We start from the raw sequence: 144,179 nt of genomic DNA on the forward strand, positions 1-144,179 counted from the left end.
TTGGCTAACATGCTATAATTGTCATAGCTGTACCCAATAAATAAATAGATAGTAATAAAATTACAAAGTAGAAGGAATAGTCACTGCTGACATGAACAGTCCTGTGAGAGATCATCATAAAATGCTGTACTACATAATAAAGCATTGCTTCAGTATAGACATACCAGTGGACTGTCCAATTTTCTGTCTCGTTGTTTGGATGCAAGATGGCCATATTCATTCCTTACCCTGAACAAAGGACTTCCTTGGTCTTATGTAAAACAAGAAATTCTCTACTTACTCCATGCGCAATTAATATTGCTCCTTAAAAATAAAAGATTCCATTACAAGGTGCAGAGAGACATCATGTAATGTTGGACAATGAACTGACGGGGCCCATTTGAAGTAATTTATTAAGAAGCCAATGGACAATATAAAGTTTCTGACTGTGTGGGGCATCTGACTGCTTTCCAAGAAGGGGCACAACTGATTTACAAATATTGTGATAGTGTCAAATGAGACTGTACAGGGATTGAGGCAATGACTAACATTCAGCAGTAGAGTAAACGCTGCAGGACTGTCTATAAGTACAATTGTACAATATCATACAAGTGTTCCTTAATGCACACTAAATCCACACTATCAAGGTGGCTTAGTGTATCCTAACATGCATCATGTTTTGGAATAAATTGTGAGACTTTTTTTCCATTACAGAAATCTTTCTAATGTAGGTTAAAAATTAATAATAATTATAATCAATAGATATTACGAATAATTTGGTAGTAAAACAAAGTGTTGGTGCAAAGAGAAGTATATTTATTTTGTACATCATTTGCAACTGCTTTTTATCACTTAATTAGAAGCACCACAAATTAAATTGCCATCTGTTATAGGGACTACTGAACAGACATTAGAAGTTTATTTTAAAATGCAAAGTTGATATTAAAAATACATTTCTGTAAACACTTGCATATTTACCACACCATAAGTGTGTCCCATCAGGTAATGGAAAGTTCTAAACACACTTGTGGTTTTCATGTTCACTTCAACACTTCAAATATAGGAAACACGTCATATAAGTAGTCAAGGGCTCAAGTGCAAAAACCGCAAGTGTGGGTTTTCGGACAGGGCAAAAATTTAAGACACAACAAATGCTTACAAATTATAACAGCAGGAATGTTTGATAAAAGGGTAAAACTAACACAGATCTACCACTGCAAATGTGTCCCTCCCTGTTTCTAAATGAATACCTCTTCACAAACAAGACTGTGCTCACTGCTTCCTTTAGGTCTTTTCAGCTAAAAAAAAAGGGGAAAGAAAATAGAATTAAATAGAGAATGTTAATAATGATCTGTGAGCAAAATATTTAAGTTATAAACTGATATGAAAGAACTGCAAGAGATTAAAAAATACCTTTTTTAATTTTTACTTTTTTGTTGTTGTTTTTTACATTAAAAGGTATTACAAGCATGGAATAGTAAGTGTAGTGATTACTGTGGTATCTGTCATAAAAGCACTTAAAAACTAGCATTACAGTGGTAAAACCACAGTAAGTTTGGTGATCACTGTGCTATTACTATACATATCACAGTCAAACTAAAGATACTGCAGTAAAAGCATAATAAGTGTTGTGGTTATTTTTTACCAAAACTGCCACAGCAAAACTACCGTTACTGTGGCAAAAACATAGTAAGTGTCCTGTTTACTTTGTTTTAACTTTGAATATCACAGTACAGCTACAGTTACCTTGGTAAAAACATGGCAAGTGTCATGTTTACTGTTTTCACTTAAAATTTCACAGTGAAACTGCAGTTACTGTGGTAAAACATGGTAAGTGTCATGTTTACTGTGTATATCACAGTACAACCACAGGTACTGGGGTAATAACATGGTGAGTGTCATCTTTACTGTGTTTTAACTTCAAATATCACAGTAAAACTACAGGTACTGTGGTAAAAACATGGTAAGTGTCATGTTTACTGTGTTTTAACCTAAAATATCACAGTACAACTGCAGTTGCTGTTGTAAGTGATGTGGTTACCATTGCTGCGTCCGAAATCGGATACTTCCCTACTCACTAAAAAATGTTGGGTTAAAAATAACCCAACTAGTAACCCAACTATGGGTTGGTATAGCACCTTCCCATCTATGGGTTATTTTAACCCAATGAATTGGGTTAAAATCCAGTTGGGTTAAAAGTAACCCAACAGTTGAGTTAATTATTTAGATTCATTTATATCAGTTTTTATTTATTTATTTATTTTTTTTATAAAAATACACTATAACACTACTTTGTTTTCAAATAAATATTTTATTTAAATATGCAAATATTTTTTTTTACAAATATATTTTTAAATGTAAAACAGTCATACTGCAAATGTTTACAAAATAAGTGTACAAGAATGTGAAAATATAATACATTCAAAACACAAATATGCACACACAACTGACATATTTTCAAGATGTACACTGAATTCAAAACCAACTATTCAAAACTAATGTTTATTTATCTGATTCTGGTCCACAAAACCTGTCATAAGGGTCAAGTTTTTTTGTATTTAAATATAAACATCATCTGAAAGCTCAATAAATAAGCTTTCTATTAATATGTGGTTTGATAGGATAGAACAACTATTTGAAAATCTGGAATCTGAGGGTGCAAAAAAATCTAAATATTGAGAAAATTGCCTTTAAAGTTGTCCAAGTGAAGTTATTAGCAACACATATTACTAATAATAAATTCAGTTTCAATATACTTATGGTAGGAGATTTACAAAATATCTCCATGGAACATGATCTTTACTTAATATTCTAATGATTTTTGGCATGAAAGAAAATTTGATAATTTTGACCCATACAATGCAATTTTGGCTATTTCTACAAATGTACCCATGATACTTATGACCGGTTTTGTTGTCCAGGGTCATAAATGTGTATCAATTCATATTTATTTATATCAACACATACACAAATGTGCACAAATAAAACAAACATAACATACAAACTTTTATCAATAAAACAAAAATAAAAAATCATAAACACAAGTAATAATAATAATAATAATAATAATAATAATAATAAAACAAAGTAAATCTGCTGGCTGCTGGACTTGCTGATAATCAGCAACATAAAAAGTTTTTACGGATCAATAAATACAAAGTTTCTAAGGAAGAGGTAATGTGTTGAAAGAACTCCTGGAATATTAAAGACTGTGTGCTGCAAATGGGTGCAGAGGAGCTTTGGGTAGTAGATGTCATAAATGTAGAAATGTCTGAAACACAGATCCACTGCTTGTAGTAAGGTCTTCTGTTCCACTGTTTCACCGTTGAAAATGCTAAAAACTTCTTCTCTTGGAGTTAGTGCAGCAATGCTGGTGTCATCCGGTCGCATAAAACTTCCTTCATTGACTCCTTCCTCTGTGATAAGATGAAGCAGAAGAAGAAACATTTTACAGATAAACTAGAAACATTTTTTCATAATTGTTGGAAAACCTACACTACTAATCAGAAGTTTTTGAACAGTAAGATTTTTAAAGTTATTTAAAGAATTCTTTTCTACTCACTAAGCCTGTATTTATTTGATCCAAAATACAGTAAAAGCAGTAATATTGTGAAATATTTTTACTATTTTAAATAACTGCTTTCTATTTTAAAAGCTTTGAAAAGACTGGACAATTACATTTTAAATATATTCAAATAGAAAGCGGTTATTTTAAATGCTGTATTTTGGATGAAATAAATGCAGGCTTAGACAGAAGGGAATTCTTTAAAAACATTAAAAATCTTGCTGTCCAAAAACTTTTGACTGGTAATGTATATGGATCACTAATATAAATAGTTTACTTACCTTGAAATATTTCAGTTAATTGGCATGTGGATGTTTAATGTATGAGATTCCACTGTTGTAATTTTTCCTTCACTGAAGAACCCAATGTCTAAAAATAAGTATAAACACATTTAGTACACATTTAAAAAAACATGCAAATCTGTCATAGCTTTATAATAGAAATGGCTGTAATTAGAGGCGAATCTAATATATGCATAACAATATTCAATATAAATAAACCATAAAAACACATTTAGTGTTATTCCAATTAGTGCTCGCTTTCCAAACAACTGACGCTTGCCTTGTTTTGACCAGCAGGCGTCGCCGTTGTGTCACGAACGATTGGAAGCAGTGAATCATTTTGCGAATTAGCGATTCGTTTAATTGATTCGAAACTTTGAAAAGCTTCGTTTCTCCCATCACGTCTTGCTTTTGGGAAATGTGATTATTTGTAGACTTTTCTAAACAGAGAATTAACTGAATTTGAGCGCATCTCTCTGAGCTGCCGCTGAGCTAAGGTTACATACTGGACCGAAGTTGAAAGGTTCGTGCGGCGCGGTTTAAATCAACAATGTCTCATTTAACATTAGCCATTTCCCATATAAAGTTAAATGTGATAACCATTAATGCGACCAAACAAACTGTAGTCAGAAACCGTATGTCTAGAACCCTTCATCAGCTGTAAAATAATACTAAACCTGTAGTAATGGTAGACGGTGATTTCAGTAATGTAAGTAGTCCTGTATACATTCCACCATACATTATTAACTTTAGGTTACTGTAATACATCTCTAAACAGTTTTACAACTTTCTGCTAATGTTTATTTAATTTATTACTGCTAGCAACCTAACTGGGACAGCTAAGTTAACGTGACGTTATTCGTTTACAATGGAGCTCATTCTCTGCAGTAACGTTACAATACACTGACTAAAGGAAACTACATCTTCGTTAAAAAAAAAACAAACATACAACAACAAAAGTTCAATTTTGAAGTGCATTTCACGTTCTTCGTATAAGTATAATGTTATAAGAGTTATTTAAACCCTATTACTTACCTCACACTGATGCAGCAGCAGCTTCTTCTGTGGTCAGACACTGTCGACCGTTAAAATTTGAACTGTCGCCGCGGGAACCAATTAAACCCAACGCTGGGTTATTATTAAAAACAACCCAACGATGTTTAAAAAAAATAACCCAACGTTTTAGAAAATAACCCAACACAGTGACCCAATATGTGTAACCCATCTATTGGGTTAAAAAAATAACCCATCTATTTTTACTGTGTACGTACCCGGATGACCTACTGCTTCCGCCCGAATTCTGTAGTACGCATACCATGGACACTTTCTTATCCCATGAGGCTCCGGGAGAGGATGCGTTGTATTCGAAAAATGGCGGAAGGTGGAGACGCGGCTCATTTCAAGTGTAAGTACCTCAGGAAAAAACGTTGTTTATTGTGATTAAATTACACTTGTTTAACACAATCTAAATAAACGGATGACGTATTGAAAGTTTAAACATTGTAAATCGAAACGTTATTTGACAAATAATCTAGAAGCTGTCTACGAAGCCGTGATCTGCGAGCAGCTGACCAACGCCTTCTCTGAGCTGTCTGTCCAATCAACGTTAAAACGCCGATCATTGCCGGTGCTGGTGTTCGTGCAGTGGAGCAGTCTCTTTAAATTTTCGCGCTGTTGTGACGACGCATGACACGTGACAACATCAATATGGCGGATGTAGTACGTCCGAATTCCATTCATACTACCCACATTCATACTATATAGAACGTACTTTTTAACGGTCGGGTAGTACGTTCATATTCAAATGTAGTACCTACTTAACCAGTATGCGATTTCGGACGCAGCACATGATTTTACTACAAATACAATTTACATTTTTGAACCTGATATGAATATAAAACTGATCGAAGGTCTATGGCATGTCACGTGACAGATAGCGTTTAATCGCCCCGTTATTTAAACGCAATGAAAAGCAAAGACAGCCTGGGATGACAGATATAATTAAGCCAATAAACATAGGCGCTAATCTGATTAATAAAGAAGACAGGATACATTTTAAAACAAACATTAAAACAGCGTATTTACGACTACTCACCCAACCTGTGGCACACGTAAACTGATGGCAAATATCGCGATGTGTGCTAAATGAGACTTCTTGAACGTGATTTCATCATCTCATGTCCTTCCCGTCTGAGTTCTGACGCCACAAGTTTCCCGTTGAAATCAATGTAGGTCCCAGTTTATGGCGGCAAATCAATAGGCTTGTTTGAGAGGAGCAAATTCTTTGCAGAATCGATCACCGGTGATCACCGCAAGATGCATGCCGGTTAGAAATGTGTCCGAGTTATGTCCACCTTGCTCTGATGTCACGCTGACACAGGCCCGGTTCTACGGGGGTGCTTGAGGGTGCTAAGCACCCCCAAACAAAAGCAAAAGCACCCTCAGATAAAATTATTAATAGCGTATTAATTTTTAAATTAATGAACACGCAGACAGATGCACACACATACATAAATTCGCCAAATTAATATGTACACACAAGCTTATAAATACACAAGCTGAATTGCACCTCGGGTCATGTGACACGAACCAACCAATCAGCTTCATCCTTTATAGAAACAACATTGAAAACTCAGCCAAGACGGTGAAACAGCTGATCATAGCTGTACAGGGATAGACATTTTTAAAATACATTTTGTAGCAGGGCAGTGCTAGAAAGCCATTTATCATTTGCTGAAACTAACTTGTCTTCATGGAGAGCGTAGGCCATGGTTGCCTAGTAACGACAGACGCCATGGGAGCGTAACTTAGCGCTTTGGAAAGAACGCGTTTTTAGGCGCGACATGTGAACTGCTCCTCGATGAGCATGCAGTAATAACCTTCACAGTGTATTCTTGATGTTAGATGGCATTTGTTGAAACTACAATTACGATACTAGTGTAGACGATTTATATTACTCAGTCCTATTTGGTGGTACCGTTTTCATACAGTTCCATGCATATTTTTTGTGAGCACCCTCACAATTTTCAGAAGCACCCTCAGTGATTTGGTTCTGGAACCGGGCCTGCGCTGACAGGTGCCAAAAAACTCTCGCGACGGCGAGGCGGCTGTGGATTGCGCAGTCTTTTTTTTTTTTTTTTTTTTTTTTTTTCCAGCTTTTTTTTATTATTATTATTATTAAAGAAAAAGATTGAACATTACAAAAACATTAACAAGTAAATCCAGATATACAAAATATTAAGCAATCTTACACAGTAAAACAGAGTTTTAAAGGGAGAGAAACAAAATGGATAAAAAATAATAAATAAATAAATAAAAGATAAAATAAAATAAACAAAAAAAATATTTATATATAAACATAAAATAAAACAAAAACCATTGAAACAACTAAACAATAGTTAACATTTTCTTCCTTTTTCCTTAGGACATATTCAACAGTTGCAGCGGGGGAGCTATATCAGAAAAGAATTTCTCTATGAAATCTAACAATATGACATTCTTTTTATTATTAATTTGCATTAGAGACTTTTTCAAAATCTCCATTTCTGATAAAAATAAATTACACTTTGGTATGCATTTCGCAAATTTCTGTTTATGAATATAATATTTACCTTGTAAAATGTAAAAGTTAACAACATACTCAATCATTTTACTTTTGTGTGAATAAGTACAAATCACATCTTTTAAAGAAAGCATATAGTTGACATTTCTTCGCAGAAATAGAAAGGCACTAACATCAGACCTAAATTTAAGAGACAAATCACAATCATAAAACAAATGACACAAATCTTCCTCATGTGCATTACAGAAACTACAAGTATTGTTAATGTCCATGAATTTAGAAAGAGCTAATTTACATGGGTAAATTTTGTGAAGTATTTTGAAATGCACCTCTTTAACTTTATTCAAAATACAAAATTTATAAGGATTTGACCAGGTCGTTTTCCAATTAATATCAGAAATTTTTGCATTCCAAAAGAATTTTCCTCTAGGTGAGATTTTATGTTTTGATTGCAAAATTTGTCTGATATTTTTATTATTACAAGAGGAAGAATGTATTGCAATACCATCAACTTTTAATTCTGGAAATATTCTTTCATTGCTTCCATAAGAGAGATGATTATTTATTACTTGTATCAACCCATTTGGAATAGCTTTAACCACTTGTTTAAATTCTTTAAAGGGGATGGGAAAATTGTAAACTTGCATAAAGTCTTCATAAGACAAAATGTTTCCACTCTCATAGAACATATCCATAACAAAATAAATATTCCTTTCAAACCACCTACGCAAAAATAACGATTTATTCCTAGAAGTGATGAGACAATTGTTCCATAAAAGCATTTTATGTGGAGAAAAGTTGTGATGAAAACAAAGTTTCCAAGCCAATAATACTTGCTGGTGAAATTTAGATAATTTAACAGGTAACTTCCCTGGAAGAAAGTTACATCTCAAAAGAAAGGACAACCCTCCAAGTTTTTGAAAGATACATTGTGGGATATAAAACCACATAGAATTGTAATTTTTTAGACAATTTCTTAACCAATTAAGTTTAAAAGTGTTGTTAATGTCAAAAAAATCAATCATCTCTAATCCACCTTCTACTATTTTGCCTGACATAATGTACTTTTTTAATTGGTAAGGTTTATTTTTCCATATAAAATCTAAGAAGGATTTATTGATATCTTTGGAAATTTCATCACTAACATATATGGAAAGAGCAGGGTAAACAAATCTAGAGAGGCCCTCAGCTTTGGATAGAAATACTCTCCCAAAAATGGTAAGATGCCTTAGTAGCCAGTTATTCAAAATATGTTTAGTTTTCTTGATTTTTGACCTAAAATTCAGTTGTTCACAGGCAGATGTATTTTTAGAAACGTAGATTCCCAGATATTTAACGGAGTCTTTTACAGGTATATTTTCAATTGATAAGTCTATAGAGTTTTGTATAAATAAAATTTCACATTTATGAAGATTAAGCTTTAAACCAGAAGATTTAGTAAAATTGGAAATACAATCGAGGGCTATTTTCACTTGATTTTTATCTTTCAAAAATAATGCAGTGTCATCTGCCAATTGAGAAAGTTTGAATTCTTTATCAAATATTTTTAATCCCAAAATGCTTTGATTGTTTAAAATTTGAATGGAAAGAAGTTCAGCTACTAATAAAGGGGGAGGGAGAAATCGGACAACCTTGGCGTACACCACGATGGATTCCAAATCTTTTAGACGTTCCCGTACTCAGAATGATAGAACTATTAATATCCTTGTAAAACATTTCTATAATATCAATGAAATTATTCCCAAACCCAAAAACTTTCAGAGAGTGAAGTAAGAAGCCATGTTCGATTGTATCGAAGGCTTTACAAAAATCTAAAAACAAAATAAGAGCTCCTGATTCTATCTGGTCAGAATAGTCTAAAAGGTCAAAAAGAAGACGAATATTGTTACTAATATGCCTATTTTTCATAAAGCCTGTTTGAGATTCATTAATAATTTGATCTAATCCTAATTTTAATCTTTTAGCATATACTAGTGCAAACAATTTGTAGTCTGTGTTCAAAAGAGTGATGGGTCTCCAATTGTCAATTTCCAAAGAATCCTTATCTGGCTTAGAGATCAGAGAGATTAAGCCTTGTTTCACAGTTGTCGCCAATTCCTTTTTTTTAATACAGTCACTGAACATTAAGAAAAGTGGCTCTTCTAAAATATACCAAAAATGTTGGTAAAATTCGATCGATAGTCTGTCAGGACCAGGACTCTTACCTTTTTTCATATGTCGAAGAGCTAACTACAATTCTTCCCTTTTAAGATTAGAATCACAAACACTTTTAAAGTCCTTATTTATCAATGGAATAAAATTTTGAATATTATCATTAATTTAGGGTCTTCACATAGGGAGTTATTAATAGATAATGCTAATAATGATTTTCTCTTAAAATTCCTTTTTTTCAAGGGCAAAAAAGTATGCTGTGTTCCTCTCACCCTTTTCTATCCACTTAGCTCTTGACCGCACAAAAGCTCCATTAACCTTGTTAGTATACAGGTCATTAAGTTTTGCTTGTAAAGAATGGAGCTCACTATCCTGTACTGGGGAGAGAAACTGAACTTTCCAAAGACTATCAATTTTATCCAACAATTCTGCTTCTGTGTGGTCTCTATCCTTTTTTATTTCCTTACTTCTTTTAATAGCCAAATGTCTGGATTTAAATAAAAAAAAACTCCCATTTGGAGACAAAATCTGTTGTCTCTGAATTAAATATATTGGTGGCTAAATCTTCAATATTTCTTATGAAAGTTCTGTCTTCCAAAAGAGAGTTATTAAATTTCCAGTAACCTCGAAGGCTATTAGAATTCTGAACAGTCTGCAAAGTCATTTCAATTAAGAGATGATCAGTAAAAGGCGCATAATGATGGGAAATATTTTGAACATGATGTAACAGATTAGATGAAATGAGGAATAAATCAATTCTCGATTTTAAAGATTTTGATACATTACTCCATGTATATTCATATACATTACTATTAAAGTAACGCCATGAATCAACTAAAAACAAGTCTTTACATAAGGAATCAATGATATTACAACTTTGAGAATGGGGACGCATTTTCTGTGGAAATCTATCCATAAAAACATCAGGAACTTCGTTAAAGTCACCAGCAATTATTAATTTGGCATTCGGGGTTGTTTTCAGCATGTTACACAGTAAAACAGAAATATTAGCGAAAAAATAACTATTCGCAGTATGAGAGTTAAATCCATAAATATTGCAAATTATAAATATTGCATTTTCTGACTTAACAGTTAGTATAACCCATCTACCATCAGGGGAAGACTTGGAATGAACAATATCTCCTTTAAACTTATGAATTAGAACAAGAACACCAGCTGAATTATTTGAGCCATGACTAAAATAAATCCTATCGCCCCATTGAGCTTTCCAGAATTTAATGTCAGCATCAGAAGAATGCCTCTCTTGTAAAAAAATAAAATCTGCATTATAACGTCTACAAAACAGGAAAATAGCCTTTCTTTTAGTGTTGTCTCTTAAGCACCGCACATTTAAAGAAATAATTTTCAGATGATTAAACTCAAATTTGTCCATAAAATATACGTAAATAAAAAATGACAGGAAAAAAGGAAAGAAAAAGAAAACTGTGATCTCAAAGTACACTAAACACTTGGAACTGCTGTAACGCTGTTTAGTACAAGAAGAATTGAATAATCATTGGAAAATGGTCAAAAGCCTTTAAAGTAACGACAACAGGCATACATATGCAGAAAAAATTTGAACCTAAAGAGCAGCTGAAAACTGTAAAAGTCATGTCAACTAAGCAGACATGTGCAGAGAAAGTAGAACCTGGAGTGCAGTTGAAAACTCAGTCATTTCAAGGATACTGTGCTGAATTGGCAGCGATTCTCTTATTGTTAATAACAGCAAAGGGGCCGCTGAAACCGGCCTTCTTCCCTTCCTTTCGAGCCGCCTGGACAAGTGGCCAGAGTTTATTCCGACTTTCAATGTCCGCTTCCCACTGAGCAAGTGACGTCTGTGGACATACAAAACATGTTGATATCACGTCCGCCCGTCCAGGCCATGATCTGAACGTCCATTGACAGCCAGAATAAGTCAATTAATGACACTGAGAAACGATGTCTCATCAGGCCACAATCTAAACGTCCACTGACAGCCAGTACTAGTTGAGAAAAGACGTTCATATTGACTATAATCTAAACGTCCATTGACATCTAGATTTAGTCGATTTATGACGTGAATAAAGATGTCCAATCTGGCCACAATCTAAACATCCACTGATTACCAGATTTAGTTGAGAAAAGACGTTCATCCTGGCTATAATCTGTACGTCCTTTGACATCCAGAATTATTCGACAAATTACGTGAATAAAGATGTCCAATTTGGCCACAATCTAAACGTCCGTAAACATCCATATTTAGTTTGGTTTACAGGAAAATGGTAAGCAGTTTATTACAATTATATTGATAAGATTCAAAAATGCAAGACTAGTATACACTACACAGTTATTCAATTGAATATTCAGTATTATCAGTATTCTTTCAAATCTAATTTAGGTCTACACTGTAAAAAATGTCTGTGAAAACTACAGTAAAAAACTGTAAAGCAGCAACAGTAAAAGATTATTTAAACAAAAATGGCATGTCACTGTATTACATACATTAAATTACCGTAACTTAAGAAACAGTACATAACTTAAATTTTTACTTTCTTAAAATGTAAAAAACACAAATTGTTACAGTGAAAATATTAATTTTGGCTAAAATAAATTAAAAACTACCGTAACTTCTCAAGCAAGTAATCCCCCTAAAATCAAAGGTATAATTCTGTGTAAAAACACATTTTGTTGATGTGTACTATAGAATTTACAACATAAAACCTTCAAAAATTCGACAAACACATACCTTAAATTCTACTGTAGCAAGATGTTAAACATATGGTATATGGTTGTTAAATAAGTCAATTTTAAAGGGATAGTTCACCCAAAAATGAAAATTCCAAACCCGTAAGATTTCATTCATCTTTGGAACACAAATTAAGATAGACAGCAATGGTCGTTACACCATAATTACACAATTAAATCCAAAAAATCTTAATTTCTGTTCCGAAGATGACATAATTTAAATTTTCTTTTGGTGAACTATACCTTTAATTAAAAAAAATTAAATATTCTGTAATTGACTGTACTTTTGTGTATTTTTCTTTTAAATATGGATCAAATTTGATAGTTAAAATGCAACGAAAAACAAAATGGATGTCTTGAAAAAAGTCAAGAGATAATTTTAAGAATACAAATATATTGACCTTTATGTAATCATATTGTAAAAATATTTGATTTTCCATATTATTTTTTAATTGTCACTATAGGCTATGAAATAAAATCAGATAGAATAAGCTAAATAAAAGAGCACAAGACATAACAAAAACTTGCCCATTCTAAAAGAAAATTATGAAAATGTGTTTTATTATTTATCCTTTATTATTCATGATAGCATGTTTTAAAAATCCTATTAAAAATACCCTTTAAAAGTAAATTATTGAAAACTGTGTAGTAGCCTATTATTCATGATCTAAGCCTATTTTTTAAAAATTAATAAATAAATAAAGTAACCTATCATAAAACTGTGAAACACTGAGAAACATTTATCAAAATCATGAACAAACATGAAGACAGAAAAAACAACAAGAAGACGGCTTCCAGTCCCGACTTCTGACATCATGAGAACTGCACAGCGCGATCTGCATGCAATACAAGTGGTGAGTACTAAAATGCCTTTATTTATTTATATTATTTAGGGTAACTTGCAAATTGTGAAGGTGAGGGGAAAGGCATTATCGTGCACTGCTGACGCATGCTACATGTGTATCTGTTTATTATAACGTCTTTTCAAAGTGCATCTTCTTTTAACCCATTCCCCATTTCTGGGTTTATTTTAAAAAAAAACAATAGTGCACGGGAACGCGCACTAATTTAAAATGGGGGAAGGGCACCGCTCATTGAACGAACGTTAACGTCGACGTCATTTTTTTTAGTCAGCGACATTTTAGCTCGCCCACCGCCTAGCAACTGTTGGAATAACGATACGTGATAACTAGTGATGGGAAGTTCGGATCATTTTACCGACTCGGTCCTTTGAGTCTCGTTCAGCAAAATGAACGAATCTTTTTCCGAGTCATTTCGTTAATTTCGTTCATTTTAGCAAAATATAATTAAAATGTTACGTTTTACCTCCCTAACACATCTACTGCTTACACAAACGTTGATCACACTACAAACAAAACAAAACTATAATGCTATAAGAAACAGAAAAGATTCATTCATTGTTTACCTGGGTCTTTAGTCTATGATTCGCTCACCTCGCCTCTTATCTTACAAGTTTTCGGGTTTGAGTTGTTCGTTCATCACGTGACAGCCCAATTAGCTAACCAACGCAGCCTGAGCCGGAAAGAGAATTGATTAGTTCATCTCTCGAGTCCTCGGGTTTGAGTTGTTCGTTCATCACGTGACATCCCCGTAATGTTAACCTATGCAGCCTGAGCCGGAAAGAGAATTGATTAGTTCATCTTTTGAGTCTTCGGGTTTGAGTCGTTCGTTCATCACGTGACATCCCCGTAATGTTAACCTATGCAGCCTGAGCCGGAAAGAGAATTGATTAGTTCATCTTTTGAGTCTTCGGGTTTGAGTCGTTCGTTCATCACGTGACAGCCCTGTAACGTTAACCTATGCAGCCTGAGCCGGAAAGAGAATTGATTAGTTCATCTTTTGAGTCTTCGGGTTTGAGTCGTTCGTTCATCACGTGACAGCCCCAAAAGGTGAACGAACGACTCTAAAACAGGTGAACTAATTCCAGTACAGAACCTAATAGGATGTTGCGCATGCGCGACTGAACGAATCACTCCCCGAGGCGACTCGTTCGTCCCGAGTCACATTAAAGATTCGTTCAAAATGAACGAATCGTTCAAGAACGACCCATCACTAGTGATAACACAACTGTTTGACTTCTGGGGACTTCACATCTCTTTTCGAGTCAAGCCCGACAACACTTTTCTAAACTAAAAAGGTAAAACTCTCGAACAACTGTCGTTGTAGTTATTGATCCTGTCTTGTAGACGCGATGTTATGTTGCAATTTCTGTGGCAAGTCGGTCAAATCATTGAGGGGGTAAGTTATGTACTACACTGCAAACTTCACCGAAATGAACCACGTTGTTTATTTAAGTGCTTTGCAGCCGATTGCAAACAGACTTTCTGTACATATGCATCATTTAAGGCTCATTTTTACAGAAAACATAATGTTAATGCGCCTGTTAACATGTCGGGACAGCTGTTAACATTAACGTTACCGCTATTAAATGTGCAGTCACATCCATTTGAAGTGTTAAGACAAAACACTTAAACAGCACTACCTGTATGGAACAGCATCCACTTTACTGTACCTTATCTGTTAACCACTAACAGAAAAAGTATGCTTTTAGGTTTTGGGTTAATGTTAATGTTTTAATAAGCATTGTTTTTGGTTCAGTTCAGTTGGTAAACTGGCTTATTTCACATTTTGGTAAAAGTTATTAATGTCTAATGATTACCTAAGAACAATGTAACATTTTGGACATTTTTGTTAAAGGCTGTATTTGTTCAGTTTAGTAAAAAAAAAAAGAGCAATTTTTTTTTTTTTTACAACAATCACTGAAAAAAAGGTGTCTGGAAAGTTTTCCAAAAGGTTTATTAACATCAGTATGTAAACAGCCAAACACTCTAAACTCCCTGTTGTATCAGACTATTTTGAACACAAAACAAATTGATTATACTCCCTGCATATAGCGTGATATGCTTTTAGTTTTGGATTTTAGAAGTTTTGTTTTTTCAAAATAGTCTGATACAACAAGTCAAGTCAAGTCACCTTTATTTATATACCGCCTTTAACAATACAGAATTGTGACAAGGCGGCTGTACAGTATTAAATAGGAAACAGTACATCAACAATGCCAAAGGCAACAGTAAACACTCACATTATAGGTAAAGGTAGTTAATCAAAAACAATAAAATAAAATGCAATATTGTGTTAAGAGAAAGTGTCCCCAACTAAGCAAGCCAGAGGCGACAGCGGCAAGGAACCAAAACTCCATCAGTGACAAATGGAGAAAAAAACCTTGGGAGAAACCAGGCTCAGTCGGGGGGCCAGTTCTCCTCTGGCCAAAGTTCCCGTGGTCTTGTGCCGACAGCCGTCTAGGTGATGTGGTCTTTAATGTGGATCCGTCTCTGGGGCTCATCTAGTTGATGTGGACTCCGCTGACATTCAGGGCTGTAGAGGTCGTCTCTAGGTGCTGATCCACCATCTGGGCTGGGTTCGGACTGGATCCGGGGGACTGCAGTGACCATCTGATCTGGATACGGACTGGATCTGGTGGTTAATGTGACCTCGGAATAAGAGAGAAACAGACTAATATTAGCGTAGATGCCATTCTTCTGACGATGCACCGAGTACATCGGGTGTTATGGGAAGTGTTCCCGGTTCCGGTTGACCTAATTAGTGCAGCCTAACAATCCTTTAACGGATTTGAATTATAAGAATGTGGATTTGTTATGTGTAAGCAAGGTTAAAGAGATGGGTCTTTAATCTAGATTTAAACTGACAGAGTGTGTCTGCGTCCCGAACATTGTAGGGTAGATTGTTCCAGAGTTTGGGTGCTAAATAAGAAAAAGATCTGCCGCCCGAGGTTGATTTTGATATTCTCGGTATTATCAAATTGCCAGAGTTTTGAGAACGCAGCGGACGTGAGGGACTATAATGCGATAAGAGCTCACTCAGGTACTGGGGAGCTAAACCATTCAGGGCTTTATAAGTAATTAGCAAGATTTTAAAATCTATACGATGTTTAATAGGGAGCCAGTGCAGTGTAGACAGAACCGGGCTAATATGATCATACTTTTTGGTTCTAGTAAGAACTCTAGCTGCTGCATTTTGGACCAGCTGGAGTTTGTTTATTAAGCGAGCAGAACAACCACCCAATAAAGCATTACAATAATCTAACCGTGAGGTCATAAACGCATGAATTAATGTTTCAGCATTTGACATTGATAGCATAGGTCGTAGTTTAGATATATTTTTGAGATGGAAAAATGCAGTTTTGCAAATACTAGAGATGTGGTTTTCAAAGGAAAGATTACCATCAAATAGCACACCTAGGTTCCTAACTGATGACGAAGAATTGACAGAACAGCCATCAAGTATTAGACAGTGTTTTAGGTTATTACACGCTGGAGTTTTAGGCCCAATAACTAACACCTCTGTTTTTTCAGAATTTAGCAGTAAGAAATTACTTGTCATCCAATTTTTTAACTCAACTACACAATCCATTAGTTTTTCAAATTGGTACGTTTCGCCAGGCCGCGAAGAAATATAGAGCTGGGTATCATCAGCATAGCAGTGAAAGCTAACACCATATTTCCTGATGATATCACCCAAGGGTAACATGTAAAGCGTAAAGAGTAACGGCCCTAGTACTGAGCCTTGTGGTACTCCATACTGCACTTGAGATCGATATGATACCTCATCATTTACTGCCACGAATTGATGGCGGTCAGATAGATACGATTTGAACCATGCCAATGCACTACCACTAATGCCAACATAATTCTCAAGTCTATTCAAGAGAATGTTGTGGTCAACAGTATCAAACGCAGCACTAAGATCCAGTAGCACTAACAGAGAGATACAACCACGATCGGATGACAAGAGTAGATCATTTGTAACTCTAATAAGAGCAGTCTCAGTACTATGGTACGGTCTAAAACCTGACTGAAAATCCTCACAGATATCATATTTCTGTAGGAAGGAAGATAACTGTGAGGATACAACCTTTTCTAATATCTTTGACAGAAATGGGAGATTCGAGATAGGTCTGTAATTAGTTAATTCGTTGGGGTCAAGTTGTGGTTTTTTAATTAGAGGCTTAATAGCAGCCAGTTTGAAGGTTTTGGGGACATATCCTAATGACAGTGATGAATTAATAATATTTAGCAGAGGATCTGTGAGATCTGGAAGCATCTCTTTTAGTAGCCTAGATGGAATAGGGTCTAGCATACAAGTTGTTGGTTTAGATGATTTAACAAGTTTTCCTGACCTATAGTAGAGAATGAGTTGAATTGTTCCCCAGGAGATCTATAGCGCACTATCTGATGCGACACTGTAATTGACGGCTGCATAGTGACAATTTTGTCTCTAATTGTATCGATCTTAGAAGTAAAGTAGTTCAACAGGGAGTTTAGAGTGTTTGGCTGTTTACATACTGATGTTAATAAACCTTTTGGAAAACTTTCCAGACACCTTTTTTCAGTGATTGTTGTAACCTTTCAAATTAAGTTAATGGCTGATGGCATTGCTAAGATCTAGGAATCTACTTAAAAGTAAGTAAATACTTTCAAATTTTTCTGCTAAAAGTAAAATAGCTTTTACAGACACACACACATTGTATAAGCTATTTTCATAACTAGTGTAAAATTGAAGTCTTTCAATTCTGACACATTTCAAGCACTGCATTCAAACTTCAGTAGATGATGACTTTGAGGAAACAACTTTCTGGACCTTTGTGACAAAAGAAAGTGGTGAAATTGTACTCTTTTATCAACAGTATTTATTTAATTTACTGGTTTTAACTTTTAATGACATGTTTTTGCTGTATCCACTTTATTTAACAAGAGACACAATGGAGAGAGATCAGGACTGCAGCACCAGGACCTAGGTGGAAGTGAACTTTGGTTGCTACAATAATGGTATGTGTTGTGTTGAACCTGATTAGCCACTTGTGAGGCACAACTGTTGGTTTTTCACTAAATGTGGCCATTTATTTATTACATGTAATTTGCAAACTGCATTTAAAAGAGTGAAAGATATGCTTGAAAATATGTTGTCTTATTTAGGACAATATTTTTCCCTTTACCTGTTTTTGTTATGTTATGCCAGGTGTTGTACGCAACAAGGACCTCTTCAATCTCTTTTTCCTGACAGTATCCATTTGGATTTCGATACTTTTCAAGAATAAATAGCAGTAAGTTTTGCTGTTCATTATACATTAATTTCTTTTACTTTCTTACCAAAAACTTTTGAAGTACTATTTAATTATTTAACCCTTTCTTTAACTTGCACAGCTGGAAATTTCAGTGCTTCCAACTTTGCAGAAATGTGGGATGGCCAAGTCTCAGAGTGCTAAGCTTCAGTGAGTACATTTCATTCACAAGCTTTTAAAGTAACTGCCCTGCATCAATATTTGTCAGATCATACATGTTACCTTTTGGTCAGCTGCTCAAATAACTTTACTCTGTTGTCATTGATATGATAAAATTGTGGAACTAAAATCTTTTTTTTCTAAAGAGTATTTTATTACAACATAAATGTGTTCACAATCTTTCATTCTATAGCAGTGCATATGTTAGTTTTTAATTTCAAAACAGAGGTCCTAATGCTTGATCTCAACTGATGTGTAAAATATTGTTTATGCTAATTTTTCTAAACTTTTAACATCATATTACTAAAATTGCTTGCACATTTACAGATTAATATTACCACACGTTCACCACATTCTGTCATCTTCATGAAGCTTGTATGCATGCATGTAAAAGATCTTGAGTAAAATGTATTATATATTCATGTACATTGTTTACATAATGTTGACGATGATTACTTTTTTAGTTGGAAATAACACAACCTGCTTAATATTTCTAAGCGAAGCACTTACTGTAGCTAATGTGTAAATGCTATAAAATTTGTTATATCACTTAACTATTTATGTTATCATTTTTTTCTTTTTTTGTTTCTTATCTCCTTTTTGCAAAGAGGATCATGTCAGCACCAGCTCAAAGTTCCAGTTTTCTGAACATTGTATCCTGTGAGCAAGAGACTCTGTCCAACCTCTCTTCAGTCAAGTCTGGACCCAATAAGACAGCAGTCTCAAGGACAATTAATGGTAAGTAGTGGTATAGTTCAGTGTAACAAATGCTAGGTAGATTCAAGCACAACACTCAGTTCAAACTATTAGTGAATAATAAAAAAAAAATATTTATTTCATCATTTTATTTTTACTGTTAAAAAGATCAAAGATACACTTTGAGGCGCCACGTAGGATTTAAATCAAACCTCGCTTATCAATACATACATAAACATGTGCATATACACCTAGAAATTACTTGCATATACATGTATACTGTTGGGTGTTCGAAATATATATATGAAATACACGTGCACACTAATATGAAATCCATACCAATACATCTTTTCTTAGTAATGAATATATATACACTTGTGAATAACTTGTATATACATATACACAACCTATTATAGCCTACATACTAATAACATCCTAGATATGTTATGTAGCCTAATTTGCACGCATTGGGGAGTCGCGCTCTAAACGCAGGGTATTAAAATTGCTTTTGAAGGCGCGTGCGCGTTTTACTTTCGGTTTTGTTTGAACGATCGCGCGAACTCTCGGCGGTGCTGAACGGGATTTTGAAAAGTGACTAGTGGAAATTCGCCCCTGGTACATTGTATGCTATATTAAAGGTCTTTTAAAACACTATTTTAATGCATTAAGTCAGTGGTTCTCAACAGGGGGGGCGCGGAGGGATCGGAAGGGGGGGCGCAAATCATGGATCGCGGAACCGGGGGGGCCGCCCGGGCCTGGGCGCGGGTAACTTTTGACGTCTGGTGCAAATTTTGACATACAAAAATACATAGCCTATAGACTCATATGGATTATTCATTGAAAGGTCGCGATCTCGATTCAAACACACGCGATCTTACTGCTATATGATGATGATTTCGCTATGCCTATAAAACCTTTGAAATCGCAGTCACATCGGAATATTTAAACCTGCTTTCGCGCAACCGCTGATTCAGAGAGAGCTCTGCTCATGTAAGTTAACCTTTGTTTGAACAAGCTTTACGACCAGGATACACGGTATAGGTTACATTTCTGTGTTGCAAACATTGAATAATAATTAAAGTATTAGGATAAATGTTCATTAAAGCCCTGCACGGGCCTCATGTATATTTCCTAGACCGGCCCTTGTCCGACAGCTTCTCAGAATTATCGGCCCGAGCCCGTCTTTTTCCTCTTTTATACTACTGTTTCATCTATCGAAAGTTCAGTTTTGTATGTAATGGTAAAGTGATTTTATTTCGTTTCATTATTTTGTTACGTTAATTTAGAAAAACGTTTGGAGCATTTTTGTTCATTAATATAGACTAAAGTTTTTGTTTTTTTTTAATGTAAGGACTGTTTGATCAATTTTGCCTTCTCAAATCATCATGACTTGTTTAAAATAAAATCTATAGATATAGGCCCAAAAGAGTTCAAGTATAAAACAATGTTAGTTGCAACGTTAAACTTAGAGAAATGTGCGCTATTAGAGGCATACCCAAATTTGTGCGGAGAGTGGAAGCTAAAGGCGCACTGCAGGACACTGAGGCGCCAGCGCGATGACTTGCATTGTTTTTTCAGTGGAAACAATTTAAAATATTCCGTCATTTTTGCTCAATCTTTCGCAACTGTTAAGGGTCAACTTTTTATTTGTGTGCAATCAAAGCATCAACAAAACGTTGCAAAAGGTGCTTTTATTAAATAAAGAAAACAAACATGATGCGTTTTCTGTTGCCTCAACAGGAGCGTTTCACAAAATGAACCGAAACTCAGCAAATGCATACCTCACAGACATGATACATATATCTATAGAACGCTTGAAATGATTAATTAACGAAATAAAACAAATACTCTGTCACAAAAACTCTTTCTATATGTAATCTGTAAAGATGCATTTCTCTAAAGGCGCGTCCGAGTCAGGATCGGCAACTTCATCCTTGCGACACTGAAAACACTGGTTTATTAATAAATAATTAAAATATCCCCTTATTTTCCCCCGAAACATTCATTGTAATTACGTTTGCTGGTGCTTTGTGGCATTTTCAGCCTATTGCATGCGCTTGAACGCGGATCTTCGAGCTGCGCTGATTTGCTGCTGCTGGCGGAGACACTAAACGCTTTCCGAGTCGGTCTCGAAAGTGAAAGCGAAGTCTCGTGTTGTTTCCACCAGCGCGGAAATTTGTTTTCATCACCATAATTGGTGTATGTATAAAATATCAAAATAAGGAGAAGCCTAAAACAGACCCGAGGCCCGGCCTGAGTCTGAACTATAACTTGAAAACGTGCGACATGATAGGGGAGGTTTGGGGGGGGCTTTAGTTCCAAAAGGTTGAGAACCTCTGCATTAAGTCACGTTAAGCGTTTTAAAATGCCCCGCCATCTGGAGATTCCGCCGGAAGTGCCGCTGCTTCCGTTTACACTGAAATGCCTTCCGTTTGCACTGAAAAGTTAACGCACATCCACATATGAAATCACTTGCATATATGTATATACACAACTAAAGCCTGCGTCTTACCTGAAATTTATTTTGTATGTTTGCGTGAGTGTTTTATGGGTGTATATGCGCGCAACAAGTTTATATGTATGTGCGAGTGTTTTTAGGTGTAGATGCATGGATCAAGTTTATATGTAAATGCGAGTATGTACAGGTGGGTCTGCATGCAGCGAGTTTATATGTATATGTGCATGTTGTTGTAGGTGTATATGCATGGATCAAGTTTATACGTATAAGCGAGTGTCTATTAGCGTATGCATGCGTTAAGTTAATATGTATATACAAGTTATGATATGTATTCATTACTAATAAAAGATGTATTGGTATGGATTTCATATTAGTGTGCATGTGTATTTCATATATATATTTTGAACATCCAATAGTATACATGTATACACAAGTAGTTTCTAGGTGTATATGCATGTGTTTTATGTATGTATTGATAAGCGAAGTTTTATTTAAATCCTACGTGGCGCCTCATAATACACAGTACAAATGCACAAATGAAATAAACAGTGCTTTATTTTTTCAGCTACAATAGGTGTAGATGTGTGTATTTCAGTCTTTTGCCCTGATACTCGTATTGATTATCAAAGTAGACTGCATAATTCAGAGTGTTGCTTGCTTGTGTGTAGTTCATTAATAATCAATTTGACAAAAGAAGACTGAGTTTATCTGTTTAAGCATATTGCTTATGAACTAACTTGTCTTTGTGTCTGTTTTCTGCAGATAGATCATGCTAATCCACATTGAAATAGTGACAACATTCAAGTCTTCAAGCAGTACATTTCCAGTTTCTCGAACTGACTCAGTCCCATGTCTTCCGTCAAATGTGGACTCATTACTGTTGTTCAACCAGGCAAGCGGCCCTGATTGATGTTTATGTCATCATTGATTATCCTGAATTTATATGGACACATTTTATTTCCAAGATCAACACGTCTTTGTGAGTACACTGGTCAAGTTATTGGATCAGCTCAGACTGTTTTAACACAGTGCCTGTGTGCAGAATCTGTTTCTTTAAAATCTAATAATTATGGTTTGTGCCTTGATTTACTATAGACAGTATTTATTAGTTAATTTAGCAATTCCAGTAACCTGACTGATTACTGTAAAATCTGTGGCAAACAACTGTAATGCCTTTTGTATTTTACCGTATTTTTTGCAGTGAAATTCTGGCAACCACAGCTGCCGGTAGTTTTCTGTAAAATTGAACATTACAATAAAATACTATAATATTCTATACAGTTGTATTGTGTTTGTTACGTAAATAGAATGTAATTAGTTTGACAGTATATTTATTATATTAACAGTAGTTTACTGTAAGAAAATCTTATTTTAAAGTAAATTACTGTAAACATGTTTACAATATATCTGTTTTATTTAACAGAAATGTACTGTAAACAAGCAGCAGTTCTCAAATGTAAAATTTACGGGTTATCAAAAAGTATTCTGTAAAGCATTTCACATTGTGACCATATATTTTACGGTGAACTTCTGGCAACCACAGCTGCCGGTATTTTACCGTATATTATACTTTTTTTTTTTTTACAGTGTATGGTCTGTCTGAAGTTTCGTGACGCGACAACCATTAACAAGAGTAACTGGGTTTTTCTTAGTGAGAACTAACTCACTTCCACTGTTTGAAGTAAGATGGGATTTCCATGTTAGTACAGTTGTCTTAGACATTTCTACAGAAAAAGCATTTAATCCAACTTTATTCTGGCTGCCTTTAGCTGTCCAACAATTACGTATTTAGCACGTCTTTAATTGACGTCTAAATATTCTCCTGAAAGGACGTATAAAAAACTTTCATTCTGGCTCCTGTGAGGACGTCTTCTGGATGTCTATAAATTACGTCTGTAGCACGTCTTTAATTTACGTCTATGCAATGTCCAGAAAAGACGTCTAAAAAACTTTCATTCTGGCTCCTGTGAGGACGTCTTCTGGATGTCTATAAATTACGTCTGTAGCACGTCTTTAATTTACGTCTATGCAATGTCCAAAAAAGACGTATAAAAACTTTCATTCTGGCTCCTGTGAGGACGTCTTCTGGATGTCTATAAATTACGTCTGTAGCACGTCTTTAATTTACGTCTATGCAATGTCCAGAAAAGACGTATAAAAACTTTCATTCTGGCTCCTGTGAAGACGTCTTCTGGATGTCTATAAATTACGTCTTATAGACGTGTTCTAGACCACTTTTTGCTCGCTGGGTTTGGAGAGAAATTCTTTGATGTGCAGACTATTCTCTCTGAGGTAAATGGAACTCTTCGCTTCCATCCATATGATGTCGTGGTGCCTCCTTGTCACAAAGCGAATGATGACGTTCGGAGTTTATGGACTGGATGGCGTTGAAAATCTCAGCAAGTGATACATCGTTACTGTCTCTTTTCTTTTTCCCAGGGGTCTTTTGCTGGGAGTTACGAGAAAAGGATCAACAAAACCCCCTTCATAATCGTGTGATACGCGAGGCATCTACACGTTCGGATTCATCCATATTTTGGCTTAATGTTTCGCTTGACAGGTGCCTGTCCAAGTTCCACGAATTACGTAGGTTCCTATTAACACCTTTCTTGCCCATTAACTATCTGAAGGTGGATTCCAACTCAAATTAACATCCGCAATCAAAAGATTATAACTAAACGAACCACCACAGGGGCATAATATTATGGGATTATTTTTGTGCCAATAAGAATGAACGTAACTTTATAAAACTGAACGTAACTTTCCAAGAAATGATCAAAAATATGCCACTGCAAAAGAAGAAAAACGCAATGAAAATGAAAAAATGAACTTGGTCGCACGAAATTAACATGCTCTTCAAATATGCTTCATTCTTTGTTAATGATTTTCAAAGAATCGTTTTCGCGAATCATGGATTATGAATGCGTTGCCACAGCTTTCGCTTATGCTTCGCAAATTTTCGTTTGCTGTTTTGGCACAAACCTCTCGTGGGGGCGGGCTTAACAGCGATCTACTCTGATTGGCTAATGAGCTTTTGATGGACAGTTGCTCTCTGACCTGGAAGCACGGACGGTGACGTCAGTGGCGCGCATATTGGAAAGTTGTTGCGGTGTGCAATACGTCGTGCTTTGTTTATAGAAACTATCAGAACTGTTGCACACTGTACATGAATAAAACTTTTATCGATGTTATTGATTAACGTTACTTTAGCAACACGAATTTACTTCAAGCTGCCCTGAGGGACAAGCTGAGGCTGAATACTTAATATAAACAAAGCACGACCTATTGCACACCGCAACAACTTTCCAATATGCGCGCCACTGACGTCACCGTCCGTGCTTCCAGGTCAGAGAGCAACTGTCCATCAAAAGCTCATTAGCCAATCAGAGTAGATCGCTGTTAAGCCCGCCCCCACGAGAGGTTTGTGCCAAAACAGCAAACGAAAATTTGCAAAGCGTAAGCGAAAGCTGTGGCAATGCATTCAGAATCCATGATTCGCGAAAACGATTCTTTGAAAATCATTAACAAAGAATGAAGCATATTTGAAGAGCATGTTAAATTCGTGCAACTGAGTTCATTTTTTCATTTTCATTGTGTTTTTCTTCTTTTGCAGTGGCATATTTTTGATCGTTTCTTGGAAAGTTACCTTAAGTTTTACAAAGTTACGTTCATTCTTATTGGCACAAAAATAATCCCATATAATATGACCCGTTGACTAGAATTTCTTCTTAACCTGAAGAGGTACAAAAACACGTCTTATCCACGAGACGCCATCTTGGTTTCCCAGGATTGCACAGTCCAGCGCAGTAGCTCTCCACCGACTGCATTGACCAAAAGCACGATGGGAAACACCTGGATGACGACACAGTTTAAAGCTCATTGGTTTAGACAACCGGGATGTTGCCGTTCTTTTCTAAAATGTTTTATTTTTTAGTCTAATATCATGTGGCTATGTATTTAAATTATGCATGAATATTCAAAAACACTATGCCAGTGCGATCTCTGTGTAAGATATGTGATTCTTGTCATATTTCTATAAAAATCTAAAATACACGTTTGTATTAAAGTAAAAAATAGATGATAAATACGCATTTTGTATGGAATTAAATAGCAAGCACTTTGAGTGTCTTGTTCATCGTATTCAGCACCAGAGTGTGATAACGCGATATCCGCCTTTGATCTCGTAGGTGTCTGTTCTACTTCTCGAGGTCAGAACTGTCCGTCTTGACTGCACTTATCTCCGGCTCCGCCCTGGAGGGCTCCTGCGCCTCCTGCTCTGCCTCCGGCTCCGCCCTGGAAGGCTTCTGCTCCGCCTCCGGCCCCACCCTGGAGGGTACCTGCTCTGTCGGTCCTGCCTCAATCTCTGGGCTTCCCACATGGACCTGGTCCTCCAGCCCTCGCCCTGTCTCGCTCCCACCCCACCGCTCCCCTGGACTGTTGTTTCCTTCGAGCGTCTGGAAGCCGCTCCTTGGGGGGGGGCTATGTCACGAATCTGGTCGGTGTCCCGTTGTCCACTCACCACCAGATGTCACTATCGCTCCACCTACTCACTCTGACTGTTACTTTGCATCTCGGACTGCATCTCCCATCCTCCACCGCTCTGATTGCGTCAGCCCCCGTGACCAATCAGGCGTCCTATAAAAACCCCGGTCCTCCTCAGTGCACTTCATGGATTGTTGAATCGTTGTATTGTTGTATTGTCGTTTTGTATTATTGTATTTCCTAGTGTATTCCTAGTTCCTGGTTTTTGGATATTCCGCCTGGTTTTCTCGTTTACGTCTGTCTAGCCGCCTGCCTTTTCAGACTATCGCTCGTCTTCCTGAACTATTCTCTCGTTTCGCCTCCTACACTCCTGTTTACTGTTGTTTGACCCTGCCTGCACGACCATGTATCTGTTTCGTCCAAATAAAAGCTAGCACATGGATCCGCTCGCCTCTCGTCTCGTTCATCCCGTAACAGTTATAAAGAGGACATTCGGGACGTTAACAGAATACGTTCTCACATGGTCCTCTTTTAGTCATATAATAACATTCACAATATGACTTTAGGAGGACGTTCTATATTTGGTCCCCTTTTAGTCATAACGTTGGCAATATGACTTTAGGAGGTTCTATATTTGGTCCTCTTTTAGTCATATAATAACGTTCGCAATATGACTTTAGGAGGACGTTCTATTTTGGTTATTCTATGGTCACATAAGAACGTTATAAAGAGCACATTCGGGACGTTAACAGAACGTTCTCACATGGTCCTCTTTTAGTCATACAATAACATTCGTAAAATGACTTTAGGAGGACGTTCTATATTTGGTCCCCTTTTAGTCATACAATAACGTTCGCAATATGACTTTAGGAGGACGTTCTATATTTGGTCCCCTTTTAGTCATACAATAACGTTCGCAATATGACTTTAGGAGGACGTTCTATTTTGGTTATTCTATGATCACATAAGAACGTTATAAAGAGGACATTCGGGACGTTAACAGAATACGTTCTTACATGGTCCTCTTTTAGTCATATAATAACGTTCGCAATATGACTTTAGGAGGACGGTCTATTTTGGTTATTCTATGGTCACATAAGAACGTTTAAAAAAGAGGACATTTTGGACGTTATCAGCACGTTTAAATTTTTGTTTAAATATGTACAATGTATTAAACCAATCACAAAGGTCCGGTATACTGTGGAGGGATCCAGCTCTTCATCCCAGCATCCGTTGATCCATACTGAGGCTTTTTTTTTCTTCACCAGCTGAGAGCCTTCTACGGTGAGTAAAGTTATTTCTGCTAAATTAATTATCTATCATGGAAAGTTATTTTAATAATAGTTTTCTGAAAAAGAAGTACACGTTCCATTTCTAAGCTAATATTGTGAACATACTTTGCTAAACGAAAGTGAGTATTAAAGTTTAGCAACATGATCTCATGAGAATTCGTATCTATTTTATGTAAAACGGGGTTCTACAAAACGTTTGCATAGACACTGAAAAATACTTTTGTTTACAGCATTAAGGCAATGAAATCGCGGCATTAACATTTTTATTATATTTGTTGTCATACCAAGGCAATATGTTTTCAAATGCATTATTAAATTAAGTTTACTCATTTACTTAATATGAAAAAATAACATTTCGATCGGTTCTGTGTGATTTCTGCTGTCAACTCATTGCGAAGAATACAATTTTCAACAAGACTACAAACCCTTAAAATTAATAACATTTCTGCAATTATTTAACCATTTTTATGAAATATTTATTTTGTTTGCCGTGGGACATAAACGCCATTTTCTCCAACATGCTGTGACTGAAAAATAGAACCATAAACACACCAAAAACGCAACATAATAACATCAGTCAGTTTTATTTGTGCTTTGTAATCCAAGTCTTCTGAATTCATACAACAGCGAGTAACAAATCCAAATTCAACCCTTTATTCAGCGATCTTCATTCATCCTCAGCAACGACTGTATAAACATCAAAGCCCGCACTGATTCGTTCGTCCAAATTCAAAATTTACCACTTCAATTAACTACGGCAGTAAAATCGAACGCTCATTGGTCCTCGCCTGCTTCGTCACAGATTGCGACAGCAGTGTTCCTGTCCAGGTGTGTTTGAGTGATGTGCGCTTTCACAAAGTGAATCAGGAGGATAGTCTGGGTAATATTTTTAGCGATTAAAAACTTAAATTGTGCTCTGTACCTCACACCAAACTATTGTATTTCACCTGCGGTGGCAACGCAACATCATTTGGACTAGTTTTAGTAATGTTTTTGACATTTTTGCAGTAAATTATTTGGATTGCACTTGTCTGACTGTCATGGTTTTATTTATAGCCTAACGTTACTGTAAGAAATGGCTGCGTACCAAAATATTTTTTGTAATTCTATGTTGTTTCTAAAATGTTTCTTGTTTCTTGCATATTTCAGTCTATTACGTTTCATATGTTTTTATATTCGCTATTATATGGGTATATTTGGGTTTAGGGATAGGTTAAGGGGTCTAAAAATCTAAATTGCTCATAAATAATGTATATATATATATATATATATATAAATTATTTATTTATTTTTAATTACATAGTAATGATTAAAAGATTTGTAAATAATTTATGTTTTTAACTGACCAGGCAAAGATAAAATACACAACGTTTGTGGATCAGAATGTTTGTTCCTTTTCTGTCGTTTTTCTAATAATGTAAGTTATGAATTAATTAATTATTTTTGCGCCGTTTTGTCTTTCCTTTGATTAGTAACGAACACTGTACTGCAGTGAATGCAATGTTTTCATACTGTGCCCCTTTCTGTGCTTTCCAGACCTGGCCATGTACCCTGCCCTCTTCATACAGGTTGTCATGATGTCATTACAGAAGGTAGGCTTATCTTGCAAAAAGGGTTTTCAAATTTGCAGCAGCAGACAGGCCAGAAAAACGTTATAATTGTCACGTTATAATGTGATACATTACCAGTTAGAAGTTTTTGAATAGTACGTTTTTTTATGTTTTTATAAAAAAAGTCTCTTCTGCTCACCAAGCCTGCATTTATTTGATCCAAAGTACAGCAAAAACAGTAGCATTTTGAAATATTTTTACTATTTAGAATAACTTTTTTTGATTTGAATATATTTTAAAATTTAATTTATTCCTGTGATTTCAAAGCTGCATTCTTTGCACCTTTATTACTAATATTCTAATATTCTGATTTGCTGTGTATTTTTTCAGCATTTATCTAAAATTGATATCTTTTGTAACTTTATAAATGTCTTTATCATCACTTTTGATCAATTTATGGAGCATTTTTGCAAAATGAAAGTGATTAATTCGTTTAATTCTTTCCAAAAAATAAATCAATAAATAAATAAAAATACTGATGCCAAGCTTTTGAATAATACAGTGATAATGCTGATCTTTGGATCTTTCTATTCATCAAAGGATCCTGAAAAAATTTACTCAACTGTTTTAATTATTTATAATAATAATAATAAATAAATAAATGTTTCTTGAGCAGCAAATCAGTATATTAGAATGATTTCTGAAGGATCATGTGACACTGAAGACTGGAGGAATGCTGAAAATGTAGCTGAAAAAAATTACAGTTTAAAATATATTCAAATAGAAAGCAGTTATTTTAAATAGTAAAACTATTTCACAGTATTACTGCTTTTGCTGTACTTTGAATCAAATAAATGCAGACTTGGTGAGACTTCTTTAAAAAAAATATTAATAATCTTACTGTTCTAAAACTTTTAACTGGTAGTGTAAGTTCATAGTTTTAACAAGATGTTTTTTTTTTTTTTTTCACCATATAAAATATTTTTGTTGTTAGGATATACAAAAATATTTTATAGCGGGAAACTGTTCTATGCAACTATGTTAAACCCAGGCATGAAGTATGGAAGTAATCAAAGTGTGTATATTGTATATGAAAAAAATATGTATTAAATGTCAAAGTTGCACACGGAAAAGTAAAAATAAATAAATAAATAAATCTTAAGATAAACACATGTGGGTTCTGTGTCAGTGGAAATATCAGTTCACATTTCCAAACATTCATTTTGCCATTAATTGTAATAATCCAGTGAGATTTTTGCTTGCACAATGAGTCTGACAACAGCCAGTGCTCCACAGAGATCTGATCTCACCATCATCCAGTCTGTCTGGAATGACATGAAGAAACAGAACAGACAGAGACGGACTAAATCCAGAAAAACTGTGGCAGTGTCTCCAAGACACATAAAGAATCCTACCAGCAAAGCTACCTGAAAAACTATTCTCAAGTGCACTTAGGGCAAAAGCAGCTTTAAACACAAAGGATGGTCACAACAAATGTTAATTTAATTTAGTTAATAGAAGTTAATTGATAAATGAAATCTATTTATGACATTATTTTTGACATCATCCTAAAAGGCATTTTTACACAAGTGCCTAAAACTTTTAAGAGTACTGTAGCTTTGTAGGTAGGTCTTTTGAAGCATCTTGGAGAGGTTGCCTCAGTTTTTTCTGTTTATTCATTTCATTCCAGACAGACTGGATAATGTGATACAGTTGTGCTCATAAGTTTACATACCACTTGCAGAATATGCAAAATACGAGGGCTCATGACAATTGTATGTTATTTTGTATTTAGTACTGTCCTGAATAAGCTATTTCACATAACATGTTTATATATATACTCTACGAGACAAAATAATAACTGAATTTATAAAAATGACCCCATTCAAAAGTTTACATACTCTTGAATCATAATGCTGTTTGCCATTTTCTGGATGTTTTAATGTTTTGTGATAGTTGTTCATCATTCCCTTGTTTGTCCTGAGCAGTTCAACTGCCTCCTGTTTTTCAGAAAAATCCTCCAGCTCCTACACATTCTTTGGTTTCCCAGCATCTTCTGCATATGTGATGCATACGTGATGATTTTGAGATCCATCTTTTTACAATTAGGGCAACTGAAGGACTCATACATTACTATTACAAAACTTGAACATATTTACTGATGCTCAAGAAGGAAACACAATGCTTTAAGAGCCAGAGGGTGTAAACTTTTGAACAGGATGATGATCTGTAATTTTTTATTTTATTTTTGTAAAGATCATATTTTTTTCATTTAGTACTGCACTTCAAAAGCTACATAAATAATTACATGTTTTCCAGAAGACAAAATAAGTATAATTTACCCTAATCATCTATTTCAAAATGTTTCCACCCCAGGCTCTTAATGTTTTGTGTTTCCTTCTTAAGCAGTACTTTTGTAATAGTATGTATGAGTTTCTCAATTGTCCCCAGCATGAAAAGATGGATCTCAAAATCGCAGTCACTGTTGGAAAGAGTTCGCATTTGCAGAAGATGCTGGAAAACCAAAGAATGTGAAGGACCTGAAGGATTTTTTCTGAAGAACAGCAGCAGTTTAACTGTTCAGGACAAACAAGAGACTCATGAACAACTATCACAAAACTTAAAAACAGTCGTGGATCACCAAGGAAACAACATAGGGTATTAAGATTCAAAGGCATGTAAACTTTTGAATGGAGTCATTTTTATAAATTCAGTTATAGTTTTGTCTTGTGGACTATATATAAACATCTGTTATGTGAAATAGCTTATTCAGGACAGTACTAAATACAAAATAACATGATCTCTCGTATTTTGTTAAAATTCTTAACATTTTGTATATTTTGCAAGTGGTATGTAAACTTATGTGCACAACTGTATATATTGGTCATCTATACTTATACACCTAAGTGTGATTAAAAGCAGTTAAAAAGTAATTGAAGTAATTGCTAAATATTGTTATTTATACTTTTTTCAGGCAGCCGAAGAACAACTTGGGGCACCTCCTGAAAACAGAGACAGTGACTCACACACACGCGCACACACACACAGACACTAAATATATAATTAATATAAATCAATATGTTCTTGTTACTGTTTCCCATTATTTGGACACATTTTGATGCTTTACTGTGGAAATTGTCATATCAATAAAGCCAATTTGAAAATAATTGAATTGACTGATAGTTTCCTGTAATGTGTTACTAAAGGTTCTAAAAACATTCAGTAAATGTGAAGGAAGGACCTAAATAGGACCAAAAAAACATTTTAGGTTGGTCCTGCAAATGTTATGGGAATGTAGTGTAGAGACTAATAGGGGACTTCCTATAGTAATAACCTAAACGTCCCAAGAATGTCCTGAATGTTCTGTGAATGTCCTCCAAATGATGTCCCCTAACCCTTTAAAGAACTCCAGATCATGACCGTCTCGGAACATCCTGGGAACGTTACTAGGTGACGTCCTTGACCCCAGCGTGGACGTTCTGACAACGTTTTGGGAATGTCACATTTCCAAATAAAATATGGTCCTCTAAACATCCCAAGAACGTCCTGAATGTTCTGTAAATGTCCTCCAAATAACGTCCCCTAACCCTTTAAAGAACTCCACATCATGACCGTCTCTGAACGTCCTGGGAACGTTACTAAATAACGTCCTTGACACCAGCGTGGACGTTCTGACAACGTTTTGGGAACGTCACATTTCCAAATAAAATATGGTCCCCTAAACGTCCCAAGAACATCCTGAATGTTCTGTGAAGGTCTTCCAAATAACATCCCCCAAACCTTTAAAGAACTCCACATCGTGACCATCTCAGAACGTTATGGGGACGTTACTAAACAACGTCCTTGACACCAGTGGGGACGTTCTGAGGCCGTTCTGGGAACGTCACCTTTCCAAATAAAATATGGTCCCCTAAACGTCCCAAGAACGTGCTGAATGTTCTGTGAAGGTCTTCCAAATAACATCCCCCAAACCTTTAAAGAACTCCACATCATGACCGCCTCAGAACGTTATGGGGACGTTACTAAACAACGTCCTTGACACCAGTGGGGACGTTCTAAGGACGTTCTGGGAACGTAAAATTTCTAGCGGGGGATGCGGCTCAGCTGTGACTTTGTTTCACACTATTTTACTTGACGAAATTGGGCAAAATCAGGTACAGTTATAGTCAGATAATGTAAGGCACTTGATATAATAGAATTTGCGCGATCTTTAAGAGTTTGAAATTGATGTTGCTCAGTTAGGGACATTAAAATATACACATCATAACTTGGAGAAATAATGCTGACTAATTATAAATCAATTTCAGATACCAGATATACGTTCATGTTTAATATGTCCTGCATAATTCCTTACATAAAGAAATATATGTTGTGTTGGATCAGTTAACTGTGTCCGCAAGTGCGCAGCTGATACGCCCACCTGAACGATTTCAAAACATCGCTTATCCTGCCCGAAAAGACGATAAACATCGCAAATAACATTTTAAGTAAAAATTAATTTACATACACATATTATAAAAACTAGTCATGTGTGACTGATACACTTAAAATCGGGTGATTTTAGGTCAGCGGTTTGGCTGTGAGTCAATGGTGCTCTCTGCCGGTAGGGAATAGTAAGATGGCAGATCGAACACTTCCGGTGGCTTCACTGCCTGACGGCAGTTTAGAACGCAATGAGCGATCCAGTCATTATATATAGATCAGTGGCCTCGCCTCGCCTGAAATGTAGGTGAGAGTAGGCGACTGCAGTGAGGGGAGGAGTGAAATAAGTGCAGTCAAAGGCGGATATCGCGTTATCACACTCGCGTGCTGTGTTGCTGATAAACATGATAGAATTTCATCTCTGTTGTTTTTATATGAAACTAAATATGATAAACAAGACACTCAAAGTGCTTGCTATTTAATTCCATACGAAAGGCGTATTTATCATCCATTTTACTTCAATACAAACGTGTACTCTACATGTTTATAAAAATATGACAACAATCACATATCTCATGCAGAGATCGCACTGGCATAGTGTTTGAGAATATTCATGCACAATTTAAACACACATGACATTAGAGTAAAAAATAAAACATTGTAGAAAAGAACGGCAACATCACGGTTGTCTGAACCAATGAGCATTAAGCTGTGTCGTCATCAGTGTTGGGGAGTAACTAGTTACATGTAACAGAATTACGTAATTTAATTACAAAATAAATGTAACTGTAATTAGTTACAGTTACTGAGAAAAAATATGTAATTAAATTACAGTTACTTTCGAAAAATGCCAGTGTTACCGGGAGTGAGGGACGAGAGGTGAGCGGATCCATATGCGAGCTTTTATTATTGGGACCAGACAGATACATGGTCGTACAGGCAGGGTCGAGACGGGAGCAGACAGGTATATCACAGGCAGTAGAAGAGAATAATCCAATAAACAAGAGCGATAGTCCAAAAGGCAGGCGGCTAGACAGTCAAAACGAGAAAACTAGGCGGGAAAGACAAAACACTGGGGACTAGGAACTCGGAACAGGAAACTAGGAAACACTAACAATACAACAATACAACAATCCGTGAAGTGCACTGGGAAGGACCGGCGCTTTTATAGAATGACTGATTGGTCACGGGGGCTGACGCAATCAGTGCGGTGGAGGATGGGAGATGCAGTCCAGAGTGTGGTGCAACAGTCAGAGTGTGTAGGTGAGGTGAGAGTGACATCTGGTGGTGAGCGGACAATGGGACACCGACCAGATTCGTGACAGTCAGTGATTACAAAGGGGATTACATCTGAATTTTTTTCACACACCCACCCCCACTTACAGATTTAATTGACTTCTTTTAAATGGCATTGACTGCTCTAAAATGAGACACCAATGTTTCAGGAGTTTAGGACACAGAATAGGACACATGCTTATTCGATAACTGTTATATACCCAAATATTTCCTATTTGGGTTTATGCATAAACTTTATTTTTTAAGTTTGTTTTTTTCCAAGGCTTTGTTAGATGCTAGTGTTTTCTGTCATAACTTTGCAAACATTTGATTTCAAACTCAGTATCATAGCTATTAAACTATTTCTTGTTATGATGTTATTATGTTATGATCTTGTTATGACATATAGCACAACTGCGCTCACGGTGACCCGAGTTCGATTCCTGTCTTGAGGTCCTTTGCCGATTCCGCTCCCCTCTCTCCTCCCAGCTCTTTCCTGTCATCTCTCTACTGTCCTATCACAATAAAAGGCATAAAAAGCCCAAAAATATAAGTAAAAAAAAATTCAAAAAAAAAAAAGTCTGAATTTGTGGTGGCTGTGCTTTAAATTAAATTATTCCACCGCTCTTTCGGGGCAACTTAAGTCAGTGCTATATTCTTTATAATTTTTCTTGACGGAAGCTTTGCGTGTGGTAAGATTAGCTAATAAAATATTAAAGCTTAATTCCATATTATGTGTACAATTTATTAATTCTGTCATCCTGGTATCATGGACTTGCTCTATTGTTTCATACAAATGCAGTTGCTGACTTTTTTTTTTTTTTTTTTACATTGTAATGGATTATAAGATAACTACACTCTAAAAAACGCTGGGTTGTTTTTTCAAACCAAATGCTGGGTTGAGACCGCTGGGTAAGAAAGTTGGGTTAATTTAACCCAATTTTGGGTTAAAACTGGTCTTAATGTATAACCCAGCGGTGCTGGGTTAGGAACGCGGACTCGAGAGAGAGCAGGCACGTCGTGTCCACCGTACGTCAAAAAGTGCGAGAAGCGGCCATTTTCTCAGCGTCTGCAGATGGAAGCGAGTGAAGGACGATTTTCGGTAAGTAAAGATTAAAAAATGTTAAATCATCATTCAGTATGTGTGTCCGGGAGTATTTTGAGACTTAATGGAACGCGGGAAAAGTCGGAAAAGAGCTTTTATTGAAAAATACGCTGACGCGGTTTTCGCCTCAGAAATAGTCTTAACGGCCTCTTCTACTGAACGGAAGAGATAGCTTTAATACAACGTCTGTGAGTTTCATATGTCATATTTACACAAGATTTAGGTGTTAATAGAGGAGCGTTAACCGATTTGCATGTTAATTCGTAAACTTTTTTTTTCCCGCGATTAAACTTAAAGTAGTTTCCTAAAGAAAACGGCGTCGTGTAATGAAGACTAGCTTAATTATTTTAAGGCTGATTAAGTTTTAATTGTTAAAAGTAATGTTTTTCATGTAATATTTCAGGCTTGTTGAGCTTTGAGTCTTCATTGTGCCCGCGGCGGGAGTTAACGACACGGAAGACGGCGTGTGAGAGCAGGCGATCGGCTCGGCTTCTTCAGAAGAGACGGAAAGACCGTATAAGGCAAGTAAAGGTCATAATTCCATATAATATCACCTTTTTTTGACTATTAGTAAAAGAATGGTTGCATTTTGTAGAGATTGAAAGCCAGAGACATAGGAGAGCTTCATTCTTTCAGGATTAATGCCTGTTATTTTTAGAAAATGCATGTTTCTGTTGTCTTCTGCCTGTTTACTTCACATTTTGATACAACAACAGTATGATGACTTGTTCACATTTTATTTAAACCATTGATGTCCGTTTTTTGCAGAACTCAACTTTGGGGCTAACACCACAGGCACCTACTTGTATGAGGAGGCAATTTTTCTGAGCTTTAGAAAAGAGGGAAAGGCGATTTAAGGCAAGTAAAGGTAATAATTTAATGTTATCTTTTATTTGATTTATTTATTTATTTATTTGTCTAAGAGTAAAAATATGTTTTATGTAGATGTTCAAAGCCAGAGACAGGATAGATTAATTCTTTTTTGATTGATATGAGCTATTTGTAGAAAATAAATGTTTCCATTGTCTTCTGCCTGTTTACTTAATATTTTGATGCAAAAATAGTATGATTACTTGTTCACATTTTAATGAAATAATTGATGTGCATATTTTTCATTGCAGAACTCAAACCAGCTCTGGAGTTAACGGCACAGAAGACTGTGTGAGAGGAGGTGATCTCCTCAGCTTCTTCGGAAGAGAGAGAAAGACAGTATAAGGCAAGTAAAGGTCATAATGTCATAATTCCATATTATATATTTTTTTGACTAGTAGTAAAAGAATGTTTACTTTTTTGTAGATGTTGAAAGCCGGAGACATAGGAGAGCTTCATTCTTTCAGGATTGATGTGAGTTATTTTTGAAAATACATGTTTCTGTTGTCTTCTACCTGTTTGCTTCACATTTTGAACAGTATGATGACTTGTTCACATTTTATTTAAACCATTGGTGTCTGTGTTTTTCATTGCAGAACTCAAACCAACTTTGGAGTTAACAACACAGAAGCCTACTTGTGTGAGGAGGTGATCTTCTCAGCTTCTTCATAAGAGAGGGAAAGGCGGTTTAAGGCAAGTAAAGGTCATAATGTCATGTTATCAGTGTTTTTATTTTTTTTATTTATTTTTTTTGTTTGTTTTTTTTTGTCTAAGAGTAAAAAAACATTTTATGTAGGTGAGCCAGAGACATTATGTAGAAAGCCAGAGACATAGGTGAGCGCTTAATTCTTTTGAGATTGATGCAGGTTATTTGTAGAAAATACATGTTTCTGTTGTCTCCTGTTTGTTTGCTTCACATTTTGAACAGTATGATGACTTGTTCACATTTTAATTAAACCACTGATGTCTGTGTTTTTAATTGCAGAACCTAAACCAACTTTGGAGTTAATGACACAGAATCCTGCTTGTGTGAGGATGTGATATTCTCAGCTCGTTCATAAGAGAGGGAAAGGTGGTTTAAGGCAAGTAAAGGTCATAATTATTTTTTTGTTTGACTAAGTGTAAAATAATGTTTTATGTAGAGGTTCCTGTTTGAAAATGGTTACATTTGAACTAAATGTTTTCTTTTTTAAATGTTTTTCTATTTTAGGCCACTGATGAAGAGCAGGTGGTGACTGGGATGAATGCTGGACAAAGAGGAGAAATGATCTTTCCCCCAAACTGATGCAACAGTGGTTTTAAAGGAGGAGGCCACCCCGGATAATGTCAAAGATGTTGCACGCCTTTGCTGAGCTGATGGGGCTTCATGACTACATCAGTTATCTTAAAGAGATAATGAAAATTGGCAGTGATGCATTTTCTGTATGCGATCATGGACTATGAAACAAACCGTAAGTGTATAGTCTGTAAAAACAAAATGTCAAATGCTTGTTCTGTGTTGTTCAGTAGAAATGGAGTTCACATTCATTCATACACATGCTCACAATACTTCACACATTTGCTTGTGTTACATGTTATAATGTCAGTGTTAATGTTGTGGTTTTATTTTTAGTTTGTGTTTAAAAAAAAAAAAAGAAAGAAAGAAACTATTAACTAATTGTACAATTATTGTAAAGTAGTGTTTTTGTACAGTAGTTTTATACAATATACAGAATTTACCAGACAAAATAGTCAGCAGATGTTCAGTGCTTCATTTATAAACTCTGTACCTGCTAATGCCATACTTTTTCTGCATTTCTTTTCACATGCATGTTACTTTTGAATGTTTTCTCTTGTTGTAGTTTTAATAAACATTTATCTTTTGATAGTCATTCTGTGTGTGTTAAAGTGATTTTATAATGATCAAGATTTGTAGATTTAATGCCTAGCTCAATTTTGGGTTCATTTTAGCCTAGCAGTGTAGTAATTTTAAACAATAAAAAAGCAACCCAGCATGCTGGGTCAATAATTCAACCCAACTCGCTGGGTCAAAACAACCCAGCGTTGGGTTCGTCCCTTTTTTACCCAGCGCTGGGTTGCCAAAATAACCCAAATTGGGTTGTTTTTAACCCAGCATTTTTTAGAGTGTAACAAACCAGCACTACTACTTAATTATTTATGTGGTGAGATGTTGTGTAAGAAAACTGGTATGACTGCACTGTATCCCTAAAATGTCTAGTTTGAACTTGCCGTTTGCTAGCAACTTTTCTTCATGGAAGCTTAGTGTTCAAATATTTCAACTCAGATCAGTGTTTAGTGTCTAATAATTTTGACACGAAACATCAAGCAGCTGTGTAATAAGTGAGATAATGTACATTCAGCCAGTTGTTATCGCAAAATAAAGATGTATATTATCCCTTACTTATTATAATCTTAATTCAAGTCATAAAGGATTTTGAAAGTCTAACAGTAATCAGTGTTGAGTGCTACTGTAAGGTTAACTCTGCCTGGTTTAAATGTTTCAAAATGATTAACAGTTGAAAATATCAGAAATTTAGAAAAGTAATCAAAAAGTAATTAAAAGTAATAAGTTACATTACTTTAATAAAGTAATTGTAATCCAAAGTAACCTTCCCAACACTGGTCGTCATCCAGGCATTTCCCATCGTGCCTTTGGTCAGCGCAGTCGGTGGAGAACTACTGCGCCCGACTGCTCAATCCGACACAGCCTCCTCGACTTCGTGAGAGTTTTTTGGCACACGTCAGCATGACATCAGAGCAAGGCGGACGTAACTCGAACACATTTCTTACTAGCATGCGTCCTGCGGTGATCGATTCTGCGCAGAAATTGCTCATCTCAAACGAGCCTATTGGCACTGATTTGCTGTCATACCAGTGACCATTGACATCTTCAAACTGACGCTAAAGACGCTTGACCGTTCCTGGGTTGGATATCATGGGTTGTAACTTGACTTAATCGACAATTTAGCTTATTTTTTCCTTTTACAATGATCACAGTTGTGACAATAAACAACAGCAAACACAAACACAGAATCAGTGGCAATAAATAAGAAGATGCTCTGTTACTGCACTCAGCATCAGTCGTATCTGTTCCTTTCTTGATTGTTATTTTGCCAAGAGATTCACAGCTGTTAGAGAGAGGAACTCAAGTTGAACTACAAATATATCTCTTGTGAGAAAAAAAATCTGCTGGTGCAAATTATAAAGCAACAAATTCATTTCAGCAACAAATTCAATTTCATTTAAGAAGGTATCAGTGTTTTCAAATATTGATACTTACTTTGTATGCAGTTTGCAGAGTGTACCATTTGAATATGAGCCAGCAGGACAGTCATCACACACTGTATCACTGAATTCTGTTCCTATACAAATGCAATTAAAAAATAAAAACAGTATCAGTACATGAGCAATAAAGCAGTGACAGGTCTCACAGATAGTGACATTATTATAGAGTATACATTATTCAACTAATTAATAATCTGCCAAATCATAATTTAGTAGATTTTTAAAGTGTTTTTTCCCCAAGAGTCAATGTCTATCATGAGGAACCACATCCTACTTTTCCCAAGTAATATGCATATTTTCATAATTCTGTTTAATATAAATGCAAGCAGAGTTATTGTTCTCAGTTTTTATGAATGTAAAGTTGTTTGATTGATAACAGACTGACCGGTTTGGTTGATGTATTGTCCAGGTGAGCAGGATGAATGTTTCCTGGCCTTTTTACAGTTTGAAAACATGTCTATACAGTAATAACCAGGCAGAGGTTCACACACTGTATTTGATATTAATGTACATGCCTGCTTTACTCTCAGCCCATTACCTTTGACAAGAAAGCAAACAAATGAGTCAACTGTAGAAGCAATGACCAGTTGGAGAAAAAAAGTTTTTTCCTTTTTTTTTCATTTTTACTCACTTGGATCACAGACAGAACATGACAGACATTGTGTCAGTCCATTTGGAGTGTTAGTGTAGGTCATTGCAGGACATGAATCACATGTTGTGCTTGTGAACTCATCACAATGTTTATAAACTCGCTTTCCTAGACAACATAAAAATCACCAGCACATGTATTATGCATTATTTAAACGTCATATGTTAATAATTGTATGTATATGTTGTATGTATTGTATGTCTGTATATTTCTGTAAACTGCGTAGACTTTTTTTTTTTGTATTACTTTTTTGTGTTTTTTATATTCTGTATTATATTCTGTATCTTGATTTTATGTAACAAATTGCTTGTGCACACTTGACCAATAAATGTTTTTCTAATTTAGAAAATAGTCTAGAATAATTAATAAAATAAAATAAAATAAATAAAAATAATTAGACTGTAATAACACTGGGAACACAGATTTTCTAATTGATCAGGATCTTAAACAATCCCTTTTTTGCCCCAGTTTCTATATATTATTTCTATACCAGATGAAGGGAACACAAGTGGCAGATGTTTATTTTTAACAAGGCCCTGGCCACATCAATCTAAACATTAAAAAATGATTATGTGAGCATATTAGAGTTGTTCATCAATAATAATCAATGATACATTTTCAAGCCAATAGGGGAAAAGTATCATTTGACCCCTTTAAGCATCTGACTTAATCTGCATCTATTGTGATGATGAGTGAAGAGCTGTCTTATCCAGGACTTACCTGGATCACACATTGGGCAGCACTCTCCATTAATTTCATATTCTGCATTATTACATGCTGCCAGGCAATGTACAACTTTAATGAAGATGAGAGGTAGTAATTTTGATAGATTATAGAGCATACACATGTCAAGGAACTAACTAAATCATCACTGGTACAGAGGTGGTCATTTTATGCTTTTTGATTCAGGGAGCTGAAAAAGAGATTTGTGTAAGTTAGCTTTCAGAAAAGCAAACAGAAATACATTGTGCCAGACCCTTATAACCTCCCAGTGTTTAATTATTAAACATGTTGACAATGTGACCAAATGTGCTTTTCCTCTTTTTTATTTATTTCAATAAATGTATGGGTCTCAAAACTAAACATCAATTATACATTGACTGCAATATTTACTGGCAGGTCACATGTCAACTCAGTAAGACAGGGAATGACAATTTACAAAAAACACTGTCACATCAATACCAGATGGCTCATACAGCATCTAACATGGGCTTCTGGTAAAACTCCCACACACTGAATAGAAGTGGGTGAGTATTAGTTCAGCTTTCACTTGAATGAAAACTGAAATGAATATTCTGTCATCATTTATTCACCCTCATGTTCAAAAATCACTCAATAATACAGGATTGGAATGACATGAAGATTAAAAAATAGTGGCAAAATTTTGGGAGAACCGCCTCTTTATTTTAGTCTGAGTTTCTTGCGCCAAAACCCGCTGGAATTTAGTTTACTACCCAGATAGGACACGTACGTCTGCAAGAAGTCTGTTAAAGATCACTGGATATGAAAAGCATCTGCTGTGCACAAACATCTGACAGATGTCTGTAAGATGTTAGTTTTAAATACATTCTAAATCATAAACATCTTAAAGATGTCTATTTGACATCAGCAGACATTAAATAGATGTTTCTGTGATGTGTGTGTGCTATCAGGGTACTGTCTATCTGAACCTGCAAGCATCTGTACTTTTATGTAAATAAGTTTTCTTATAATTAGTTAACCATTTTAAAGCAGGGAAACAAAAAATGCAAGGATGGTTAGCACATGACTACACGTGGCAATGACAACATCAGCCGTAATTGTCAGGGAATTCACAGACAACTCATCATGTTAAACATGCGGACAGTGTGCTCTTTTGGTGGTCCTAATTTGAAACTTTGGATTAAATCACCTGCTAAATGAAGACATGTTAATCTAAATGAAAGAGCAGGGGAATTCCAGGAAATAGGTTAGTTTATAAACATATAAAGGTTAACAGTATAAAAACCATTTTAAAAATGCATTCAACCCACAGTATGTTTACGATGAACACATAAGACATTCTCAACAGAGTGGTGAATAAATGAATCACATGCTAAAGAAGAAGCGCGCCATACTTATTTTAGGAATGATATAGCTTGATGAATAGTCTGGTGTATTTGTGTTTCTATTTATTTAGCTACATAGGGAGAATTCTGAGGTGTTTTCCACACAAGGAGAGACTTCTAAAACTCAGAACCTAGAGACAGGACCTGTTTCAGAGAAAACACTGCATCTAGCTCTTTCACACGTGAGTTTAAATTATTCTAGATGATGGCTTATAATGATCGTTAGTTGATGATAATGTTAGTTGAACTGTACCCAGTAATGGGTGCTGACATGTTAGTTTGCCCTAAATCTGAGCTGTGAAATTTACAACACGCAAATTCATCCTCTCTCCCCGACAGACATTAAAGTCTACGAGTGAACTGGAAGAAGAGCAGAAACTTTATAGTTGCCTACACAATGTGTATGTGATATCAATAAAACATGTCGTCATAATATATTTGTGAGTATCATTATTGCGATAGACATCGGCGTCAATTTTTACTAACTATAAATGTATCGTTTGCTAGTACTTTGTATTTTAATGTCTGGAACCTAAAATAAGCATTATGTGGTTGAAAACACTGAATAGTTGTGAAAATATGATGCAATAAAGCATTAAGGAATGTAAGGTGGAAAACACACACATGAGGTCGCATGAGGAGCCACTACATGTGGACAACCAATCCAATACAAGAAGTGACATGAGGCAACCTACCTTCTTTAGGGTTCTAATAGCAAGCTCCTCCGCCAAACTTGGCTATGTGTAATGTGCTCACAGTGATGGAAAAGAGTAGTTCAGGGATCACATGAGGAAACAGACTGAACTAAATAAGCTTAATCGCTCTTTGGGGTAAGTGCTATAGCAAGTTCTACACCGTACCAGCCTCCTGAGTCGCAGCACTTGCGTTTAGGACTCTGGAAGACACTGGTTCCATTTGCAGGTTATGAAACCTGGCGAATGTGTTAGGTGTAGCCCAACCTGCAGCTCTACAAATGTCTTTTAGAGAGGCCCCATTCGCTAAAGCTGTCGAAGCAGCGACTCCCCTGGTCAAATGGGCTCTCACTCCAAGCAGGCAGGGTATACCTCTGGCCTGGTAGGCTGTTTGGATTGCATCCACAATCCAGTGGGAGATCCTTTGCTTGGAGACAGCCTTCCCCTTCTGCTGTCCTCTGAAACAGATAAAGAGCTGTTCAGAACGTCTGAAACTCTGAGTACGTTCAACATAAATACGAAGCGCACAGACTGGGCATAACAAAGACAGATTGTGTTCTCCTTCCTGAGAAGGGATAGCTTGCAAGTTCACCAGTCAAAAGGGAGTGGTGGATACCTTTGGGCACGTATCCAGGCCAGGGTCTCAGAACAATGTGAGAGTCTGCCAACCCAAAATCCAGGCACAAAACATTAATGGAGAGGGCTTGAAGATCTCCCACTCTTTTAACAGAGGCGAGTGCAGTCAGGAGGGCCATCTTCATAGAGAGGGCACTGAGATCAACTGAAAAAAGGGGATCGAAGGTCAATTTCAGGTCATACAGCCGCCTAGTAGAGGGGGCTCTGGCCTGCATGAAGGTGTTTACCACTGCGGGTGGAAGGTCTCTGAAGTCCTCTTGGTCACATCCAGGGACCATAAATGGAAGTTCCAGAGATCTGGGTGCGGGTGCCAGATTGTGCCCTTCCCCTGAGAGAGGAAGTCCCTCCTCAGAGGAATGCGTAAGGGAGGAGTCGATGACAAGAACTTGAGCTCTGACAACCAGGTCCTGTTTGGCCAATATGGGGCTGTAGTGGACAGAGCATTCCAGGGCCCAGTTTATGGTTGGGGCTTCTCTCTGACCACAATAGTGGACAAAGGTTTGCTACATTTTGATTGGATCTTCTTGGACTAACATAAGCAAACTGTCCAATGCTATTAGATAAAAATGCTAGGATAACAGCCAGACACCTCTTAGACAGCAAGAAGAAGGCCTTTGGTACAAGGCCTGGGAAGGACTATTGGTCAAAATACAGTTTCTGCCCTTCACCCCCCTTAAGACTGATTCCTAAGGTTTTGGCCTGTGACCGACCATAAAAATTCCTTAGGACCTCTAGATGCAGCAGCTGTGGGTGAAACAAAGAGATCACAAAGATCCATCCAAATCCATTCATAACTATGTTTTTAAACCTTAAAGGGGTCATCAGATGCCCATTTTCCACAAGTTGATATGATTCTTTAGGGTCTTAATAAAAAGTCTCTAATATACTTTGGTTAAAAATTCTCAATGGTTTTCTAAAACAACACCCTTTTTACCTTGTCAAAATGAGCTCAGCAAAAATCATCTCATTCTAAGGGGTTGTTCCTTTAAATGCAAATGAGCTTTGCTCACCCCGCCCCTCTCTTCTCTCTGTGGAAGGACGATATTGTTTACATTAGCCGCATGTAGCCGCGTTTAGCCGCTAAACTTCCTAACTACCATGTTATAAGGAAAGGTGATCGCAAAGATTCATAAAAAAACCCTTATACTCACTTGTGCTGTAAGTGAAGCTGGATCATGAATGATTCGCGCAAACATAGACGGATATATGTAGATCGGGAGGCGCATTCCCTTCACAAACAAACGTAATCTACTGTATCTTCAGAGCCTCAGATGTCGGGAGTAAATGACAACCACTATGTTCATTATTACATCCAGCAACACAACACCTCAATCGCTCAATTGGAGATATTCTTGTCTAACTTACATCCCTGCTCCAGCATCGAAACAAAGAGGGCGGACTGTGACATCTGATTCTAGGTAAATCGCTCATGTCAATCAACTATTGTGGGAGCGGCATCTGTCGGTGTGACGCAACAACGACAGGCATCTGAGACTGGCTCGATTTGAAAAAGGGGATATTATCTTTACAGATTAATTAAAAACTGCTGCATGGATTTTTATCATTATAGGGTAGATTTGTACATACACTGCCAACACACATTAATGTTCAAACAGCATGAAAAAGTGAACTTAGCATCTGATCACCCCTTTAAAACTGCACACTACAACACACACACATCTTATACTTATTCAGAGAAATAAATATTTCTAGTGACAGCAACGTGTAGTGCAACATCTTACGCAAACTCAGCCGTTAATGGACAAATAAATGCAGGCATGACAGTTCAATCTTTTCCCATCATGTTTGAACTTAACGTCTTCGTAACATTGCCAAATGTATTCGGTTTGTTGTTTGGAAAGTGAGAAGTGCACCGGTGAAACTTTTCTGAATGTGTGTTTGGACTATGCAAATAAATTCCATAGGAGGAAAGAAGGGTGGGCCACCCCATGTCCCTTACTCTGATGGAACCAGCCAATTGTCTCACAGCACAGACATAGAAAAGCGCCAAATTGCAATTTCCTACTTATCGGAAAGGGATAAAGGTACCCTTCCAAACGACACTCCTAGTTCTCAGTCTGAGTCCTGCAACAGAAGGGACCATTAACAGAGCAACAAAGTTATGAGTCTCCCATCCCAAGAGACAGTAACAGATCAACTTGTTCTGAGTCTTTCATCCAGAGAGACTAACAGATACACCTACTGAGTCAACAACAGCCACACCGTTCTGAGTCTGTGACTCACAAGGGTGAGAAAATGACAGATACCAAGTTCGAGTCTCCAGCTTTTGAGGCATCAACAGATACAACCACATCCTGAGCCTCCAGCCTGCGAGGAAAGAGATACTCAGATACTCTACACTCAGAGTCTTCACTCAGTGAGACAACAACAGATGCAGCACGTCTCCATCAGTGGCGATTTCTTTAAGACTGCAAGGGAAGCTCAGCTTCCCCTATAATGTCACAAAATTAATGGTCAAATTATGTACTATTGTATTAACATTTTATTGACTAAAAATGCGTTAGAAAACGTTCATCTCAAAGACGAGTTCGTTCAGAATCAGTTAGATATAGCAGGTCGGCTGACTTGATTTTCTTCTCATACATTCCCGTAGCGTCACAGTGCGTTTCCCCGTTGAAGCCCAGCGTCCATTGACTTCAATGGGGCTGCTTTGAACGTTTTTTTTCAGTGCTTTGAAACTAGACGGTCATTGGATAAACGCTGCGATTATGTCCCGCCCACGGACGCTCAGCGTCTCTGGGGGTGAATGAGGAGCAAATGAGGAGTGGGCTGGCCTGGACTCCGAGCTTCTGCGTGATGATTGGAGGGTCTGTCGAAAGATTGCATCTCCTTTTGACTGACAGCGATTTTGTACTATAAGGAATCGCTGAAGCTATTCGCGCTCAGTCCCATCGCGGATTTCTCAAGTTAAGTCGAAATAATAACTGCTGCAACCTATTTCTTTATATTTGCTTGGCGAAATTGCTTGATTTTCATCATACATTTCACACAATTATACACCACATTCCTTGTTTCACTTTTACAGAGTTTAATATTTTTTTTAGATCGTTCATTCATTCATTCATGTTAATATTTAATGTAGTAATCAATATATATATATATAGATTACTACATTAAATAATCATAGAGGATGACTATAAATTAATATATATATATATATATATATATAGTAATCTTGAAAAATTTTAACATAACATAATGAAACCTTATATTTCTATTAAAATACTTTATAAATAAATAAATAAATAAATCTCCATAATAACCTTATTTAAACTGCAAAATATTTATACTATATAGTAGCATCTGACTAAAAGAAAAAATACATCATATTTTGCATAATAAAACTAAAGCTTTTTTTTTTTACGATTGTTTGCATTGTGACTTACTTATGACAATAAGGCACATTCTTGTGAGTAAATAAATAGACAATTTTATGATGTAGGCCGAAAATGAGCTTCCCCCTATTTGACAGACCAGTAGCCGCCACTGGTCTCCATCCTAGAGAGGAAAAGCGGATTGATCAAGTTCTGAGTCTCTAGCCCAGAGAGACAGAAGACACTGCAACAAGGTTACGCTCCGGCAAGCAAACCTTCATTTCAAGTACTTCTGCTTGCGTGTTCCTAGCTAAGGACCTTCATCACCTACTCCAGGGCCACATCTGCTTGTTCCAGAGCTTAGGACCCTTTGGTGCTCCAGGAGATCAGCATCCTACAACGCTTCATGTTTAAGGCTGTCAAAACTGATTCCTGCTCAATTACCCACTGTACTGCTACCAGCATAACCAGTGGAAGAATTCACCGCCACCAGACTACTCACTCAACTACACAGAATGCAAATATCACTTCCAAACCTATTCCAGAGACCTTGGGATTGTTGTATATTATCAGTATATGATTTTATCATTTACATTAGCTATTATATACGTTCAAATACATTCTTGTTTGTGAAATCAGCATCTGGCCATCTCATGGAAGGCCAGTAACGCTGTGAATGTAACCCAGAGAGAAAGGAAATTGCTCTTTTATTGACCAAGTGGCAGCCATCTGCCAAGTGGCAGACAGCCGGAATAGAGTCGAATCCAACTCCCGTCCCCACGTCGAGAGTGGATCCTCCTGCTCTCCTTCAACGCTGCAGCCTCATACCCAGAATTAAGAGGACCAGTGCGGGAGGCAGTCAAAGTGAGCAGCGGCTTCTTCGTAAAGAACGCAACTTGTGAATGGAGCATGGCCAGGGACATGTCTTCGCAAGCCTGACATGAACCCTCAGTGAACGCTGCATCAGCGTGAGCACGGTCCAAACACTGAACACAATGATCATGCTGATCATGCTGTTTGGAGAGAGGTAGAAACCGCAACCAAAAGGACACAGATGGAAAGGCATGTTGCAAACACACAATCCCAACCATGCACAAATTGCTCTTTTAGGAGGAAATTTGCTCTTTAAGATCGATGCACCCAGGGGTACTTTCTCAACACTGTGAATGGGAGATAAGTGGCGCTGCTTCTCACAAAGAGATGCTGCATTCGGCTCCGAAAAACAGAACAAGTGAGCAGATGCCACGCTGGCCCCGGATGTCCGAGGCATGACCAGCTATGCAAATTCTGCACTTCCAATTTCATTGGTCTTTTCTCTTGATGTCAAAGGTGTTTGGGTTCCCAAGTGTGACCCCTAGTGTCATACACTCGACACAACGTCGGAATGGACGACAAACTGGTCGTGCAGCAACCGTTTCCTCAGCATATTAACCTTGGTAAAATTAATGATTTGAATGAACGTAATCAATGTATGAATGTTTCGTCACAAAACAAATGACCCTCAAATAAAACCATAGTAGGTTTTATGGGGTTAATCAACGTAAATAATGATTTAATAATTATAAAATAATTATTTCCGCAACTATTATTCTAAAGCACCATTTTACAGAAATAGTGTTTAAAGAATAATGTTAAAGTGAACAAAACATTGGTTCTAACCATAAGCTCATAGTTTTTAATAGAGTACATCAGTCTAGCAGCAGAAGTTCAAATATTTTAACGCATCCACAGCCCTAAACGGATCCGAAATTTCCGCATACGCATATGATCGGAACTCCACGCAGCTCCCGCATTGGGAAATACCTGTAAATGGCACATCATGCACGTGAGGTTATCTGACCGAGAGACGGAAAGCAGAGTCCTCCACAGGTCCGTTTGGTAAACCCGCAGCCGCAATAGCCTCTTTAACAGAACACCCGATTGGTTATCCGACAGCAGCACTAATTTATTTCTGTACCTGACCCATTTGACATAAACACCACGACCTAAACTGCACCCGCGCTGAAAAAATATGTCTAAAATACACGCTTATAATGTTAACATGTTGAAAAATGCCATTTACTCTTAAATGCTATTGTCTCTTCTTAAACTCACGACATAAGGATATCGTTACATCGACAAAATGATCTCGATCGTGACCATGACATATGTATATATTAGATGTATAGATGCCTAATCAGTATTATTCTATTGTTTAATAAACAAAAATGACTGCACATTAACCAAAGATTAAATATAATAAAAATTGTGCATTAATATGCGAGTTTACGGGGTACCCAGATTTTACATTTCTTCAGCACCAAATAAAATTACTTTTATGGGGCGTTTTACCCCATTTTTCATACTTTGTTTATATTTTATGTCATTGTCACTAAAGCTATGATAACTTTTCTGAACACATTTAACTTTTGTTTCACAGAAAAAAATGACAGTTCTTAAGGGGTGCGTTCCCCCCACTCTACCCTATATCAATACATTAATTTATCATGTTCTGCAGCGGGACATTCTTCTTTCGTAAACAAAAACGTATCGATTAACATCATATTCTCTTCAGTTAGGCGTGTCAAATACCCCGAAAGCATATTTACTCTCATAACTATATCGATTTTAGGTAATCATTCAATAAAGAGACAGATAAAGGAACGAATCAGTTACATCATTTTCTGCACATCAGAGACGTATATATTCCAAATATAACCATTCTCTAGAATGTATTAGTTATTAGTTATTTTCAAATATCCTATTATTTTAAGGTTATTTAAAATATTAGGTTATTTTAAAATAGAGACAAGCAAAAATGAATAGGCAAATACATATTGGTAAACATTATACTTACTTCACAATACAATAAGTCCAGTTCAAATTCGTCAAAAACACATGCGAACAGTTGGGATCAGCAAACACCTAGTTATATTCGAACTGAATTAGATTTCTCAGTGGACTAATTTGTTGATAAACATCATATAAATTGTTTTGGATTTTTAGAGAGGTTATGCGAAGAAAAATACCTGGCAGATTAGTTGATTCGAACGATATTGGTTTGAAAGGTACTATCCATCTGCGTTGTGTTTCATACATCGCTACCACAGCGCACGCCGCAATTTCCCTATACCACGCGATAGGCTGGCTAAGCTTTTGATATTTTCTGTGTTAGTAAAGTTTCTTTTCCACGATGTTAAGGAAACTGTGATTTATATATAAACGCAGGGCCGGATCTACCGGGGTGGAACGGGGTGGCAAGTGCTACCCTAAGAAAAAGCTGTGCCACCCCACCTGCCACCCCAGAATTATCACAGAATTAAATATAAATGTAAGCAGTGTTTCATGTGCTAATTTTCAGCCGCAGCGATGACAGTGTAAAGCAAAATAATGGCAAAAAACACGTCTTTTAATAAAATATGCAGGATGGTGCACGCGCACGCAGCACGCCCAGTGTATTTGACTTCATTAACAAATGACTCTTGTGAACCGGTTCTTTTTGAGTCAAAAACACAAAGCGCGGCCCAGTTCACTAACGAATTGTTTTACATGTGTTCGTGAATCAGATAACTGCTTCTCGGCTAACTCAGAAGTCCTCTGAAACATCTAATCCCGTCCGGATATGTCTGAGATTCATCGCGTAATTATTTGGTGATCCGATTCTCTGACCGCTCGCACCACTTTCATCATGGATATGGGCCTTTTTGCCGTATCCGACGAAACAATAATAGCATGAAATCAATAAGAAGATGCCGATCACAAAAGCTTATAGCAGTGTTAGGTAAGCATCTGGTCATATTGCATTTTTGTCTATTGTTAACAAAATGTAACTGATTTTAGTTGGCTCACTTTCCCAAACCATTCATTCAGTGCTCAAAACAAAGACACATTTCTCAAAAAGTTTAACAATAAGTAAGTTAAACATTAGGCACTGGACGTCTATATAACGTCAGGTTGACGTTGGACATGATGTCGGACAGACGTTGCATTTTGGTTGAGAATGAAAATCGTGTTGACGTCAGTATTTGACGTCAATTTGACGCTGACTTAATGTTGGATTTTGGTTACACAACCTAAAAACAACAAAATATCAACGTCAGCTGACATTGGTATTGGACATCAATTTAACGTTGACATTAAACGTTGAATTTACATTGAATTTTGGTCAGCCGATGTCGCAACCGAAATTTAACCAAATATCAGCGTCTTATGACGTTGTGTGCCTGCTTGGTAAGTACCAAAACTGATGACACACCAATCAGAATCTCTGCATCCAACAACGGAGAGAGGAGGGAAATGAACGAATCATTTACATGGGTATTATACTTACACATACAGTATAATTATAGTACAGTACCAGTATATTAGATGATGGAAATTACAATATTCTATATGTACAGTAAACTGTAGTACATGTACACCTTCAGAAGTGTGACTGTCAAATTTTATTTGTAACCATTTTTTATGTGTAGCCTACTGCATTTTTGCAGAATTGAGAGATATAGTCTTGTGTCAGTAGTAAAAAAAAATAATTAAATTATTCCTGTAATATTAATTAATTAATTAATACCTGCAATAACTAGATTGAAACGTCTGAAAGACAAATTTATGCTGGCTTTTCTTAAGACTAGTTTAAAAACATAAATAGTTTGGTCAGTTAGATGTTCTAGATGTTTGCTAAAGTGTTGCTAGTTGGTTGCTAGGATATTCTGGGTGGTTGCTAGGCTCTTGCTATGCAGTTGCTGGGGTGTTGCTAGATTATATGGTTGATAGTGTGTTCTGGGTGATTACAGACATTCCCATCTCTGTTAATAACAGAAAATCAAACACTGTTTCCAAAACTGATCCAGTTTCAGTGCTTTGATATTATAATATTTCTTTCTAATGTTAGGAAATTAACATCTTAAACTTGCACTAAAATGTGATTTATACCTGCATGTCGTCTTTAGTGATACAAGCTCAGAAACATTCACAGTATAACCTGTTTTTTTATATTGTTTATTGACTTGGTGCCATGATGGACATTGAAATGTTGTTATTTATTTTTAATGGTAATGCAATATTTGTGAACACAACTGTGTATGTCAGACTATAAATCCCCAAAAACTATGCATGGGGGCTTGCTTTGGTGTTGCCACCCCTCATACACCCTATGCCACACCTTTGCCACCCTAAAATTATTTTCTAGATCCGCCCCAGTATAAACGGGTGTTAAGTAGGCATACAGTCTCTAAGTAGGCTATACGCGTCACTGTTCAAATTTACTAGCATTAGGATTAAGAATACCAAAATAAGAAAATCACAATTAGTTGCAAAACGGTGTAGCTATAAACTTGTTTGAAACGTTTAACTCCCCCACTTTAAACAGAACACATATTACACATATTTGCGTGCCTGTTTTATACATATTCCGTCTGCAGTGCGTACGCCTATGTAGTGCGTATGTTTTTCCGAACCCATGTTAGAGAAACTTCACACTGCATGCCACTTCCGGCAGTGCGTGCGTCTGCAGCAGTGCAGCGATGAGGCTCGTTTGAGGTGCGCCTCGCCTCGCCTGAAATGTAGGCGAGAGTAGGCGGCTGCAGTGAGGGGAGGAGTGAAATAAGAGCAGTCAAGACAGACAGTTCTGACCTCGAGAAGTAGAACAGAAACCTACGAGATCAAAGGTGGATATCGCGTTATCACACTTGTGCTGTGTTGCTGATAAACATGATATAATTTCAGCACTGTTGTTTTTATATGAAAATAAATATGATTAACAAGACACTCAAAGTGCTTGCTATTTAATTCCATACGAAAGGCGTATTTATCATTTATTTTTACTAATGCAAACGTGTATTTTAGATTTTTATAGAAATATGACAATCACATCTCACGCAGAGATCGCACTGGGATTGGTGTTTGGGAATATTCATGCATCATTTAAACACATAACCACATGATATTAGATTAAAAAATAAAACATTTTAGAAAAGAACGGCATCACTGTTGTCTGAACCAATGAAGCTGTGTCGTCATCCAGGCGTTTCCCATCGTGCTTTTGGTCAACGCAGTCGGTGGAGAGCTACTGCGCTGGACTGCTCAATCCGACACAGCCGCCTCGCCATCGCGAGACTTTTTTGGCACACGTCTGCATGACATCAGAGCAAGGCGGACGTAACTCGGACACATTTCTAACCGGCATGCATCTTGTGGTGATCACCAGTGATCGATTCTGCGCAGAATTTGCTCATCTCAAAAGAGCCCATGGTTTTCAAACCAAGTCTATTTTAGCTGTGCTGCGTGAGTTAAATTAAAGTGACAGTGCATTGTTGGCGACAAAAAATGAACATGGGTTGTCACAGAAGTGTAGTGGTCACACCATAAAAGTCTACTGTGTTTATAGTAAACACGTAGCTTTTTGGTTATTAAAACAAGAAAAGTGCACTTTTAGATAAACAAAACACCATAACAAATGCACTTGTGGTGGTATAAAAACGAAGTTCTTTTAAGATCTGCGGGATTGCTTTTAATAAATATTTAAAAGCAAAAGAAAGCCATGAGAGTCGACTGTTTCTGTCTGTGGTAAGTCTTATTTAAAAGTATTTGTGATAACCCAATTTTAACGTAAAAAAGGAGGCTATATTCTGTGTTTAAATTTGCTGCAATTCACTGCTTGATCAACTTAATATAAAAATCTAAAGGTTTCATAAAGAGAATGATGTGCGCTTAATGAGTCGCTGTATAGAAATCGAATAATGGTGGCGGACGAAATAGCTCAACGCGAGAGAAAAAGCAAACGTAATGACAAGTGAAATAAAAGGTTATCATGCTTGTAAGAAGAGTAGCTTAATTAAGTGGTGGAAATAGCGGATGATAAGTCACACACAGCCACCACCAGAGGTCGCCTTGCCATTTCACAAGCTGCGTCTCATTTCAAAGGCTGCATCCTCCGGAGGTCGCATTTGAAGGCTGCACACGTCATCAAGGATGTCTTATTTACCATAATAAATTAACCGTTATTCCTTATGAGGTGTAAAATACTATAAACTACTTTTTCACTTTGCAATTTAACCTTACTTTTTTTGAAATGAGACCTCCCAGATGACGTGTGCAGCCTTCAAATGCGACCTCCGGAGGAAGTAGCCTTCCAAATGTTTTTTTTTTCTTCTTCTTTTATTGCAAATTCAAATACTACAATAATGAAGATGTAACACGGGGCAAACGGACATCAAAAACTCAAAGATGTTGTACAACTGACTTAAGGATTTTAAAAGTTTTAGAAGCCTTTGAGTTAAATGGTTTGGACACATTGTTAAAAGAGGCAAAAAAAAAGACTTTAAATCAGATGAAAACAATCTAAAGTTAGGTTTACAATGAATAGTTCTGGCTTTATGAAGGTGAAATTTACCCAGAAGACAAAGCAATAATACAGTATGGACAAGATTACTACGACGGCGTTTTAGTGCCACCTTAAAAAAAAAAAAAAATCTAAGATTACGAGATTAAACTCGTAATATTTCGAGAATAAACTCGAAACTACGAGAATAAACTCGAAACTACGAGAATAAAGTCGTAATGTTACGAGAATAAAGTCGAAATGTTACGAGAATAAAGTCGAAATGTTACGAGAATAAAGTCGAAATGTTACGAGAATAAAGTCGAAATCTTATGAGAATAAAGTCGAAATGTTACGAGAATAAAGTCGTAGTAATACGAGGTTAAGATCGTAGTATTTTGAAAAAAAAAAAAAGTCAAAATTACGAAAATAAAGTCGTATTTTTACGTGAATGTATTGTACGCTTCCATCCACAACACAAACCGACTGAAGCTGTCAATGCAACCATTAATTGCAATGCCGTACGGCTTGAGTTTATCATATGAATCCATATGCCACAATGCGTTGGGACCCCGGCTGAAGTACTGGCGACGTCAGAGACGTCGAGCGCGCCGGTGTTCAACTCCTTCAGGATCGATTGCTTTATTTGATCATCATCCTCATAAGCCGCTTTTCCACTGTCGTGCCGAACGGTTCTTAGAACGCTGTTCGTCTCCGTTGTCATGCACATCCCCTCAGCATTTGTTGGTAACCTTATACCTGTCGTCGCCTTCTGTTTATTTTATTTTTTTATACGTTGTTTATAGTTGTGTCCTTTTTTTCTGTTATTTAACTAAGTCCCAAAAACAGAAATATCTGATCATCATCCATATCTCTGTTTATATTACAATTGCGTTACCAAGGCAACGACTAACGCATTTGTATTTACATTCCAAAGAGTTCCGTTATCAGCACCATAGTGGAAAATGAAACCGTATCCGTGCTGACTGGCCCGGATCGGCACGGAACGGAACGGTTAAGCGAAGAGAACGGTTCGGCCCGATAGTGGAAAAGCGGCTAAAGTCTCTTGAGAAACAACATATCCTCTTCGAATAGCACGCAGATGTAACCATCGATATCCGTGGAGTCGACCACTGGTCGCCATTTCAGACTGCACAAAAGAGGCAATTTCCTCAATGTCTGTCTGATTTTTTCTTCTGAATAAATTAAGTTTCCTACATGACCGCTGCAGTGTCCTTGTACTAATTATGAGTCCGTGCTGATGCGCCAAAAGACAAAGAATTTCCTTATTGCTAAATCCTAACCTAAAGTAGGACTTAACCAGATCCTCCACATCCATAGTTTCTCGCAATTCTGTGATTTTTCTCGAAATATTTCGACTTTATTCTCGAAATATTTCGACTTTTTTCTCGTAACATTTCGAGTTTATTCTCGAAATATTTCGACTTTATTCTCGTAACATTTCGACTTTATTCTCGAAATATTTCGACTTTATTCTCGTAACATTTCGACTTTATTCTCGAAATATTTCGACTTTATTCTCGTAACATTTCGAGTTTATTCTCGAAATATTACGAGTTTAATCTCGTAATCTTAGATTTTTTTTTTTTTAAAGTGGCACTAAAACGCCGTCGTAGATTACTGTCTTTAGAATGAAAGACAAAAAAATTATAGGTTCTGTCATTTCTATAATTTTGTTACAACAAAAAGATATTAATATGGTAACTCTTGACCAAAAAGACTTGGAGAATGGGCAGTGACAAAACAGATGTAAAACAGATTCTTCATCAGTATTACAAAATGAACACAAAGAAGATATATTTTCCCAGAACCTGCTCAAGAATAGATTACAAGGGTAGTATCCATGAACAATTTTGAAATGGAGTTCTTTAATTTTACTTGGAATAAAAAACTGAGGGGAAAGGTCCATAAGTTTTTCAAATCAGAGCCTTCCAAATGAGACGCAGCTACATTACGCAGACTGTTGCGCCACACCCCGGACTGCATTTCCAATCATCCATTGCACACACAAAGCTCCAAACCAATCAGACACACTATGTAAGCCTTGGACTTCCTCTTCCTATTGGCTGAGTATTGTATTGCATTAAGCATTCGTCTAATGTTAGCTACTGTACGGAGCCACTTTGCTAGTTTCTAAGTCTAGTTAAGCCTTATTCCTGTATCCAGTCACTCTAGTCTTGTATCCTCGCCTTGTTATATCGTCGTGTCTGCCTTAAGCATGCCCTGGACTTTTCGCCTGTCGTGGATTTAACCCTTTGCCTTGTCGTTTTGGACTCTTTTCGCCCTTTGAATGAACTCTAGCCTGTCTTTTCGGATCACCCGTTTACCTCGTCCCTTGGATTACGTTCGCCGCTGATCAACCTTCGCCTGTTTTACAGATTGCTCTTGTGTCTTGTCCTTATATACCTGTTTGCCAATGTTCGACCCTGCCTATATTTGACCACGTCTCAGTCACGTTTCAATAAGTCAAGTATGCATTTGGATCCACCTGCTTCCCATCTCCCTCGCTCCACAACAACTACATAGGGATGATTAGATAACTATATAAGAATTCAGATGTACACGTTTTTAAATAATATATAGCTTACATATCATTGTTAAAAATGATTTCTTAAGTAACCTAGTAATGCACAATTTAGTTACATCAAGGGTCAAATATAATATAAATAACACATTAATGTTAAAAGTTACACACTATTTTGGTGTGTAAGCCGTACAGGTACATTGCACATTGTTTAGGCTCATTACTCAAAGTGTCTGGAAGTTTTTGTGTCCCTAAGCTATACCACACACCTATCAGCCTGTTCATTTCCCTGTTAGCCCCAAGCTCCACCCAGCCAATCTAAAGCCAATCAGGACTTTCTCACAGGCTTTATTAGCTGTGACTGTGCCGACAGCTTGCCTGTTTTGTTGCATGATGCTATACTGTGCAGAGGACTATGAATTTTACTCCTTTCATTGTGTTTTTCCTGCGTGTGTGTAATTAACCATGTAAGTGGCTTTGTTTGATATTTATAGTTTGACTTAAGTTTGGCTTAAATGTGTTTATTTTCATGCTTGCTGTATTTTCGGTTTAGGCATGTGCTTTAGTTAGTCCTTTGCAAAGCATGCTGGGAACCAGAAATCCACTGCCCAACTGTCAACGTTATCAACACAACTTCAACTCAAAGTAAAATAAAAAAAAAAAAATAATGCAAAACAAAACTTTGAAATACACGCAATATTAAGATGATGTAATGAATAACAATGTAGTGTCAACAGAAGGCATTAAAAAATTGTGACTTTTAAGTTTTAATTACATCAATAAATTAGATTTCTTAGACATCCATGCATTTATTAATGGTAACATGTCGACTGAACTACTTTTTAGAGTGTAGAATGGAATTGAACAAACTACATAACGTGATGCTAGGTGATGCTAAGTGATAGTATGAAAGTAACACAAGATATAAAGTAATTTAAACATCTATAAAACAATTTCAGTATAAACATCATGACTGAAATCTTATAAATGTCTTATGTAAACATTTATTCTACTCACTTTACAAGATGCAGATGAACTACGCAGTTTCAAAATATAGTTCCTGAGTCTCAACCAGCCGTTTCCTCTTTGTGGTTAAAAAGTTAACTGTTGCTTTAGCAGCAGTACAGCTCCTGACGTTTGTCGATTAATTATTAATTTAGGTAAATGCACCAGCAACAACATGCCATACCCCATCTCACTTCAATGTTTAATTAAAAAAAAAAATAAAAAAATATTTTAACTAAATCAATTAACAGATCTTTATCCAAAGACAAAAACTCATCATCTCAAAACTGGTCTATCAGAATAAATTTCATAAAAAATGTATGTTCTGATGAAAAGTCATGAATATTAAGAACAAATCCATTCAATATACAGTATGTGATGACCTCCCATAAGCACTAAGGGACCCCCCATAACACTCAAAAAGATATGTTTGGGGGGTCCCCTGGTTTTGCAATAAAAAATGTAATACTTCAAACATAAAACTAGTGAAAATGAAACAAAAAGATTTGATTACTGTATTAAATTTAGACCTGTGCACGTTAATTCATAAATCATTTTTACGCGTTTTACAGCGTTGCGCATTATAACCAATCACACGCAGCTCTGTTGAGTTTAGAATGCAGTGGCCAATCAGAGGCGTTCAGAACAGTCATTGCTGAAACCTGGAGATTTGTTCAGATTGAATTCGCGAATTCCCTCATCATAAGCAACAAAGTGGAGATGTATGAACTATGTAAGTAAAAGATTTATTTAACATACAGTGTATGGACAGCTTCATTGATTATAAAAGGAGTTATGAGTGCTTAAACACTAGCTAGACTGACATTGCTCATTTAGAGTCGTTCTTTCACTGCTTGATACAGTCTAATAAAATGCATTTTTCCAAAATTCAGGATATGGGTGCAGAATATGTATATTTATATTATTTAATATAGTTAATCAGTATCTCACAAAGAGTGCCTTTTTCACAAATGTGATATTGATTTTATACAACAGTTCAATAAATTAGAAGTTAATATTAAGAGACTTATGTTTTAGACACCATATTACGTATTTTTGCTCTATTTCGCCAACAAAAATCATTCCAAGTTTTGCGTCTCTAAACAACATGACGGTGTTTCGTTCCTGAATGAATTGACCGTTTAAATGATTCGGTTCAATCCACATTTAAATTACCTTTTCATTTTTTTTTAAATAATTTTAAATATCAGCACTCAATGTTTTAGGATTAAAGTATTAAAACTTTTTTTTAGTATTTTTTAGTATTAAAACTAAAAAAGTTTTCATGCATTTGTAACTGCAGGTTAAATGCATCTATGCCTTGCATTAAACAGTGGGTAAATACATCTAAATGCCAATACAGATGCAGTGTTTGTGTTTCCTCTATACTGAAAAGATGAATTTTGTTGATAATTGTGTGGTCTGGTTAGGGGGACCCCCCAAGAGGTTTGACACAATTTGAACACTGGAGAGGGGTAGTGATCAAATTCGACTTTATCTCAAACAAATATCTCTTGTGAAAAAGGGGCTCATTTAACCCCAACATCCAGGCCTGGGTAAAAATACAAATGTCCTATAAACCATCTATATATTGTTCACACCCCTGTGGACTGTTTTGTTGGTTTCGCCCTTCTGTGCCCTAAAATGGTCTTTCTTGTTCTGTTTCTTGTTGTCTTCATTGGTTAATTACCCACACCTGTCTGGTTAGCACCCCTTTATAAGTTTGATTCAGTTCCTTGGTTTTTGTCTGATCTTAACGTTATGTGAATGTGTGTTCCCCTGCTGTTCCTGTACCCTTGTTTGGATTTTATGAATAAAGCCCGTTGGTTATATTTCCTCGTCCTACGGCTCCTTCCTACACACAACCCTGACAGAAGATCGGACCAAAAAATATGCCGGAGGCTGAGGACGCGCTTTTGGGTCTGCGGCAAGGTGGTCGGAGGTTGGAGCGATATGTGGAGGATTTCCTAGAGCTCGCTAACCAGCTGAGCTGGCATGACACTGCTCTAGGTGCGTGTTTTCAGCTGGGGCTGGACAACGAGATTATCCGTTGCGATCTTCCCATGTGTGAGTATCCCCTGATCGAACTGATTAATCTCCCTGATCGGCCGTGGCTCCTCGAGCTCCCTGATCCACCATGGCCTCCTGGACTGTGTGCTCTGCCATGGCTCCCCGAGCTTCCTGATCCGCCATGGCTTCCCAAGCTCCCTGACCCACCATGGCTTCCTGAAGCTCCCTGATCTGCCCACCCCCCCTCCCCGGTGTATATGTTAAGGCGCGAGATGTGCCTTCCGGAAGGGGGGAGTAATGTCATACCCCTATGGACTGTTTTGTTGGTTTCACCCTTCTGTGCCCTTATGTGGTCTTTCCTGTTCCGTTTCTTGTTAAGTCTTCATTGGTTAATTACCCACACCTGTCTTTATCTAGTTAGCACACCTTTATAAGTTTGATTCAGTTCCTTGGTTTTCATCCGATCTTAACGTTATGTGAGTGTGTGTTCCCCTGCTGTTCCTGTACCCTTGTTTGGATTTTATGATTAAAGCCTGTTTGTTATATTTCCTCGTCCTACGGCTCCTTCCTACACACGACCCTGACAACTCTTGATTGTTCTTTTACTTTATGCCAATTTTCAGCAAAGCCTATGTAAATAGATTTCACACTGCTATTCCAAGCCTATGTAAATAGATTTCACAGCTGCTATTCCAGATGAAGGGAAAGTACCCAAAATGTTAGTTTCTGCCCATGAGATTGCACCTGATGCTTTGCATAGCCCACAGAGAAATAACAGAGTGGTACCAGGGGAAAATCTGACTTCATCTGCATCTGTTTTGGTGATGAGTAAAGGACAATCAGATGTACCTGGATCACACATTGGGCAACACTCTCCATTAAGTGATGTTTTATTAACAAATTTCGGGAGGAGCACGCGCAGATAATTAACACGGCCAATTCACCATCAGTAATCACACTCTCTAAGCAAGGGAGAATCCCTATAAATAACCAAGCAGTCTTACCTCCTCCATCTCTAGTCTTTTCAGCACCCATCCAGTCACGAATATTGTCATTTGCCGAATTCACCATCGCTTTCACCCGTTACTCAGAAGTCATCTGTGCCGCTTTTCCCCACAGGAGACGCGAGCTCAGCGACTATCTCACAATAGTCGCCGAGCTCGCACTGTCATACGGAGGTTCCCACTTTTATACCTACCATAAATTGTTCGCGGCCAAATGTGCCATCCGTGTAGCCCAGTGGAACCAGTGTCCTTATTGGGGGGCTTTGGACACCGAGCTCCATAACAGAGTGTTCCTGTGCTGCCGCAACATCTCCTGCGCAGTCTGCCGTTCTTTTTCCCACCCCACCATCACATGCCCTTTCATCAATCCATCCATTCCTCCCTGCCCTGAACCATCCCAACCCAAATCCACTAGCTATGTCCCACGCCTCATGGATACCCCAGCCACCCCCACTCCCACATTTCGCCGCCGCCCACCTTCCACCGTCAGCCAGGTCTGCGCCAGCTTTAACAGGTAAGTGCACGAGACAGCGCTGCCAGTTCATGCACGTGTGCAACTTTTGCGGCGGGGCTCATGCCCGTCTGATTTGTCCAGTACAAAAAGCTGCAAATAAAAATTCAGAAAAATACTTATCGACCCCTGTGAATATTTCTCGTCTGTCTGTAGAATTGCTTCACCACCCTGACTCTCTTTTTACAGATTATGTTCTTTCAGGTCTCGCACACGGCTTCCACCCCGGTGTCGTAAGTCTCCCCTCCCAAAGTCTCATCTGCCCAAATCTCCACTCCGCTCTCACCGAACCTGAAATAGTCGACCTCCTCGTCAAAAAAGAAATAGACGCAAATTTCATGATCGGCCCCTATGCCGTCCCTCCCTTCCCCATTTTTCGGGTCAGCCCCATTGGTGTAGCCACTAGAAAATTCTCAGGCAAAAAACGCCTCATAATCGATCTCTCTTCCCCACATAATTCCCCGTTCCCGAGCATTAACAGTCTCATCCCGCTTGAAGAATTCTCTCTTCACTATCACGACGTTGACCAAGCCATCACCCTGATTAAAGACGCAGGCCGTGGCGCTTGGCTGGCAAAAGTCGACATTACTTCCGCCTTTAAAGTTATGCCCATCCACCTAGATTTTTGGCACTTATTCGGCATCCGCTGGAAGAATGAATTCTACTTCGCCGTCCGCCTCACGTTCGGCTGCCGAAGCAGCCCTAAAATTTTCGACACGTTGTCAGAGGCAATTTGCTGGATCCTCTTCAACAATTACACCATTCCCTACCTGATCCACCTTCAAGACGATTTCCTAATTGTCTCGCCCCCAGACTCCGTCCCAGCCGCGTACCTCTTGACAATCCAAAAGCTTTTTTCAGAGCTCGGGATTCCCCTCGCCCAAGACAAAACCGAGGGTCCTAGCACTTCCATCGAATTTTTGGGCATCAACTTAGATTCCCAAAAATTCCTGGCCTCCCTACCCAAAGAAAAAATTGACAGGACGATTGTGATAGCCTCCACCCTGTTAACCAACACTAGCTGTTCAAAACGCGAGCTGTTATCTATTCTAGGTCATCTAAATTTCGCAATGCGCATTATCCCACAAGGCCACCCCTTCATCTCCCACCTCCTTTCCCTCGCATCCTCCGCCCACGCTCTAGAGGACCGCATTTCCATAACTGATTCGTGCCGCAACGAGGTCAGTCTGTGGATTTCCTTCCTCAAACAGTGGAACGGCTTATCCTTCTTTTACAGCAACCTGGTTTCTTCCCCAATCGATATCCAATTATATACCGACGCCACCCCCTCCGTCGGTTTCGGAGGTTTTCTCCGAGGCCGCTGGTTCGCTTCTACCTGGCCCCCCGAGCTGGCAGATTTGCCTCAACAGCTATCATCCTCAGCGCTATTCGAGCTTTATCCGTTAGTGGCCGCAGCCTCCCTATGGGGCAAAGAGTGGTCCGCCACCAGCATCGTCGTCCACTGCGACAACGAAGCTATCGTGCACTGCATTAACAAAGGTCGTTCCCATTCCCCCGCACTAATGCCTTTGTTAAGACGCTTGATTTGGATTTCAGCTTGTGACCAATTTATTATAACCGCAAAACACATTCCCGGGTCAAAGAACCAAATAGCTGACTCTCTCTCTCGTTTTGCCTTTCAGAAATTCAGATCGCTGGGACCAGAGGCGGACCCGCTCCCGACCCCGGTTCCTCCTTATTCAGAACTGATATTCCCGTAAACCACCCTCTGAGACCTCTCCTCGAAGCCTCCATTAATTCCATTCTCCAAGCTGTCTCCCCTAGGACACTCCAATCCTACCTTACAGCATGGAAATGTTTTAAAGTATTCCACTCTGCCTATAGTTTACCCTTCCCTGATTTTTCCCTGCTCGCTGTCACCTCATTTATCTCCCATCTCAACACCAATAAAAACCTCCAAGCCAGCTCCATTAAAGGATACCTAAGCGGAATCCAGTTTTTCCACAAACTGTTATATGGCTCGCCTTCACCCCATATAACCAATTCACAGACCTCCCTTCTCATTAAAGGTATCCAGAAAACCCAGCCCAACCGCCCAGACCCCAGACAACCTATCATCTTAAAAATTTTGACCAAATGCATCTCCACCCTCCGTAAAGGGTACCATTCCATCCATACTGCCCGCACATTAGACGCCATGTTTATCCTGGCTTTCTTCGGTTTCCTCAGATGCTCTGAGCTCGCCATTACATCTGGCTTCAACCCAGCCATCCACCCAACTATCTCAGATCTAGCAGTGCTAGACGGGGAAACCATCTCTTACTTCATAAAGCAAAGTAAGACAGACCAAACAAAGAAAGGCCACTTCATTTATATCTTTAACCTCCAATCGCCCATCCAACCATTCCAAACCCTCCTAGCCTTCCTCCAGCTCAGAAAATCCCAATCCAAACTCCCTTCCGACCCCCTCTTTACAGACGATTTCAACCGCCCCGCCACTCGCTTCTGGTTCCAAAAGCACCTTAAGTCCGTCTTGCTTCTCTCTGGTACCCCAGCCGACAACTTTTCCAGCCATTCATTCCGAACAGGTGCAGCAACCACAGCCGCCCAAAAAGGCCTCTCCCAACAGCAGATCCAAGCGCTGGGCCGCTGGCATCGGAAGCTTTCAAGAGCTATATCCGATCAGATTGCACCCCCATCAAGGAAGCCCACCAGACCCTAGTCGGCGACCCATTTAATGCTAGTCCATTCTAGCCTATTTTCATCTCCAGATCCTCCACAGCAACCCCTTTTCATCTCCCTCCAACAACATCATATCCCCACTTCGACCATCCCCTCAGCATCCTACTCCAGTAGGAGCCTCTCGCTGCTTCCCCACACTGCCAGTGCCCGCTCCCGCTGGAGCCCCAACCCCCCCCGGGAATGATTTCCGAGCTCGGAGCCCTCTCCCGGACAGCACGCCAAACACGCTTAATTTGTACTCTGTTTATTATTTGTAAGTGGGAACTCGTGAAGTGCCTTTGTCTCGTCCCATTAATAAAAGCTCGCATATGGATCCCCTCGCCTCTCGTCTCCCTCTCCACGTTACAGAATACTCGGAAACTAAGAAAACTAGGAAACAGCGCTAGCACTAGGAGAGCGCTATATGCGACTGATACAGTTCTCCACATTAACACTCCACAATACTCGGTACTTGCCGAGTGAAAGTCCAGAGCTTTTATAGGGCTGATGATTGGCCACAGGTGTCTGGCGCAATCAGCGTGGTGGATAGTGGGATATGTAGTCCGGGGTGTAGTGCAACAGTCTGAGTGTAAAGATAGAGCGAGAGCGACATCTGGTGGTGAGCGGACCACAGGTCACCGACCAGATTCATGACAGAGACATGCAGCAAGCATATGCTAGCTTGCATCCTGCTGGATAGATTGATATGATATGGTTCAATTTCACACATACCTCTTAACCACGCAGCAGATTCGTTCTGAATGAATCTTTTCCCAAATCGTCCCTCCCTAACATTTTTGTCTAGTTTTTATTTGTTGACAAAAATCTCTATAGATTTGTCGACATAGCTTTTGTCATTCAAAATGAGTTTTATATCATCGTCTTGTTTTCGTCATTGAAAAAAATATTGAAATTATAAAGAAAATTATTTGTCAATGAAATTAACACTGATTGAGATGTCCTACAAGATAGCTGAGCTCGAATGGTTTCCAAGTCATAGGATGGAGGATGGAGAAGCAAGGAAACAAGGAGGGATATTGCTAAGAACCTCATGTTCTCAGACTCGCCTAAGTAGCACCAAAAATCAGCTTGACGGCGGTCAGGTGGTACATCTGTCACTGGTCCAAGTCATAATTCTCAGAATATTCAGAGTTTACAAGTTATAATTACCAGTTCAGGAGCAAGTGAGGGCTTTGACATAGATAGTGTTGCCAACACAAAATTCAGCTCAAGCAGAATGTCACGTGTCAGCACGAAACTGACCCTTGGCAAAAACCAAAGTACTTTTAAGACAAGCCATTTCACTTGGCGGCCATCTTTGAAATGCCTCTCAGGCATGCAAGTGCAGCCCCTATCTATTTGAATGGGAAAACATCAAATTCTCCAATTCTGTTCACCAAGCTTACGATTAAATTTCATATTTGAAATTAACAATAAAATCTGACAACAACCATGTCATAAATGTTGTTTCTTTTGCTCAAACAGCCTTAAAAAAAAGGTTATTTTTCAGGCTAGACCAGCCAGTACATGCGCAGTCCTGACCATACGTCTCAGAACTCTTACTGTTTCGATAGCAACCGGGACATCCAACGGCAGCTGCAGTGACGTGCAAATGGAGAATGGAACAGAAGAGCATCCAATTGGCGGCACTCATCGTTTACTCAGGAAAAAGGTTTCCGGGGGGGCATTGCTGTAAAAAAGAACGTGGGTACAACTTCCGGTGAGGCGGCATAGTATACCAATGGTATTTTGTGGGCTAATTAGCGAAGAGGCTAAGTGTTTTTGGACCATTGTTTACTTTGTAAAGTTGCAAGCCTTTATAAGAGATGTCACTACGGTTCTTAGGGACAACATATGCTGTTCGAATTTGTGTTCCTACATCTTTAGCAAGTTTGAATCATTAAATCTTGAATGGCTGTCAACTAGTGAAATGACATTTGAACCGAGACATCAGAGCTTGTGTTAAAGGGCATGCCAAATGAAGCCACGATTCCAGGCTTGTTAATGTAGAAATCACTTTCGTAGAAGCCTCACTTTCTGTCCAGTCATGTGCGCAGTTTACTTTGCGTGTCCTAACGTTCGACCCCCAGATCTTACTTTGCCAGTACATTTTCACTGGGACTTCTTTAATAATTACATTTTTAAATACCCAGTCATACAAGTAATATGAAGAATACAAATTATTTCAGGAAAATTAAATATTTGCCATACGTTATTAATATATGTGTACACTATTCTTTTATTACATCATATTGATATTCATACTGGCATTTAATGGCACTGTTTAATGGGTAAATTAATTTATCAGAGTCAGAAATTCAACAAACAAACACTCATGGTTAAGCTTTCATTTGTGCATATAACAAGTCATTCTATGGAAATTGTGGTGAATTGTGCTCACAGGCTTTTGGCTGCTGTATTTTTTTACTAACTATGAGATCGTGCAGTTTTCGAAACTCTCGAAGCTTTGAATCTTTCCCGAAACAGTCAGAGGAAACTCTCTGTGCTTCACAAATGAATGAGTGTCATGTCCAACCAGAAGACGCTCCCACTTTTGACGCAAGGGCTCATGGGGCGTAGGAAACTTGTGGATAGTCTTTGGCAAAAACCCGGCCTCCTTAGTTACTGTTGCTATGTCCAACAAACAATGCTGCTCTCACACTACACATCATGTTCTAACGCAGTGAAAAATAAATTGCAGAGCAAAAAAAGGGAACTCACAACACACTGACAGACAAGACAGAGCAGGTTACCTCTGGTATGAAACAAGGTCTCAGCTTTAAAATGTCATTTTTGTAAGAAATTCAAACAATACCCGTTTCTGGCTCTTTAGTGTGTTGTGACAGATCACTGTATTGCCTTATTAGATCAATCGACATGTGAACCGATCATCTTATTTACATAAAGCACTAAAGAAAGAACATAAATGAACATCAGAATGCATTTTATTTCAACCGCAGAAAGACGTCAAACCGCACAATTTTTTCACCGAAAGTTAATCTACTCGCCTGTCTGATTTGTTTGTCAGACAGAATGGTGGATTCGGCGTTATGATTGGTCAGATAGCCTGTCAATCAAGCTGTTTGCCAAGGGTCAATTGTAACTGTATCAGATCTGGCTGGTGGTGGCTAGCTGCAGTATAGGTCATAAAATCCTCCCTCTCCATGTAAATGAATTTGGGATTATAGCAAACTCTGGCTCCAAATGACATCATTAGTGCAAAATGACTGTGGCCATATATGCAATATTTTGGCTGCATTATTCTACAGAAGAAGGAAAGAGAGATGCAATGTCCAACTTTTTTACGATCAATAATTTAGATTGTAGAAAGCTGCTTTATAATACTGCTTTATAATATTTAACACTGAATACCAAGATGTGAATCAACTGTAAAGTTGCATGTAACAGTTCGAGAGACGTAAATACAGCAATAAACTAAAGCAGGGATAGGTAACACGCATATCCTCCAGATTTTAGTTCCAACCCTAAAAAAACCCTCACCTGCCTGTAGCCCTAGCATAGACTGTAAAAAAATACGGATGTAGTGTCCATGACGTCACCCATAGGTTTCTGAAAAGCATTTCTGAAGCTCTTAGTGGGCAGGAGTCGGCTGTCGCCATCTTGGAATTGCGTCACTGCACGTCATTCCTGGATGATCAAAAATGGGCAAAGAGGCGGGACGTGGGTGAAGCTGGTTGCTGAAACCACACCCGCCTAGCGCGACGGAGGTGACAGCAGCGGCAATGCACCTGTCACTCAAGTGACCACGCCCTAATTTATGCAGAACTTTTACTTTTTACATTAACGGATTAGTTCTAAAAAAAAATCACAGTTGACATGAAGGACACAATTAGCTATATAGACCAAAACCACTTTTTGTACCCTGCTGTAAATTTGGGCATTTTAACATGGGGAGTCTATGGGATTGACTCCCTTTTGAAGCCAGTCTCTAGTGGCCGGTCGATGAATTGCAGTTTAAGTCACTTCCGTGTTGGTTTTAAAAGAGAGAGAGTGGGAGGTTGCCGCTTGAGCCCTAGTAATCCTGAAGACCTTGATTAGCTTGATCAGGTGTGTTTGATTCGAGTTGGAACTAAACTCTGCAAGTCATCGGCACTCCAGTACCGACGATGCCCATCCCTGAACTAAAGCAGTTTCTCAACCCTGGTCCTGGGTGCCCAACACTGCACATTTTGTGTGTCTCCCTTATCTGACACACCCAATTCAGCTTCTGGAGCAGGGGTGGCGAACTCCGGTCCTGGAGAGCCGCAGCCCTGCAGAGTTCAGCTCCAACCCTAATTAAAACTCACCTGCATGTTGCTTTCTAGTAACCCTTCAGACCTTGATTAGCTTGTTCAGGTGCGTTTGATTAGGGTTGAAGCAAAACTATGTAGGGCTGCAGATCTCCAGGATCTGGAGTTTCTTCTAATGAGCTTGTGAGTCGAATCAGGTGTGTTTGATTAGGAAGACACACAAAATGTGCAGTACTGGGAGTTGCTCAAGACCAGGGCTGGGACACACTAACCCAGGGGTTCTCAACTCTGGCCTGCAAGAGCTCAGCTCCAACCCTAATCAAAGTCAAAGTTAATCAAGGTCTTTAGGATCAACAGAAAGTGTTGAATAGTGTTTCTTAACCCTGGTCCTGGGCGCTCCCCAGCACTGCACATTTTGTGTCTTCCTCATCTGACACAAGCATTTCAGGTCCTAGAATTTCTTCTAATGAACTCATGAGTTGAATCAGTTGTGTTTGATTTTAGAAACACACATACTGTGTAGTGTTGAGGGAATGCCCAAGACCAGAGTCAAGAAACACTGCTTTAGAAACTAAACTAAACTAAAAGCCCCATCCCACAAACTTTCTCACTTCTTGACGATCATGGGAATAAAGCAGATATGAAACCTTCTTTCACTTCATGTTGTCTTAAAAGAATCCACCTTATTTTTCCAGTAAGAGCAGGTGCAGTCATTTGTAAATTTAATGGCTTCTGGTGTCATTCCCTTCCAGTTATTTTTAGTTGTACAAAACAGGTCGTTTTGCTGATTGATATTGCAAATGGGTGTGTCTTACCATATTATTTTAATGTGTTATCGTAATTATGCACACAATGGTTTGTAATGCAAACAGTTTTTACCATTTACTGTAATTTGTTATTCTACTCGTTATTTTCCTATGGCGGGTTATGAACCGGACGTCTTACACATTACCAGAAGACAGCTTAGTTCTGCATTGAAAACTAAGGTGGACAGCTCACCCGAGAAAAAAAAAAAAAAAAAAATCACAGCCAACAGAACTCAGCCATCTCACTATGATCCTGAGGGATCCTTCAATACTGTGCACAGAACATTTCTATTCTTTTAAACAGAATGTTAACAAAAAACTTAATGACTAAAGAACATTGTTTGAATGTAATGCAATGTAAAAGCGCAATGTAATGCAACGTAAATGTGCTTCCGCACTACATCCATCGTGACTTTGTTAATATGGAGCAGTCATAACATTTTATTAAAAATAAAGACAATTTCTGCACAGCGATAAATACTAAGCAAAAACACGATAAAATGTGTAAAAAAAAAAAGTTATACTTACTTAGATGCAGTACAGCTCAAACTTCCCTCATATTACCAATCATTTAAACAATCCTGTTGTCAACGTTTGAAAAAAATCCCAGTCCCAATTTTCTTTGGAAAGCCCCGTGCATTTTATTTCTCAGTTGAGTTTGCTGAAAAACAGCAAATAATTTGTACAGAGATTGTACAAAGAAAAACAGGCTTGACAGATTCGGACAGGATTAGTTTGGCAATGTAAGTTTCTCTAAACCCTTCTGGGAAAACTACAGAAAAAATGTAAATGTTTGCTCAGATGATGTGATTTTCAGTTCTGCTTTTCAAGTCCTATGCAAAGCATTCACTGACCAGTTGTAAGTTATTTAAACAAATCTTTTTGTTGTTGTTGCTGATGTTGTTTTATTATTTTTGATGCAATGATTAACACTATGTCAACAGAATGCATCAAAATAATGTTTGTGAATTAAAAATGTTTTAAAAAAAAAACAATAAATCAGGATTACACTTATGATTTTCTTTAACTTTATCAGGGTAAACACGTTAAACGATGTTCAGTTTGTTAACATTAGTTGATGGATTCATTATAATGAACTAACAATGGACAATGCTTCCACATCTCATTCTGTAAACATGCATCTGGTGTCACGACAGAGGTAGAAATGAGCAGGGAAAGATCACAAAATTGTATTAAAAATAAAACAGGACAATTTCAGCACAATGAACATGAGCAAAAAGGTGACAAAAATGAAACGGACAAAAGATTCAGATATACTGACAAACATTAGTTCTACTTACTTAAAATGCACAATCCAGCTCAATATACTGTTATGTTACCAAAACGTAATTTATAAACAAGTCCGTTAACTTAAAAAAAAAAAAAAAAAAGTAATTCCTGTGGTAAACACCAGCTTTCATGCGTTTACAGAGCATCAGGTTTTCTGTGTTCTTTCTTCTACATAGAGCTGCATCTGTGTAAAAGAAAAGAAAACCTCATGTGAAAATGTTACAAGACGAGCTTAAACGAAAACATGTTATTTCCCTTTTTCCCCCGCCGAGAACATGTAATCTTGTTGCTGTGATGACCTTTTAGTCAGTATGACCGTTGCAATATGAATGTCAGAATGTTTCAGTATTTAGCTCCTCTTTCATATCATTGACAGCAGCACTTGAGTTGCATGCAGAGCCGATCCTCCCTATATGCAAAATACGCAAACTGGGCAGGTCCCCTTGCTCTCAAAGATGAAGATGAAGATTTATTTTTAGTTTTGTTTTGAAGTGAGCCAGCGGTTATCAAAACATGAATGTTAATTTCTTTTAATGTGATGCGCTGTCACCCTTTCAATGTAAAAATCAGTCAAATCATGTAACGTGAATGTCGTACAGTCTCTTGCTTGAGACTAAAAAAATGCGTTGAAAGCGTACCAAGCCGCGGAAGAGACGCTGTTTCTCAAGCCCTTTCCGTGAGCGTGATTCAAGACGGAGTGAAACACAGACAAACGCATTTCATTCATTCATCCCTCACCGGCCCACTTTAGTTGAAGCAATAAAATCTGACTCTCTGTACAAAAGAGCTGTGAATTCTCACCTTGAGAATATCAGAAGTCATCGTTTTTAAGGGAATGAGTTTTGCCTCTTCCATGTGAACTTCCTGCTCATCTGCTACAATCCATGGAAAATCCTGTAAAATATACACATAACAGTTAAGAATGTGCAGAGATTTAAGGCCCGTTTATACCAAGAACGATAACTATAACTACAAATACAATGATAAATATAGCTGCAAGCAGCAATTGCGGGGCCAAGCACAACAGAGGCAGAATGAGGAGCTAAGCATGGCAAGGAGCAACAGACCGACTGTAACAATGATTAACTAAAGTCATTTTAGGATGATATCAGTTGAAATGGCTGAAAAATCATAAATACAACCAATAATATAATTTAATGGCTTATCACTTTTGACCAACAGGTGGTGCTGTTTTCAAATTGATGTGATGCATTCTGTGTGAGCTGACAATGACACACAAAAATTTTGGCTGTTTTCAAATTGATGTGACGTGTTCTGTGTGAAATGACAATGACGCACACAAAGTTTGCCGTCATTATGTCAAAGCTTTGCAGAGATACAGCCTCAGATGTAGTTTGGCATCTTTCCATTTGTTGATGCGCTAAACGAAAACGGTTTCGTATATCGACACGAAATTCATAACTTTTTGCCAGCATAGTCTGAAGATGATCTGAGTCAAATTTGATGAAGATAGGACTAAAAATCTGGGAGGAGTTCGAAAAAGTAGGTTTTGTACATTAATCAAAATGGCAGACAGGAAGTTTGGCCAATTTCGGCATAATGGGTATCACTGTTCTCGACTTGACCCAAGGAATCTATTGGCATCAGTTTCATTCCAATAGGCTAATGTAAACAGAAGTTATTAGCATTTTTGTAAATTTCATTATTAATGTTTAGTGAATGGCGTATTACTTCTGACCCATAGGTGGCACTGTTACCAAATCGATGTGGCTTGGTCAGAGTGTGGTGACAATAGCACATATAAAATTTGGTGTCAATATGTCAAAGATTTGCAGAGATACAGACTCGGATGCAATTTGGCGTCTTTCCAGTAAATTTGTTGATGCGCTAAACGAAAACGGTTTCGTGTATCGACACAAAATCCATAACTTTTTGTCAGCATGGTCTGAAGATGATCTGAGTCAAATTTGGTGAAAATTGGACTAACGGTCTAGGAGGAGTTCGAAAAAGTAGGTTTTCAACATGAATCAAAATGGCGGACGGGAAGTTCAGCCAAAATTGGCAAAATTGGTATCGGTGTTCTCAGCATGACCGAAGGAATCTATCAAAATCAGTTTCATTTCAATAGGCTAATGTACGCAAAAGTTATTAGCATTTTTTTAAATTTCGTTATAACTTTTGACCACAAGGTGGCGCTGGCCCCAAAATTTTTATGTACATTCAGGGCATGGTGCCGAACATTTTTGTAATTAATGTCGAAACGATACGCTAATCCGTTCTCAAGATACAGCATTTTAAAGCTAAATTCAAAATGGCCGACACCCAAAATGGCTGACATGGGAAAATTGGATATGGTTTGACTCGGTATGACACACCGAATCTAAAGAGACCAGTTTTGTGATTTTTGGACAAATCATTCAGACGTTATAAAGAAAAATAGCCATTTTTCGTATCTCCTGACCACTAGGGGGCACTGCACCGAAACACTGCAGGTAGGCTCAGGTCATGCTTGTTATAACACACACCAAGTTTGGTGTCAATATGACAAACTATTACGGAGATATAGCCTCACATTGATTTTTGCTAGCTTTTCGTAGAATTCTTTCGCGTGTTATTCGTGAACGGCTGGACGAATCGACTTGAATTCCATAACTTTTTGCCAGCGTGGTCTGAAGATGATCTGGATAAATTTTTGTGACAATCGGTGCAACGGCCTAGGACGAGTTTGAAAAAGTAGGTTTTACGAACAATTGAGAATAGCGAAAAAACTAAACCTTACGATTTTTGAATTTTGGTGTCCATTCGACTCGGCATAAGCCAAGGAATCAGAGGAAAAAAGAATTTTTGTTGTGTGGCTTACGGTTCAAACGTTATTAGCATAAATCTTTTGAAAGTTTGGACAAGTGGTGGCGCTAGAGAGTTTGAGTTAGAGACTCCAAACTTGCTATGGTTAATGTTGGGACTGTCCTCTATCAGTGTGCAAAATTATACGACTTTCCCGCAAGTGGTTCTATGGGCTGCCATAGACTTGCGGCGGAAGAGGAAAAAGAAGAAGAAGAAGAAGCGGAATAATAATAACGCCAACGGATACAATAGGTGCCACCGCACCTCTGGTGCTTGGCCCCTAATTATCTTTTTGTCAGTGTTTTATCGTTCATCAGTTGTAAAAAAAAAAAAAAGTTGTTCTGAAAGTGATCCCAACGATATTTTCCCCCTATATCGTTATAGTCGTGGTGTGAACTCTGCTATTCTCTTAAATTTGAAACGATTTTTAGAACGTTATCTTTAGTTATCGCTATCGTTCTTGGTGTGAACGGGCCTTTAGAGTTTAAATAAGTTTTCCACAGATGTATGGTTAGAATAGGATAATATTTGGTCGAGATACAACTATTTGAAAATCTGGATTCTGAGGGTGCAAAAAAATCTAAATATTGAGAAAATTGCCTTTAAAGTTGTTCAAATAAAGTTCTTAATATACATTACTAATCAAAAATTAAGTTTTTTCATATATTTACAGTAGGAATTTTACAAAATATCTTCATGGAACATGATATTTACTTAACTTCCTAAAAGGCTCACATATTTTGAAGAATGTTGATAACCAAACAGTTTTGGTGACCCTTGGAGACATTTCTCAAAATATCTTCTTTTTTGTTCCACCGAAGTAATAAAGTCATACAGGTTTGTAACAACATGATGTTGAGTAAACTTTGAAGAATTTTCATTTTTTGTGACCTATCCCTTTAAAGTGAAGGAGCAAATTGAATACAAGAGATGAAACCCTACTTGCAAAGTCAATGTACATTATCTAGCCAAGGGTAGCGGAAGTGTGAAAAAAATCACAGAAGGAATTATATACGTTTCACATCAGGTTTGCATGAAGAGCATCTTTTTGTCGAACATTTGAAAAAAAGGTTTTGTTTTTCAGGCTTTCCAGCAGTTCACTTAAATATCCAGTCAACAGAGTGAGACAAAAAGAAAAACAATTAAATGTGTTAAACATACAGCTGTTTTAACACACCTTGATGACCTGAACTTTCTCCATGTTTCTTGTGGCAGCTTCCCTGGTGTGTACCAGCACTGTGAATGTGCATCCTGCAGAGTGGAAGAAAATCCACAATTTAAATGTAAATCTATTACAACTTTAAGTTTAAGAAATGTAAGCTTAATTATTGGAATAGATCATTTTGTGGTGAAGTCTGAGCTCCTACCTGGAGGATTGCTGTCCAAAACAGCGTCACATACACTAATTTTTAGGATCATAGCTCTCAGCAGCTGCTCCACATGAGACAGCAGAGTCTCTGAGCTGACACAGTAAAACCCAACACAAACATGTGAGAAAAATGCACAACTTTAACCCTGATTTAACAACTCTGAACCCACTGTCACTCACCTGATGGACAGCAGTGGAGGCTGTGAGATCTCAAACACAAATCTCTCCACTGGATGGTGCTCTTTGTCCATGATCACCACTACAACCTTCTCAGCCTCATTCTGCACAGTATATATATAAACAAAGGTTATTTTATTGGTCATTATGTTATAGTGACCTGTTTTTCTTTCAGATATGTACATTAATTGAATATGAAATAAGAACCTCACCTTCTCAATCAGTGGTTTGACACAATGGAGCGTGTCTTGAATGTACTGATTTAAATCTGGATGGCATGACATCTGTCAAAATAAATGTAAGTGTTTACATCATCACCTTCATTCAACACTACCTTTCAGCTCCTAAATACAGGAATTAGTTACTGATAACAGCGTTAATGTCAATCTTAAAAAACATTACCTGCACAGGTACGTTGTACTTCTTTCTTTTCTGAAAAATACCAGATGGATAAATCTCTCTGACATACAGGATGAGATGAATGGCCACTTCCAAAAACTCACACAGAATGTCCGCAACAACTGCAAATGAGCAATATAATCAGAATACTCAACATGGCGTTATTTGAAAGCTGTACAATGCACAACATTTACAAATCAACTGAAAGTTACCTTGGCCAAAATTAAGGTCCTGCCTCGTCAGCGTGGCCATAACGAAGCAGCCAAAAATAGATGCAACAACTTTTAATGAAAAGGGCAGCGTCTCTCTTATAAACCATCAGCGATCATGCATGGTTGCTCCACAATATTTGAATTCAGAAAATAGGTAAAAACGTTCTCTACGTAAACAATTACTGTAATACACTCAGTCCGACTATCTGAAACGGTCTCATCCACAAATAAACAGTATTATCGCTTCTTGTTTACACTCTTTTTCTGTAATCTTTCTCTCTCTTTCCCGGTTTATTGGCGGGTCGCAACCAGCATGTTCAGGTGCATATCGCCACCTACTGTACCGGGGTGTGCTCTGTAATCTGTAGGAGAACAGCAGCGTTACAACAATGGTTTTGATTTTGCATCTAAATATATGCAGTAAGTAATGCTGTGTAAGTCATCTCTGTTTTGCAAAATAATGCTCAGGAGGCAGAGTTCCAATAGTCAAAATTAGACTTTAATGCAAGAAGACAACAAAGCAGCAGCAGGCTGCTGTCTTTGTACAATTTCATTATTGGTCACTGTCCAGTGAGCATTCAGATCACTTGTAGATACGTCATTCCAGTACTTTTCCATAGTTGTTTATTAATTTTCATAAGGCTTTCATTGTAAAGCACCTGCTAGACTGTTTTTCAATAGACAACCACTTTCCGGTTACCAAAGGTTGCAAGGCATATACATTTTAGGATTGTAATGACCTGTCAGGATTTTAATGAGATGTACATGCATTATCTAGTTCCGCACTATCTTATCCTGTGGCATCTCCTATCTCCGGTTCTTCCTTCCGTACACACACTCACATAGACCGTGATGCCTGCACAGTCAGTCTGTTTGGCCTTGAGGCTGTCAAAATGCACCTGTCTCTCATACATGGCAGAATACTTTTCACAAACACACAAAATAACATATTCAAATGTTTTATGAAGGACACATAAAATATTGCATTATATAGTACTCCGAAGATCTCAAATAAACTGTATGACAACAGGTGAATGAACTTGTTTTGGTGCAAAATAAATGACACTACAACTAGCAGTTGACAAATAGGCCTATGGACGATTAAAATTAAGGAACAGAATTAACTGACTGTTAACTGACTTGTGTCCATTTTTACAGATATTTCATAAAATATCATTTGTATATGAAGAGCTCAGATGCAAAACCAGCTAAAAGCCATCTCGGTCAAAAATTAGATAATGATACTGAGCAGTGTTGGGTGTAACGCGTTACAAAGTAACGCGTTACTGTAATAATATTACTTTTTTCAGTAACTAGTAGTGTAAGGCATTACTCGTCTGAAAATGGTAATATTATTACAGTTTTCCCGAGCTAGTTACTTGCGTTACATTTGCCAGTAGCACCTTCATCACACACAAGGCACACAACACAGAGAACAGAAGGGAAGGGGTGGGGGCGTGAATGGAACAGTGATTGGTCTGGGTTTGGCACGAGGTATCATTTACCATCACCGAATGGTCGACACCCGGCAGCCGGCAGCAGAGCGGCACCCGCAAAGACAGATGGGGAAAAATGGAAGCGTCAACAACGGCAAGCTCTTTTTCAGAGGAAGGTTCCCAGTAGCGCTGCACAATTAATCGTATCGCAATCGCAATGTCAGCCTGTGCGATTATATGACGGCAAAATGTTGCGATTATATTAAATAAGTTTGGACTTGAGAACACCTGCTTTTTTTTTTTTTTTTTTTTTTGGATTTGGATTTGAGATTACTGACACTGACCAGAGAGAGGTACTGTGCAAGAATTAGAGGCCCTGTTTCACCTGGTATTAACATGCGTTTTCTGATGCGTCGATCTGATCACAAGTGGACAATGCTAAGTACAGGTGTAAATAGGGGTGTAAAACGTTTTCAGCTTGTCCACTTTTGACCACATCCACTTTTCAAAATCCCGTTTGTGTCCCCCTCACTTTCAAATTCGTTTGTTAAATTAATGTCTCGTATTGTAGAAAGCACGCGCAGCGCCGCTGAGAATTCGCACGATCCTTAAAACGAAACCGAAAGTTAAACGCGCACACGCCTTCAAAAGCAATTTTAATACGCGCTTTTAGAGAGCGGTTCCACAGTGCGCGCAAATTAGGCTACATAACATATATATGTTGTTATTTGTATGTATCCTATAATAGGTTGTGTAGTTGTCTATAGCTCTGTATCAGGCTTAAAAAAAATTGGTCTCTATTTGCACTTTGAACATTGAGAGAGTAGCCTAGCCTACTTTGATTATGGCTGCACTATTGTTTGCACTTAATACAGCTATTCTTTTGTTTAGACTATTTTTATTTATACTGTTTTTGTTTATATTTGTAAAAAAGATCTTCAGTTAGGAGGTCAAACGTTCTAGAAGCTCATAATTCATGTACAGTTCTAATGTCTGAAGAGAATCACATGAAGTCATACAGGAGAGACGCCTGTCAGTTGAGTTTGTAATGTATGTAAATGCAGGAATGTGGTCAGAAGTGGTCGAAAGTGGACAGAAGAGATGGATTAAAACGCCAGATGTAAACGACTGTGTCTCCATTGTCCACTTGTGATCCGATCGACCAAAAACATATCCAGTTGTTGGCGTAATAAAGACCCTAAAGAACACTCCTCCTTTGTATCTTCTCCCTCCATCTGATGCATCTCAGGCAATTATAGAGTAATTAAGAAAAAAAATGTAACTAGTAATATAACTAGTAATATAACTAGTTACTTTCTCCAGGGAGTAATAAAGTAAAGTAAGGCATTACTATTTTTGAGAGTAATATGTAATATGTAATATATTACTTTTTTGAGTAACTAGCCCCAACACTGATACTGAGTGAATGCTCTTGACACATTATATGTCCATCAAATACTTTTTCTTCAAACTCGCTAAAATCCCAGCCTCAGCCCAACCAGAAGTACCGGTACTTACATAGAAACCTATACATCTGAGCCTGATAAAAATGCATTTTTTAAAGAAAGACGTCAGATGGATTTAGCTGGTTTTGCATCTGAAATCTTCATATTTATTTTAAGCTGTTTGTGAAATATTTATTCATTTGTATTTAGTCCTACATAATACTAAGCCAACTTAACTCAAGGAACCTGACTAGCAGTATATTTTTATCAAGGATTTCCTTTACGACAGGATGTGAGCAAAGGTTTACCTGAATGAACTCGTGGACTCGCTGCTCTTTAGAAATGATCAAGCCTACATAAGACAGTGTCAGGGACTAAGGATTTTATTGACTTGCCAGTTGATGTCCTGAGAACCTGTGAGTATTCAAATTATGCTTTGATTCATGACAGATTTGCAGATAAAACAGAAAAATGATCAAAACAGTGATTTTATCACTAACATATTTGAGTGTAACATACTATTGTGATGCAGTACAAACTTTAGCTATTTGAAAAAACTATAACTCTTGAAGTGTGACATAATGAAAATGACTACAAAATATAGCAGCTCTATATATGTACACTGGAGTTCAGTCACTAACTGCTTTATCTTATTCATTAACTCTTCAGATTACTAAATTGTCAAATGATTAGCTTTTCTAAGACACAACAAATGCAGACTTTTCTGTTACTAAGCTCTGCAAAAGACACTTTCTTGAAGTGAAATGTAGCAGGATCGTTTTTTTGTGTTTAAAAAGTTTGCTAGTAGTTTCTCTTCTTTTGTTTGTGTTTCTTTTGCAGCTGACAGAAGATCAGATAACTGAAGGGAAATGGAGCCCAATGAGACCAGTGTTCAGTACAACCGCTGGAATGAAGACAACCTGAACATGCAAGTGCCGCATTCACAATCCAGACTGACTGGGTGAGAAACTAAGAAACTATATGAATCAGTTTAAAAGTGTTGTTAATGGATCAAAAAATCAAATAACTCATGTCTGTTCTCATATAGTCTCTATAACAGGCTGTGCACTGGACGGCTGGGTATTGTGATGAAAGTAGCAATATCTTTGACCCTGATGGTTGTTATATTCATTGTTGGATACGTCACAGGATACTACGTTCACCGATGCTGATGAAGACACTATTTGACAGAACTGACTATTTAAGGAACTGGCTGTTATTTAAAACGAATTATGTCCATTAAAGAAACATCTTGTTTTTTTCTGTTTATTATTGTACCATATAAAATGTGTTTTAAACTGTGCAACTCTTCACTGACAAATATATTACATTTATTTTAACTTAGTATCTTAACCACTTAAATGTTAACAAATAAAATACTTCAATCCAAAACAGCATCAGATTTTGTTTTATTTTATATTTGAATGTCAGTGATATCAAATCGAAAAGTGCATTAGTGATCACAACACATAGCCTATAATTAGCTATTATAGCAAAAATACAATTATGAAGTTAGTGTAAAATTAACAGTAAACCCTTTACAATTAGTTTTTTTTTTTAACTTTAGTTAATGCATTATCATGAATTAACAAACAAGCACTTATACAGCAGCTTTTATTAATATTTTTACATAAACAGTCCAAATATTTGAGGTCACTTTTTTTTTAAATAATATTTTGTGTGGATTATAGCATGGATTAAATTGATCAAAAGTGACAGTGAACGCATTTAAACTGTTTTTGACATTGATAAATATGTTTCATGAGCACCAAATCAACATACTAGAATAATTTCTGAAGGATTCTGAAGGATGTGACACTGAAGAATGACATAATGACTGCTGAAAATTCATTATATTATAAGTATATTAAAGTATAAAACAATGATTTTAAATTGTAATATTACACAATATTACTGTTTTTGCTGTATTTTTGTTTCAAATAAATGCAGCCTAAAACCCAAACCAAAATGTGGAATGGTAGTGTGATCTAAATCATTTTTTAACATTTCATGTTGAATATACGTTATTGTTTTAAGAATGAACACCATACCTAATGCATTAACTAAAGCTGAACTATTTTAAACTGTTTACAATTACCATTACATCTGACATCAGTCCTGGTCATAGATGATTTTAATAGTATCCACATCCTGCTCTTCTAGTATTTGGTCAATAATCTCATCTTTTGATGAAGAAAACAAGCTTGCATTTACTTTGACAATCCATGCTGTGATCCTTTGGTAAGTATAATACTCGTCCTCCTGATTGTCCATCATTTCATTCATTTCATTCTCATTTTCCATCTCAATAGCCGAATCAGAGAATGGCTGATTCGATACACTCGCTGAACCCTTCATCCTTTCTGTCATCACTTTGCTGTTTTTGGCACTGACGTTACTGGGCTCTATATCCAGAAGTCCATCCTGTGGCTGCCCTGCTGATGCATCAGAAATCTTCAAGCCGTCCTGTCTCGGGTCTTGGTTTTGAACCTGCAGCCCATCATTAAAAACAGCCAGTCCGTTGCAGATCAGCTGACATCCCTGCTTTTGTCTGCTGAACAATGCCTTGTCCATCCTTACGCAGGTGGACAAGATATTGGCTTTCTTCTCCTGACATCCAACTCCCCAGCTTGACACACATGTTTTTGCACTAGACATGGAATTGGTGGATATTCTTGGGCTGTATATTGGAGGCAGTGGGCTACTCTTTGCCAAAGTCCTGCCATCGTTTCCTTCCGGCATTAAAACCTTACGAGGTTTGAAGGTTTGCTCTTTTCGATTTCCAGCCAGTTTCCACCCTGATGATAAATTGTAGGATCCCTTCATTCCAATCAACTCCAGACAGATGGGCACAGATGGACTTGAGGTCTTCAAAGTCTCAAGCATATGGACATTTTCCTGGATATTAAGAGTTTTACTAGATCCACTCTTCCATCTTGTCCTGTGGTCCCAAATGCCATTCCTCTGGGTCATTTTCATAACTTTTTAATAAGAGCAAAGTGGACGATTGTCAATGTCATGTAGCATGATGGACTGTCCTGAGAGACAGTGTCCTGCTTACATCTCTTATAGACAGCTCAGACTTACTCTCCTCCTCTTTACATTTTCTGAGTCGGCCAGTCATCTGATCTGTAACCAAACCCGGAGCATTCATGTGCTCCACAGGCACAAACAAACACAGGATGCAAACAATACTACTGTCACTTCAATGAAAATGTCAGAATATGGGCATTTTTAAAATAGTTACGGTAATTTAACCTTACTATAAACTGAATAATCTACTAGCTTTGATGATGCAGATGATTTCCATCCAGATGTATTAAACCTGCTGTATGGACAGTCAATCTGAAGTTAAAAACCTTATGTAAAGGAGAAGTTCACTTCCAGAATGAAAATTTCCTGATAATTTACTCATCCCAATGTCATTCAAAGTCGTTCATGTCTTTCTTTCTTCAATCGAAATGAAATTAAGGTTTTTGAGGGAAACATTTCAGGTTTTTTTTCCATATAGTGGACTTCAATGGGGATCAATGGGTTGAAAGTCCAAATTGTAATTTCAGCAAAGCTTCAAAGGGGATTCCATCTGAGGAAGTTTTATCTAGTTAAACGATAGGTCATTTTCTAAGAAAAATATCAACGTATATAATTTTTAACCAAAAATGCTTGTCGAAATTAGGGCAATTAGTCAATAAAAAAATGAATCAGTTGCAAAAAAAGTGGCGAAGTCTCGCAGTCCATAACGAACAGATCATTAATGACTGGTCTAATATAGTACATCAGGCAGGACATCTAAATGCTCATCTATCATTCATCGACCTGAAATATGGCTTTTCATCTGAAAGATGTATGTAGTAGCAACTTTACATGGTTGCTTAATATTATCTGGAAACTGAACAGTAACATGCTTACTGCATGACAGATGGAGGCGCCAGTGCGGTCACTTGCTCTGAAAATACTCCATTTCTGGTCATACAGATAAAAGTAATACATCTTATGAATCTGTAAAAACACTACGTTTATTTGTATGCACTCACAATAACAACAAAATGTTGCACTTTTGTAAAATAAAGCAGACAGAATGCGCTTTCTGCCATCTCGGTCACTGTGAACTTGAGTGTGAAACTTCGAAACTCTGTGAAATGTCTATTTTAAATGAACCAATTCAAATAGAAAACATATATTCTCTGATTACGTAATCCGTATGAAACATGCATAAAGGCGCATCAACTACTGTGGACATGACTAGTCAGTGTCATGGACTTCACAAGCCAAAAACAAAGAAAGCACTAGTTTATCAATAAATTATTAAAATGTTAATGCAGTCTCCTTGGTGTTTTCTCTGACACATTTATGATTATTATATCTGCCGGTGCGCTGTGGCAAACTTTTTTTGCGTGTGCTTAAGAGCTTATCAGGCTATGTAAGATGTTATAGGCTCATTATGATGATTTATATGGGATATTAATAAACGTGTCACTAATAGTCAATTAATGCTTAAAATGAACAATTACTAGTCGACCAGAAAAATCTTTAGTCGAGAGCAGCCCTAGTTGCCCTATCAATGTTATTTTTTTACACCAAGGTGGAAATGGGTTTCCATACAAAAGACAGGAGTGTCAATGAGAACCACTGCAACCAATATTTGAATGAATGTTTTAATTGCTGTATTAATCTGGTGACAGAGAAAACGATATGGAGAGGGGTGAATGCATGACAAAATTAGAAAGAAAACCAACAGATGAATTTTGTTATCGGATGACTGTTAGATTGCTGGTGTCCGACATCAGGTCAGTTTTTGATGGGTAGACCACTTTAAGGTTTCCATCTACGTCCACGACCTTCACTTGTACCACGGTCAGCTCAGGGGAGGCCGGGTCCTCTGCTGGACGATCTGAAATCACATCCGTCTCTTCATCCAAGCCCACGTCCTCCTTTCCGTCAAAGGTTAATTTATTAAGCTCAGCCATTTTCTAAAAAAGAAACAAGAACAGTCAGAAAAACAGTATGAGTATTACACTAATGAACACTAAACACACTAAACGCTAATAAACACTCATGGCTGCTACTAACCACAAAAAATGCTTGTATAAATGCCTTTGGATACGTGAAAATGGACGTATTTCAACTGCCTTGGCACTTAGTAATAGCATAATTGCTAATTAATGCTGATAAACTGAATACAATGACCCAGCTTGATAACCAATTTAACGGCACTGATTATTTAGTGTGTCTTTTATGGTAAAATATTCAGTAGTTATTTGAGCTGTGGTAAAAGAAGAACGCGCGAAAGTGGGACAGGTCATTTGTATCGTGGAGTAAATCTCACAGCTTCAAGGTTTTATCTTCCTTGTCACATTTCACAGTTTTCCATTACATCAGACGATTTTTTCTAACTAAAAAAAATAGGATTTTTCTAACAAAATTTTTGCTATAAATTAGGAACATTAATTAAACAAACAACTTGACTAATAAAATCAGCAGCAGTCAGGGGCTCTTGAATTGCACTTGTATTATGTGATGGTGCAATGCCTCCGAGACACTGTATACCAAGTGTGTGTGTCTGTGCAGAAAGATGAGCTCATTTCTTCCACAAGGGTATCAGCATTCAAAAGCTGTGCAGTCAAATAGCATAACAGTGCTATCCAATCCTGCACTCCTACAGCGCAGACTCAAATCAGTGCCCTCACTGAAGTAAGTCAGATAGCTCATATAAAATATTACGCATTATTTACAGCACAGCAATGCTAGTACAAATCACTAGGAAAACAAAAATAAGCCCAAAGACAAATGACAAAATGCAAAATTAAACATATTTAAAAATATCAAATGAAAAATTGTAACAAAATTCTGAAAAAATAATATAAAACAAAACACTTTACTTACTATTATCAGTGCATCCATGACATCTTTACAGATCTGCAGACTGGTGGAGCTCGTCACCTCTAAAAACAGCTCTTGCGTAGACCTCTTTATCTGCAGAGACAGAAGTTTGTTAAAAATGATGTTTGGCAAAAAATAAATATAATAATAATAATAATTTGAACAAAAAAAATTATAATAATAATTAATAAAATATTAAAGGAGAAGTCCACTTCCAGAACAACAATTTACAGATAATGTACTCACCCCCTTGTCATCCAAGATGTTCATGTCTTTCTTTCTTCAGTCGTAAAGAAATTGTTTTTTGAGGAAAACATTTCAGGATTTTTCTCCATATAATGGACTGCTATGGTGCCCCGAGTTTGAACTTCCAAAATGCAGTTTAAATGCGGCTTCAAACGATCCCAAATGCGGTTGTAAACAATCCCAGCCGAGGAAGAATGCCCTTTTCACACTACAAGCGACAGGCAGCGACAAAGCGACACGATCCCATTCATTTCAATGGAGAGCTGGCAATTATTTTTATGAAACATTTCACTAGATAAGACCCTTCTTCCTCGGCTGGGATTGTTTACAACCACATTTGGGATCGTTTGAAGCCACATTTAAACTGCATTTTGGAAGTTCAAACTCGGGGCACCATAGCAGTCCATTATATGGAGAAAAATCCTGAAAGGTTTTCCTAAAAAAAAATATTTCTTTACAACTGAAGAAAGAAAGACATGAACATCTTGGATGACAAGAGGGCGAGTACATTACTTGTAAATTGTTGTTCTGGAAGTGGACTTCTCCTTTAACCAGAACGAATGAATATCCCATAACTGCTTCAATATTGTTTTTTATGGTTGTTATGAAATACTTTTAACATCCTTTGCATAATAGCTTTACATGCTTTAATATTGTATTTTATTGTTGTTACGAAATACTTTTAATGTCGTTTCAGATAAAGAAATAAAAAATGTCATTTTAAAAAACATATAAAGCTATAAAATCAGTCAAGTTGATTATGCCGTCCACCTTGACCTGAAATAGCCTCTGCATACTTCACTTAATTTGCATAGATTACCTTTGTCCTCTCGCTGTTTGTGATTGGTGGGAACGAGATCACGTGATCCTCTGCGTCAACCAAGCAGGGGTACAGAGCTTTCCCGTCAAGGAGTTGAAGGTATCTGGGTTGAAGAATTAAAAGTTGGGAATACGTCCATCAAACGCTGAATAATGAATTAATTCTCTGTGTCACAGTTCAGTATTTGTACTTAGTGTTCTGTGCAGTCAGTGCGATTACATGGATGAAATTACACCAATTACCCACAACAACAGGATAGGTGTCTGACAAACGAGGGATATTTTTCGGATCACTTAGAAAGGGCGTTGATAGTAAACAATGCAATCAGAGAGCATGACACAGACCATTTGAATTGGAAATGATGTTAGATTAAGTTTTGCACAAAACCATTCGTTCGCTTGACAGATTGTGCCCTTTAAGTCATTATAATATTAAATATTTGCTACTATTAATATTATATAAAATTAGGTATTTAATATGCACTCTTACTTGTGGAGTCCTGAAACGTTTTGACGTTTTTTCTGTTTTCTCAGTTCATCTGCATCCTGTTGAAGTTGTTTCAGCAGGTCAGCTGCCTTCGTCTCCTTACGACCCAGAGGAACTATCTACAGACATTGAAAATATGATACATTTTTTGTCATATAGCAAATATATATATATTACTCTGGAGTAGGCATGTTTTCATGTGGCAGGATCACTCGGTGTCAAATCAACCAAAGGTGACCATGGACCACAAAACCAATCATAAGGGTCAAGTTTCTGAAACTGAGATGCTGAATAAATAAGCTTTTCATTGATGTATGGTTTGTTAGGATAGGACAATATTTAGTATTTTGTATCAAATATTAAGTTTTGATATATTTATAGTAGGAAATTTGCATGGAACATGATCTTTACTTAATATCCTAATGATTTTTGGCATAAAACTATTTTTTTAACAATTTTTTGGCCCTACGTGCTTCAGTTTCAGAGATACTGGGATCTCGATATGGCTCCAGGAGTAAATTGTTACATTCTACATTTTTAGTGGTAAAAAACCAAATGTGTGTCTGATACTTTTTTTCTTTTAAAGAGAAAGGTCTGAAGAACCACTGGTCGAGTTGACACAGAATGACCTGGCAGCAATATTTTAATGAAAATTTGTCTTTTTTTATTATCAACTCAATAAAGCACTTGAGAATGTGCTGCATTGTCAGTATAGTCAGCTGAAGACGTTTCTGTCACTATATTCACAATATAGCATAAAATGTACACTTCCAGTCAAATGTTTTTGAACAGTACGATTTTTAATGTATTTTAAAGAACTCTCTTCTGGTCACTCTCACTCTCTTCTGGTCAATTTCAAAAAAAATTTCTAAATTTCAAAAAATTAAAAAAAAAAAAAAAAATCTATTTGAATATATTTTAAAATGTAATTTGTTTCTCTGATTTCAAAGCTGAATTTTTAGCATCATTACTCCAGTCACATGAACCTTCCAAAATCATTCAAATATTCTGACTTGCTGCTCAAAAAACATTTATTATTATTATGTTGAAAACAATAATAGAATACTGTAGATTTTTTTTCAGGTTTCTTTGATGAATAGAAAGTTCAGAAGAACAGCATTTATCTGAAACAGAAATCTTTTGTAACATTATAAATGTCCCCCCAAAAAGCTTTGACTGTTACAAAAGCTTTTTATTTCAGATAAATGCTGACCTTTGGATCTATCTATTCATCAAAGAATCCTGAAAAAATACGTACTCAGTTCTTTTAAATACTGATAATAATAATTACAATAAACGTTTCTTGAACAGCAAATCAGCATATTAGAATGATTTCTGAAGGATCATGTAACACTGAAGTCTGGAGTAAATTCAGCTTAAATTTAGCTTTGATCACAGGAATAAATTGCATCTTAAAATATATTAATTATTTCAAAAATATATAAATAATATATAAAATATATTATATATTAAATATTTTTGTTGTATTTTGGATCAAATAAATGCAGGCTTGGTGAGCAAAAGAACATTTTTTAAAAACATTAAAAATCTTACTGTTCAATAACTTTTGACTGGTAGTGTATCTTAGTTTATTGCTTAAGCCTGTTCTCCGGCATATAAATGAAACCATCAATTATGAGAATGAAGCAACGTAACACATCCTATTATCCAACCGCCTGTGGCCTCTTAGAGAGGTGCCGAATTCACTGTCAACACAAAAGAAACAACAGCGAGAAAAAGGACTGTTCATTTATTATTGAAATCTGAGGATTATGGGACTTCTCTGTGTCAGTAGTCAGCTGGTGGCTTTGAAACCAGATTCCCGCCATTCATAAAAAGTGTATTAACAACGGTTATTAAATATTCATTGTTCCTGCATTGTTTGTCTGTTATGCAACTAGTGGAGATGCTCTGATTGACAAGTTGCGTAACAAAGCACTGGGACAATTATGACTGTGAAAGAACAAGACTGTTTAATTGTGTTGAATTAAGGATTTATAAACCATAATATTTGATAAAGCTCCTCCTTTACCTTCAGCGTATCTGGTGGCCTGACGTCATACAACAGAGGAGACTTCAGCAAGCTCAGGTCATGAGTTGCAATAGTTGCCGTTGTCCTTTTGGCACAAATCTCATCGTGAAGTTTGGTCTGCAGACAGAATACACTGATATTTACGTAAGCTCATATAAAACCAATTTAAAAATACACAGGCAGGACACAAGAGTTTTGATGGCTGATATATTTGTTAAAACTTGTGTCACCTGCGCAGCTAGAAATCGCTTGAGTGCATTTCCTTGTCTGAGGTTCATGCCTTTTACAACGCAGCACACAATGTACGGCCGGACATCCTTGATGCCTGCAGAAACTTTGACTGTAATCTCCGTGGGCGCTTTGGATACATGCAGGACTCTCACAACCATCCGATTAAGCTCATCCACTTCTTCTGCTTCTTTTTTGCCTTTCTGCTTTGCACCGCTTTTCTTCTTTGAGACGTTACGGCCTCCGTCAAGCTTCTCGCTCACCTCTCCATCCGGCTGCTTGCCTTTCCCTTTTCCCCTCCCACCTGCCCTCAGGTAGTCTAGGACTGATTTAGTCTGGCAGCCGTTCACCATCTTCTCAAGCCTTTTGTCCTTCAGCTTGTTCCCTTTAAAATTGGTCTCTTTCAGCTTGGGGCAGTCAGCCAACTCAAATGGAAGCTCCTTGAGCTTGTTGCTGGAGAGATCCAAAACCTGAGAGAGTGAGATGCATGAGATAATGCTAAAAATGAGGCTTTTTAAATATTATTCTTGCATATTAATATACAGTGATGTCCTGTATTTTAATCAATCTGTTGTGATTTTTTAAAATTAATTCTTAAGAATTCTGTAGGTTGTGCATTATGCATAATATTATTTTAAGTACATAATACACCACCTACAATCTTTATAATTACTTAAAAAAAATCACAACTAATTTAATTTAACCATTTAGCATTTAATTTAATAAAGAAAAAATAGGCCTATTATCAACATAAATAGGCCTATGCTCATTTAGCAATCCTTTATAATGTAATTTAATTTATTCTAATTTAATTTAATTTAATACAAATATAGGCCTGTTATCCACATAAAAACCACATAAAAAACTATTAAAATATCAAATAATAATAGTATTTCAAACAATAATAAAAAATGTATTATTAATATTTTAAGTACATGATATACCCCCTACAATCTTTTTAATTATTGTTAAAAATCACAACTAATTATAATTGATATTAAACTAATAAATGATAAATAAATAACTGTGCTCATTACATTTTAAAGGCCCAAAAGTCTGAAAGCAACAATGAAATGTTTCCATTTAGTATTCGTTTCTAATTTAACAAAAAAGTATTTCATTTTAATTAATTTATATATTTTAAAATATTTATTTAATAGTAAAAAGTTAATTACAAAAAGAGATTTAAATATTTTTTAATAATAATAATAATAATAATTATTATAATTATTATTAAGTACATAATACACCGCCTACAATCTTTATAATTACATAAAATTACAATTTAATTTAATAAACAAATAAAAAATATGCCTATTATCAACATAAAAATCACACTAAAACTATTAAAATATCAAATAATAATATAATATTGTATACACAATATAAAATAATAATAATTTTTAAGTACATAATATACAGCCTACAATCTTTAGAATTACTTTTAAAAATCACAACTAATTATAACTTATATTATACTAATAAATGATAAATAAATAATATGATAAATAATGATAAATAAATAATACATTTTAAAGGTCCAAAAATCTGAAAGCAACAATGTCATGCTTCCATTTAACATTCTTATCTATTTTTTTTATTTAATTATAAATAATTAATTTATTTAACAAATATTTAATTATATTAAAAAATACATTACAACCACCGATTTAAATATTTCCATATCATAATAATAATAATAATAATAATAATAATAATAATAATTTAAGTACATAATTGCATCACCTACAATTAATTACTACGATTAATAATAAATATAAATTGTGAGTACATAATATAGCACCAATTCTATTTGGAATTACTTTTAAAATCACAATTTATATTTATTAAACCACTGCACATGTTCAATTCACATACAGTGTAAATGTGTCATGAAACGCACCTTTAGCGCAGATAGGTTAGAAATCTCACTGCTCAGCTCCTCGATCTCGTTTTCTGATGCAATGATGCTGCTGAGGAGCTCCAGGTTCGAGCACCATAAGTCATCTGGGAGCCGAGAGAGTGCATTTTTGGACACATTGATGCTGGCGAGCTTCACACACTTGCTCAGACCATCCGGCAGAGCAGTGATGCTGTTACAGCTGACATTTAAAGTGTTGAGCTCGCTCAGTGCACAGATCTCCTCCGGCAAAGCCTGCAGCTGGTTGACAGACAAATCCAGGACTTTGATCGCCTTCAGATCACCAATGCTTTTTGGGACTGAGGTGATCTTGTTCCTGCAAAGGATAAGACTCTGTAGTTGAGACAGATGTCTGATGTTGTCGTGGATCTCATGTAAACTGGGACACTGACTGATCTCCAGGTAGTTTAGGAGCGAGAGGGAATAAAGTTGCGGGTGAAGTCCGTCGCTGCTCTGGATCTTTTTGTCAATCGCTGAACCCTGAAGCACCAGCTCACGCCTGTTCTCCTTTTCTGCCTTTTCTATTTCTGGCCAAATATTCAATGAGCTGTTTTCTTCAGCCATGCTGTCCAACGTACCCCGGAACGCGAACGCAACCCGGAAGAGTTTAGTAAGATGCCGGTTTTGCATTAATTTCCAATTAAAATATAGTTTTCTTAATACGCATTGGATTTGGAATTTAGGATTTTGATATTACATATTTTAATAGAAATATTTTACACGCTCTCTTAGGGTAACTCTACCATTTCTAACCAAAGAAATTATAAAAGACTACAAGAGCCAGCATCCCTTTCGACGGAGTCCGGATTTTTGATTCATTAAAGTGACTCGAATCTTTTGAATCCGTTCATCTGAAAGAATTGTTCACTGATTCTTTCTTTAGCTTACATCGTCGACCAGCAGGTGGCGATGTAGTCATTTTGGGGGTGGGGGTATTCAATTTGTATAAAATATAAATAAAAAAATAAATGTAGAAAATATACAATTCTTGACCGTTCAAGGTACATTATTTGTCACATACATATTGATCATGGAATTATGTTTATATACATTCTAATAACTATTATAGAATATATATTAAATATAATAAAAGATTGAGAAATTTGTGAATAAAATGGAAAACGAATATATATAGTAGAGAAAATATACACTATACTAACTTTTTAAAAGTAAGATTTTTAATGTTTTTTAAAGAAGTCTCTTCTGCTCACCAAGCCTGCATTTATTTGAGCAAAAACAGTAAAAAATTGAAATATTTTTATTATTTAAAATAACTGTTTTCTATTTGAATATATTTTAAAATGTAATTTATTCTTGTGATTTCAAAGCTGATTTTTTTAGCATAATTATTTTAGTCACATGATCCTTCAGAAATCATTCTAATGTTCTAATTTGCTGCTTTAAAACATGTATTATTATTAATATTATTATGTTAAAAAATATATAAATTTGTCAGGTTTTTTGATGAATAGAAAATTCAGAAGAACAGCATTTATCTAAAATAGAAATCTTTTGTAACTTTTTTTGTCTTTATTATCGATAAATTTAAACCATGTTTTAAATATTGATAATAATAAGAAGAAGAATTAATGTTTCTTGAACAGCAAATTTGCATATTAGAATGATTTCTGAAGGATCATGTGACACTGAAGACTGGAGTAATTATGCTGACATTTTTTCTTTGATCACAGGAATAAATTACATTTTAAAATATATTCAAATGGAAAGCAGTTATTTTAAATGGTAAAAATATTTCACAATACTACTTTTGCTCAAATAAATGCAGGCTTGGTAAGAAGAAGAGAGCTCTTTAAAAAACGTGAAAAAACTTTTGACAGTGTAGTGGTAGTGTAAAACATTATATTTAAATAATAAAATAATAATAATAATAATAATAACAAATTCTAAAAATATTTTAATATCGTTTAGAACACTGCATGGGAGACACGAACTTCAACCAGGGTAGACTTTCTAACAAAATTACTGTACATAGAAATGAACAGGAGTCAGTGTGCGGAAGTGAACGAAAATGACTCGTTCACCTAAAAGATTCAAAACACTGGATTCTTTCAAGAACGAACGAAAATCTCGCGCATGCGCACACGCTTCAGTTGTCAAACGGTGGTTATGGAGATAAACGCAGACAACTGCTGTATTTGGGTAAACAACTTATTTATCAAAATGTTGTCAGCCAAATAGTGAATATTAGTACGATTCTAAGAATGAGTGATTCTGAGCTTTATCTGATTAAACGCTTAGTTTGTGTTTAAGATCCTTATTGCTGTTTTGGAGGAGTTGTAACTGTAATGTTACTGTTTTGTTAGCCAGACTGCACGCTAACGCTAAATACTTTACATAACAGTAAGAGTTATGACTGAGGTTGTTTATAATAAGCAGCAAACCTGAATACATGTGCAGCATTTAAGTGTAGACTTCACTGCAGTGTTATAACAAGTAGCTATCAATGTCGTAACTTACTAGAGTACTTTCTATTGAAATTAGATTTACCTTGCACTGTTGCTGTTTTAATAACGTTAATAGTTAATCTTTATGTTATTCTAGATAGTTTAATTCTAGAGATATTTATTTACTCTAAGCATACATCATAAACAACATATTACTCTCATGTAATGGAATGTTGCCAGATTACAGGCTCTTTCTATATGTTAGAGTGCTGGTGCTTTGTGAAATTAAACATAATGTTTTGTAATATCCTATATCCATCAGAGCTCAGGTACGGGATGCCTCATAAGATAGGCTTCACTGTGATCAGCTGGTCTGGTCATGAAGGAAACTACAGTGCCAAAAAGCTAATGGTCCATGCGCCCACCGTCAATGGCTGGAGATCCACCAGGTTAATACGTTTTATATTATTTACATTAAAATATATTTTATTTAATTTAATATTGGTTAAAAAGACAACTTGTAGAAGCAGGATGAATAACTGATTCATTATAGAGGGTTACGCAATTTGGTCAGTTACCCGGATGGGTGGCCATACTGGCGATACTCAGATGTAAACAACAGCATGGATTGCACAGTTAATGTACTACTAAAATGTTGTTCTGCTAATTTATGCTGTCTAAACCACAGAAAAAACATGTGGAAGCTGCTAAATCATATAGAGAAGGACTTAGTAAGCAGGAAAGGGCACAATATTTTGACATACTAAACTTAATAGGTGGTAAAGATACATATGAGCAGCATTAATTAAGATATTAGCCTAATATTTCACCTGCCTGACCAGATATGATAAGAACAAACATGAATGTCAAGATTCTTGCCCTGGAAATCCTGGTTCAATTTGGCCAACCACAAATGCCTTTTGTTCCTCAGATGGTTTTTTGCACTCTTCTCCTTGATTTGTTAAAACTTTTGGCAGTCTATAGTACTCTAAATGTTTTCCTGGTCTGACTGATTAGTACAGCCCAAAACATGATAAAAATTAATCATTTTCAGCAGCAATAATCAGAAAAATATGTGAGTTTTGACAGGTTCAGTGGTATTGTTTACATTCAGTGCCGTCAGTATGGCCGATTGATGCCACGTCGTGAAAACACTATAAGTGTCGAAGCTATTTAATTGCTGATAATAATCACATTAATAGCTGTTTATGGTTGCTTTTATCAAAGATTACAGTTCTAAAAGGCTTTTTAAAGAATATTTTTTGTAAATATCGTGTGTAGGTTCTGTACATTCCCTCAGGAAATCATACTGCAGTTAGTTGAGAGATGTCGCATCAGGAAACTCCAGCTACTGGCCCATCAGTACCTGATCCCATCCAAGATCGAGTTCCACATTGGAGATAGATTGCCAGAGTCCAGTTCACCCCAGCAGACTCATAGTCTCCACAGATTGGGGTGAGGAAACTCTCAACATCACCGCTCTGTTCAAGTCATTATCAACATATAATGTGATTAAGTATATAACACTTAATGACATCTCATTAGGATGCTTTTTCTGAACTGCGCTAAGTGTAATGTGGTGTCTAGGTATGTGTCTCTCTCTGACAACGAGAAGACTGGTTTCAGAGCCAGAGAGCTGAAGTCTGTTCATGTTGATGCTGTTGGGTCTTACTTGAAGCTCACCTTTCACAGAAACCATGTTAACCAGTACAACATCTACAATCAGGTACAAAGAGATTAATGTGGGAAATTAAGGTTGATTTGTTTACTGTAATCATATCGATGTTATATCACATTCTTTCCTAAATTCTAGGTGGCATTGGTGGCCCTGAATATTTTGGGTGACCCTGTGGATGGAAGTGAATCTGGGACAACAGTAAGTAGCTGTTTAGTTATGGAACTGGTCACTCCTCACATCCTGTAGATGGCGATGGTTTTCTGTTAAGCATGTTTCTGTGTCAGATTAGAAAGCAGAGAGCTTGATATTTTTGCTGGAAATGTTCAACTTCACCTATTCCATCATAAAATTGCACAGACAAACTAATTTAACATGCAGAATTTTGTCTGTTTTCTTAACTGTGGCATAAGTTGTTGTAGTCACCAGAGACAATATCAAATGTTAGGAATGATTACTTAATGTTTGGTTGAGCATTTGGAACAGTGTGGTTCATCATTTTATAACTGAAGCAAGAATTTATTTGGAATTCTAGTTCTGCTCCCAAATTTGGATTGATTCTAAAAACAGGATGTCTATGTTTATTGACATTTAAAATCTGTTTAACCCAAACTGTTTACTTGAAGTACCCCTTGTTTTTTTTGTTTTTTTAAGTATAGTGTTAATATTCTGAAAAGATAATATTTTTTATGGTGATGGATGGCCAAATTAAAATATGTTTTGTTGATATTGTTAAGTATTAATTAATTTAAATTTATTTTTTTAAATGTCTAATAAGTTGAAACATCATTGTTTTGGACTAATTAAATTCCTGTGAACTTAAAGAGAGCCAATTTTGACCTAATGCTGATTTGGATGCCCCTTTACAACATACCAACCACTAGAGGGTGCAGTATTCATCTAATACTTACATGCATGAATGCATTATTTCTTGTGACTTGAGGTTTAAATATTAATTACTAACTTCAGTAGTCATACATCAGTAGCACCTGATGAATATTTTTGTGTATAAGCGTGTTGCAGTTCTTGAGCAGATCTAATGGTTTATGCTCAGTTTTGGTATGTGGATCTGTGTAATGTGAATCTGAGCTCCATAAACACAGCAGAGCTTCAGATCAGATCACTCATCAATATATCCATATCACTGTGACTTCCAGCCCTCCCCATCTCATATTCGCTCTATCCCGCTACCCCCTTCTTTCTTTCTCATGCTCTCTTTCTCCTCTTACGCTCACCTTGTCTCCCCCCCTTTTTTTTTCCTCCACAACTTCCTCTCTCTCTCTCGTCCTCTCCCACCATACTAACAATCTCTGCATTGTTAATCTCTAATCCCTCTCTCTCTCTGTCCAGGTTGGAGTCTCTTTGTGTTATCCAGTACTCTAGTGATAATAAGTTTTGGTTCACAGGCAGAAATCAAGATTTTTAACCTTTGTTTGGTGTTCAAGAAACATTTCCTATTATTATCAATGTCAAAAACACACATTTTGTGGAAACCGTTATACATTTTTTAGGATTCTTTGATGAATAGAAATAAAACACTTATTTGAACTTGTTTGTAACAATGTAAAAGGTTTTTATTGACACTTTTAATACATTTAATACGTCCTTTCTGAATAAAAGCATTCATTACTTAAAAAACTGTCCCCCCTTCTAACTTTTGAATCATAGTGTGTGTGTGTGTGTGTGTGTGTTTTGTATAACATTTCGCCAATTTCTTGTATTCGTTCCAGCTCAGCAGAGATCAGCTGATTGATCAGTATCTAAACAACAGCCAGCACAGCTCAGCTTTAGATGGCACATACACCGGGTAAAAACTGAAGTTACATTGCATCACTTTAAATTTGTGCTTGCCATCTTCTGTTTTTCTTTTGTGTTTACTCTTGTTATCTTGCAGGCTCTCAAGTTATAAATGTGACTCTATCTCGCCGCTCGATGACTTGGCGTTTGACATGTATCAGGACCCTGAGGTGGCCCATATTATTCGACTGCTGGACCAGAAAAAACAGGACATGGTTCGGGAGGAAAGATTTGATCTGGCTAAAAAACTCAAACAAGCTATTGCAGACCTGCAAAAGGTTATTAGATTTGCCTTCTTCATCTGACACATCTTTGTTTGCATGTGTAGTTTAATTATGTTACAGACAGGAGATGTGAACCTGGAATGAAAAGGATTGAAATGCATCCAAGTGTATTTCAAAAGAGCTGTAGCATTCCTTTAGTTAATTATAGTGTGACAGTAATTAGTAAGCAATTTACAGGTGTCTTCTTTTGTTTTAAACCTCAGAAAAGTGTTTAAGAACCTCTCTTTTTTATTTTTTTCCTGTTTTCTCTTTTTCTGTTTAGGTGGGAGAGCGTTTGGGCCGGTATGATGTGGAGAAACACAGTGCCATAGAACGAGAGGACTATGACACAGCCAAGCAGAAAAAGGAACAAATGGAAGCTTACAGACTCACAGTCTACCAGCAGCTGGAGCTCCATGACCTTCTAGACATCAGTCAGGTAGACGTTAGGGATGGGTACAGAGAACCGGTATTTTTTTGGATGTACGTAATTGGGTCAATACCGGAATACCAGACTACCGATAAGCTTCAGGACAAACGATACTGTTATTGATACTTGCGTTGTTTTATCTCCGTATACTTCAATGATAATGTTGAATTAGAAGCTGCTGTTATTTTCTTTCACTAATGATGTGGCCGATGTTTGCTCTAAGTGCATTTGATATCTATGAACATATGTGGTGTGCGTTTGCGTGCAGACAATCAGTCACGCCGGCAAGAGTGAAACGTTCGAAAGTGTGGGCTCATGTTACAAAACAGAGTGACACCAATGTCAGATGCAATATGTGCAGTAGTGTAATTGTAAACAAAGGAGGCAACACTTTTAATATAAAGAAACATTTACTAACAAAACATCTATCTCATGCAATGCGCTGTATTTACTATGTCTCCCGGCTCCAGCTCCAACTTCTACTCGCGACATACATTCACATCAAATGTCAATTCAGTGGTAGAGTTACACTTACGAGACACTGCACTTATTCGCGGTTAAACATTTCATTTCCATGCCGTTCTAACATACTCTTTTTCAGAGCATGTACACTAAAAGGCCGGTCAAGCATCACGATTACTTCTTAGTTATCATTTGATTGCATGAATAATTTCAAAAACACACAAGGTTTACATATAAACACAGTTAGTTAATGTTGTCTAAAGTGAAAGTAAGCAGTTAAAAGAAAAACAGATGCGTACAGCTCTTAAAGCGACAGTACTAAACATGCTATCAATGTCATTAAAGGGATAGTTCACCAAAAAAAATTAAATTCTGTCATTATTTACTTACTGTCATGTTGTACCAAACCTTTATTAATTTATTTCTTTTGCTGAACAAAAAAGAAGATATTCTGAAGAATGTGGGTAACCAAACAGTTGCTTGTCCCCACTGACGTTGCTAGTAAAAAAACAAAAAACAAAAATGGAAATCACTAGGGACCAGCAACTGTTTGGTTACCCACATTCTTTAAAATAACTTTTATGTTAAACAGAAGAAAGAAACTCATTCAGGTTTAAATCAACTTGAGAGTGAGTAAATTATGACAAAATTTTCATTTTTGGGTGAACTATTCCTATGTTAAATAACTCCCTGCTCTTGATGGAAGAACTTTGATATAGTTGCTAAAGTTTAGTAGTAATAAAATAGCTTGAAATTTTCAACAACTTTTTACATCATATATCTTTTTGCACCAAATAGCATTGATAAGAGTATCGATAAGTACCGGTATCGGTACCCATCCGTAGTAGACATCCATCTGTTCATCCATCCACATATACACTACCGTTCAAAATTTTAGAATCAGAAATATTTTAAATAAGATTTTTTAAATAAAATTAATAGTTTTGTTAGTCAAGAATGCATTAAATTGATCAAAAGTGGCAGTAAAGACATTTGCAATATTACAAAAAAATAATTTGAATGCTGTATTAATCCAGGAATCCTTAAAAAAAGTATCATGGTTGACACAGAAATATTAAAGAAGTTTACTTCCAGAACAAAAATTTACAGATAATTTACTCACCCTCTTGTCATCCAAGATGTTCATGTCATTCTTTCTTCAGTTGAGAAGAGGGAAAAAATTCTGGAATTATCTCCATATAATGGACTTCAGTGGTGCCCCCAAGTTTGAACATCCAAAATGCAGTTAAAATGCAGCTTCAAATGGCTCTAAACAATCCCAGTCGAGGAAAAAGGGTCTTATCTAGCAAAACGATCTGTCATTTTCAGAGTAATACGGACAATACACTTAGGGTATGTTGAAAAACTCCCATCTCGTTTTCCTCCCCAACTTCAAAATCACCCTACATTGCTGCAGAAGTACCATCAAATGCCCTTTGCAAAAAAGGTAAAACAGTGATGTAGGACAATTTTGACATTGAAGAAGAAAACGAGACAGGAGTTTTTTGACATACCCTAACTGTATTGACCCGGATAACACAGACTACACATGTGCATCGTAGAGACGAGACAAGACGAGCATTTGAGGTTAAAATGCAAATCGTCAGTTTGTTTTTAAAATGACTGATTGTTTTGCTAGATAAGACCTTTCTTCCTTGGTTGGGATCTTTTAGAGCCATTGAAGCTGCATTTAAACTGCAGTTTGGTAGTTCAAACTTTGGGGCACCATTGAAGTCCACTGAATGGAGATAATTCCTGAAATGTTTTCCTCAAGAAACATAATTTCTTATTGACTAAAGAAAGAAAGACATGAACATCTTGGATGACAAGGGGGTGAGTAAACTATCTGTAAATTTTTGTTCTGGAAGTGAACTTCTCCTTTAAGGAGCACAACTCTTTTCAACATGGATAATAATAAATGTATCTTAAGCAGAAAATCAGCATATTAGAATGTTTCTCAAGATCATGTGACACTGAAGACTGGAGTAATGTCTGCTGAAAAACTTTACCACCACAGAATTACATTAATTTTTCAAATATATTAAAGTTGAAATTATAAACTATAAATTGCAATAATATTCCATGTTTTAAATAAAGCGAGGCTTGGTGAGACTTCTTTCAAAAAACATTAAAAAGACCCTTTTTTAAGAACTTTCAGTCTGAACTTTTCTAGCAGAGGTGTATATCCATCCATTGCACTTCTCAAAAGCCAGTTAATGACTTGCATCCATCCACATCCCTGTGTCTCTCTTAATTTCTTCTCCTGCAATGAATGCATGAATAATGCATCTCTTGTGTTGTGAGGGCCTCCAGTTCCAGTGAGATTAGTACTCTGATATGGCAGTTTCCCAGCTGAATAGTGATTGTGCTGGTTCTCCTGAGATCAGGTGCTTGCTTCTTACTCGTCTGAGGCCAAGAGACATATTTATACAGCAGACAATAAATCACTTGGGCATACTCGGTTTGTACTGAGCATGTATTCTGACAAACCTTTATCTGTAGCTTGTGATTACTTTTTTCATACAATCAGTGTCTGAAAAATAAAGGTTCAAAGAACATTTGTTAACCTTTTAATCATTTCAGACTTTATTTTTTATTTTGATAAATAGCTTAAACCTTGATTAAAATGTTTCAGATCCACAGAACGTCTGAGCTTTCCATCTCTGAATTTACGTCCCCACGGGTTGGGACACAGAAAGACACGCCTCATCCAGCAGACTCACCCAGGAAGAGAAGACAGAGGCAACATGTGAAGGAGAAAGATGAGCAGGACACTTCAAAAGCAGCTAGCCCCAAACATACAGTCGCCCTAACACCCCTTACTCCTCCTCATGTCCCAAAGTTAGACGTAAGTCTAGATTTACACAGAACAAACAGCCATGTGTGACCATGTATTTTCTTGTTAATTAATATATCTTATTGCAAATGCTAGTTTTAAGGGTACTTTCTGCTGTAATCCTCCGTCAGAGTTCTCTGCCTCAAAGAAACGCTGCTTCTGTTTCTTCCACCAATGTAGCTCATTCTTCACTTACACAAGACTCTTTGTAGATTTATTATCTAAACATGTGTGTGGCTTAACATGCTTGTCAGGGATTTGTATTAGCTAGAGAGTTTTAGGTTTCAAGATTTAATTAAAGTTTAATGGTGATGGAGGTTTACAGACTTTTTAAATCTACATTTAAATCTACATCTGTCTTTGCAAAACTTTTCATTCAGACTGAATTAGCCTTTTTCTTCATTTTAAACTGATCCTATTATTATTCATGGAAATGTTTTTTGTGACTGGTTTCATTTAACATTTTTGGAGTCGTGGAATCATCATGTGTGTATGTGTGTGTGTGTGTGTGTGTGTGTTTTCACAGATCAGTTCCCTTCCTTATGATGAGAGGCCTTTACCTGCTCTAAGGAAGAGGTCGGGCGATCAGCCAATTAATGAGCTTGAAGAGATGCCCACTCTGACAGACACAGCCACTCCACGTAGCCCTGGGGCCCTGGGACAACCAGAACCGCTCACAGAGAAAGCTCAGAGGGAGGCCAGTCTGCCCATTGACGTCTTTGGAGACAGTCTGGTAAGACACCCAACATTTACAGCCTAGTATTTAAAAAACTGATCTAAATTATTTGTGTGCAAATCATACTGATTTGATTCTCAAGGTTAAAAAAGTCAAATTGGTTTGGAATAATGTGAAGTTAATTGTAGCAGAATTTAAATTTTGGGGTAAATTATCCCTTTTAAGTATTTAAAGGGATAGTGAACCCAAAAATAAAAATTCCCCATTGATTCCCCGCCTACGGTAGGTTAATATGTCTTTCTTCTTTTAGATGAATACAATTAAAGTTTAATAATAAAAATGTTCTGTAAAAAAGCTTTATAATGGCAGTGAATGGAGTTTGAGATTTTGAAGTCCAAAAAAAGTGCATCCATCCATCATAAAAACTACTCCACATGGCTGGCTCCAGAGGGTTAATAAAGCCCTTCTGAATTCTGAGGAAAGTGATGTGTTTGTGTAAGAAAAACATTCATATTTAAAACTTTATAAACCACAATCTCTAGCCTCCACTAACTGTCGTATGCACGTTCACGCCATTCCAGCGGCTGACGTAGGACATAGGCGTAGCGTAAGCTCCAGTGAGACAATGCTAGTCTCGTGTGAACCAAATTTTATTTACAGCAAAGGAAAACCAGTCTTCTCTTGGCTTATATCTAAATCCTGCAACAATTTTCTTCACAAATCCTCGTTTTGTACTTCTAATTCGTGACCAGTGTTTTGTTTTGTGCTCTCCACTGCACTTCCATGTTTGTCACTTACGTTACACTTGCATCGGAAGTTAGAGACTGCAGTTTCTAAAGTAGTAAATATGGATATTTTCAAACACACTGATTCACTTCAGAATGCCTTTATTAACTCCGCAGAGCCATGTGGAGAACTTTTATAATGGATGGATGCAGTTTTTTGGGCTTCAAAATCTCAACACCCATTCACTGCCATTATAAAGCTTGGAATAGCCAGGACATTTTTTAATATAACTCCGATTATATTCGTCTGAAGGAATAAAGTCATATACACCTAGGATGGCTTGAGGGTGAGTAAATCATGGTGTAATTTTCATTTTTGGGTGAACCGTCCCTTTAACAATTTGCTGTGATGTCCATCCATAACTGTCGTTTACTGTCTCACAGCACTGGGCAAACTCTATGCGACAAAGGTCAAAGGGTCAGCTGGTGTATTCTGTTTGCGTGCTGTTTCTGGAATGTGATCCTCACTTTCTCTTTCTCGGTCTAAGGTGGCAGGGGCCTATTCCAAGACGTGGTCCTACAGGGAGGATGCTTTGCTGGCAGTCCACAAGAAACTGATGGAGGTTCCACCTGGAACCCCAAAAGCAGAACTGCGGAGCATGACGAAAGCAGCAGTGTTCCTCTGCAAGAAAGCTCTCACAGATAAAGTGTCATCTGTACGGGAACTCCCACTCTATCTTTTTTTTTACCTAGTCGTCTTCTCTGATTTTATCACCCCCATCTTTTGTTTCTCAGCCTCTCTTACTCTCTTTCTTTCTGTCATCCTCTCTTTCTACTTTCTCTCATATTCCCTTCTTTTCAGTTTCGTTTCAGGCTAAAGACAGAACGGCACCATCAGCACGACTGATAGTTGTGACTGTTTAGCAGGTGTCATGTTCTGTCTAGCATTGTGGATTATCTGTAGAAGTGATACAGCAGCAAATGTAGTAAAAAGCCTGGCTTATCTCTCCCAAGGGTGAACTCAGCCTCAGGTTTTTCTGCGATTTTCTGCTAACAGCCGATTTGAGGTGAAGGAAACGACCAACTGTAATGCTCAGTATGGCGAAATGACAGTTCCTTACAGTTAGAAAGGCCTTTTTAGATAGAGACAATGACTGCCTTTTTTTGTAGAACTTTCATACACATTTCCTGGAACTGCCTAATATAAAAAAACTAATGAATCTTGCAGTCTTTGATGTTACAATCTAACATCATTTTAATAGTGACTTTTAATAATCATGGCCAAATTTAGTGCTCAAAATCACTAAACGAGAGTATGAATTGGTTTTAGAGAATACCTAAATAGAATATTTACAACTTTTTACCTTGGCTGTAAATTTAGCATACAGTATTTGTTTTCTTTACACACATGACATATTTTTCACGTTAAGCAACCCAAATGAAAATATGAGGAACACATTCTGTAACTGTTTGTTATTACTATGCATGAACAAAACAGCCTAACATTAAAGGCACAAATAATATTTTCATTAAATTAAAAGTAAATAAGTTAGTGCTGCGTATAATTCATTTTGTATTCTATATGTGAGGCTGTTTTAAAAATAGTTTTTCTGTTTATATCATTTTTGCACTGACCTCAGGCCCTTTCATTTTGATCATTTTGGCATAAGATTGAATGTTGACTGAACATGTTGATTAATGAAACTTTATCTGTTTTTTACATGCAAATGAATAACTTTCTAGCCTTCAGGCATTCTCAGAGCACACGTATGTTTGTGGTTGTGACATGGCAGCTGTTTTGTTTTTTTATTGTGCTGTCGGTCCTTAGATAAATCACTCGCAGTAAAAGTCGTGGCCTTTCAGAGTTTCATTCTAAACTGTTTTAAATGGTTGTACTGAGAGTTTGAACAATGTGCCCACTGCTGGACACATTCCAGTGACCCTCTCCCCACGGTTATTTAGCTAAACTAACACAGAACAGCATTTAACTGTGTGCTTTAGCTGACCTGTTGCCGTGACTCTGCACCATGTCTTGCTGTAAAGGTCTTAGGTGGTTTCTTACACAGCTTCTGTGTGTAATTGCACATTAAATCCAAAATTCTGAGGAAAAATGGTTCCAGATGGTCCTAAAATTAACATTAATAAATACGTAGTGTAGTAATAGGCATGTGAATTTTAGTATGTAATAGGCATATGAATTTTGTAGTAATAGGCATATGAATTTTAGTATGTAAAGTAACAGCTCTCTATTTGTATTGCATTTTAGGTGTTTCTTGCATCTCTCAATCTGCTTCGAATGATTCTGAGTGAGTTTATTCCCAATCATCAGCTGGGCAAATCTGAGATCAGTCACTGTGTGGAACAGACTTGGAATAATCTGCTCTCCAGGACCGGAGAATCCACCCCAAGACTGAGAACACAAGCTGTTACCTTCATACAGGTCAGTACAGACTTTTGAAATACCTTATCTGCATACATCTGTAATGAAGCAACTCCTGCAGCTATTTGGGTCAAGTGTGGTAAAATTCCACTTAAAAAATGTAAACGGAAAATAAAACATATCCAGCTGACTGGAAAAAATATTCTTAGCATGCTATGATGACCTGACTTGATGAGAATCTTCATAGATGACTGGGAGTGAATACTGTCTGAATACATTATGTGTACTGGTGGCTTTGTGAAGTGAATTTTACTGTAAACTGGAATTGTCAAGTATTTGTGGTTTTCTGTTAGCATGAATAGAGATCTTATCTTTTACCGTAACCTTGCTATGACATTTCCTCATTTCAAGCTGCTGTATTTGGTATGACACAATTAAATTTCGTAAACAGGTCTGGCCACAACACTTTAAAACGACTTTTAAAGAGTTAAACTTATAAAGTTTTTGCGGCTTACCATCTTTATCAATTATCTCTGTGGCCATCTTCATTCTATTCCTAAAAGTTGACAAAATTTTCTTTTAGCAGGTGGAGCTTCTCATTTAAAATTTAATTTGTGGAAAAAAGATACAAGAAAAAATTGAAAGGAATATCTGAATTTTTATCCAATAAAATCCTCTCTTTAATGGAAAAAAGTCCCCTGTTGCTAATTTTGTGTGCTTCTGGCATTTATTTATTTATTTTTTTAAGTTTTAGTAATTTTTTTAGTATCATCTTTTTTAGTATCATATTTTTTTTTGGTGACGTCAGTCTTACAAACCTAGATAATGCAATTGTAGTTCAGTATATAGCTGCTGTAGCTCCTTTGTAACTGTGCATAAATGTATGTTCATTTAAAAATACTGATAACCAGTGGTACAATTACAGTGTACATTTTTTTTAGCAGATTGTATATAAGAAATATAATGTATACAGCATTAAAAAAGCTGAAGAATGTGTTCCAGACAGATTGAATTGGCACAACAAAGGCTGAAAGGTACTTTATCTTGTGACAGTCATCACGCTCTACGTGATAAGGATGGGGGTTTTTCAGGTTCTTGGACAACTGAAGATGTTTTAATGTGGTCTATGACTGACAGACACTGATTTGTGTTGGTTTTGTTTGTTGATAGACAGGTTTTTTCTCTGTCAGCGTGCTTCTGGATGATGGAAGAAGTACATCAAAGGCCACATCTTATTAGGAATAATTTGATTAAATATTCTGAAATCAGTGCTGTAGAATGTTAGAATTCATAAAACCCAATATTATGTTAAATCATAATCACTTATTGATTATTGAAGTACTTAAGATGTCATCCTCAACCCTCTTCTAGAAATAACACGTACATTCATTGCAGTCTTTCTTGGCAAAAACATAAATATCAGTTTTTTAATGTCTTGAAAAAATGTCTTTTTAGTACGTCTAAAAGGGCGTCCACAGTGACAAGAACTGTCATTTTAAAGTGACATGAGTGATAGCAGCCATTGGCAGTGTATTTGGGTGTGCCTGACTATGTGACTAACTTTTAGGAGAGTTTAACATTAACACTGAGCGGGGATGTTGTCGCTGATGGAAGTAAAGACAGTGGACTTACATATGTTTCCTCTTGTGTCAGAGAATGCATTCCAGTTCACTTCCAGAATAAAAATTTCCTGATAATTTACTTACCCCCATGTGACCCAAGATGTTCATGTCTTTCTGTTTTTAGTCACAAAGAAATTAAGGTTTTTAAGGTAAACATTCCAGGATTTTTCTCCATGTAATTGACTTCAGTGGGGATCAGTGGGTTGAAGGTCCAAATTGCAGTTTCAATGCAGCTTCGAAGAGCTCTACATGATCCCAGCTGAGGAATAAGGGTCTTATCTAGTGGAAACATTAGTTAATTATTATTTTTTTAATTAAAGGAGAAGTCCACTTCCAAAACAAAGGTTCACATATAATGTACTTACCCCCTTGTCATCCACGATGTTTATGTCTTTCTTTCTTCGGTCATGAAGAAATTATGTTTTTTGAGGAAAACATTTCAGCATTTTTCTACATATAATGGACTGATGGGGTGCCCCGATTTTGAACTTCCAAAATACAGTTTAAATGCGGCTTCAAACAATCCCAAATGCACTTGTAATTTATCCCAGACAAGAAAGAAGGGTCTTATCTAGTAAAACGATTGGTTATTTTAATAAAAATAATACAATTTATATACTTTTTAATGTAAAATGCTCGTCTTGTCTTAATCTGCCTGGACTGTTTTTTCCGGTTCGTGACAGTTAGGGTATGTTGAAAAACTCCCTTCTCATGTTCTCCCTCAACTTCAAAACCGTCCTGTATCGCTGTTTTGCCTTTTTTGTTAAGGGTGTTTAATCTTCTTTGCATGTTTACTTTGCAAAAAACTGTGTCAGTACTTCTGCAGTGATGTAGGATGACTTTGAAATGATTTTTGAAGTTGAGGGAGAAAATACAGTTGGAGTTTTTCCAACATACTCTTACTGTCTTGAGTCAGAATACACAGAGTTCAGGGAGAGCGAGACAAGACAAGCGCTTGAGATTAAAAAGTATTTAAATTTTTTTTTATTTTTAATGAAAGTAAATGATCGTTTTGCTAGATAAGAACCTTCTTCCTTGGATGGACTCATTCACAACCGCATTTGGGATCGTTTGAAGCTGCATTTAAACTACATTTTGGAAGTTCAAAATCGGGGCACCATATCAGTCCATTATATGGAGAAAAATCCTGAAATGTTTTCCTCAAGAAATATAATTTCTTTACGACCGAAGAAAGAAAGACACGGACGTCTTTGATGACAAGGAGGTGAGTACATTATATATGAATCTTTGTTTTGGAAGTGGACTTCTCCTTTAAGAAATTTATAAAAATGCTTATAAAAATAATTGTTTTTTATATATAATATTTAAGGCTGTCAAACGATTAATCGTGATTAATCACATACAAAATAAAAGTTTGAGTTTGCCTAATATATGTGTGTACTGTGTGTATTTATTTTGTATATATAAATACACACAAATTAGTGTATATATTTATACGCATATTTTACACACATATTAGGCAAACTCAAACTTTTATTCTGCATGCCATTAATTGCAATTAATCGTTTGACAGCCCTAATAAAATTATATAAAAACAATAAAAATGTATATACTTTTTAAACAAACTCGTTTTGCATCAGCCTGACTTCACGTATTATGTAATTATGTTGGAGAGGTCACGTGTGACGTAGGCGGAAGTGCTGACCCAGACAAAGAATGTCAAACGGCCTTTACAAAAAGGTAAAACAGCGATGTCGGGCAATATTAAAGTTGGAGGAGAAAATGAGATGGAGTTTTTCGCCCTACCCTACCTTTTGCATCGAAGTACACAGACAAAAAACTAACCACGTGTAACCTTTCCAACATAATTACATAATGCGTAAAGTCATGGACGCACATCACGGAGCCATAATTTTGAGAATTTATAAACGCATAAGAAGTTTGTGTTTTGTAACTTGAATGCTGTTGTTTAAAGCTGGCTTGAATGTTTGTTTTTGCAGGAAATGGCTTTATTTAAGGAGGTGAGAGCTCTGCAGATGGTTCCTGTGGAGCTTGTGAGGCCCATGCAGAGCAGTGTACCCGCTAGACTAGCGCTGAGCAGACTGGAACTGCTGGAGAAGCTTCTAGAACAGCTGGGCACCAAGGACTCTGGCTTCACCCTCGACAACGTCATGCGGGTACTGGCCCAAATTCAACTCTTTCTGAGATGATCTCACTGGGTGTCAACCCAATGACCTTCTGCTTAGTCAAACTGTAAGCTTAAAGTTTAAAGAAGAAGCTACAGCTTTAAATTTGTAGTTTAAAAAATGCAAATGCTGGTTAGCTTTATTGACCACATGATACGTCAGTGGTTATATACTAGTCTAAGACCACACACACCGACTGGCATTAGGTGCCCGCTGTGGTGGTTAATGTTTGCAGTTGGGTTGCATGTACAAACCTAAACTGTGCTTTAGCATCTAAGACCACACACAAATATTTGATATTTGAGTTTTTATCGCAAATTTAACCTTTTTGTTGGGATCTAAAGGTTAATTTCATTCTCACAGCTATAATTAAGATTCTTGAGGGCTTCATTTTACTTAAACAAAGTGGTCTTTGTATGAAAGAGAGGGTGTAGTCGAACCTACGTAATGTTTCTTAAAAGGGCTGTTCTGACAGCCAGTTGCTTATTCGTGGCATAGTTTATGAAAGCACTCATCCAAGCACTGTCTCATTCTCTCTGTCTGTTCCAGCAGGTAGTTGTACAAAGTGGTACAGCTGTTAAAATTGCGCTTCCATAGGGTCTTATTTTCTTTAGGGTCTTAGTTGAAGACAGAGTTTTCTCTTTTTATTTTGTTGTTCTTTCGGTACCTGTGCAGTTTAAAGTGTATTTGAAATGCAAACTTGCTGCACTACTGCAACAGAGACTGTGAAATTTGACATGGATCTGCAGTGTGCACTGAGGTTTCTCAGTGTTTCAGTTGGGCTTTGTTATTTTAAAACAACAGCTTCTTCTGGTTTTGTATGTTAGCTTGGAAGGTTTAGGTCACCACACCTAAGTGGCCTGAAGTCTCCTTTTTCTCCACATGGTTTAGCTATGTGGGTAATAGTATCAGGATCAGTTATCAAGCAAAGTTAGAGAATTTTTTTTAAATATTTTGTTTATACACTGCTGTTCCAAAGTTTGGGATCAGTAAGATTTTAATGTTATTTTAAAGAAGTCAAGGCTGTGTTTATTTGATTAAAATACAGAAAAAAACAGTAAAGATGTGAAATATTATTGCAATTTAAAATAGTGGGTTTTTTTTTATATTTTAATATATGCAAAGCTAAATATCCAGCATCATTGCTTCAGTCTTCAGTGTTACATGATGCTTTTTTGGAACCTCTGATACTTTTTCAGAATTCTTTGATGAATAAAACATAAAAAGAACAGCATTTATTTAACATAGAAATCTTTTGTAACAATATACATTAGCGTTCAAAGTTTGGGGTCAGTGCATTTTTTCTTTCTTTCTTTCTTTGAAAGAAATTAATACTTTTGTTCAGCAAGGATGAATTTGATAAAAAGTGACAGTAAGGACTTATATTGTTAGAAAAGATTTCTATTTGAAATAAATGTTGTTCTTTTTAACTTTTTATACATCAAAGAATCCTAAAAAAAGTAACACAGGTTCCAAAAAATATAAAGCAGCACAACTGTTTCCAACACTGATAATAAATCAGCATAGTAGAATTATTTCTGAAGGATCATGTGACAGTGAAGACTTATGAAAATTCAGATTTGCATCACAGAAATAAATTATATTTTAAAGTATTTTAAAATAGAAAACTGTTATTTTAAATTGCAATAATATGTCATAATATTACTTTTTTCTGTATTTTTGATCAAATAAATGTATCAAATGCATGGATATTACATTTAATTGTTCTCGAATTGCTTGTTTGCTCTTTTTAGACTACAGATGCTTTTTTACAAGCTAAAGATTTAACAACACAGCTAAATGTAATCCTTAATAAATCTCAAAATAAATATCCACTTTTTATACTGTACATTTATATTTTGTATGTATGGCCTAAAGTCGCTTGTAGAATATAAAATGTTTGATTTTAGATTTTAGATTTTAGTGTTTAGTGCCAGACTAGTTAAATAGTGCTGAATTTTAATATTGCCAGTTTATTGTTATTAGCCATAACAATAAATAATTATCAGCCAGAATTTTAATATTTTTTGATCCAGTGGCGTACACTTTTTAACGTGATAGTTTCATTCTTACATGTACTTGCATGTACATTAGCCCCAAAATCATTCATGTTTCCCATAGTTTTCCCAAACAGTCCAGTGGTAGCTTTTTTTCTCAGGTGTGTTAGAGGTTTTGGGTTCTAATCCCCCCCTTACTAAAATCAAATATGTTTATCAGTGATCCTACATCAAGAGGAGGGACACGTCTGAAGGGCTCACCTGTGAACAACACTGAGCATGAGCCCCACTGAGAAAGTTCCGTCGCAACAAACGTTCAGCATGATTTCAGAAACAGCAGATTCCAGCGCCAGATCGCAGAAACGAATGTGTTATCAGCATTAGTACTTCAAAAAGTGTTGGGAACAAAATCGACCCTGGCAAAAAGTGGAGGGGACACCTGTAAATTATGCCTATGTTTGGATCCCTATAATGGATATTAAAGGGGTTAGTTAACCCAAAATTTGAATTATCTCATCATTTATACACCCTCATGTTGTTTAAAACCTGTATGACTGAGTGGAGTTGAATGGACCACTTCTGGACTTTTTTTGGAGCTTGACAGATGCTGGTCATCGTGTGCTATTGTATTGTATAGGTAAAAGCAGCCTGGACTTTCTTTAACAATTCATACAGGTTTGGAACAACTTGAAGAGCATTTTTGAAATAACCAGCAATGAATCAGCTCCCAAATGCCCTTTTAAATACTTATTGGGTCTTTCTGTTAGTTTGGTCTTTTTCATTGGTGATCTCCCACGAAATGGTTGCTGTAGGTTACATGCAGGGATGGCTGCTAAATGCCTCCTGCCTTCTGGTTTCCTGGGAGATGAGATGGGCTTCGGGGCACAGCAGAGAGGCGATTGGGTTTCCTGTAATTAAAATGAGAGATCCAAAGCCTGGGGGCACATGAATGGGATCAGTGTATGGAGAACATGAGAGAGAAAGTGAGAGACAAATATTTTGAATATAACATGAATGTTTTACAGAATGTAAAAAATCTATGTACGGTTATTATTAATGTTAAACACAGTGCTCCTTAATATTTTTATGGAAGCCATTATACATTTTTCAGGATTCTTACATAAATAAAAAGTTGAAAAGAACAGCATTTGTTTGAAAGAGAATTTTTTGTAACAGTGTAAGTCTTTAAATCAATTTAATTCATCCTTATCTATTCTAAAATCATTATATTGAAATGAATTAGTAATGAAATCTATTTGTGTGATGTATTATTAGTTTCTTGCAGGTGGATTGGAGCACAGCGCTGCCTCAGTGCGGGAACTCTCTGTGAGAGTCGTCCAGGCTATGTACCGTCTTCACGGAAAAGCAGTCTTGAATTATCTGCCACGTGATGACACCAGCACACGTAGAAATGTCCTCTACAAGAACCTTTTTGACTCACTCACCCAGTTAGATGGAAACACCATCAACACGCAGGTAAAACTGGTCTGGGAAGAAATGTTAGCCTTAAGTTTCATGATTGAAACGCTTGGAATGTTTGCATGTTGGCTCAGAGAATGTCAGTTTAAAGAGTCTATCACTTCTTTACTTCAGAAGCCAAAAAAAGGGGCAGAAAAGGAAGATGGTGAGAAGGAAAAAGAGGAAATCAGAAGCTTACAAGAACAGCTTGCAGTGCTGAAGGAAATCAGTGTAGGTTGAGTGGGTCAGAGGTGGTTTTTAATGCTCTCACACAAAATGGCCTTCTTCAAACTTGGCATTAACATTTTTGTATCTGGAAGTTGTTCAGCTGAATTGCAGGACTGTATAGTGAATCTCTGTCAGCACATTAAACCCTTTTGGTCATCAAATGTATGAATAGATGAATTCGTAAATCATTAAAGCATGAATATGTGTTTTAGGAGAAGGGGAAGGAAAATACCAAAGTACCTGAGAAAAAAGCTGAGAAGTCACCCAAAACAGGTGTGTATAAACTGTATGTGTGTGCTGCTCAGTCTTTTTGTGTGAACTCTCTCAGTAAAGGTCAGCTTCTGTATAATTGCAGCAAAAATCATGCACAAGCATGCACAACCTCAGATTCCAGATTTTCAAATAGTTGTATCTCGGCCAAATATTGTTCTATCATAGCAAACCAATACATCAATATTTATTCAGCTTTCAGATAATGTATAAATCTCAATTTGGAAAAATGTACCCTTATGACTGGTAAGGGTCACATATAACAATTACTAAAAAAACATTGGTGCATATGGAAGCCTATTTCCGCCACCAAACAAAATTAAAAAAAAGATTATTGCGACCTTTTTTCACATTTTTGCCTGTTTTCTCAGAACTGTGATACAAACTCGCAGTTCTGTCCTTTTTCTCAGAATTGAAATAAATAAGATATAAACGAGTTATGCGAGTTATAAAGTCAGAGTTGCGTGAAATAAACTCACAATTGCAAGTTATAAAGCCGGAATTGCGAGATATAAACTCACAATTCTGACTTTTCTTCTCAGAACTGAGATAGAAACTTGCAGTTGCGAGTTATAAAGCCAGAATTTGCGAGATATAAACTCACAATTCTGACTTTTTTTCTCAGAATTGAGATAGAAACTTGCAATTGTGAGTTATACAGCCAGAAATGCTATAAAATCACAATTCTGACTTTTTTCTCAGAATTATGATATAAACTTGCAGTTGCGAGTTATAAAGACAGAATTTTGAGATATAAACTCACAATTCTGACTTTCTTCTCAGAATTGAGATGTAAACTCGCAATTGCAAGCTATAAAGCCCAATTTTGAAGGGAAAAAAAGACTGATATGTTCTCAGAATCAAAGTTTATATCTCACAATTCACAACTCACAACTTGTAATTTTGAGAAAAAAGTCACAATTGCAAGTTTGTCTTGCAATTCTGACTTTATAACACTCAATTGGGAGTTTATATTACAATTCTGAGAAAAAGTCAAAAATTGTGAATTTATATCTTACAGTTCTGACAAAAAAAGTCAGAATTGCGAGTTTGTATCACAATTGCAGAAAAAAAAAAATCACAATTACCTTTTTTATTATTATTTTTCATTCAGTGGGGAATTCGGGATTCAATAGGTACATCATTGCAAACCTCAAACAGGAAATGTCCGATCTGTGAGGGTTAAATAGTTTCTCTTGGTTTCAGCAGGTATTAAGAAGGTTAACCAGTCTGTTCCTGCTGATGCGAAAGGCAGCCAACCATCTGCAGCTAACTTCTTAGACAAGTAAGCACTTTTGTCTCTTCTGCATTGGTTCTCTCAACTGAGCAGTTTTTAATTATCAATTTATGCAGAGTTTCTGGTTCAGTGCCATATTGCGGTCAAGCTTTTGTCCTGTGTAGCTGTTATAAATACACTAATATAATCTCACCAAGACATCTGGAAAGTGATAGCATAATGTGCACTGCTAATGGGCTCTCATTTAATGAGTTTCTCTTTGTACTGCTGGGAAAAAAATCTTAATAGGATGAAATGAAAGATCAAATCAGTTAATGCCGGTGCTGTTATTTGTCTAGTCTGTGTATTTTCTGTGGAGAAAGAGATGAGTCATTCACCGAGGACGGACTCGACCTGCACTACTGGAAACACTGCCCAATGCTGCAGCGCTGCCTTCAGTGCAGACAGGTGCACACCCACCCACCCACACACATGCTGTCATCTATGAAATTTTCATATTGGTTAAACTACTTTGCAGACTGTGTTGATGTACCTTGTGTGTTCATTAGGTGGTGGAGATTGCAAGCCTTACAGAGCACTTGCTGACTGAGTGTGAGCAGAGGGCAGATTTCACCCAGTGTCCTCTCTGCTCTGAAGCTCTCACCCGAGACAAGCTAACTGAACACGCTCAAAGCGCTGCTTGCAATCGTGAGTCTTTGTGTGGTTGCACAGTGTTTTTATTTCATGCTTATTCAGAAACTGACACCTGGTGCTGTTATAAATGTGGAATCAGGAAACAAAATTTGCATTTGGCAGGTGAATTGAGGTAATAGCCATATTTCTTACTGGCCATGAAGTACAAAGACAATTTTGTACATTCCTGCGACTTCCATTTTGACAGGTTGAAGGATTCGTTCACTTCCAAAATAAAAAATTCCTGATAATTTACTCACTCCCATGTCATCCAGAATGTTCATGTCTTTCTTTCTTTGCAGAAAACATACCAGGATTTTCAATGTGGTTAAAAAATATGCTTTTTTTTTTTTTTTTTTTTTAAGAAAATTACCAATCGTTTCACTATATAAGACTTTTTGTAGGGTAGAGCCCTTTGAAGCTGCATTGAAACTGCTATTTAGACTTCAATCTGTTGGCTCCCATTGAAGTCCACTATATGGAGAACAATCCGCAAGTGTTCATTTTTGTCCCTTTGTGTCACACTCTTATTATACATAAAAATCAGAAAGAAAGCCACTCTGTCATCAGATCTGTTCATCCATATGAAGTTGACACGTTCACATGACAGTGTCACTAGAAATAACCTTTCACAACTGCAGATTTATTTTCAAGCAGTGTTGTGTTTATTTTACGGCCGTCAAGCGATTAATCGCAATTAATGATGGATTTATTCTTTTGTTCTTTTTGTCAGCACCGGCTTCTGGAGAAGATTGTAATCACTGTCCTCTCTGCCATGAAAACTTTGCTTCGGGGGAGGAGGTGAGATAACACAAACACACCTATAAGGTGCCACTCTACATCATCACCTCAGTGTTATTAACAACAAAATAACAATCAACAAAACACTTGGTGCACAAATGCAAATCTACCACAACAATAGCTATAAAATAAATGTAAAGATTTTTAGCCATCACAAAAGACAGTCACAAGTTATGTAAAACATTTTCTCACACACATCCTTGTTCTTGTTCTCTGTGCATGTCATTCAGATGAGCTCATGACTGTGACTGACAGTAGAGAAGTGTTCACTTGAGAGTCATTTACCTCTCAGCTCTGAAAAGTCACATGGAGTACTATCTACAGCTGACAATCAATGTTTTACTTATTCCGTGTTTGACGTAACTTCTGTGTCAAATGAATGACATCTCACGTCATGCATCACAAAATCAGTTCAAATCATAAACCTGTTTTTGTTAGGGTTGCCCTGCAATGTGAGATTTGTTTTCTACACATTGCAGTGAAATAATGGGGCTTTATCTTTTTAAGATAAAGAGAATAATGTTTATCAATATGTGAAGAATTCACTTCTGACATTGAAGAAACTATTACTGTTTATACTATGAACGATTTTGAAGTACTATTTCCATGTTAAAGCATTTTAAAATGGGTTTTAAAGGATGAATTTTGAGGTTTTAAACTTTCAGTTGATATATAGTTTATGATCATTTCTAAAACATGATACGGAAAAAGGCAACAAAAATTTTTGTCATAAATTAATCTATTACTGTTCCTACATGTAACAGTGGTAAAATATCTACTCAGGAGTCTTAGACCTTTCCAATGATATATAGTTTTCATTATTAGATTAGGATTTAATTGTAACATAGTGAAGTAATCGCATACAAAATAAAAGTTTGAGTTTGCCTAATATATGTGTGTGTACTGTGTGTAATTATGTATATAAATACAAACACATTCATATATACATTTGAGAAATATTTACAAGTATATGTATTATTATGATTTGTATATACGTTATATATACATAAAATATTTAAATATATATATATAAATATTTATATATAACAAAAATATTTTGTACTTAACATATTTCTCTTAAATATATTCATTCATTTGTGTGCATTTATATATGCATAATAATTACACACAGTACACACACATTTATTAGGCCAACTCATTTACAAACATATTTTGTATGCGATTAATCATGAGTAATCGTTTAACAGCCCTACTCCTTAATAAAAAAAATCCCAGCTAAAACCAGCCTAAGCTGGTTGGCTGCCTTGGCTGGTCTCCCAGGCTGGTTTTAAACTGGTTTTGGACACTTTTTAGATGGTCAGACTGGCCTTAGTTTTTCAAGTTGGGAAACCTACTAAAAGACCAACCAAGCTTAAACCAGCTATTTTCATCTTAAACCAGCTAAGGCTAGACAATCAGCCTAGGCTTGTTTTAGCTGGTTTTTAGCTTTATTTTTTTCATTCATGTTAGCAAAATCAAATCATGTTAAAAACATGCTAACAACAAATTAGAAACATGCTAGCAACATGCCAAAAATATATAAAAAATATGCTGACAACATGCTATTCATGTTAGAATCATGCTAGCAATATGTTAATCATGCTAGAAACATGTTAAATACATCAAAAACATGTTACCATGTTAGCAACATGCTAACAACATGCTATTCATGCTAAAAACATGCCAGCAACATGTTGGAAACCTGCTAATCATGTTAGTAACATGTTATGCTAAAAACATGCTAATTGTGCCAATAACATTCAAATTGCATTTAAAACATGCTAACAACATGCTAGCAACATGTTAATCATGTTGGAAACATGTTAGCAACATGCTAACAATGCTGCTAACAAATCAGAAACATGTTAGCAACATGCTAATCATGCTAGAAACACGCTAGCAACATGTTAATCATGCTAGAAACATGCTAGCAACATGTTAATTGCATTAAAAATGTTAACATGTTAGCAACATGCTAACATGCTGCTCATCCTGAAAACATGCTAGCAAACATATTAATCATGTTAGAAACATGCTAGCAACGTGCTAATTATGTTAAAAACATTCTAAAACATGTTAGCAACATGTTATCATGGTAAAAACATGTTAATCATGCTAGAAACATGCTAGCAACATGCAAAGTGCTTTTAAAACATGCTAACAATGCTGCTAACAAATCAGAAATATGTTAGCAACATGCTAATCATGCTAGAAACACGCTAGCAACATGTTAATCATGCTAGAAACATGCTAGCTACATGTTAATTGCATTAAAACCGTTAACATGTTAGCAACATGCTAACAACATGCTATTCATCCTAAAAACATGCTAGCAATATGTTAATCATGTTAGAAACATGCTAGCAACATGTTAATTATGTTAAAAACATGTTAAAACATGTTAGCAACATGTTAACATGCTAAGAACATGTTAACATGTTAGCAACATGCAAATCGCATTTAAAACATGCTAACAACATGCTAGCAACATGTTAGCAGCATCTCTCTATCTAAACTTTTAAACTTAAAGCTTTTACAACTGCTTCAAACGTTCAGGCTAGGCTTTCCCAAGCCAACTTCAAAGTTTGTTCTCAAACTCATCTAGATTTAATTTACAAAAACAAAACGTATCCTGTTGAGAACGTGTGAACAGGACCTTTTCAAAACTAGAGGTAGCCGGCGCCATTGTCCTTGTGGGCAACATGCTGACATAAAGTGCCATTGCGCTACGGGCATCCCGAGTTTAAATCCCGGCTCGGGGCCCTTTCCTGATCCCACGCCCCCTCTCTCTTTCTCACTTCACTTCCTGTTTTCTCTACACTGTAAATTTGTTCTGACAATTTACCAGTATGAGAAGTTGTAACATTACAAGTAAATTACAGGTGACATGCTCAGGTCAATTCCAGTTAAGGATGTCACAGAATTTACAGGTATTTTGAAGCTGATGTGTGAATGGTGCTTTACCGGTAAAAAGACAGAACATTGTTACCTGTGTGATCAGCGCATTTGTGTATTTACCACTAAAGTCATTTTAGTAATTTTATAGCTAGTATTACTGTGTGAAAGGGGCTATTCTCAGCACATATGAAGTGACATAACTAGCAGAATATCACTAGATATGATGTAAGGAGTTTCCTATATGTAAGAGCTGATATTCTAAAAGTTTAGCAATAAGAGAACACTGCTATGAAATCAGAGCTGAAACCAACTCCATAGGTTGGGATTACTAACATGAGCACCTATGATGATAAGTGAATAACTCCAGTATTAAGTGATTATTAAAGTTTTTCACACACATGCTCCTCATACATCAGTGTAACAGTGCATGTCTTGTATGTGCAGGGCTGGAAGTCTCACCTCATGGGAATTGAGGGTTGTAAACAGAACTCACGGAGGAGAGCGGTACAGCAGAGCAGTCTCTCACAAGCACAAGGTGATCATTCATTTCCTTTAGCCTCAATGAGACCTTTACAACCCCACACTGTCCCCTACAAGCCCCTGCTGCCCCACATTGCCCCATAAAGCCCCTATAGATCCACAACATCTGCAGGAGCCCATCTGCCCTACACAAACTCAATATCACCTCAAAGAGTCCCACAATGCCCCATCCTCCCCACACATACTGTCTCTTAATAGGCTGTTGAGTATATTATTATTTTGAATGCTGTGTTTACTTTTACTAAACTATACAGCATTGCACAATGAGATCCTCATTAATTCTCATTAAAACAGGTGTTTGTTTTTCTCTATGCCTTTAGGAAAGACAGTCAGCACAGCTATAGCAAAGACAACTGCGCTCATATCCGAGTCCAAGGCTCGAGGGCTGGGCAGAGGCAGTCGTATCCCCGCTCCTGCTTCCAGGATCCACAGACGCACCCAAATTCTTTCAGGCAAGGCCTCTACCAACCGACTACAACAGGCATAGCACAAAGGCTGAAATAATCTCATATGAGTGATTCTTAGCAAAAAAACATGAATATACTTTATATCAGGTTTTAAATATTGCATTATTGGACTCTTGTTGCTGTACTGATTTAGATAAGACACAGCATCATTATTCTGATATAAAATGCTCCCATAAATGAATGTAAAATATCTCAAATGTGTCGATGGCTTGTGAACAAAAATACTTGAGCAGATACACACTCTATATTTAGCTCTGTTTACCTTTTCAGGTGGATCACCTGGATTTTTTTGTAATCTATTTGAGAACTTTATTCTTGTATATTGTTTTATACTTGTTTGTGTGTGTGTGTGGTGTATATGAATATTTTGTGATTGTAGCACTTTGATTTTTAATGGTTCATTGGCACCAAAGCCAAAAGTGAAAAGTAGCCTTTGAGGGAAAAAAAAAGCAAAAAAATTTTGTCCAGACAGATTTGTATCATTGTATCTAATTCAGATAATTCAGTTCAGTTTCCTGCAGCACTTGCCTTGCAAAATTTAGTGAGCAAACCAAAAAAATGTTGTTTGTCTTGAAGAAGTCAAAGGCTAATTCAAGTCGCAGAACTGCCTTGGTGCTTCTCAGAGAATTCTTGGGTTCTTATGTTGCCAAGACATAAGGCCACTGCTGGGAGAATAAAGAGCCATAAGGCAATGCTGTTAGACTATTATTTCATATGTTTGGTCTTTGCATTTGCTTCAGTATTAGAGAAACTCTTGGCCTTGTTTGTAGTGCGTTTTAGTCTAATTTTTGTTTTAGTCTAGTGTGTGATGTGTTAAATCACAGCTGTTCTATTGATTGTGTTAGAAAGGTAATGCTTTAGTCCAGTCGTGCTTATAAAATCAGAGACCGAAGATATGAAACAAGGCAGTCCGAGTGATCCTGTGCCTGAAAATAAGCCATAATGTCACTTTTTGAAGTATTTGCATATAGTGAAGTTTGAGCACAAGTATGCAGTCAGTTTTCCTATAGTCAAGGGACTTTAGAGAGGGAGTTTTTAAAGGTACTAATAGGCTTTAACAGTATGTTATACTGGATTAAAACAAACCGGTTTAAAACACTTGCAGTGATCCCAGCACAGAGGTGTTTCTTTTTAAGAATGTCTTCTGGTGTCATAGATGACATAATGTATTGTCTGTAGCTCCTACAACTCACTGCTGAGACACGCATTATATAACTGACATTAATTAACCCCTGCCGACATGATGCCCTCGTGTGGCATTACAGAGATGTCTAATATGATGATATGAATGAGATGTCACTTATTTATTTAAGTCAACCTAATCATTTTTTTTTTCAGAGCGGAGAGAGTGCTCTAAAAGTGAAACACTCAATGTTTTGCACAGATGACAGATGCATACCCAATAGTATTAGTTTATCAGACAAAAGTAAAATTATTTATATGATATTGGTAGAGTGTTTTTGTAGAGTAGAGCTTTTTTGTGTTTGCTTTCATTTGGACTTATTTTTGTTGTAGTACCAAAATTAAGAAGCACAGCAAAGTTTTTGTCTACCATTGTGATCTGGAACCCTAAATGACTTTACTGGCCACTTAAAAAATACTTTATGGGTCATTCCACGAAATCAGTGCCTTTTCCACTTTTTAAAATAAGTTAAATCAATATTTTTTTAAACATCCATGAAATGAAGACACTTTAAAGTGACAAGAAATTGTATTGTGCCATCTCATGCTATGTGATTTATTATTTTATGACTATTTTTCTACCTCATGTTTTGGTATTTTTGTCAACCCTGTTACCGACACAAGCGTTACTAGATACTATGGTTAGAACTCATATGCCACTGAATGATATAGGGATAAGCTCAATAATATACAGAGTGTGACCTTTAAAATGTTTGAATTTTACACAGACAGTCTTTGAAAACAGGGTCAAAGCTAAACAATGTCATACCTGTTACTTACGTCAAAACCTGTTACTCTAAAAAGGAACAGGTTTGACGATTTCAAACAAATTTGCTAATTGCTAGCTATACTCGAGTAAACAAAAGCTCATATTGTACACTTTGAAAGGATTTTACTTGTAGATATTGATTATATTAAATGTAATAAATAAATATTTAAATTTACATTTAATAACAGGATTGACATTGCATGATGGCTCCCCCTCAGTCAAGCCTCATAAATCGTCAAAAACGGAACATCATAGAGGCTTAAAACATACACTTAAAACAAAATGCTTATGCTTTAAGTGTTGAAATCCTGGTTGAGAGATGATGTAACCTCCTAGAAATGATGTCACTTGAATGTACATTATTTTACAATGTTTTTTTGATGGGGGTAACAGGGCTGACATGAAATCAAGGGACACTAATAAAATGATTTATACTTATAAAAAGAAAATACATATGCCAAAAACTTTTTTGCTTAACAATGAGACTATTTGGAACAATGTGCAAATGTGATTTTTATATCATTTTGCCTTCATTTTGCAACTTAAAAGTCCTGCTGAAAAAGAAAAATAGTGAGGGACAGGCCAAAAATCTTACCAGCATAAATGGTATTTAAATATTTTAAAATAATATTTAATTTATTTTTTTTAATGTAATATTGATGAAAGCATACATACTATTGTTTTGTTTTTAAATTGCACATTTATTTGTTGGTATATTAAATCTATGTTTGATTATTTCTTAGGGAAGCAAAAGGCACCGATTTCGTGGAATGACCCTTATATATGCAGTCATAGTTTGTCAACTTTCCATTTTTCACAGGCATACAGTTCACAGCTTTAATGTTGTCTTTCCAGACTAAGTAAGTGTTTGCACTTGCAGTGAGATAATTGAAGATTTTACCGATTGTAATTTGAATTGTGTCACCACACATTAATTATATGCCTCGCAGCTCTATGTGCATTGATATCAATGGAAGCTAAAATCTACTTTGTAGCTTTATTTGTTAGAAGCTGTTTTAATAAATGTATTTGAATAAAGTTGTCACATGCTTGGTTTTTTGATCTGTTGAAATACTTCATATATTTAGCTTTGTGACACAAACACCAAACCAAAACAACTCCTCTGACAAATGTAAGGTTGATGGTGTTGAGTATATGTCATGCAATGTTATTCGCCCAAAAATGGAAATTATGCAAATTAATGCAATTTACTCACCTTCATGTCATTTCAGACTTCTGAGAGTTGCTTTCTTCCATGAAACACCATAGAGAAAGTTTGAATTGAATTACATGAAATTATGTTGAATGGGGACTAACGATTTATGGCAAAAGTACCATAAGAGTAAATAATGACTTGATTTTCAGACTGTTCCTCATAAAAAGCTTTATGGTGCAGAATGACTGTAGAATATGTGGAATATATAGCATATGCCACATGAAACTTTTATTTTGCTAAAGCTGCAGTCTCCATTCATTAGGACGTTATTCAAAATGTCTTCTAGTGAATTTCTTGTGTTTGGTGCATCATATTTGGCATATAAATCATTTTATATTTATATTTCTTCTTATTAAATAAGCTTGTTTTTTTTTTTTTTTTTTTCCCCAAAAAAAGTCAAATTACACAAGTGTGTGTTAATGTATGTTGGTTTCAAACACCTGCTTAAACCCCTCCTTAAATTCTAAGCATTTGTGGGAATTCTCTAAAATTCAAAAATTCCAATGTCATGTTTAACAAACACAATAAAACCACACTAGCATACATGAGACAAGAATCAAATATATAATGAAGGTACATCTTATTCAAACATTTTCCAAGTTACATGGGTTTTAAATGTTATAAATATATATAAGCAATTTATTAATTACCTTATTTGTTGTCCAAAACAGGTGTTACATATTTATATGCTACATTTAACATGAGCGTATTGCTACTTCATGAACGGTTTCGTGCTTGTAGTGTCATAAAATGTTCCGCTATTTGGGGCATGTTGTCACAGAAGTCCACTTGTGTTTAATATGCATCTTTTCCATTTATTTATAGTTTTTTTTTTCAGCATTTTGTTCCGTGGGTTTCACCTTTTTAGCCTTTAGCTTTAAGATATGTGTTTATAATATACTTGCGACAAAAAACATATTTTTACTGGAGTAAACATTGTGACAGCTTGCCCCGGTCTACAGACGTATATAGCTAATGGAAAAAAAACGGGTAGATTCGGTTTGTGTTTGTTTCCTCAGTTGATAAGAAATGTAATTTATTACATCATACAGTTGATAACACAGGTAGTCATCATCCTTACAAAATTACAAAAAGAAAACATGACAGTTACAAAAACGCTTCATTTGAAAAAAAAAAAAAAAAAAAATTCTGTCTGTCTTTATAAATACTCGTCTTTTCATATTACGACTTGCCTGGCGCAGCTCAAGTCCTCGTTTTGAACAAGCGTCCACATTTGCAGCAGCTCCTGCGGAACGAGTTTGTGCACCACGATGAGGTTGCGAAAGAAGCAGGGCTCCCGGTTCAGAGGAGTCACTTTACGCTTGATGATCCCAAATGTCCGGAAGCCCAGATGCAGCTCTGGGACGATCTTCAGCTTCTGCAGGCACATGCCCAAAAACACATCATCAATGGGGTAAAGCTCTACGCTCTCAGAAACGACAAAGAGCTTGTGGGCCACCTGAGAAGACATGAGAAATCCTCCCCCACCCAAATAAGGTGGATAGCGTTTATCATACAACTCTTTGGGAATAAAATATTTACTCTGGCGGTTTCTGATCGGTTTGGCTTCTAAAATAGTGTCTCCTACAATGAGGTTTTCCACCCTGTTCTCCTCCACCCGAAAGCCAATTAGTTCCACCAGATTCTTGGTGTGGACAAAAACGTCATCGTCCCCTTTGAAGACGAAGGGAACTCCACTGCAGTAGATGTTGAACCATCTCAGAAAGTTTACCTCTTTTAAGGTGAGGTTGTAGAAGGTGTCCATGAAGTCCCACTGTAAGATGTCCCCGTAGGTTCGGTCTTCATATTGGACGAGGGCTTGTAAATTTCGCGCGTCTTTGCCAGTGGCTGGAGTGCCTAATAAAAAGAGTGTTTTGATTTTCAAGCCCTGGATTTCTTGCTCCTTTCCCCAGGTCTGCCTCACGGCTTCTCGCCGGTCATGTTCTTCGATAACCGATTTGACCACGACCAGAACATCCACGTCGCCGCTACACTTCTCCGGGTGATTTAGCAACATTGGATAGTACCTGCAATGTCTGTGCAGAACAAATTCGTGGAACCTCGGGCCCAGACGACGGAACCAGGCTTGGCTCTTTATCGTCGAATTTTCATGACACTTAATTTTATTCACGTCCCATTTTCTTGGCAAAGGTTTTCCCACCGGCGCCAAGGCATTAACGTTGGATGAATTTTCAACAGCCTTTATGCTTTTACATGTGGGGCCACACCATTTGCGTTTCACGTCGACTTTGATACCTTTAACATTCGTGTCCACTGTTATTAATTTCTGAAGCATCAGTAAAGTGGCAAAAACCAAAGTCAAGCTGACCGCAGTCCTGACATTCTTTTTCTTCCGACATAAAAATTCCATTACGCTAGCGCTCCTCAGAGAGCAGTCTGTTAGGTTAACCATTGGATTTGTCATGAGAAGGTAATCAGGTCCGCTGTAATTAATTTTCCACGTGTTATGGAAATATAAAAATGAGCGAATAGTCCATAAAAAGGCATTTTGATAAAGCTGAAAAACTGTCCTCTCCACGGTCCTCCTGTCAAGCTAGGTTTCAGTCTGTTGTCCCGTCATAAATTGTCGCAACAGGTTCTTCTCTCTTCAAGCTCCATCGTTTAAATGCTGAAAATGGGAGGCAGTCATCCTGTAAAACAATCGACAGTCTGCCCTCCTCTTTCTCCTCCACCTTAACGACACCTACCTGCTACAGGCTCTCTGGTTACACACGACAGCTGTGCAAGCGTAGTAAATGAGGGTCCCCAAGAAGAGTTTGAGTGAGAACTACTTACGTATTCAGTGTATGTAAATATTGGAGTTGAGATGACTTCTCGGCTTTTTAAAGGTTTGTAACTAACATTTCACGTCCCTCTCACAAGCACACTCAGAAAGACGCTTGAGGATGATTAACCCTAAACTCGTAGTTTAGTATTTCGCGCCCCCGTGTGGTTCATAGTGGTAGGGTCAGCCAAAACGAATTTATTTTCGTGACTGTCAGCATTTGCAATATTGCATATAGGCATATCCACCTTATTCTTTAACGCGAAAGTAAGCCTATGGGCGATATTATTAACCATATACATCCGTTTTCTGCACTATAAAATCAACAACCGTGTCTTTAGAGCATTTTTTTCTATTAAAAGTGATGCACTTTAATATTTGATCTGTGTACTAAAATGTTTGCTAATGGTTCAATCATATCCAGCTTATGTTGGTCCTACTCACTGGTAGGACAACTGATCAGTTGCCTTTGGTTTATAACCATACAGTTGAAGTCAAAAGTTTACATAAACCTTGCAGAATCTGCAAAATATTAATTATTTTACCAAAACAAGAGGGATCATACAAAATGCATGCTATTTTTTTTTATTTGGTACTGACCTGAATAAGATATTTCACATAAAAGACGTTTACAAATAGTCCATAAGAGAAAATAATAGCTGAATTTATTAAAAATAACCCTGTTCAAATGTTTACTTAAACTGCCTGCTGTTCTTCAGAAAAATCCTTTAAGTCTCACAAATTATTTGGTTTTTCAGCATTTTGTGTATTTGAACCCTTTCCACACTGAGGACAACTGGTGGACTCATATGCAACTATTACAGAGGGATCAAATGCTCACTGATGCTCCAGAATGAAAAATAATGCATTAAGAGCCAGTGGTGTAAACTTTTGGACAGAATGAAGATGTGTACATTTTTCTTATTTTGCTTAAATATTTTTTTTTTCAATTTAGTACTGCCCTTCAGAAGCTACAGAGGACACCTACATGTTTCCCAGAAGACAAAATAAGTTAAATTTATCCTGATCTTCAAATTCAAAAGGTTTTCACTCCCAGGCTTTTAAAGCATTATATTTTCCTTCTGGAGCATCAGTGAGCATTTGAACCTTCTCTAATAGTTGCATACGAGTCCCTCAGTTGTCCTCTGTGTGAAAAGATGGATCTCAAAATCATACAGTCATTGTTGGAAAGGGTTCAGATACACAAAAATGCTGAAAAACCAAAGAATTTGTGGGACCTATACGATTCCCTTGTTTGTTCTGACAGTTTGACTGTTCAGGACACCTAAGGGACTCATGAACAACTGTCACCTAATGAGCCCCATCTATCTTAACTGATGGTCTGCCGAACTGGTTATGTTGGTCCTCACTGGTAGGACAACTGATCAGTTGCCTTTGATTTATAACATAAACCAAACATAACATAAATGAATAGCTTGGTTCAGAGACCATAATCATCACAATGATCATAAACTAGTGCTGCATTTTCTAGCAGGGTTCCACATAATAGCTTAATGCTGTTAATGTCTGATAACATTCATATTTGCCAGTGGATTTTCCTTGTGAGAGCGGTAAAATGTTAGCTTGACTATGATGCCCACTGCTGGCAAATGAAAAAATGTTCACAATGACAAAACCCTTTGTGGAAATTATTATTATTATTATTATTTTAAAGTGACCTAGTTACTGTCTGAGACCAATTGGTAACTGAATACAATCCGTGCGCATTATTTTTTTCACGGATATTATCATCAGTAGAGGCTGGACCTAGTACATCATATTCACGTCACAGGAGTCTCTTACAGTATGTGACTCATTCGACATATTTCTACAATTAATAATTTGCCATTCCATAGGTTAATCGGTTATACCACTGTTTATAACGGTTATAACTTGTATAAACGGGACTAGGACTAATTTAAGGGTATAAGCCACCACCTAAGAAAAGCCTGAGAAAGTTTTGAACTCCATCTCTCGATTCTAAGTAGCGTAGATGATCGGATATGGGCGTGGCTTTAGCGGACACCGGAGATAAACACTCGCAGCACTCCATGCTCGGTTTTCGACGCCAAAACTTCCAATGAGGGCGAAGCAGGTAAGATAACTTGTTTCTTAGCTTTTACTTTTGAGAAGTCGTTTTTATGTAATATGAACCTACACGATCACTTTCGAGTTTACGTACACTTTCTTGGACCGTTTACAATTCAAACTTTCAATGTGAAATTTAGTTTATCAAGATACTAAAACAACGTTAGCTCACAGTGTTTGGTTTGGCGTGCAGACTGAGTCTCGCTTGGAGCACGTACCTTGTCTTGTAGTATTATAATAAAGCTGCTGTTCACAACGTAAGTTTGTGAACGTTTCCCAGTAGTGGTGGAGATTTTGAATCACTTAGTGAGTCGAATTTTTTGAATCGGTTTGTAGAAAGATCCGTTTGCGGATTCATTCCGTGCAAGCTTTTTGTGTTGATTCGTTTTCGACTTTCATTAACTTGGTTTTAAATATGCTATTCTTTCATTTTTACGTGTTCATTCCGCAACCCTTCTCCCCTGGTTGCGAACTAGACTGTTTAACGTTTTGTCACATTTCATTTAGTTTGTTCACAAATTAAATGATTCATTCAGTTTGTCACGAATGATGGCTTGTTTATTGAAAGGCGTGCTGTAGTCGGTCTTTTAAGGCAGGAAAGCAAAAATGAGACCTCATTAAGTGAAAAACGTGTCTTTGCATGGAGGTGAACAAAAAAAGATTCGTTTTGTTCAAACGAAACGCCACTCAGTAGCGCAAAAGTAATTTGTGACGGGAAACTTGTGTATTATGGATCATACAATGCTTCTAATAGGGATAATGCTCTCTTGTTTCAGATTGTTGTTGGGAGCCACGGACTGCGAGTGCGCGGGATTGTCTCTTTAAAGGCGCCTAGTGTGAAAAGTTCAGTCAAGGTCAGTGTCAGTGTCTACCCAACCATCTCCCCCCACAGTTTCCGTCTGTCGGCTACACAGCGCTATAATGTAACTGTATTTCTCACGATGTATCAGCCACGTCTAAAACAGCGCTGATATTTTATTTATTACATGTATGCACTTATTATTGGACTTTTATCCACAGAAGGCTGTGCGGAGGAGGGTTCTGCGCGGATTGCTGCAGAGATCGGCGTCTGATATCGCGAGTGCAGCGCAGCAGATGGCTGGCGACGGCGGGGAGGCCAAACGTCTTCCAAAGAGACCGTTTCACGGCGAAGTAGAGGAGAACTCCAGCGCGACCATGAATGAAAACGTCAAAATTCAGCCCGGGAAAAAGACTCCGGGTGAACGGCGCGGCAAGGAGAACTCTGCCGCCGCCAAGCGTACTGCGTTGACAAGCGGGTCTGCAGAGGCGAAGATGGACCAGACTGTCATTCCCAGTCCCCAAACGCAAGAGGACCCGAGCATTTTCTTCGATGAGGACAGCAATCATATTTTCCCAGTGGAGCAGTTCTTTGGGAACATGGATGTTGTTCAGGTAAGCGAAAGCGATTCAGAACACTTGTTGTTATGATTGGGTGTTAGTGCAGAAATGCGGCAAAATAGCGCTGGTTTGAAATAAATTCCGAGCTAACGTTTGTTACCAGCAACTACGTTTGACTTTCAAGGTTCTAAAAAGAATTCTGTATTTTGTAAACATAATTTCAAGCACAAACGGTCGTAATTTCATGTGAACATTTTTACATATCTGGTGAAAATAGTCACGTGACCAGTTTGACGTCTGCGTAGAGGCTGTGTAAAAGGAAGCGTGTACATCAAAACGTTACATATAGTAAAAACATTAAAAGTGAATTTTTTTTAATCAATTAAAATTCCTCATGAATTACAGTTCTAATACATCGTTGCCCAGCTTTAAAAATAAAGGAGAAAAAATGTATATAATAATAATAATAATAATATAAATAAATATGTAATATACACTGCTGTTAAAAAGTTTGGGATTAGTAAGATTTTTAATTTTTTTTTTTTTTTTTTTTTAAAGAACTTTTTATGCTTATCTAGGCTGCATCTATTTGATCAAAAATACAGAAAAAACAGTAACTTTGTAAAATTATTTTTACAATTTTTACAATTTTCTTTTTTGATATATATTTTAAAATCTAATTTATTTTTGTGATTTCAAGCTGAATTTTTTTTTTTTAAAGTCATTACTCCAGTCTTCAGTGTCACATGATCCTTTAGAAACCATTCCAATATGCTGATTTATTATCATTGTTGGAAACAGTTGTGCTGCCTAATATTTTTTCAGAACTGGTGGAACTTTTATCAGGATTCTTTTATGAACGAATCATTAAAAAGAGCAGCATTTATTTAAAATATTCTTTTTTTTTTTAAATGAATATTTTTATTCAGCAAGGATGTGTTAAATTGATTTAAAAAATGTATTTAAAGTAAATGCTGTAAAATTTTCACAATTTCTTTCAAAAGTAAATCGAAAATCTTTTATAGAATTTTATGTACACTTTGTTTTATAATTGCTTTATTTACATTTTTTTTGTATTGTGTACTTCTGTATTGGTTTTAACATATATTTTTTGTGTGCGATGAAATGGCCTATGAAGCTGATGTGGCAATAAAAAAAAAAAAAAAAGTCAAAATAGTGCCAAATACTGTACTTTTAACCTTTTAATTCATCAAAGAATCCTGAAAATATCCCAGGTATCCAAAAATATGGAGTAGCACAACTGTTTCCAACATTAATAATAAATCTGCATATTACAGTTATTTCTGAAGGATCATGTGACACTGAAGACTACAGTAATGATGCTGAAAATTCAGTATATTGAAATACAAAAACGTTATTTTATAAATTGTAATATTTCACACTATTACTTTAAATGCAGACTTGATGAGCAGAAGGGATTTAAAAAAATAATAATTAAAAATCTTACCGATTCCAAACCTTTGAACAGCAGTGTTTATAAAATTGTGGATTTCAAAGTAGTTGCATGAATTAAAAGTAAAAATAAGAAATGTCAATTTATTCTTGAATGATCACTTCCCTCTCTTTTTGCTTTTACTTTATTGCTTGCTACTTCCTTTTGAGTTTATAGTTTCCCATGTTTATTACAATAAGAATGGGGGGAAATCGTTTTTGAAGTGTCATGAACTTTCTTTTATGGGTGTATAATCAAAGTAAATCACATGAGCTGTTGACAGCCTATGCAGGATGTGAACTTTCAAGGCCCTTTACCCCAGTAACATAACACTGGTCTAAATTAAGCTTCCCAGATAAATAACATGCAGCCAGATGGCTTTGTTTGCACACTGTAATCCTAAAATATTGAGGTTAATGCAAGACCATGCAGGATTATTGCAGTTAAAGTCTGTTGATTCTCAGTAGGGTGTCAAAACGCAGCAAGTGTCTGATTTCATGCTGCATATGCTCAATAGCCAACTGTCATGAATGCAGTTTTAATGTCTGAATGTGGCTTTGTTTTAAAGAATTCTGACCTGATTTGTTGCAGGATTACCCACGCAGAACCCCAGGAAGCAAGAGAGTGAATCGAAGAGAGTACAGGAGCATGCATTACTATGCCAAAGAGGACAGTGAAGACGAGCAGCTATGAGAATCTGCCATTTACAGGGAAGGAGTTTAATCCTGGTAAAATGGACTTAATTGTTTTAAAGGAAGCCATTTTATTCCAAAAGCCTTCTTAATGTTTGAGCTACACTGAAATGCACTGTGTTGATCTATCAATGTGGTTTTAATGAGGTACATTAACAATGGCAAAAATGGTGCATCCCTAATTTTAAACTAAACGTGCCACACTAAAGGAATGTACAGGAAGACTGTTTTAAGCTAAAACTATTATGTGATTTAGGGTTTGTGCTGAAAGAAAGCTATAAAAACTTTCTGTACACTGGGTTTTCTACCACTAGTCCTTACTAATGAATCATCAAATACAGTTTTATCAATCAAGTGCCTCAAAATTGCTGTTTAGACTTTGAAAGCAATTAGCTTGGACATTATGAATTTGGCACTTTTAAACATTCTTTGTTGAGAATGAACAGATTTGTTTTTGAAAAAACACTTAATACTTTAGATCTGGTGCTGTATAATTAAAAATTAAAGCATGTAGCTATTTTGACGTCTTATGTTCTTTGATATGTTTATGATGTAAAGACTATTTTATTGATTAGTATCTCAAATTAAGAGGGTTTTATTGTAAGATATGAAAAGTTGTAATTTTAAACCAACAATTTCAAACTGTATTATGCATGTGGCTTCACCAGGAATTTGATTTGTCTGTATATGATGATATTTGTATAGTCTTATTGGACAGGATTTGCACTAACTTCACGAGTGGCTCAAAGATGTAAAATTTTAAAATGTAGTTTCTTTTCTACTATGTACAAATTACATGAGATAAAAATTGTAGAAAGTGTGATTTTGAAGTTTATATTTTTCTATTGAAGTCATAAACCAAGTGCTAATTTTTTGCTACCAAATGCTTTGTATATACATGACATGTCAAACTTATTTAATGTCATATCTTCTGTGTATTATCTTGTGAAATCTACAATACTCTGTCCAGAGAAAATAAACCTCATTAACAGCTTTGGAAAACAACTTTTGTGTTTTTATGTTTGTGCACATGTATGTGTCTGTATATCCTTCATATTTAATCTTGTTTAGTTTAGATTTTTTTTTTTTTCCCCCCCAAAGAAGGCTTGAGTATATTTGGTACAATCCACCTTTTTCTTACTGTAAAGAGCAGGTGCAGTCATTTGTAAATTGTATGGATCCTGCTTCCAGTATCAACTGTGTCCAGCTATTTGTAACTGTACAAAATGGCTTGTTTTGCTGCTTGATCTTGCAAATTGGTGTGTCTTACTTTATTTTAATGCATTATCTTAATTATGAGCACACTGGCTTGTAGTGCAAACAGTTTTACCATTACTGCACTTTAGTATTCTCCTAAAAGGTGGATAAAAAAGGTTATTGTTGTTTAATGAAAGTACTACAAAACATTAACTGCTTAACAGTGTTGGGGAAAGTTACTTTTCAAAGTAATGCATTACAATTTTGCGTTACTCCCTGAAAAGTAACTAATTACGTTACTTGGTTACTTTTTTATGGAAAGTAATGTTACGTTACTTTTGCATTACTTTTTAAATCTGGGCAGGGCCTGCTTCTCTGTTTTTAATATAAAACAATTCTAATGTAAAAACCCTTTTACACCAAAAGTGAAATGAATTCACCTCAGGCTGAAAGAAAAGTACATTTATGCAGGAGATCACTCTTCAGCTATAAAAAAAGAAGCACATGTTAGTTTATCTAAAGTAATTTTTGCTTATTAGTATGGTTGAATTGCATTATCAAAGGTCAGCAGCAAAGAGACTGGTTAATAAAATGGGATTAAATACATATTGTTTTATTTAACATATTTAATTATTGCAGGCTGAGTTTACATTTCACTGTTTTTATTCATTTTGAGGTATACTGAATCTGTTTTTTGTGAGTGAGATTAATTAATGCATGTTCACATTTAGCCTAGAATACAGTAACATCATGTTTACTCCCAATTTTCAGACAGAAGACTTGTCAATCAATAAAGGGGGAAAAAGTAACTCAAATATTTTCTTAGAAATTCAAAAGTAATGCGTTACTTTACTAGTTACTTGAAAAAAGTAATATTATTACGTAACTTGCGTTACTTGTAATGCGTTATCCCAAACACTGCTGCTTAACATGCTTCATGATTCAAATAGAGACTCTTTCCAAAGACATTTGGTTCTTAAACTAGTAAAAATTGAAATATAAAAATATAAATTCAGTCAAAGTTATAAAACCCTGAAAAATTCACATAATTTAAACAGAAATGTTGTTTTGGTATAAAAATTGGTGTATAACAAACTTAAAAAAAAGTTACCTGAAGCACAATATAACAGCATAAGATAAAATGGCCCTGAGAATTTCAGTACTTGCATCAGTGCTTGCGATTTACCAACTCTGAAACTTTCACACTAAGCTGCATATTTCCTAAGGGGATTATGAATGTGCTTTCATTTCACAGTCCTCTTGACCCGTTTGTAGATTTTTCGGGAGTCACAGCTGAGTTCATGGGCCCCTTTCTTATGGCAGACGATGTGAACCAGCTTGAGATTCTCCCTTGTGAACAGCAGTTTGTAGAAATAATCCACGTTTATATCACCGCTCTTACTGCCCTTCAGCGCCTCAGCGAGTGTGGGCATGATGGCCCTTTTCTTTTCTATCCTAAAAAACACCAGGCATTTGATTTCACAATGTTATTCCTTATCCTTAAATTAATCCTTAATTTTAAAATAATGTTATCAGAGGTAATAAATACTGATTGTTTCATATTAAAGGATTAGTTCACTTCCAAAATAGAAATTTCCTGATAATTTACTCACCACCATGTCATCCAAGATGTTCATGTCTTTCTTCAGTCGAAAAGAAATTAAGGTTTTTGAGCAAAACATTCCAGGATTTTTCTCCATATAATGGACTTCAATGGGGATCAATGGGTTGAAGGTCCAAATTGCAGTTTTAGTGCAGCTTCACAGGGCTCTACATAATCACAGCCGAGGAATAAAGGGTCTTATCTAGTGAAATGATTGGTTATTTTCCAAAAAAAATAGAAATTGATATACTTTTTAACCATAAATGCTTATCTTGCACTAGCTCTTCGATACACATACACAACTTCACGCATTACGTAATCCCACTGAAAGGGTCAAGCGCGGTTAGTTCTTCATCTGTGAACTATGGTTCAAAAAGGTAGGGTAGGGAGAAAAACTCCATCTCATTTTCTCCTCCAACTTTAAAATCAACTGACATTATTGTTTTACCTTTTTTTTTGTAAAGGGTGTTTGACTTTCTTTGCACGTTCACTTTGTAAACACTGGGTTGGTACTTCCACATCACGCGTGACCTTTCCGACATGAAATCGTGGATGCAGAACTAGTGCAAGACAAGCATTTGTGGTTGTAAAGTATTTACTTTTTTGTTTTTGTTTTTTAATAAAAAAATGACCAATCGTTCTGTTAAATAAGACCCTTATTCACACAGCTGGAATCATTTAGAGACCTTTGAAGCCACATTGAAACTCCAATTTGGACCTTCAACCTGTTGATCCCCATTTAAGTCCACTATATGAAGAAAAAACCATGAATGTTGTCCTCAAAAAACAATTTTTTTTTGACTGAAGAAAGAAAGACATGAACATCTTGGATGACATGGGCTGAGTAAATTATCAGGAATTGTTTATTCATGGAAATGAACTAATCCTTCAAAATGTACATCGTGATTTATGTGTACTTAAATGTTTTTCATGATTTTATTTATATTAGAGATTTACTACTCACAGGTGGTCCAGATTCCAGGTGCTGAAGAGGATTCTGCTCTCGCGGTTCCCGTACGGGTTTATTGAGTGAAAAAATGTGCAGTTGTTCTCATTAAAGGCACCCTGTTAGCACAAAAGTCTTTTGTTATGTTACACAAACTGTAACTACTCTGCCACTCTGACAAAGCAGTGAATGAGACGTGTTTTCTGTTTTGTTTAATTATTTCCTTCAAAGAAAAATGAAGCTAGGCTGAACTAAATAAGACTCATTAGAAATGAACTGAATGACGGCACCTGGCAGGTGAACCAGCCCTCTTCAGTGCAGAGCCTGTGGACGTCCTTTTCCGATCGGTCAAAATAGGTGCCATTATACCGTGCAGCCTTAAGTTTATCTGCTAGGATTTCCACCACCTTTTTATATTCACTTTTTGTCTTGGCATTTGAAATAGTCTGTGTGTATCCATTAACCTACAGACAGTGAACAATATGTCACCTTCAGAATAAAGACAGGTCTCCTTTGCAGCATGAAATAAATGATGAACTCCACTAAATATAATAAATATCTTAAATATTTCAAAAACTAGTATTTAAAGCAGAATTGAGTGCTGTTTGTCAAACCTCTTTCAAATATCCACGGATTCTGCTCTCACAGTTATACTTCATGTAAGCAGACTTGGTTTTAAACCGGGCTTCAATACCTGACATAAAAAAACATTAGAAAATTGAGAAAGCACGCTCAAAAAATACACTATATACAGTCACATTTCTTTTTAAATAAATTACATATTACATTTATATAACAAGAAATGTAAAAAAATATGCCAGGTTAGGGTTTGGGTCAAACTGAGTACCCCAAAAACTAAAACAATCATAGCATTCGTGATTAAAACTACAACACAACTTCAAGTACGTGTGAAAACATTTTTTTAAATGTCTAAATGTATTAACGTTGCTTCAGAAGAAGCAGTTACGTTATACATACAGTAAATGCCTGCGTATGTTCTCTCCCCTCACTAACCTTCAAACCAGTCCTTATCTTCTTCTCTGCTTTCCACCTCTGAATTGTCCCTCAGGTTCCTCAGAAGGTCTCCCAGTATTCTGCGCCGTTTGGGAGAATTTTCATCTGACAGAAGATCTTTTGCTGCACTGATCAGAAGGTCTGTGTCTCTGTCCAAACCCAGGACTTGATTTATTTCATGAACAACTGTATGGAATGAAAAGCCAATGCAAATTATTTCTAATTGGTCAGAATAGTATTGTTTATCATACTCAGGCGGTGTTTTTTAGCTTCATGCTAAATGTCAGTCAGTGAAGTTCACTCACGTCCATTCCAGCTCTGTCCTGCAGGCAGGAGAACAAGTTCTGTGTTATTGGGAAGATTTTGAAAATACTCCTCGGTAATTAGTGTCCCATCCTCGTACAAGCAGACCTGTACTCCGGAGCTGGATGCCTGTGGATAAAATATGAATTATGAATGTCTGCATCCAACACTATATTAATAACACTATATTAATAACGTTAATAAACATATATAGTTTTTACCTTTAGTAAATTACATCCTTTTTTAATCAGGTCCTTCAGGTTAACAGCTGCAATTCCGTATTTTTTGGCCTGGTTGGCACTTCTGATCTTAACCAGCTTGGTTTTTGTTATTTTGTGCATTTTTTCTTTTCCGCAAATGCTACAGTTTCTCTTTCGCCTTTTGTCTGCACGAGCAGTCGAAACAACGACAAGACCCTCGTTGCCACCTCGTGGATAAAAATAAAAATAACACGGACATGTAAACACGACAATACAGCAAAAGTAAAAAAACAAAAACTAAAAACTAAATAGTAACATGTATTTAAATTTATTTTTTATGATAAAAATGATACTGTGATAGAGCGGTACATTTTGTATTCCAAACCCCCGTGAGTGGGTTTCCTCAGGAATTTCGCTTGGGTGTTTTAAATATGATTTTCAGTTTATGAGTAAAATAAGTAAGGTGGCTGACATTACTTAGATAGACTTTAACATTTTTACAGGTGAATCGGTCAACCATTGTAGTATTTTAGCAACTTCGTCCACTTCTTAATATTGTTTTTAAATCACTACAGCTTTAGAATTCTCCTTGTTTACCCTGCTGAAAAACAGCTAAAACTAACCTAAGCTGGTTGGCCGGTTTAAACTGGAAGTAGCTGGTTTTAGCTGGACTCCCGGCTTGGCTAGGCTGGTCAAGCTGGTTAGATGTTTGTTCCAGCTGGTCTCCCAGCCTGACCAGCTAAGGAAGTGGCCGAAACCCCTCAAAAACCAGCCTGCTGACCAGCTAAGACCAGGCTGGATGAGCAGCTAAAACCAGCCGACCAGCTTAGGTTGGTTTTAGCTGTTTATTTATTAGCAGGGTAAAGGATAAGTTCACTCTCAGAATGAAAATTTAATAATTTACTCACCACCACATCATCCAAGATGCTCATGTCTTTTTTCTTAAGTTTTTTGAGGAAAACATTACAGGATTTTTCTCCATATAGTGGACTTTAATGGTGGCCAATGGGTTGAAAGTCCAAATTGCAGTTTTACTGCAGCTTCAAATGGCTGTACTTGATCACAGCTGAGGAATAAGTAGTAATTTTCTTTAAAAAAAAAAAGTAACTTATATACTTATATGCATTATGTAATCACATTGGAAAGGTCACACGCAGTTAATTCTTGTGTATTTTAGTTAAAAAAGGTCGGGCAGAGCAAAAAACTCCATCTCATTTTCTCCTTCAACTTCAAAACCGTTCAACATCGTTGTTTTACCTTTTTTGTGAAGAGCGTTTGACTTTCTTTGCACGTTCGCTTAGTTCAGTTGGTACTTCCGCCTACATCATGTGTACGTGATTACGTAATGGGTGTGGTCCAGCTAGTGCAAGACAAGCGTTTGTGGTTAAAAAGTATATAAGTTTGTATTTTTCTTAGAAAATGACTGATCGTTTTACTAGGTAAGGCCCGTGGCCACCACTAAAGTCCACTATCTGGAGAAAAATCCTGAAATGTTTTCCTCAAAAAACCTTAATTTCCTTTCGACTGAAGAAAGACAGACAAGAACGTCTTGGATGACATGGGGGTAAGTAAATTATCAAGAATTTTTCATTCAACATTTTCATTTCATTTCAATTTTACCAACTTTAAAACTGAGGAAGCAGTGCGAGTCAGAGTTTGGATTCACCTCCGAGACACACGGTGGCGGTATATAAGGCAGACCTGCACTTTTCTCCTGCAGGAAAGCGCCAAAACGCTCTTTAATTCACCCTGGCAACGGCTGACAGACGCTATGGCAACAACTACAGAGAGAATCTCTTCCTGACAACTAGCTGAGCCCGTTTTTTCATAATATGTATTATGATTATAAAAATAACAGTGCGCAGAGCGTGTGTCAAAAATGTCAGAAATAGTTATTCTGTAAAATCAAGCCTAGTGACATGCGACTGAAGCGTTAGAAGAAGTAAAGAAAGAGAATGAGCCAAACTGCTGTTGACTGCAGATACTGAAATTAACGAGCAGCCTACAAAAAGTGTCTGTGTGTGATTTAGCGTCGCATTTTGTCAATATTCCGCATTTGATTTTAATTGAGTTACAAGCGTCCACTTCGCCTGCAGGAATGATTTAACAAGCTGTGCAGCTTTTAGACGTGCTCAGGGATGTTTACCAGGGGACATTAACCCTCACTGACCGACCGCCTTTTAGGAATCGTTTGCTAGTAGATTGATAGCGGTGAAGAGAGCCCGCACATGTCTGACTGGAAAAACGCTTTCCAGAGAAACCGCGTGATTCCAGCTCACAGTCAATCAGCCAGACAAGCTTCAGGATCTTCTCAAGGTCTACAGCTGGTCTTCAAACAGATCGATGGACTTCACATAAAACAGGTGCGTGTTTAAATAAAGAAAACATAGATGAAATGAAAGATTAATGTTATTTTAAATTTTATGTTCATTTGCCATTGCTAAAAATATATCATGGAATATCTGTCTCAATATGAATATAGTAGTATATAATCAGTATAATGAAATTCTAGAATATAAAATAAATATTTATTACAGTATACAAATGCACACATATAGTTATATTCATTATCAATAAATTATATTATATTTCTGTTATACAATGTTATATATATATATATATATATATATACACTGTGTGCAGAATTATTAGGCATGTTGATAATCTGGTCATATTTTTTTTCCAAACACATTTTACCAATTCCAAACCACAACAATCTTAATAACTACTATTAATTTTGTATTTAATCATTTGTAAGTGATATATAACTGTCCGTGAAGGCTGGAAGTGAAAAACTCCTTATATTCAGGTGTGCATAATTATTAGGCATGTTTTCTTTTACAGATAAAATGAGCCAAAAAAGATATTTAACCCAGACTGAAAAGTCCAAATTATTAAATGGCCATGAGAAGAATGCAATACTAATGCATTACAAGAATTTGCAAAGTTAAGGCTTGACCATTGGACAGAGAAATGCTGGTTGAGTCTGCATGGTCAGAAAAAACAGGTGGACAAGAAAAGCTGCATGTTAACTGCAAAAGAATTAGGAATTAAGGTGAAGAATTAGGTGTGACACCATCAGGAACCGTTTCCAGTTCTCCAGCACCACCATTTTCCAGAACTGCAACCACCCTTGAGTCTTCAGAAGTACAATGTGTCAGGTTCTCAGAGACTTTTCTTGGTAAAAAAATCCTAAAAAATGCCCCTGACTTAATAAGAATGACAAGCTGACGTGTTGTGAAATACATGAAGACAGTTTTTTTTTATAGGCTTTATAGACAGATAAGTTGAGAGTGACTCTTGAGGGACCAGCACCACATTCTCTTGTACCTCTGATTCAAGAATTTATCTTCCAAAATCTGGCAGTAAGTTTTGGGAGTTCATGTTTAGTCTCCTATCCTGAAAAGTCTGACTTGCAGAGATGGACTAAAATGAACTCCCAAAATGTACTGCTAGATTTCAAATTCTTGAATCAGAAGAACCAAAACTGTCAAAACTGTCTTCATGTATTTCACAACACATCAGCTTGTTATTCTTATTAAGTCAGGGGCATTTTTTAGGATTTTTTACCAAGCAAAGTCTCTGAGAACCTGACACATTGTACTTCTGAAGACTCAAGGTAGGTTGCAATTCTGGAAAATGGTGGCGCTGGAGAACTGGAAACGGCTCCTGATGGTGTCACACCTAATTCTTCACCTTAATTCCTAATTCTTTTGCAGTTAACATGCAGCTTTTCTTGTCCACCTGTTTTTTCTGATCATGCAGACTCAACAAGCATTTTTCTGTCCAATGGTCAAGCCTTAACTTTGCAAATTCTTGTAATGCATTAGTATTGCATTCTTCTCATGGCCATTTAATAATTTGGACTTTTCAGTCTGGGTTAAATATCTTTTTTGGCTCATTTTATCTGTAAAAGAAAACATGCCTAATAATTATGCACACCTGAATATAAGGAGTTTTTCACTTCCAGCCTTCACGGACAGTTATATATCACTTACAAATGATTAAATATAAAATTGACAGTAGTTATTAAGACTGATGTGGTTTGGAATTGGTAAAATGTGTTTGGGAAAAAAATATGACCAGAATATCAACATGCCTAATAATTCTGCACACAGTGTATATATATATATATAATGTACATACACTGTTGTTCAAAAGTTTGGGCTCATCAAGACTACATATACTTGATCAAAAATACAGTAAAAACAGTAATTTGGTGAAATATGATTTATTATCATTTATTATTATTTATTATTTTAATATATTTAAAAATTTAATTTATTCCTGTGATGCAAAGCTGAATTTTCATTAGTCATTACTCCAGTCTTCAGTGTCACATGGTCATATAGAAATCAAGTATGTTACTTTTATTATCAGTGTTGTAAACAGTTGTGCTGCTTAATTGTTTTTTTTTGTTTGTTTGTTTGTTTTTTGACCTGTGATGTTTTTCTTTCAGGATTCTTTGATGAATAATCGTTAAAAAGAACAGCATTTATGCAAAATACTAATCTTTTCTAACAATGTAAGTAATACACATCCTTGGTGAATAAAAGTATTTATTTCTTTCTAAAAAAAGAAAGAATAAAAATTTACTGACCACAAACTTTTGTTTGTTTTTATATTGTTACAAAACATTTCTATTTTAAATGAATGCTGTTCTTTTTAATTATTAAAGAATCCTGAAAAAAAGTATTATAGGTTCCAACAAAATATGACAAATAAAATATGCAGCACAACTGTTTCCAAAACTGCTAATAATTCAGCATATTAAAATAAGTTCTGAAGGATCATGGATTATTTCACAATATTACTTTTTTTTTTTTTTTTTTTTCTGGATTTTTGATAAGAAATCTTGCTGACTCAACTTTTGAATGGCAGTATATGTATATGTGTATATATATATATATATATATATATATATATATATATATATATATTACCCACTTAAACATATAACGTGAGTGTGTGTGTATATATATGTGACCCTGTACCACAAAACCAGTCTTAGGTCGATTTTCTCAATATTTAGATTTTTTTTTTGCACCCTCAGATTCCAGATATTCCAGATTTCAGATGATGCATAAAGCTCAATTTCGAAAAATTAACCCTTATGACTGGTTTTGTGGTCCAGGATCACATATATATGTTATATGTTGAAGTGGGCAATTAATATGTGTAATGTATTGAATAATAATTAGTTTTAGATTAATTGTATTGTGTTGCAGTCTGTCACTGGTTGAAATGCCAACTACCCAATTTTTTTCCAGTTGCGTTATAAGAAAATATATATATGCCCATACAGAGATTCATGTTTTTGTTTTTTGTCTCCGTTTCTTTCTGTGGTTGACATAACAACAGTCAGAGTCACCGCCATCACTCCAGTATCAGCTGCGCGTGACCCTGTTTGACTCGGGTCACCAGCACTTCTTCGGGCGCACATGGAAAAGCGTCTCACATTCTGTCAGTGGCACGCAGGGTCAGAGCGGTCGAGTGCTCTTCAATGAGGTAGGGTGACTCATTTCTCACTGGCTGATGATATTTAGTGTTATTTCATGATGCAACACCTTTTCATGCTTGACTAAGGGTGCTGCCCATTCAGACGTTGTCTTATCTTCATGCCCTATTCCATAGAGAGGTGACCTCTTTAAAGTGACAACACAAAATGGATTGCAGAATTACAGAAGCTTGAGTGGTGCATTTGTACAATAAACCTGTACAACACATAAAGCTCAGTATACTTGTTGAGGAGGAATCTGCTCTCAGATCCTGTCTAACTTTTTCCTGTGTCAGTCTTGTTGTCTCACTCTGCAGAGGGAGTATTTACGGGACATTGGTCGGTAAGTCTAACACATCCAGGGCTCAACAAAAGGGATTTTCTAAATTTTTTGCTGGACCAGTTTAGATATTTACTCGCCCTGCTCTTTTACAAAGGAAATGTGATAAACATAATATAAATTACAAAACAAGAATATATATATATATATATATATATATATATATATATTTTACACTAATTCTTGTAATTTTAGTAAATCCTCATATATATATTAGCCAACTAGATTGCTTTACATTTGTGACATATTTAAAATTAAAAAATGGATCATTCCTTTTTTTTTACAACTGTTTATTAAACCTAAGTAAAAAATATTGCCAATTTCTTTGCCCATTTTTACCTCACCAGTGAAATCAGATTTGTAGCAAACAGACTTGTAGCAAAGTTATTTTAATATTACTGATATACCATTATATTTTTTGGTATTATTTCTATTTTATTATTTGTATTTTCTGTTTTCATTTTTTGTAATTTTGTTGTGTTTTGTCATTATTTATTTATTTAAATATGTACACTACCAGCCAAAAGTTTTTGATTGGTAAGTATAGATTTGTTTTTTGTTTGTTTTTTTTTGTTGTTGTTTTTGTTTTAAAGAAGTGTATTCTGTTCACCAAGCCTACATTTATTTGATCCAAAGTACAGCAAAACAATACAATTTTGAAATATATTTTTTTTAAATCTAAAATAACTGTTTTTATTTGAATGCATTTTAAAATGTAATTTATTCCTGTGATTTCAAATCTGAATTTTCAGTGTCATTACTACAGTCACATGATCTTTAAATCTTTCTATTCATCATAGAATCCTGAAAAAATGTACTTAACTGTTTTAAATATTGATAATAATAATAATAATAAAAAATGTTTATTGAATAGCAAATCAGGATATTAGAATGATTTCTGTAAGATTATGTGAAACTGAAGACTGGAGTAATGATGCTGAACATTCAGCTTTGAAATCACAGGAATAAATTACATTTTAAATATATTCAAATAGAAAACAGTTATTTTAAATATAGTTACAAATATTTCAAAATTTTACTGTTTTTGCTATACTTTTGATCAAACAAATGCAGGCTTGGTGAGCAAAAAGACTGAAAACTCTAAAATCTTACTGTTCAAAAACTTTTGACTGGTAGTGTAGGTTTCATTTAGTTTAAGTTTTTCTTATTTCGGTACTTCAACTTTAAAAAAACAAAAAACTTTGCCTTTGCAACTAGCTGAAATTGTGTTTTATTTTATTATGAAATTGTATTTTATGGTTTTAGTTTTAGTTAACGATAATAACCCTGTTTGTTAGTTCCAGAATAAATTTCTGTTCTGGGAGGCAAATATACAGAAATACTTTGACAACAATCTTTGCTCAGGCATTTCAGAATGACCACAGCAACATTTCAGGTGCTGTGGAACCAGATGTCCACTGGTTAGAGAGGTTTTGCCGTCCCATAGTGCAAAGTCACATGACTTTTTTGATGCGTATGGAGTAATTTATTTGGCAAATATCTTTTTTTGCGAATTAAGGGATTTTTATTCGAAATGTGGCATTTCCATCATTTGTTTCTGTTGCAACACTTCAAAAAGCGCATAAAAACGGAGTGATGGAAACATAGCTACTGATGTCGGCACCTACTGGTGTGTTGATGAAATCTGCAGTAATGGTCACAAACATTTTTTAATTCAGACATATTTCAGTGGTTATTTTTTAATTGACTTACAAATAAACTCTTTCCATTATGTCATTGAGGCTATTTTCTTTTTCTTATCTTTACTACAGCTCAACCTCTAAGTTCTGCTGAAACTCTCAGGTTTGAAGTATCAGTGCTGGCAGCACACAGCACAAACAAACTGAACCCAGCAGAGTTTATTGGAGATGATAGACGTGTTCTGGCCTCTCTCAGCAAGCACAATAAAGGCCCATCTGAGGCTGTGAATTTACTGTCTAGCTGTCCAGAGGACCGCACACGCGCGTGCACACTTCTGTCTGCATGCCTGGCACCACTGTAATTCACTTAAATCTCCCATTATGGGCTCTTAGATTCACCGAGTGGAAATAAAAGTTCTTGAAAATGTCCACTCTGAGTCACAGACCGTGGAGACCGCGGTTAATGTCTGCGGCACGTTCCATTTCCAGCTGCTCGCTGTGCCTTTGAGTTTTATTACATGTTGCCATTTCTCTTCCAACAGCTGTGTGGCTCTGCATATTGTATTGAAAATTGTCTCCCCCTTGCCTTCCTGTCAACCATTTGGTTTTTTTTTTAATCTAATCACCGGTTCACAGTTGCATTGCACTGTTTTTGTCACAGCTGCCCGTGCCGAGCAGCTAGAGAGAATTTACACACCATGAAAGCGTATTTTGCATTATTTTTATTAAAAAAGGCTAAATTCAGGGTTCCCACAGTTTGAATGCCTTTTAATGACTTTTCCAGTTATATGTGATTACTGGATAAGCTTTTAAAAAATGATTTTGATTCTCACCAATTTGGTAATGAGTCATTCATTTTTTGAACTGGTTCACAAACATTTTTCATCATTGAAATGATCTGATTCATATGGAAGCCCATTTCCGCCACTGAATAAAAAAATAAAAAAGGTAATTGCCCCTTTTTTTTCCTTACAGTTCTGACTTTTTTTCTTGCAATGGCAAGTTTGCATTTCGCAATTCTGAGAAAATTAGGAACAATGAAAAAAATTCTCAGCATTTGAAATGATACAAACTTGCAATTCTAACTTTTTTTTTTATAATATTTTTTTTTATAACATATCAGTCTCTTTTTTTCCCTCAAAATTGGACTGTATAACTTGCAATTGCGAGAAGCAGGCCCGGCTCAAGAAATTAGATGATGGGTGGGCCAAGTGAAGTCCGAGGTGGGCCAGGGGGTGGGTGGTAAATACATACATTATTTTAATGCATAGTGTGTTAAAATAAAATTTTAGTTTATAGGGCCTCAAAATATCACAGCTGAGTACACTATAGGTGTTCTTAAGATTATCTTACTAAAGAATAATTTTTGGTCATACACTGATGATTACATTACTTGACCACCTACATTGACGTTTAGCATAACAAATCATTTAGTTAAGTTGGAAAACATATGCTACAATTCTAAACTGAGAACATCAGCTGTACCAACGTGATCTCATCATAATTCCTATGGATTTTACGTAAAGAGTGGTTCTATAAAACGTATATTTACTTACATTTTCAGACACTGAAACGTACAATATTGACGTACCGTAAAATACTGATGTTGACGACACCTAAAAACGAATCCTTATGAAT

The 144,179-nt window shown here is 36.5% G+C and overlaps 10 protein-coding genes and 1 long non-coding RNA gene across 15 annotated transcripts in view; 6 read left to right on the forward strand and 5 right to left on the reverse strand.

The window, feature by feature from the left end:
• The first annotated feature begins 14,119 nt into the window (after positions 1-14,119).
• LOC127169826 (uncharacterized) lies at positions 14,120-22,636 on the forward strand. The gene is made up of 6 exons (XR_007828277.1): positions 14,120-14,420; positions 17,680-18,129; positions 18,320-18,404; positions 18,505-18,572; positions 19,190-19,319; positions 22,498-22,636. It is a non-coding gene; the product is annotated as an uncharacterized LOC127169826 (long non-coding RNA).
• Positions 22,637-35,562: 12,926 nt separating this feature from the next.
• Positions 35,563-58,334, reverse strand: LOC127169821 (tumor necrosis factor receptor superfamily member 14). 2 transcript variants are annotated; one of them, XM_051117458.1, is made up of 6 exons: positions 58,275-58,334; positions 41,386-41,578; positions 40,648-40,773; positions 40,402-40,554; positions 40,012-40,093; positions 35,563-39,859 (listed from the first exon to the last, which is right to left on the reverse strand). In XM_051117458.1, exons 2-6 carry the CDS (start codon positions 41,510-41,512, stop codon positions 39,622-39,624), a joined length of 726 nt encoding a protein of 241 aa, XP_050973415.1. In that variant the 5' UTR covers positions 41,513-41,578; positions 58,275-58,334; the 3' UTR covers positions 35,563-39,621. The 2 variants fall into 2 exon arrangements, with proteins under 2 accessions (XP_050973415.1, XP_050973416.1); XM_051117459.1 differs by lacking the exon at positions 58,275-58,334 and adding an exon at positions 50,252-50,405.
• On the forward strand, positions 57,653-81,532 carry smim1 (small integral membrane protein 1). 2 transcript variants are annotated; one of them, XM_051117465.1, is made up of 4 exons: positions 57,654-57,724; positions 78,948-79,074; positions 79,499-79,619; positions 79,707-80,038. In XM_051117465.1, exons 3-4 carry the CDS (start codon positions 79,528-79,530, stop codon positions 79,828-79,830), a joined length of 216 nt encoding a protein of 71 aa, XP_050973422.1. In that variant the 5' UTR covers positions 57,654-57,724; positions 78,948-79,074; positions 79,499-79,527; the 3' UTR covers positions 79,831-80,038. The 2 variants fall into 2 exon arrangements, with proteins under 2 accessions (XP_050973423.1, XP_050973422.1); XM_051117466.1 differs by lacking the exon at positions 78,948-79,074 and having other exon boundaries at positions 57,653-57,724; positions 79,707-81,532.
• LOC127169819 (uncharacterized) lies at positions 57,673-63,508 on the forward strand. Its single transcript, XM_051117456.1, has 2 exons — positions 57,673-58,995; positions 60,082-63,508. The coding sequence occupies exon 2, from the start codon at positions 61,694-61,696 to the stop codon at positions 63,506-63,508; it is 1,815 nt and encodes a 604-aa protein (XP_050973413.1). The 5' UTR covers positions 57,673-58,995; positions 60,082-61,693.
• On the reverse strand, positions 70,696-76,111 carry mad2l2 (mitotic arrest deficient 2 like 2). Its single transcript, XM_051117464.1, has 8 exons — positions 75,778-76,111; positions 75,569-75,687; positions 75,379-75,450; positions 75,170-75,270; positions 74,988-75,082; positions 74,798-74,871; positions 71,617-71,709; positions 70,696-70,999 (listed from the first exon to the last, which is right to left on the reverse strand). Exons 1-8 carry the CDS (start codon positions 75,815-75,817, stop codon positions 70,961-70,963), a joined length of 633 nt encoding a protein of 210 aa, XP_050973421.1. The 5' UTR covers positions 75,818-76,111; the 3' UTR covers positions 70,696-70,960.
• Positions 81,533-83,106: 1,574 nt separating the features above from the next.
• On the reverse strand, positions 83,107-90,873 carry lrrc47 (leucine rich repeat containing 47). The gene is made up of 7 exons (XM_051117457.1): positions 90,254-90,873; positions 88,353-88,820; positions 88,123-88,239; positions 86,094-86,209; positions 85,605-85,707; positions 84,542-84,631; positions 83,107-83,628 (listed from the first exon to the last, which is right to left on the reverse strand). The coding sequence occupies exons 1-7, from the start codon at positions 90,833-90,835 to the stop codon at positions 83,407-83,409; spliced, it is 1,698 nt and encodes a 565-aa protein (XP_050973414.1). The 5' UTR covers positions 90,836-90,873; the 3' UTR covers positions 83,107-83,406.
• A 1,511-nt stretch (positions 90,874-92,384) lies between these two features.
• Positions 92,385-119,592, forward strand: cep104 (centrosomal protein 104). 3 transcript variants are annotated; one of them, XM_051117492.1, is made up of 22 exons: positions 92,385-92,431; positions 92,999-93,125; positions 93,958-94,131; positions 94,264-94,402; positions 94,490-94,552; positions 96,082-96,158; positions 96,246-96,426; positions 96,695-96,850; positions 99,939-100,151; positions 100,666-100,872; positions 102,089-102,256; positions 103,807-103,980; positions 107,504-107,680; positions 110,962-111,162; positions 111,280-111,375; positions 111,585-111,645; positions 112,849-112,927; positions 113,218-113,326; positions 113,428-113,566; positions 114,285-114,352; positions 117,695-117,785; positions 118,111-119,592. In XM_051117492.1, the coding sequence occupies exons 2-22, from the start codon at positions 93,013-93,015 to the stop codon at positions 118,275-118,277; spliced, it is 2,853 nt and encodes a 950-aa protein (XP_050973449.1). In that variant the 5' UTR covers positions 92,385-92,431; positions 92,999-93,012; the 3' UTR covers positions 118,278-119,592. The 3 variants fall into 3 exon arrangements, with proteins under 3 accessions (XP_050973449.1, XP_050973450.1, XP_050973451.1); XM_051117493.1 differs by having other exon boundaries at positions 112,852-112,927; XM_051117494.1 differs by lacking the exons at positions 117,695-117,785; positions 118,111-119,592 and adding an exon at positions 114,583-115,202.
• A 2,965-nt stretch (positions 119,593-122,557) lies between these two features.
• Positions 122,558-124,318, reverse strand: b3gnt7l (UDP-GlcNAc:betaGal beta-1,3-N-acetylglucosaminyltransferase 7, like). The gene has a single exon (XM_051117601.1). It carries the CDS (start codon positions 123,847-123,849, stop codon positions 122,602-122,604), a length of 1,248 nt encoding a protein of 415 aa, XP_050973558.1. The 5' UTR covers positions 123,850-124,318; the 3' UTR covers positions 122,558-122,601.
• A 1,838-nt stretch (positions 124,319-126,156) lies between these two features.
• c8h1orf174 (chromosome 8 C1orf174 homolog) lies at positions 126,157-130,812 on the forward strand. The gene is made up of 4 exons (XM_051116268.1): positions 126,157-126,304; positions 127,074-127,151; positions 127,318-127,710; positions 129,701-130,812. The coding sequence occupies exons 1-4, from the start codon at positions 126,290-126,292 to the stop codon at positions 129,800-129,802; spliced, it is 588 nt and encodes a 195-aa protein (XP_050972225.1). The 5' UTR covers positions 126,157-126,289; the 3' UTR covers positions 129,803-130,812.
• Positions 130,813-131,595: 783 nt separating this feature from the next.
• On the reverse strand, positions 131,596-135,252 carry dffb (DNA fragmentation factor, beta polypeptide (caspase-activated DNase)). Its single transcript, XM_051116482.1, has 7 exons — positions 135,086-135,252; positions 134,867-134,993; positions 134,562-134,747; positions 134,162-134,241; positions 133,838-134,011; positions 133,566-133,666; positions 131,596-132,453 (listed from the first exon to the last, which is right to left on the reverse strand). The coding sequence occupies exons 1-7, from the start codon at positions 135,203-135,205 to the stop codon at positions 132,243-132,245; spliced, it is 999 nt and encodes a 332-aa protein (XP_050972439.1). The 5' UTR covers positions 135,206-135,252; the 3' UTR covers positions 131,596-132,242.
• Positions 135,253-136,807: 1,555 nt separating this feature from the next.
• LOC127169804 (nephrocystin-4) overlaps positions 136,808-144,179 on the forward strand; it is a 229,647-nt gene continuing 222,275 nt past the window's right edge. The window contains exons 1-2 of the mRNA XM_051117429.1: positions 136,808-137,427; positions 140,426-140,572. Of these exons, the coding sequence (XP_050973386.1) occupies positions 137,293-137,427; positions 140,426-140,572 (282 nt within the window). The 5' untranslated portion in view covers positions 136,808-137,292. The remainder of the gene's footprint in view (positions 137,428-140,425; positions 140,573-144,179) is intronic.

Source organism: Labeo rohita, chromosome 8 (assembly GCF_022985175.1).
Source record: "Labeo rohita strain BAU-BD-2019 chromosome 8, IGBB_LRoh.1.0, whole genome shotgun sequence".
NCBI classification, from domain to species: domain Eukaryota; kingdom Metazoa; phylum Chordata; class Actinopteri; order Cypriniformes; family Cyprinidae; genus Labeo; species Labeo rohita.

What these genes read in the sequence shown, in the direction of transcription:
- c8h1orf174 (XM_051116268.1), top strand. An exon ending in GTGTGAAAAGTTCAGTCAAG is followed by an intron (nt 127,152 to 127,317) that starts GTCAGTGTCAGT and finishes TTTTATCCACAG; the next exon opens with AAGGCTGTGCGGAGGAGGGT. An exon ending in GGAACATGGATGTTGTTCAG is followed by an intron (nt 127,711 to 129,700) that starts GTAAGCGAAAGC and finishes GATTTGTTGCAG; the next exon opens with GATTACCCACGCAGAACCCC.
- mad2l2 (XM_051117464.1), bottom strand. Translation starts at nt 75,817, where the DNA reads ATGGCCACGCTGACGAGGCAGGACCTTAATTTTGGCCAAG. An exon ending in AGTACAACGTACCTGTGCAG is followed by an intron (nt 75,451 to 75,568) that starts GTAATGTTTTTT and finishes TTATTTTGACAG; the next exon opens with ATGTCATGCCATCCAGATTT. An exon ending in TCAAACCACTGATTGAGAAG is followed by an intron (nt 75,271 to 75,378) that starts GTGAGGTTCTTA and finishes TATACTGTGCAG; the next exon opens with AATGAGGCTGAGAAGGTTGT.
- LOC127169819 (XM_051117456.1), top strand. Translation starts at nt 61,694, where the DNA reads ATGTCCCACGCCTCATGGATACCCCAGCCACCCCCACTCCCACATTTC.
- lrrc47 (XM_051117457.1), bottom strand. Translation starts at nt 90,835, where the DNA reads ATGGCTGAAGAAAACAGCTCATTGAATATTTGGCCAGAAATAGAAAAG. An exon ending in GGCCACCAGATACGCTGAAG is followed by an intron (nt 86,210 to 88,122) that starts GTAAAGGAGGAG and finishes CAATGTCTGTAG; the next exon opens with ATAGTTCCTCTGGGTCGTAA. An exon ending in CAAACAGCGAGAGGACAAAG is followed by an intron (nt 84,632 to 85,604) that starts GTAATCTATGCA and finishes CTGTCTCTGCAG; the next exon opens with ATAAAGAGGTCTACGCAAGA.
- dffb (XM_051116482.1), bottom strand. Translation starts at nt 135,205, where the DNA reads ATGCACAAAATAACAAAAACCAAGCTGGTTAAGATCAGAAGTGCCAAC. An exon ending in AGGGCTGGTTCACCTGCCAG is followed by an intron (nt 133,667 to 133,837) that starts GTGCCGTCATTC and finishes TTGTGCTAACAG; the next exon opens with GGTGCCTTTAATGAGAACAA. An exon ending in ACCTGGAATCTGGACCACCT is followed by an intron (nt 132,454 to 133,565) that starts GTGAGTAGTAAA and finishes GGTGTTTTTTAG; the next exon opens with GATAGAAAAGAAAAGGGCCA.
- b3gnt7l (XM_051117601.1), bottom strand. Translation starts at nt 123,849, where the DNA reads ATGACAAATCCAATGGTTAACCTAACAGACTGCTCTCTGAGGAGCGCT.
- LOC127169821 (XM_051117458.1), bottom strand. Translation starts at nt 41,512, where the DNA reads ATGTGTATGCTCTATAATCTATCAAAATTACTACCTCTCATCTTCATT. An exon ending in ACAATACATCAACCAAACCG is followed by an intron (nt 40,094 to 40,401) that starts GTCAGTCTGTTA and finishes GCATTTGTATAG; the next exon opens with GAACAGAATTCAGTGATACA. An exon ending in CTCTGCAAACTGCATACAAA is followed by an intron (nt 39,860 to 40,011) that starts GTAAGTATCAAT and finishes TCTCTCTAACAG; the next exon opens with CTGTGAATCTCTTGGCAAAA.
- smim1 (XM_051117466.1), top strand. Translation starts at nt 79,528, where the DNA reads ATGGAGCCCAATGAGACCAGTGTTCAGTACAACCGCTGGAATGAAGAC. An exon ending in TCACAATCCAGACTGACTGG is followed by an intron (nt 79,620 to 79,706) that starts GTGAGAAACTAA and finishes GTTCTCATATAG; the next exon opens with TCTCTATAACAGGCTGTGCA.
- cep104 (XM_051117492.1), top strand. Translation starts at nt 93,013, where the DNA reads ATGCCTCATAAGATAGGCTTCACTGTGATCAGCTGGTCTGGTCATGAA. An exon ending in CTATTGCAGACCTGCAAAAG is followed by an intron (nt 96,427 to 96,694) that starts GTTATTAGATTT and finishes TTTTCTGTTTAG; the next exon opens with GTGGGAGAGCGTTTGGGCCG. An exon ending in ACCTTCTAGACATCAGTCAG is followed by an intron (nt 96,851 to 99,938) that starts GTAGACGTTAGG and finishes AAAATGTTTCAG; the next exon opens with ATCCACAGAACGTCTGAGCT.